Consider the following 120,644-nt stretch of genomic DNA (forward strand, 5'->3'; position numbering starts at 1 on the left):
CAGAGTCAGACACGACTGAAGCGACTTAGCAGCAGCAGCAGCAGCAGCAAGTAGTTGCTCAGGCTTCCCTGGTGGCTCAGCGGTAAAGAATATGCCTGCAATGTGGGAGACCCAGGTTGGATCCCTGGGTTGGGAAGATCCCCTCGAGGAAGGCATGGCAACCCACTCTAAGTACTCTTGCTTGGAGTATCCCATGTCTCAGAGGAGACTGGCAGGCTGCAGTCCATAGGGTCGCACAGATTCGGACACAACAGAAGCGACTAAGCAGCAGCAGCAAGTCGTTGCTCAATATGTGTTTTTAAAATGAAAGTTATTGAATGAGTAGAGATAATAAGTGACAAGAAGCCTTCCACCCTGTGATATTTTATTTAAAATTTCTGAAACATCAAAATATTAACATTTTCTAAATTAGGGTAGCAGATATGAGTATACATTATCTTTATACTATTTTTCATATTTGAAAATTTCTGTGATATTTAAAAACCAAGATGAGTAATGAAAATGATAGCAGTATGATAGAAATGTCTTTCTTCAAGGATCTCATCACTTAATTAGGAAATTGTTCCAAGGGCACCTGATTGCAGAAGTCTGTGGGCTGTACATTTTTAGGGGTTGACTGGCTTGCAGTTGAAAAAAAAAAAAAGCAAATAGTCTAAATCTTTAAAAGCAGGAGTTGATACTACTTGTCCAGTTTGCAAGGTATCCTAGGAATCAGCAGATAAGCACTTTGGTATTTTTTAATACACATCCTTGCACATTCATGACGATGAAGCATGGTCAACAAGAACTGGATGGATTCCAAGCAGCATGGTGTTGACTAGCTGTGTACCTGGGGGTTGGTGGAAAGCCTCTTAAGAACTGTAGCAAAATATCTGTTTCCTCCTTAGGGTCAGATCTCCTCATTCTCTTCTTCATCCTGCACTCTTCCTGGAATATTGATCTGTATGGACCACATCAGTGGATGCTCATAACTCTGCCTTCTGGTTGGGTTCAACTAGAAGTCAGAGGAAGGGAAGAAGAAGAAGATCAGGTTGCTTCACCCTTCTGTTTCCTTCCTATAAAGTTGCCTCCAGCTGGCAGTGTCCCTCGACTAAAGGTCATTGCTTCTCTCATATAGAGTGGCAGTGATACACGACTCTGTGTCTCTTGCCCTCTCTATCTCTTGGGTCCAGGAAACATCTCTATTCCTCATCTCTGTGGGCCTGGGTATTATAGACTCATTAAGAAGTGCCTTAAGCCTGCACACATACAGCTTTGAAAACAGTCCCTTTGTATATAAACATCCCAATTTAGCCTCTTCTGAGTGGGCCATCTATTTTCTTTTGGGATTCTGATTAATCAAGTCTTGAACCATGACATCTAAGCTTTACCGCCTCACCAGTGGCTAGCACCCAGGTTTCTCTCCTTCACTTAGCAGATGCCAGGAGAGAACTTCAGATAATTCCCTTTAAATATTAAACTCCTGTCTGTACCTGGTGTTTAGAAAAAAAGATTTTTTCTAAATCTTTTCATCATCTTCTTTTCTGCCACAAAGTCATAGAAACTGAAATGCTAAATTACTAAGAAACACTTGAAAACATATTGTCAGCATGAAATAATTACAGTCCTCCTTTAATAAATTCTACCTTCTGATGACTTTTGATCAGTTTGTGATCCTCATATATTAGTACACTAGTATATACAAATATTTATACATCAGAGGGGGAAATCTAAACTTTCATTCTACCATGTAATGATGAAAAGGGAATGTGTGTAATTTAGTGTAATTTGAAATATTATGGAAAGCAACAATCAGTGGAAATGGAAATGTCTGGGATAATGTCCCTGGGCCTGGCCAGGGATGTCTGGTGAAACCCACAATTCCTCAAGGCCTTCACACATACTGGTCCCTCTGCCTGAATACTCTGCCTGCCTCTCCCACTCTTCATCTGGCTAATTCCTATTTATCCTTCAGCAAACTGCTTTAATGTCACAACCTCAGATAAATCTCTGATGCAAGTCTAAATTAACCCCCACCTCCTGTCAATTCTCTCTGATAGAACCCAGTTCTTTTCCTTTATCATAATTGTGTGTGTGTTAGTTTCTCAGTTATGTCCGACTCTTTGGGACCCCATGGACAGTAGCCTGCCAGGCTCCTCTGTCCATGGGATTCTCCAGGCAAGAATACTGGAGTGGGTTGCCATTTCCTTCTCCAGGGGATCTTCCTGACCTAGGAATCAAACCCAGGTCTCCTGCATTGCAGGCAGACTCTCTACAGTCTGAGCTACCAGGGAAGCCCCAGAGTTATCACAACATAAAGTATATATTTATATCTATGTTCATTGTCCAATGTCGATCTCACCCATGAGGACAGAAATAAGTTTTGTTTGGTTCCCCCACTATGTTTGAATTCTTTATCAGTATCAGGGGCCCAACCAATAGTCATGAAATAAATGAATGTGTGAAGTTCTTACAAAGGAAGAGCCACTGCTCATAATATATGAATTATAATTCCATTTATAGTACTGTTATCAAAGGTGGATTATTGCTGTTCCTTAAATTTAAGAGGATGTCCCTAGACAAATTAAAATAAATCTATTTATTTATCTACTGTAGATTTGCATTTTATGAGTCATGTTTTGTTCCAAGAAGGCAAAAGCCCAGCCAAAAACTTGTCATGCTGCTGCTGCTGCTGCTGCTAAGTCGCTTCAGTCGTGTCCGACTCTGTGCGACCCCATAGACGGCAGCTCACCAGGCTCCCCCGTCCCTGGGATTCTCCAGGCAAGAACACTGGAGTGGGTTGCCATTTCCTTCTCCAATGCATGAAAGTGAAAAGTCAAAGTGAAGTCGCTCAGTCGTGTCCGACTCTCAGCGACCCCATGGACTGCAGCCTTCCAGGCTCCTCTGTCCATGGGATTCTCCAGGCAAGAGTACTGGAGTGGGGTGCCATTGCCTTCTCCGAAGAACTTGTCATAAACAGTCCTAAAAAATAAAAGTCCTTTCTTAAAGTTATAATGAGATGTACTAGGGGATACCTGCTGGTTTTGCCTGCCCAACTTCCTTTGCCGTTCTTTAGTTTACAGAACCAAGGGCCACCATGTGTGACCTCTCTGGGGTTGTGCACTCCCCGACTCCAGGAGGTCCCATTCACATACACTACATCATGAATTAGAGTTCTGAAGCTGGGCAGCATGGTGGCCCTGACATCACTCTTCTGTTGGTGAACGCTTCTCATACACTGTATCATCCAGTCTGTGCGTGGGCTCCCTTGCCAAAGAGGTGGACACGTGATCCAAGCCAGTCGATCAAAAAACTGTCTTCAGAAATCACCGCTACTTATTGTAGAACTATATATATATATCGGGATTTCCAGTACTAAGAAGTATGAACGTCTCGAGCTGCAAAAGGTCCTTTTGCCACATAATGACAAAAAACCTGTCTGCGAGGGACGTCAACATACAGGAAGCAGAGCTGAAAGAAGGAAAGCATGAAACAGATCTTTGATGATCAGAGCTGATCCCCCGCCCTGCCTAAGCTACTCCTGGACTTTTCAGTTATGTGATCTAGTTAAGTTCCCTCCCTTGTTTAGTCAAGTTTGAGTTGAACCTCTGTTACTTACAATTCCAAGAGCACTGGCTAATACAGTTAACCTTGTTTTCTGCTTAACAGGAAACTAAATTTGCTTCTTGTGACACCAATGACATCATGTATCTGCCTACAGTCCTCCAATTGCTTCTCATGGTGCCCAGAAAAAAGCCAGCTGTCCACACGTCACGGCCAGTAGATCTCTACACAGTCTGACCTTACCTCCTCCCACCCTCCCTGCCTTTCGCTCAGTTTGCATCAGGAATCCTGACCCTGGTGATCCTTACAAGAGCCAAGCATGCTGCTACCAGAGGTTGTTTGCACTTGACATTCCCTTGTCTGGTACATGCTTCTTCCAGTTTATCTGCTTGACTATATTCTGTTCTCTGTTCACATGTGAACTTCCCCCATCATCCCATCTTAAAATCTTACTTTTCCTCTTTGTATTAGTTCCCTAAGAGTTCCATAACAGAGTACCACAAATTGGATGTCTTGATTCAACAGCAATGTATCGTTTCACAATTCTGGAAGCTAGAAGTCTGAGATCAAGATGTTGGCAGAGTTGGTTTGTTCTGAAAGCTGTTAGGGACTACCTGTTCCATACCTTGCTCCTAGCTTCCAGTGGCTTGCTGGCACTCATTGGCATCCTTCAGCTTATAGAAGCACCATCCAAATCTCAGCCTTCATCTTCACATGACATTCACCCTGTGTGTGTGTCTGTCACTGTGTCCTAACTTCCCCTTTTTGTAAGAACTCCAGTCATATTGGATTAGGGCCTCCTCCAATGACCTCATCTTGCCTTGATCATCTGCAAAGATCCTATTTTCAAATAAGGTCGCATTCACAGGTACTGAGAATTAACATCTTTTTGAAGGGACATAATTCATCCCATAACACTCCTCTTAAGCTATCTTATTTTTCTTTATAGTATGTACCTGACATTATAAACTATGTTTATATTGATTTAATGCCTTTCTCTACTTCAACTAGGCCGTAAGTCCCATGAGCATGTAGATGTAATATTATATCCACAGTTGGGTTTTTTCCCCAGTTTTTAAAACAGTGCCTGGTATATAGGGGGTAAGCAATCAAAATTTGTTAAATGAGTTAATACTACATAGGAAAATGGGCCCTATTTTAAAATATAAAGTCTGAAACTTCTTTGTGCATAGTCAATTATCTGAAGAAACTAAATCTTCTCTGATGGCTTTAATACATGTATTAAAGAGTCTAAGACTTACTGGAGATCTACAAAAAAAATCTCTGTCACAAACTAACATACCATTCCTTTGAAAATAGAAGGGTGGGTAGAAACACTCTAAGGAAGAATGGAATTTGGGAGTGGTAGGTTGAGAGGGGACATGTGAGAAGTGGTAGAAGTTAAATAAGTTTATGAGTGGTCAAGCTCTGGCAAAATCCTGCAGTGGTCATCGTTTTGTCTGACTTCATGATAGAAGTATGCCAGTAGCCTTCAATGAAGTTACATTGTTTTCATTATTAAAAAATAATACTAATGCGAAAGCAAATTTTGCCTGCTGCAGATATTAGAAGTGCCCCCTGGGGTACAGCTCTGTCAAGTTGTATTATCATTATCTGTCTTTCAGCTGATGCCCCCATTGGAATATGAGCTGAGAGTAGGGTCTGTGTCTTTTTAACCCACAACCAGTCAAAAAACAAGTGATTAATTAACTATCAGTGTATCTGCAGCACACACACACACACACACACACACAAAGAGTTAAGAGCCCTTACTTACATAAGGCTTTTTAGAAATCAATAAGACAGGTGACCCAGTAGATCAAAGGAAGTGCAGATGCCATATAAACATAACAAGTTGCTCAATCTTGCCAGTAGCCAGGGAAATGAAAATTAAAATCATAACAAAATTGAATTTTTGCCCATCTGCTTGGCAAAAGTTGAAAAGATTGATAACTTCCAGGCTGGTGAGGGTGTAGATAACCAGGTGCTCTCAAACTTCTGAGTGTGGGATTGTATGTGGAACTGTATGTCCAATTTCAGAATACACTGACCTTTTGACCTAAAAATCCTACCTTTAAGCTTCTCTCCTACAAAATAGGCCATCTTTAAAATAATACATATCAATAAGTCTCCAGAATTTGAATATAGGAAAAACATAGGGGTCTCATTTGGTTTTAAACAAATCAAGAATATGATTATTTTTGCACTTTTGAGTTTGTGGAGTAAAATTCCTGCTCTCAACAGAATTAATTATCAATTAAGTAGCAGAAGCAACATTTATCAAATGTCAACTGGAAGCAAAGAATGTTGTTTGATTCCCTAATTCTGTTTAGTCACGAATATTTAAGAAAGTCACTCTTAGCTTCTACCAGTCTAAACCACCCTAAACCAGTCATCTGAGGGAAGTAAACCCTTAGCCCCAAAGGTGAGCTTAGAAAGTGAGAAGTCAAGTGGGCAGGCGCCCTGCGCAGTAAACTCAGCTTTTGCGCTCAGATTTCACCCTGTGCTCTTCCCATCCCCAGTTGTTTCTGTTTACAATTAAAGAGGGGAAAGTGCTTTTTAGAGCAAGAATTGCCACAACCATTTTCTCATACTCAGGGAGTGGCTTAATATGTGTATTTATAACATATCCAGCGAAAATGCCAGGCAGCCCTCTTTGAATAGAAGAGATGACTCCTCCCACTGAGAAACAAAAGGCATTTTTATCACACTGAAGTGCTCTGCTTAAGGAAGTGAGAAGAACATCGACTTTTCCTAGGGATAGGGAGGAGGTGAAGATCATGGAAGATTTGAGGGGTTTGGGAGGGAAAGCAAAGGCTCCCCTAGAAGGGGGATGGAATTGGGTCTAGCAGGATGCTGGAGGCCGGGCGGTGCTCCCATAATGCGATAATGTGCTCTCCCCAGACCTGCCCCGGCCACTCCGGGCTTTGGAGTGAGGTCTGGCTCTTTCCAGGGCAGCCACAGCAGTGACTGAGGCAGGCGGTGGCCCGGGCCCAGCTATTTCCACCAGACAGAGGACCCCTGTACTGACCAGGCAGAGTGCCCCTCATTTTGACAAAGCCTTTGTCAAAATGAAGCCTGGGTCAGATGGCTTCCCTCCCTTTTGTTTCTCAGCTCTTACTCCCCAGAAACCCTTCCCCACTTCCCTCTGTCAACACCTGCTCCCCAGAGAGCTGACTGGCACAACCAGAGACCCCTTGTTTACCCCTGCCAAAATTTCTACACCAGTGGGATTTTTCTTTAGACTCTGAAAGAGACCATTTCTTATTTTAATTTCAAGTTCAGGAATTAAAATCAAATAATTGCCAGTTTGCTCTGTGCCACACAGTCCCTGCTTAACTTCAGAGAATGGCTGGCTTTGTCTCGGTGAACAATCGCACTTTTCCTCAAGATTGTATTCCTTTCCTTTTTTGTTGTTAAAGAGAAATGAGAGAAATTCTAGGGGGAGAAGACCTGCAAATGGTGATACAAAAACTTGTAACTTTTATGAGCAATGGAATCCTAATTTCAGAATAAAAAAAAAAAGACCTCCTAGTTTATTCTAAATAAAGCCCCTAACTTTGCATCAAAGGGTTGGTCCATAGAGCACTTGAAAGTTGTAATCTAGAGTTCCAGTTACAAAAGCAAATAAGTAAACAACAAAAAACAGCTTTGCAACCATCTTAGTAAAAACAGTTAACATTTCAAGTAATTATAACTTGTGTTTGTATTATTCAGAATGACTATAATACTGGCTGGTAACCCCCATCTAGATGAACTACCGCTTATGTTACTGAAGTAGATGATAAAGTTCAGTGTTTGGGATCTCATGGTTTTTTTCAACTGGATGTATTTTTGTTTTCATTGTTTTCAACTCACCAATTGTATCTGTTGAAAAGACAGTTCCATTTTCAGAAAAAACAACACACGAGGCCATTTGACCTTTTGGGTCTATGTGCTGAGGAAATTGTGAGGCAATCATGAATTCAGTGCAGTGTATTTATTGCGGGGGGGCATTCTGGGTTTTTTAAGAAGATCAAACAAGCTCAAAAATGTGTAACTTAAAAGAAACAATAAATAGTTGCTACTTGTTTAATAACCTTTTAAATCTATCAGCAAGGAGGCTGGCATTTGAAATGGCTTCTCTGAGTATTTATTAAGGGAATATATTTGTCGATTCCCTTTATTCTCTAAATGCTCTTTTCTCCATACTCGTTTGCCATCTCTGCTGAAATTATATCTCCACTTGTCTCTTTCTCACTTTGAAAAAGCAGGAGCTCACCTTCAGCCCCAGTCTGCTTCACCTTCATTAATCCACTTTGTACCTGGGCTGGCCTGGAGCAAATGGGGTTACGATGAGACTTCTCAGCCTCTTAGGAGGACCACGGTCCCTACACCTTTCAGCTGTTGCTTTGAGGGTCTGCTGCACCATCCACCGTCTCCCTTCCAGTGTCCCACTGACCCAGTAGTTCCCGGGCGAGGTGGCTGCTGACCTAAGTCCACCTGTATCTGATTTCTGTTGACACCATAGAACAGCCCACTTGTCTAACAAAAGGGTGGTTCCAGCTACAAATTACATGCAGACGGTCAGGTTATCTTCTCTGGGCTGCTAAAATTGAGACAGCATTTTTTAAGTCAAAGGCAATCACCTGAATGTTTACTTCTGTACATATATGTGTATATTATATGTTCAATGACAGTGATGGGGTCTATTTAGGATCATGGAGTACAGGATATTCCCACAGCTAGAAACATATGTGCATAAATGTTAGTGCTGCCCATATCATCAATGGAAAATTGTTTTCCTGTTTAAGTCTTAAATAGTTTAAATAGGAATTACTCAATAATATTCATTGCTATTTTTAGTAATAGCTCAAAATAAGTAGTTCCTTTGTAAAGAGTTTGTGATCTAAACAAGACATGTCAAGCCAACTCCTAAAAAAATCAGCTCAGAAAAACCTAGGCTTCTAACATTTGGGGGAAAAACTAGTCTTAGAAGTTGCCCTTTGTTGCATTTCCCCAAGCTAGGATTGTTCAAAGTTTTTCTTTACACCACTGAATAAGTGGATAAGGCTTGCTGATCGTCCTCTTTAATTCATGGTGTATTACTAAATAATAATGTGAGTGAGAGAAGGAGGAGGAGGAAAGGACACAGAGCTGGAAGGCTATCTGGCTCAGGCTCCATGTTTATGAAAGGCCTGGAATTTGGGCTTTTGACTCACCTCCAAAGGAGGTTACACAAAAATATTCTGATAGAGTGGTTGAAAGAAGACACCCCTGATACAAATTCAAAATTGAGATCCCTGACTAAACTACATCACCTTTTGTGTTAAAAGTTAAATCTTTTAACTATCTTCTGACTAGCACAACTGTCTGGTGTCATAATTTCTTTTGTGTGAAAGGCATCAATTGTTAAAATGTGGACATTTAAAACGCCACCAATTTTTATTAGGGAAAAACAGTTTGGGAATTCCCTGGCAGTCCAGTGGTTAGGACTCCATGCTTTCACTGCAGAGGGCATGGGTTTGATGCCTGGTCAGGAAACTAAAATCTCACAAGCTGTGCAGAGTAGCCAGTAAAAAAAGTTTAATATTCTGGGGACCTCAAAAAATAATGGAAGCAGCCAGGATCTCCCTCAGCTTTTGAGAAGCTCTGAAATTATTTGGTTAGAATGCAAATATTTCCATGATGTAGCAGGAACATTTTTAGGTAACCCTAAGATACTATGACTAAGAAATCTGGAAATAAGGAAATTGTAGGAAAGAATGAGTTGTATGCGTCAAATGAAGACTCAATACATACCTTTTTGTTTTTCCTCCATGCTAAATTTCATGGGCTTCCATGAGTCTTACTATTACAACCTATTTAATGCATATTTAAAATAGTCAATATTTGCATCTTTAAAGCATGCATTCTCAATTTGAAATTACTAACTTTGCCTTGGTAATCTTAGAGAAGCAGCATGTGTGAGAAGTTGTGAATGTTCAACCAGAGTAAACTGCGTGATGAAAAATGTTCTTGAATCCTGAGGCCTGGAGCACTAAAATAAAACCGGATATGTAAGATTCTTTCAAAGCCTAGTCTTACAGAAATGCCTTAAAGGAGAAAGGAGTGACAAAACAATAGGAAAGTCAACTCATCTGGGTTAGAAGGGAAGGTTAATTCTGGGTAGCAGGTCAACAGAGGTCATTTGAATTATAAATATCTTGAAAGGGAACTTCTTCATCTTGTCTGCCCAGTTCCCACAACTTCTGGGGAAACATTCATAGTTATTTCAGCAAATCCAGTACAGTGTTGGGAACAACCATTTTGGGACTGAAATACAAAGCCAACTGTCTAGTTGGATGGGGGAAATTATATCTTTGAGACCAATAGGAGTTGGTCTAGAGACATTTTGAGAAGATACAAAGGGCGCCAAGGGTGAAAGGAATGTTCGAGTCTGAATTCCATCTCTGCTACAGGGTCAGTGTATTCCTGATGGTCTTAAGTGCTCAAAGTGAAAACACAATATAAGGAGGAAGGCTCATGTCCACCCCGGGGAGTCCGGAGTCCTAAAGGCTAAAATAGAATCTACTGAGTAATGAGAGCACAAGCTGTAACCTGCTAGAATTACACAAAACGCAGATGGAAGTAAGATTTTAAAAATCCACAGTGAGAGTCCAGGAAAAGGTACAACACACACAGGTAACTAAGGGCTTGGTTTATGGTGACAAGGAACAACTTCAAAAGCAAACCCTGTGAATGGTCCCTGATGTTTTTGGATCTCTGTGTCACATCTCAGTATATGATATGAAGGTGAAGGGCCCTCTCAGGGTGGATATATGCTCTATACATATGATCTCAAGTATTCCTCTTAGCAGCACTGTGAATTGGGGATTTTTATTCCCATTTTACAAATAATGAAACAATCTCAAAGAAGGATCTCAAGTCGTTTACCCAAGATCAAGTGGGAAAGTTGGACTTTGGGTCCACACTCTTTCTTCAGTATCATTCTGTGTCTTTCTTGCTGGTACTTTAACTGCTGCTTGCAAATGAACCAGACTTTTCCTCTCTTTAAGAGGAATCACCCAAGATTGAAATATGGAATCGTCTTCAACCCTTCCAGTCAATTATTTCACCAATATTTATTGAGTACCTACTACAAGCTAGGCATTGACATAAAGAACAAGTGAAATATAATGCCTGCTGTCAGAAAGTATAGTTCATATGTGGACTCGGTTACTAAAGTTTGTTGCACTTATTTTTCATAATCTATCCCCATCTTTATTTTCTGAGTGTCTCCCCTGTTCAGGCCCTTACTCCCTGCTGCTTGGACAATAGACTTAAAACTGATCTCTATCTGTTACAGCTAGGGTCAAAGGAGAACTACTCACGGAGTTGTGGGCACAGTAAAAAAAATTTAAAGTAATGCAGAGGCATCAGAAACTAGCAACAGTGGGAAGCAATGAGCACGCCTAGGGCCAGCTTGTTTCAGAGCTGCCGTCCCTTAGGAGCTATAGTCAGCTCCTAAGTCAGGAGGCAGGCAGTCTGATGCCTCTCTTCTCTTTCTCTCTGATCTGCTGGTACAGCCCTCTGCTCAGACTCAGAAGCCAGCCAGCCCCAAATCTGAAATCTGCAGAGGTCAGCCTCCCTTCTCAGAGGAATCAAATAGCAGCAAATGGAGACTAACCAGTTCTCTATTCGTCCACTCAACAAATATGTACTGGATGTGTGGTCTATGATAGGCACGGTGGCTGCAATAGTGAGCAGAATGGATCTTTCCTCCATGGAGCTTATACTTTGGTGGCGGCCACTGAGAAAAAAATCAAACACAAATGAGCCTAATCCAAATGGAAGAAGAGCTGCAAAGAAAAGGAACCCAGTTCAATAAGAGAATATAGTGGAGGAAACTCAGTCAACTTTGAGAGCCAAGAAGGCTTCCTCAAGAAAGGGACAGTATCTGAAAGACAAAGGAGGAGATTAGAGAGGAGAGTAAGAACTGGAGAGCAAATTTAAGCAGAAGACACTGTGGGCAAAGTGCCCTCCCTGCTCATGCTGGGAGGGAGCAAGGCTCATCCAGGGAACAAAGAGACATGCAGCGGAGGACAGGACTGGTGGAAGAACAGGAGCCAGGAGCGGGCCCAGGGCTCAACAGGGAAGGCTTTATGGGTCAGGGTAAGGATTTTGGTTTATATCTTAATAGCAAGTGGGAAACCAACAGAGTTTTCATGCAGGGAGGGAATGAGGATAGGGGTGGACCCAAGTCAGATGTCAGAACTATTTAGGAAGTTTACTCTGGGCACAGTATGGAGGCTGAATGGAAGGGGTGGAGACCAGCTTGAGGCTGTTATGGAAGTCCAGGTGAGAGAGTGAGCGCACAACTTGCGATGGTGGCAGTGGAGATGAAGGGCAGGGAAGATCTTAAGAGTGATTCACGCACCGTAACAGGACTCGGCGGGGCCCTGAGCATGGGGGTGACGGAAGTGAAGTGCCAGGATGACTCCTAGGACTTGGACAAATGATTGAGGTATTCACTGAGCTAGGGAACCATGGTAGGCCAGGTTTGGAAATGTTATCAGTTGAATTGTGTGCCCTCAAAACAGATAGGCTAAAGTCCTAACCCCAGTACCTCTGAATGTAGGTCTCAGGATGAGGACTTTAGTCTATTAGGTTAAAGAATGTGACCTTATTTGCTTACAGAGTTAAAATGAGATCATTAGGGTGGGCCTTAATCCAAAGTGACTCGATGTTCTTTTAAAAAGGGGAAAGAATTCCCCGGCAGTCCAGTGGTTAGGACTTCGCACTCTCACTGTCGAGGGCCCAGATGCAACCCCTGGTCAGGGAACTGAGATCCTACAAGCCACAAAGTGCAGCTTAAAAAAAAGGCAGAGAATTTGGACACACATATGTGCAGAGGGAAGATCATGTGAAAGCACAGGAAGAACACCATTGATAAGCCAAGGAATGCCTGAGGTTACCAGAAGCTGGGCCAGAGGCATGAAACAGATTATTTCTCATCTCCCTTGGAAGGGACCAAGCCTGCCAACACCTTGATTTTGGACTTCTAGCCTCCAAAACTGTGAAGCAATACATTTATGTTATTTAAACTACTCAATTTTTGGGACTTTGTTCTAGTAGCCATAGCAAACTAATACAGGCCTGAAAATCAGAAATTTGACCCTGAACGAATGGAGCTGAAGGGGCTATTTTAGAAGCAGTATAGCAAAACAATTGAGAGCGTGGACCACGGTACAGAACCATCTGCTCTGGAGTGACCTAGCTTTGCTATTTACCAGCTGTGGGAGTGCACACAAGTTAATGTAAAACATTTAGCCTCAGTCTCCTTACCTGTAGCTAGGAATATTACCTTTCTCATAGAGTTCTTATAAGGAGCGAATGAGCTAATTTAAAGAACTTAAAACAGTGCCTGTCACATAGTAGGCACTATAGAAGAGTTTATTTAAATATGTACAAATACATAAAGCATCTAAATATTGAATAGAGTTGGTTATAGGAGTCTGGAATTCAAAGAGAGTCCTGAGTTCTAAAATTGGGAGTCGCAGACATGTATCTGAAATTGCAGAGGAGAACATGATGGCCTAGAAAGTGTGGGATGAAAGAGGATAGGGCTTCTGCCCAAGTCTTGACATCTCCAGCATTTAATGGCTGGATAGAGGAGGTTGAAGGCTTCCCTGGTGGCTCAGTAGTAAAGAATCCACCTACAAATGCAGAAGATGCGGTTTTGATCCTTCACCTGGGAAGATCCCCTGAAGAAGGAAATGGCTACCCACTGCAATATTCTTGCCTGGGAAATCCCATGGACAGAGGTCCCTGGGGCGAAATAGTCAGACACAACTTAGAGACTGACCAACAAGAGTGAGGAGGTTGAATGTTCAAAGGAGATAGAAAAATGGCTAAAGAAAACCATAGTGAGAGGCCATCTCACATCTACAGGAGAGCTGTTAAGCTGACTTGTGTCCCCCAGAATTCATAAGTTGAAGCCCTAACCCCCAGTGTAACTATATTTGGAGATAAGGCCTTTTGTTGTTCAGTCGCTAAGTTGTGTCTGACTCTTGGCAACCTCATGGACTGCAGCACACCAGGCTCCCCTGTCCTTCACTGTCTCCCAGAGTTTGCTCAGGTTCATGTCCACTGAGTCAGTGATGCTCTCTAACCATCTCATCTCTGCTGCCCCTTTTCTGTTTGCCTCAATCTTTCCCGGCATCAGGGTCTTTTCCAGTAAGTCGGCTCTTCACATCAGGTGGCCAAAGTATTACAGCTTTAGCATCAGTTCTTCTAATGAATATTCAGGACTGATTTCCTTTAGGATTGATTGGTTTGATCCCCTTGCAGTCCAAGGGTCTCTCAGGAGTCTTCTCCAGCATCACAATTCAAAAGCATCACTTCTTTGGCTGTCAACCTTCTTTATGGTCCAACTCTCACATCCATACATGACTACTGGAGAAACCATAGCTTTAACTATACAGACCTTTGTTGGCAAAATGATGTCTCTGCTTTTTAATATGCTGTCTAGGTTTGTCATAGCTTTTCTTCCAAGAAGCAAGTGTCTTTTATTTTCATGGATTTAGTCACAGTCCGCAGTGATTTTGGAACCCAAGAAAATAAAATCTGTCACTGCTTCCACTTTTTCCCCTTCTGTTCTCCATGAAGTGATGGGACTGGATGCCAGGATCTTAGTTTTTTGAATGTTGAGTTTTAGCCAGCTTTTCACTCTTCTCTTTCACCTTCATCAAGAAGTTCTTTGGTTCCTCTTCACCTTCTGCTATTAGAGTGGTATCATCTGCTTATCTGAGGTAATTAAAGAGGTAACTGAAGTTAAATGAAGTAATAGGGTGCAGTCCTAATTCAGTAGCCCTGAGGATGAGATGGTTGGATGGTATCACCAACTCAATGGACATGGGTTTGGGTAAACTCCAGGAGTTGGTGATGAACAGGGAGGCCTGGCATGCTGTGGTTCATGGGGTCACAAAGAGTTGGACACGACTGAGTGACTGAACTGAACTGAACTGATATTCTTATAAAGAAGAAGAGACACTAGACATGAGGTCTTTTAGGCCATGTGAGGATAGGGCAAGAAGGTACTCTCTGAAAACCAGGAAGAGAGGCCTAATCAGAAACTAACCCTGCTGGCATCCTGATCTTGGACTTCCAGCTTCCACAACTGTAAGAAAACAAATTTCTGTTGTTTAAGCCAACCAGTCTGTGGTATTCTGTTATGGCAGCTCAAGCAAACTAATATAAGGACTATAATTTAAAGAATGGAAAATAATATGTGTTGGTGAGGTTGTGGAGAAATTGGAACCCTCATACATTGCAAGTGAGATTGTAAAATGGTACATCTACTGTGGAGCTTTCTCAAAAAGCTAAAATAAAATTATCACATGACTCGGCAATTTCACTTCTAGGTGTATATCCAGAAGAAATGCAAAGAAGGACTCAAACAGCTACTTGCATGCCCCTGTTCCCTGGTGGACACAACACTAGAGGTCATCAACAGATGTGATATATCCATACACTGGAATATTATTCATAATTTCATGAAAAGAGATAAATTTCTACTACATGCTACAACAGGGATGAACCTTGAAAATGTCGTGATAAGTGAAATAAGCCAGACACAATGGACAAATACTGTACAATTACACTTATATAAAATGTCTAGAATAGGCCAGTTCATAGAGACAGAAAGTAGCTTAGAAGTTACCAGGGACTAGGGAAGGGAGATATGGGAGTTATTGCTTAATGGGTACAGAATTTCTATTTTAAAAAATTATGGAAAGAGTTGGTGGTGATAGTTGTACAGCATCATAGATGTCTTTATTACCACTGAATTGTACACTTAAAATAGCTAAAAACACAAATTTTACATACATTTTACTACAATAAAAAGATAACCGAGACGTTTAAAGAAAGAAAGAGTGTGGCATTGTGGAGGCAAAGAAAATAAAGTCTGCAGTAGGAGGAAGCAGTGAAGAATGTTAAAGGTGAATAACTGAACTAATTTCATTTGGCAAGAACTACTCAATGAAAGATGGCAGGAGAAGTCAGATGCCATGGATTGAGGAATAAGTGAAAGAGGAGAAAATAAGTGAAAGAGTATGGCTGCAGATAAGTCCTTCAAAAAGCTTGGTGTAGGGCTTGTAAGGGCTTCCCTGGTGGCTCAGACTGTAAAGCATCTGCCTGCAATGCAGGAGACCCAGGTTCGATTCCTGGGTCAGGAAGATCCCCTGGAGAAGGAAATGGCAACCCACTCTAGCACTCTTGCCTGGAAAATCCCATGGACGGAGGAGCATGATAGGCTACAGTCCATGGGGTTGCTAAGAGTTGGACACGACTGAGCGACTTCACTTTCACTTTCAAAGAGGAATAAGATAAGGTAGTGGCTGGAGGGGGCTAAAGACCTGGGACTTTTCCTTTGTAAGAGGAAAGAGTTGAATATGTTTGATGTTCATGGGAAAGAGTTTAAAAAGAGTAGTTGCATAAGAATGAATGAATCAGCTAGGGGTAAGGTGCTTGAGGTGGGTAAGGTGCTTGAGATGGGTAGATCTGATAGACAGAGTGCCTGGAGAACTAAGGACATAGGTTCACAACATTGAGGTGGGGCAGCAGAGATCAAAGCCAGGGTGCAGGGTTAGCTTGGAACAGCAAGAGAAATGCAGGTCAGGAAGCAACAATTAGAACTGGACATGGAACAACAGGCTAGTTCCAAATAGGAAAAGGAGTACGTCAAGGCTGTATATTGTCACCCTGCTTATTTAACTTCTATGCAGAGGACATCATGAGAATCGCTGGGCTGGAAGAAGCACAAGCTGGAATCAAGATTGCCAGGAGAAATATCAATAACCTCAGATATGCAGATGGTACCACCCTTATGGCAGAAAGTGAAGAGGAACTAAAAAGCCTGCTGATGAAAGTGAAAGTGGAGAGTGAAAAAGTTGGCTTAAAGCTCAGCATTCAGAAAACTAAGATCATGGCATCTGGTCCCATCACTTCATGGCAAATAGATGGGGAAACAGTGGAAACAGTGTCAGACTTTATTTTTGGGGGGCTCGAAAATCACTGCAGATGGTGACTGCAGCCACGAAATTAAAAGACATTTGCTCCCTGGAAGAAAAGTTATGATCAACCTAGATAGCATATTGAAAAGCAGAGACATGACTTTGCCAACAAAGGTCCGTCTAGTCAAGGCTATGGTTTTTCCAGAGGTCATGTATGGATGCAAGAGTTGGATTGTGAAGAAAGCTGAGCGCCGAAGAATTGATGCTTTTGAACTGTGGTGTTAGAGAAGACTCTTGAGAGTCCCTTGGACTGCAAGGAGATCCAACCAGTCCATTCTAAAGCAGATCAGCTCTGGGTGTTCTTTGGAAGGAATGATGCTAAAGCTGAAACTCCAATACTTTGGCCACCTCATGCGAAGAGTTGACTTATTGGAAAAGACTCTGATGCTGGGAGCGATTGGGGGCAAGAGGAGAAGGGGACAACAGAGGATGAGATGGCTGGATGGCATCACCGACTCGATGGACATGAGTTTGAGTGAACTCCGGGAGATGGTGATGGGCAGGGAGGCCTGGTGTGCTGCGATTCACGGGGTCGCAAAGAGTCGGACAGGACTGAGCAACTGAACTAAACTGAACTGAAAGCCAGATGAAGAGAATGAGAGATGAGGAAGGTGGGAAGCTGAGAAGATTCAGTTCTCTGGAGTGAAAGGTGAGATCCACTAGCTGGAGGTCGCAGAGGATTAGAAAGGAGGATAAAGGTTTACGATAATAGAAGAGAGTTGAGATCAACATGTAAGAAAATGAACAGAAAAGCAAAGGGGAGTTGTCTGGCCATGCAGAGGGCTCTTTGAAAGTTGGCCATCCTGAATGTATCTTGCACCAGTTTGCCCTGAAGCACTGCTCAGCTCCTGGAGTCAGATATGGGGAAAGCACAGAAGGAAGGGCTTGTCCTGGGTTAGAGTTTTCCCAGGTGGTATGGAATTGGAGCTGCAGGAGAGTTTAAAGCTGAAGAGGCAGAGGCCAAGGGAAGTTCCTGGGGGGCCCAGGGCTCTGGGGGTGGAGGAGACATGGCAGGCAGGGGTCAGTGAGTGGGATGCAGAGAGCAGTGTTATGTGCCCCCCATGCTTGGCAGGGGAACATTTTCAAATTATGATTCCTACCCCATTACTCCCTTTGAACCCACCAACTTAAGTATAGATTGACCTTGCATTAAAACACTTCCCCAAAGGGCATAAGGTCACCATTTTAGACATATCTCTAAAACCTTCTCCATTATCTTCAACCCCTTCTGTACTTCTGGGTATACCTACCCAGTTGAGTGAGTTTTTGAGTGAAAGTTGCTCAGTCATATCCAACTGTTTACAACCCCATGGACTATAAAGTAAGTCCATGGAATTCTCCAGGCCAGAATACTGGAGTAGGTAGCCTTTCCCTTCTCCAGGGGATCTTCCCAACCCGGGGATCTCCCGCATTGCAGGCTGATTCTTTACCAGCTGAGCCACCAGGGGTACCTGCCCAGTGCTGAGCCAAATTGGACCATAAGTATCTCCAGTGCTTTCTCACCTCTATGGCTTTATTTACTTATTTTGCTCCCTCAGGAATGCCCTCTCCATAACATAAATCCCTCCTTTATCAGTGTTTTTATGGTGTTAAACACTCTTATTACAGCACATTTGGCTGTAGTTTTTTATTAACATTTGTAGAGGTTATCTGTTGTGTTCATCTTCTCAACATCTCTTCCTCCCTGGCCTCTCCCTCCCTTTGATAGCAAGTTTACCCTGCAGTTAAAAAACTGACCCGCCTTCATTCATTGTGGTTATAGTGTAGCTCTCAGATGTGGCACCAGGCCTCTCTGGGTATAGTTATAGGCACATGACCCAAACCAGGTCAGTCAGCGTCTCTTTGCAGGATGGTGTCTGTGGAAGGTGAAGAGATCTCTCTTTCTTTAGGTCTACTAGCTGAGATGATGCAAGCCAGAAGTCATCTGTGACCAGTTTGCACACCATGGTTTCTAACCATTACCGCATAGAGGAAGCCCAGTTGTAATGGGGAAAAAAGAGGAGGCCCAAACAGAGATTACGTTCTTTGATTTCTGAGACCCACTTATGCCTGGTGCCCTTCTGGGCCTCACAGCTGTACATGCCATTCAAGTGCCTCTTCTGTTTAAGGTGGCATGAGCTGGTTTTGTTTACTTGCCCCTAATCAGGTCTCGAGGAATGCACATCATCTCCTGTGTTAGACGCTAGGTCGTCAACTAGATACAGAAACTGTATCCCAGCTCCTGGCATAAAGAATACTCAGTAACATGAAATAAATGTTAAAACCCTAAGAATCATTCCAGGTCCAATTTAAATTTCATTTACTTCCATAAAATTTTGCTGAGCCCCCAAATCAATTGTGATCACTCTCATGACACCCAGTGGCACTTTATAGATTCTGCTGCATATTTTTGTTGTGTTCTTGGTCATCTGTCCCTATCAGAGAACAAGTGAGTTGGAGGCAAGATTTAAGTCTGTGTAGTAACTCAATAAAAGTTAACTGTTCAAAATTGAACTCCTGTGTGCCAGCTGTTGTGCAGAGAGAAAAAAGAAAGATAGATGAGGCTCACTTTCTGCTCTGAGATGCTCGAGGCACATGTTCAACTAATGTTGTGAATTGCCTTGGCCTGAATAGAAAATGAATACAGAAAAAAAGTAACATATATCCCTTATGGAGAAACAAAGCTCTAGACTGAGAACAAAAGATATTTTTATCAGGAAGTGTCAAAACATGAGGAACAAGCTCGGAAACATTTTATAAATAGATCAGGAACCAAATACCCTGGAAATATAAAACTGCTTCGTAAATAAAGGCCAACACAACATTTCCCTGGACATAATTTAGCAACTGCAGGAGGCACTAAATCCTCTTTTCATCGTGTTCAAATTTCTTTCCAACTAAATACGGGCAGGTTAAGCTGATCCTCTGTGTGTGTCTCACCTTGGGTAGACACAATGGCTGTAAAATGCTCTGCTTCTCCAGAAAACAGTGGAGAACCCTGGTGGAAGTTGACATTGTTCCAACTATTCCAGCTCTTTAAGTTAAATATGGTAGCAGAACTCAACCCTGAGGTACCCTTAGTCCCCCAAACAGAGACTTGCAGTCTGCAGCTGTTCTAGGAATTAGTGTTGAATGGTGAACAACTCAAACCAAATCTTCCCTCTCAAGGTGTGATCACATCCAACTTCCTCACATTATTTCCTCTTCTGCCTTCTTTAGAGGTTTAAGAGTATAGCCCCGGACAGTCAAATGGAAGCAAAAGTTTATGCAAGAATCCAGGACTCTTACTTAGTCTAATCCCTAGACAGCCTTGGGGGAATCAGGCAAAAGGCATCTGGGCATAGACACCCAAAGTGATTATGTCATGTCAGTGGTTAGAGCATTGTTCAGTGTCCTCAGTTGCCCAAAAGCTTTCCTGTTGCAGTTAAGATGTGGAGGAACCAGCTGGCTGGTTGCCTAATAGGATGTCATCACAAAGTGGCATTTCCGCCCCCACCCCAGGAGTTGGTGATGGACAGGGAAGCCTGGCATGCTGCAGTCCATGGAGTCACAAAGAGTCAGACACGACTGAGCGACTGAACTGAACTGAACAAAGTGGCATTACCAAAGCAAAGCACCAAAGGCTCAGGGCCTCAACTTTTCTGGAGCAAAAACCTGATTAGACCTACTCTCTCAAGAGAGGTATGTTAGGGTTCTCCAGAGAAACAGAACCAATAGGATATATAGAAATACATAAGAGGGGGTTTATTACAAGAATTGGCTCACGTGGCTTTGGAAGATGAGAAGTCATTCGGTCCACAAGCCAGAGGCCAAGGAAGGCTGACAGCACAATTGTGTCTGAGTCCATTGGCTTTTGAGGATGGGGGGAGGGGCTGATGGTAAGTCCCCGTCTCTGTTGGAAAGCTCAAGAACCAATAGCCTCAGTATCCAAGGGCAGGGAAAGATCAATATCTCAGCTGAGAAAGCAGATTCACCCTTCCTTTGTCTTTTGATCTGTTCAGGCCCATCTCATCGGTGAAGGAGATCTTCCTTACATGGTCTGCTAATTCAAATGCTAATCTCTTTCAGAGACACCCTCACAGATATACTCAGAAATAATTATTTACCAGCTACCTGGGCATCCTTTTAGCCCAGTGAAGCTGATACATAAAACTAGCCATCATAGTAGGGGTAGTCAAACTCTGGGAAACTGAGCTGCACTCCCCAAAACGTTTCCCAAAGGGCCAGAGATTGAACCAGCCTGAAATTTAGTCTTTCTTTCCGAAATAAACACAGTAATTTATGCACGAAAAAGTAAATGGATTTTTTTCTTTTTCTATTTGGCTTATGAGAATAGGGGATTTGTATGTTACATGCTTTTCCATAGTTTGAATTTTTTAAATAGCCATGTTTTAATTTAATAATAAAACATGCATTTTTAAGTTGTTGCAGCACATAATTCATCTGTGAGACCAATTTTTAGTTCTGTGAGGGTAGGGACCTTGTTTTGTTTTCCCTTGCCCCTGTACCTCCAGCAGACAGGCCAATACCTAAGACATGGCATGTGCTGAATAAATAACCTTCTTGACTCCTGTCAATCTGTTCTTATTTAACAAATGCTCACAGTCACATAGGACTTCCCTGGTGGCTCAGCGGGTGGAGAATCTGCCTACAATGCAGGAGACCCGGATTGGATCCTTGGGTCTGGAAGATCCCCTGGAGGAAGGCATGGCAATCTACTCCAGTATTCTTGCCTGGAGAATCCCGTGACCAGAGGAGCCTGGTGGGCTACAGTCCATGGGATTGCAAAGAGTCCAACACAACAGAAGCACCTGAGCACGCACACACAGTCACGTAGATCAGGGAAAGCTGACTACTTTACAGACTATCAGAGTCTTTAGACACTAAATACTCCATAATTTCCCAGCTTACAGATAGTGCCCATTAGTGGCTTGTGAAATCTATGTAGTGAATCATGACTGGCATTATAAAAAATAGAATAGAATCCAGTAGAAAAAAAAAACAGAGTACATATAATAGGGGTATTGTTTCATGAAATTTTGTTTCCTTTTTGCACACACTGTGATGAAGTAAAACATGTTTCTTAACTTGGGGTTGTGGTCAAAAGGTTTGAGAGTCACTGATCTAGTTTAACTTAGACACACACCCTGCTGTCCCAGCCATAACAAAGCACTGTCAGTTCCCCAAAAACATCAGGCTATTTTCTACGCTGGAGGACTTGGCACTTACTGTGCCCTCTACCTGAAATGGCCTTGCCCTCGTCTGCTTGGGGCTTCTGGCTTACTTAAAAAAATTTTGTTTCATTTTCTACTGGGATATAGCTGACTAACAGTGTTGTGATAGTTTAGGTGAATCCTGAAGGGGCTCAGCCATACACATCCATGCGTCCATTCTCCCCAGACCCCCCTCCCACCCAAGCTGCCACACAACTTTGAGCAGAGTTCCATGTCCGACACAGTAGGTCCTTGTTGGTTATCTGTTTTAAATATAGCAGGGCGTACCTGTCCATCACAAAGTCTGTGAGTCTCTTTCTCTTTTATAAGTTCATCCCCTGGCTTACTTTTCAAGATGCTGCTCAAGCCTCTTTCCTATGAACCCCTCCATCCCTCTTCCAAGCCAAGCCAAGCCAGACTCCCTCCCTCCTGCCTGCTTCCACCTGACATCGCAGAGCTGTGCGCTGGGCAGTGATCCCGTCACAGGCGGCCACCTCTTCTACTAGTGTGTGCCCCAGAAAGTGTGGACTTCGTGGTCTTCACCTTCACATTGCCGGGGCCTCACATGATGACTCTAACAGCCAGTATGTGACTATCAAATAATTACAGGGAAAGGCCTTTGTGAGGGACAAGGCAGCTCCTTACTCAGGCTCCTCCATCCATGGATTTTCCAGGCAAGAGTACTGGAGTGGGGTGCCATTGCCTTCTCCGAATGAAACAGAACCACACCCAAATTTGAGCATTCAGATTTTCAGTAATAAGTGAAAAAAAGCAAGATATAGCACAATATGCATAATGATGTATACTGCCCGTGTGTGTGTGTGTGTGTGTGTGTGACCACAGAAATAGCTTTGGAAGAATACAAAGGAAAGTGGTAACAATGGCTGCCGCCTGGGGACAGGCAGAGAAAGGAGACTTATATTTCACTATCTGTCTCTTGATTTTTGTGCTATGTGCATGGACTATAGAGCACTATAATTAATGAAGAAATATTACTCCAAAATATTTTTATAAACAATGAATGTGAGAAAACCAAGATTTATGGCTTCTAAATATTCCATAACTCATAAAGGTATAATTATTTTTTATTGACTGATATTTTTTATTTTGACTGATATTTTTTTAAAAGCCTTTATTCTTCTGTGAAGCTGAAGATAAACCTAGAAATTTTCTGATTTATAGCAAAAAGGAGAATTGGCATCTCCCCTAAGCAGGAGAGCTGTCTGGGTGTAAGAGGGAGACTGGGGTGGGTGGAATTACAGATTTTATGAAATAAGCAAACCTCCAATCTTTATGGAAAATGCAGATCCTACAAAGGCCTGACTAATGAACACTCAGCAGTTGTTGAAGAAGGCAATTGTAACAAAGGATAATCTAAATCAATTTTGTAACCTTTTGGAGAACAAGGTTCTTCCTCCAGTCCTCCGGCTGGGCCCTCCAAATTCTTCATCTCATTAAAATATTCTTTTATATAAGCCTAATTGTCAGAATTAAAAGAGCTGCTTATTACAGACTTGGGTTTCTATGGCAACAGTAAAATAAACGCCAAAGTGTCTGAAGCATTGAGAAAAATAATATACGCTAATAATAGGTAGCCCAGTGAATCCTTTTATAAGACAAGTAATTAAAACCCAGCTACTCTACTTGTTGTAACAAGAATGGCTGTGGAGATCTGCAAACTTTTTAAAACCCAGCAAAACGTCCTCTGCTAAAGTCACTGAAATGATTCTGTTCCAAGTTTTGGTGATAAATCTGTTAGTGAAAGAAAATAGTATTTTCCCTTTTACAGTGTATACTCAAAATCTGTCCCTTGCATTTTCTCTCTCTCTCTTTTTCTGTTCCTCTCTTTCTTTCTTTTTCTTCTTCTTTTTTTTTTTGCTGAAATCCTGGCAGGGGTGATCGTGGCCCCAGGTTGGGGCCTGCCCTGTATCTGTGTGTGAAACACAGGGAAGCTGACTCCCTTCCACTGTATCGGCCACGCTCGTCTCCCTAGAGGATGGACCTTAAATGGTGTTCCATCTCAGACAGGGACCCAGAGATGGGCCTTCTTGGTTCATGTTTTTGAACTTAAGTTCTTTTCTGCAGTAAGTTCTTTTCTTGATTTATGGTATAGCAAATGGCATAATTCTCTGTATTAGTTAGCTAGGGCTGCCATAACCAAGTAGATGGCTTAAACAAGAAACACTAATTTTCTCACAATTCTGGAGGCAGGAAGTCCAAGATTGAGGTGTGGGCACAGTCAATTCCTTCTGAGGGCTCTCTCCTTGGCTGGTAGATGGCCAGCTTCTCTGTGTCTTCACGTGCTCTTTTCTCTGTGTCTGCCTGTGTGCAGAGCTCTTCTTATAGGACACCAGTCATCCTGGGTCACAGCCCACCCTAAAGCCCAGCCTAAACACCTCATTTTAACTTAAGTATCTCTCTAAAGACTCTCTCCAAATACAGTTACATTTCTAGGTATTGGGGATTAGGACTTCAATATATGAATTGTGTGGGTGCACAGTTTGGTCCCTAACAATAAGCGTGCTCATTGACAGCATGACTTTGATGCCCTTCCCATCAGGTAGGGCTCTACTCAGTGTAACTGGTAGCCTTGTTCCCAGTTACAGGAAGAAGGGATTAGGACACAGAAGAAGAGATTAGGACATAGAGGGAGAATGCCGCGTGAACATGAAGACAGCCGTCTGTAAGCCAAGGATGAGATCATACCTTGATCTCGGACTTCTAGCTTCCAGAATTGTGAGAGAGTAAATTCCTGCTGATTAAGCCACCCAGTCTGTGGTATTGTTGTGGCAGCTTTAGCAGACGCTCACGCTGGAAGAGGCAGGAGGAAATGGGGGCCACTGCCTTTTCTGAAAACCTGCCACACCCCTGAGACCTTAAGCTCCCTGTGGCTTGGGATTCTGTTGTTCCTGTGCACCGTCAGCATTCAGTAAATATTGTCTGTTTTTAGGCCATCTTTCAAGGCAAGAGAAGAAAGAGAAGCCAGACAAGGTGGTGAAAAATCAGGGAAATATGAGAAAACCAGAAGAACGTTTATGTTGCAGAAGCCAGAGGACAAGAGCATCTTGGGAAGAGATCTTTGGAGATCTCAAGGAGGAGAGGGCTGAGAAGGAGCCACTGGCTGCAAGGATGAAAACAGTGTTGGCCAAGGAGAACTTTACATTCTTACCATGTGTTTCTACTTCTTAAAATATTCCACCATAAGAATATATAATATTATATGCAAAAAAATGTTTAACATATAGTAATCTTTAAAGAAAGAGAGTTAAAATCCTCTCTGGGCCTTCTACCCCTACCTTCTGCAAGTACTCCCTGCTAGGAGTTTAGTGCACATTCTCAAACATTACAAGGATTGCAAAATGGCATGGACCCTGGGAGGGCAATTTGGCAAAGTAATAATAATAATAACCTAAGTTATATACCAATAAAGTTCTTTTAAAAAGTTACAAAGGTCTAAACCCTCCAGATGTACTCACACATGCAAAATGACACTGTGTACAAGGATATTCGCTGTAGCTTTATTTGTTATGGGAAAAGTCTGGAAATAATCCAAGAGTCTTCCAATAAGGGATGGTTAAAAACTGTGCTAGAGTCGCACAATGGAATCTCCATGCTGCCGTTTAAAAAAAAAAACAGAATGAGGAAGCTCTCCTTGTAGTGATTTGGAAAGATTTCCAAGATAGATTAAGCGAAAAGAAAGGTATAGAGCAGCTGTGTGTTCCTTTTATGTAAGCAAGGAGGCAAAAGAAGACTACACTTATACATATATTTTTAATTTGCATATGCTTGCATGAAAACCCCCTGGAGGGATAAGAAAACAAATAGAATTGGTTATCTGGGGAGAAGAGTGTAGATTGGAACTTAGGTGGGACTATTCTTGATTATTTTCTCATTTCTATGCACAGTATCCTTAGATCCTTATAGCAAATCTGAGGCCAGTGTTATTATAATAGTATCCCAATTTTACAGATGAATGTTAGAATTAGACTAAGTGCCTTACTTACCCAATTATCAACTAACACAACTGACAAACATGGAGCCTCATTAAAGCATAACTCTGCCTAACTGCAAAACCCACGGTGTAACATATTTTAGACTGTGCCCCTGGAGAAGGAAATGGCACCCCACTCCAGTACTCTTGCCTGGAGAATCCCATGGACGGAGGAGCCTGGTGGGTTACAGTCCACAGGGTCGCAAAGAGTCGGACACGACTGAGCAACTTCACTTTCACTTTCTGAATAAACATGGACCCTCAGATTTATCATCCGAGGTCTTCAGATTTATCATAACATGGGTCTTCAGATTTATCATCTAAAATGAATGGTCTCTAAGGCAGGATAATCAAGTTAACAGCCAAACATATTTTAAGGTGTTTATACACAAACAAGGGGCCAGAAATGGGGAGAGATTCTTTATTAAGTAGACTGGTTTTAAAGGCAGTTTGTGTTTATTTGTTCCTTTGTCGGCTTCTTAGCCTCTCCAATGTCTATTTTGGAATAAGCAAGTGGAGGAGGAGATGGAAAATGATCTACTTTTGTGGTACGTACAGTTTTCGTAAGCAAGTAATTTTTTGTTGAGGCTTTTGACATTGAGGGTTTATGCTATTTAGTTCCTGAACACTTTGTCCAAGAAAGTGACCAGGGATATAGGAAGGGAAATAAAAGATGAAGAAAGGTCCCTTCCTGGAGAAGGCTTCTGCTATCACCGCTGCCAAGTCTCCTGGATTATCTGAGTATAAAGGGAAAAATCTGTAGTTCCTCTGTCTGTGAGAAGGCTCTGGCACTCGGTTAAGTTACACTGTGTGTTCGAAATCTTTCCTTAACTAATTGTATCTTTTTTGCCCTGCTAGGAGGAAATTTTCTTAAGCTAGATTTATTTTGTAAATGGAAATATCCAGGCCTTGAATGTAGCAGCTCTTGCTCTGAGCAGTACAGATCCTAAAGTCCTTCAGTTACATGGCCTTGGTTGTTTCCGATATGTAAGATCTGAGTGGTCCTTCACAGAGGTTCGAATCAGAGCTTTGGGAGTTCTAACAAGAAAAAGAGAGGGGAGTCTCAAGAAAACAAAGCAGGAAGTGGAAAATTCTCTCCTTGGATTACTTTCCCCCTTGATTTCAGCTCCAAGTGACACTAGTTTGCCAGGAGGTCAACTTGGGCCAAACTCATGGGTCTTTTCCCAACTGGCAAAAGTGGAAAAATAGAATAGCTGCTTTTCCCCAAAGCTCGTGACTCTTGTCTCCATCACAATGAGTCACAATGCCGAGACCGCCCAAAATTGTTGCCCTAACTCCAAATCACCTTGCGAACGCCTTGCTCTCATCTTGCAGCAAACCTCCCAACTAGCCCCATAAGCCCTCAGTGCTCCCAGCATAACAGACCAGACCTTATGATGCTTTTGTTCTGCGGTCCAACCCTCTCCTTGGCTCATCACAACTAATAGAAGATAAAGTGAATCTTAGCCATGACGCTGATAAAGTCTTTATAGAGTAAAACTTTCCTTCTCCAAAGTCTTGAGAAGAAACAAGAACTATTGCAATCTGTAACACTTGAAAGAGAATTAGCCCTCCTTTGGCAATGGAATAAGTACAATTCCCAAACTCCTAGTCACTGTCAGTATCAAAGCAAGAAACTGAATGTGTTGGCTGGTAAAATGGTTTATTGACTGGGTGAAGGTGCCTCATCGTTTTCATTCAGTGACCCTCGGTTCATTAGTGTCATCATTCATTCTTCATCATTTATTCATTTATTCACATTTACTGAGCCAGATATTCTGTTAGGCACGGGGATTACAAAGAGAGAAAGAAATAATGCCTGACCTCAAGGAGCATGCAGTCGAGCTGTTGTTCTCGCTTCTCATCACTTTCAAGAACTTTAAACTGCACCCTTCTATCTGACCTTCACACACAGAGCTGTAAGCAGCTCTGCCCCTCTGGTCTCTGTAAATTCCAATTATCTCTAGAGAACTCTTTTATTAAAAGTATGCATGCATGCATGCTAAATCGGCTTCAGTTGTGTCCAACTCTGTGCAACCTCATGGACTGTAGCCCACCAGGCTCTTCTATCCATGGGATTCTCCAGGCAAGAATACTGGAGTGGTTTGCCATGCCCTCCTTCAGGGGATCTTTCCTACCCAGGAATCGAACCCAGGTCTCCTGAGTCTTCTGCATTACAGGCAATTCTTTACCACCTGGGAAGCCCCTATTAATAGTATATCAGCTACTAACTTAAGGAAATAATGAAGTCTAAAAATAATTATCATTGTATAGTTTGAAACATTTTTCTTATTTATAAAATAACTCATTTGAGCCTCACAACATATTTGGGTAGAAATTGTTTCTTTCTTCTTCTTTTTTTAATAATAGCTTTATTGAAATATAATTTACATATGATATAATTTATTATTTGAAGTGCACAATTCAGTGGATTTTATATTCAGAGTTGTGAAAACAAGCATCACTGCAATCAATTTTGAATATTTTCATCACCCTAGAAAGAAACCCCATACCCATTAGCTAACTAACTAACCTGCTTTCTGTCCTTGTAGAGTTAGCTATTCCATACATTTCACATAAATGGAATCATATAATACATGATCTTTTGTGTCTGGTTTCTTTCACCTAATAATTTTTTAATGGCTCATCCATATTGTGGAATGTATCAGTACCTCATTCCTTCTATTACATGGATATTTCACATTTTATTTATCTATTCATCTTTAGATGGTATATTTCACTTTATAAGTGAAGAAACTAAAGCAAATAAATGGCTGGGTTGAGACCATTCAAAGCCAGGTCTCCTGGCTCCTGGCCCAGTGCTCATTTTATTAAATCTATTGCTTTTCATAACTAAAAGGTACATGTTCATTTATACTTTCAAAATACCTTTATATAAGAAATTCTAAAACAGGGAATGAAGCTAAGAAGTACAATAAAGCTTCTAGGACTGCCTCCTAGGAAATCTAGGAAGACTCCTTGTTATTCGCTATTACAAATATTTAAGGGTTTTTCCCACTCTGCATGGAAAAAAAGAATTTTGAGAGTGAAAAAGAAATCAGTAAAAAATGGTTCCTTCTGCTCAATTTTATGTGGCAGCCTGGATGGGAGGGAATTTGGGGAAGAATGGATACTCATAAGCCGTGTGTGCGTACTAAGTCGATTCACTTGAGCCTGACTCTTTTGAGACCCTAGGGACCACAGTCCGCCAGGCTCCTCTGTCCATGGGATTCTCCAGGCAAGAATGCTGGAGTGGGTTGCCATGTCCTCCTCCAGGGGACCTTCCCCACCCACGGATCGAACCCTGGTCTCTTACATCTCCAGCTTTGGCAGGCAGATTCTTAACCACGAGTGCCACTTGGGAAGCCCGGATACTTGTATATGTGTGGCTAAATCCCTTTGCTGTTCACCTGAAACTATCATGACATTGCTAATCAGCTATACTCTGATACAAAATAAAACGTGTAAAACAAACAAAGAAAAAGCATGGTTCTTTGTAGAGCCTAGCCATCACCGGCGCCCCTGTCCCTTCCTCTGAGCCTGTCTCTGTTCTCTGTTGTTGTCAGTGCACACGTCATAGGTCATTAGAATGGGCCTGCGGGAGTTGAGAGAGGAACAGTAGGTCCTCATTAAAAAGGAGGGCATCAGGGACTTCCCTGGTGGTCCAGTGGCTAAGAGTCTGGCCCCCCAGTGATGGGGGCCAGCATTCGGGCCCTGGCTGGGGAACTAGATCCCATGTACAGCAACTAAAGATCATGCATATCACCATGAAGATCAAGGATCCCACATGCTGCAACTAAGACTCAGCACAGCCAAATAAATAATAAATATTAAAAAAAAAAAAAAAGAGTACATCAGAATCGACTACTCAGCTTCAGTTGCTAACACACCGGCTCCCGAATCCACAGGCCATATGCAAATATTATGAACGTCATCCTGATTACTCTCTAATAGTTTTATACACTTAGATGAGGCCCTTAGCAGGAGGATATTCTAATGGAAGCTATTATAATGAAACAAAATTTTTTTATGTACAGAGATTTTTTTCAATTTTAAAAGAAAATCACTTTAGACAAAACTTTGAGCCTATAACAGAGCAAATCTGTCCAGCTGTAAACCAAATTCCAAGATTGGCCAACTCTTATTTTCAGCAGCTGGCAAGACTACCCTTAATGAGCTCTATGGACATCTCTTTTTCTTCACCTGACATGATATAAAATAAAACCAACCTAGACTCCTTCATAAGCTTTATGTAGTCACTTGAGTCTCAGAAATGGTTTCTCTAACATGCAGCAATGTTTTGCCTGGTGATGAGTCCTCTGTAAATAGTTAACCAATGTTGTACATTATAGAAACCAACGTATGTGTGAACGAAACAATACTGGAAATACTAGGAAAACAATCTGAATGCATTAATCACAGCACTATGAAGATACGTTCAGGCTGCTGTAACAGAATACCATAGACTGAGTGGTTTATAAATGGCAGAAATTTATTTCTGACAGTTCTGGAGTCTAGGAAATCCCAAATCAAGATGCTGGCCAATCAAGTGTCTGACGAGGATCCACCCTCACCAGGGTTTATAGATGGCCATCTTCCCACTGTGCCCTCAGATGGCAGAAGAGGGCAAGGGAGTTCTCTGAGGTCTCTTTCATAAGGGCATTGATCCCATGCATGAGGGCTCCAGTTTCATGACCTAATCACCTCCCAAAGGCCTTACCTCCAAATATCATCACATGGGAGGATTAGAATTCAGCACATGGATTTAAGGAGACAGGAACTTTCAATCTATATCATATACTGAGGATAATAAAAGTGAATAAATTAATCAGAAGATTCAAAACTCAATACCAGCCTAGAGAGTCGGGCTAAGCAAAGGAGGCTGATAAACAGGAAAAGCATTGTCCGACCTTATCACGCAGAATACCAGTTTGAGGTTTCAACCTCAGTGAGCTTTTTGCAGTTCATCTCTCACTTCCTCTTTTGTCCCCAGCTTTCCTCTTTTCATCGGAGAGATTAGGGCTTCCTCTTCCAGAACCCCAGTTAGCTAACCAGCCTAAAACTGGGCAGATCTACCAGCCAGGACTGTTCCAATCGATAGTGGCCAAGGCTCCTCCTGTGAAAATGTGTGTGCTGAGATCTAATTGTAAGCATTTTCTGATTCTAGTGAGTCTCCTAATGGAATGCTCTGTCTTGGCATGGCTAGGGACATACTGCATCCTACAGATCAGCACCTGTGGACAATGGACGTCCTTCGGGGGGACCTCCAAGGGAAAGAACAGAAGGGTATGTGTGTGCGGGGTTTGTGGGGAGGCCTGTGTGTCTAAAATGAAAACTCTAGTCTTTTCCTCCTATTTGAAGGGAAGATCTCAGTTCAGTCTATTTCCTGTGTATTTTTTTCGCTACTCACAGAGAACAACTTCTGACACTTCTGGGTACCAAATGCACGTGGGGTTTTCCCACAACAACGAGTAAGTCTCCAATAAAAGCTGAGTGGCCTACAGTTTAACTCAGCTCTGATACCATCTACCCAGAGAGAGCGTCAGATCCCACAGGTTCGGGGCTCAGTCTCACAAGACTGCCCTCCCTTCCTCACCACACACACACACACACACACACACACACACACATAACACCACACTCCAATTGAAAGTCATCTGAAAGCTCAGGTGCTTTCTGAGCTTCTGACCAACTGGCTGTAGACTGGAAGTTTCAGTGACCCTCTCCCTTGGATTCAGTTAATTTGCTATAGCAACTCAACAGAACTCAGCAACAGTTAAAGACATGATAAAAGATACAAATGAACAGTCAAATGAGGAGATACCTAGGGCGAGGTCTGGGAGGGTTCTGAGCACAGGAGCTTTTGTTCCTGTGGAGTTGGACTGTGTCACCCTCTCTGAAAGTTGTACTATTGGAATTTTATGGAGGTTTCATCATATGCACGTGATGGATCATTAACTACATTTTCAGCCCTTCCTCCTTCTTAGGAGAATAGGGGGCCAGGCTGAACATTCCAAGCTTCTAATCATGGCTTGTTCTTTCCGGTGATCAGCTCTCAATGAGGAACCACCCAGGAGCCCACCTAGAGTTGCTACATTAGAACAAAAGACAGTCCTGTCACTCAGGAAATTACAACTATTTCAGGAGCTCTGTGTCAGGAGCCAGGAGCAAAGACCATTGTATATTTTCTATTATCTCACAGTGTTCCACCATAATTTCTGAAAGGAACTGGAAGTAAGGCATCAAGGCATGCTAATTAAGTACTGGTAAGAACACATCTCCGATCCGGGAAGAATGAGTGACCAAGGGCACCTGTAAGGGTGAATGAACCAAGCGTGTGTGCTCAGTCACTTGCTCAGTCTGACTCTGCGACCCCGCAGCCTGTAGCCACCAACCTCCCCTGCCCATGGAATTTTCCAGGCAAGAATACTGGAGTGGGTTGCCATTTCCTCCTCCAGGGGTTCTTCCCGACCCAGGGATCGAACCTGTGTCTCTTGTATCTCCTGCATTTGCAGGTGGATTCTTTACCACTGCGCCACCTGAGAAGCCCTTTTGAATCAAGAATAATCAATAAAAGTTATCACAGTGGCTTAAAATTTTTAACTATATGTTCACAGATAAATATATATATATCTTATATACATGTATATAAATGTTATATACATATTATATATGTATGTATTTTAAGGGCTTCCCCAGTGGCTCAGTGGTAAAGAATCTGTCTGCAGTGCAGGACATGAAAGAGACATGGATTCCATCACTGAGTTGGGAAGATCCCCTGGAGGATGGCATGGCAAGCCACTCCAATATTCTTATCTGGGAAATCCCCCAGACAGAGGAGCCTGGTGGGCTACAGTTCTTAGGGTCATAAAGAGTCGGACACAACTGAAGCGACTGACCATGAGCATGTATATTTTAGGAAACCGGAAAGAATGATAAGCATTCAATCCTGAATAGTTATTATTTCTGGCTGACAGAGAAGCAATGCATTCGGGGAGAGACACACAAGGGAATTCAACTCCCTTTGGGAGTTTTATTTCTGAAACTGAGTGGTGGTCACACGGGTCTTATTGGCACCATCTGTTCACAGCGATGTCTATTTCTTTTAATTTCTTGGTTTTAATGACTACTAAACACTGATAGATATAACGTACATCAACAAGAGCTCTGTTTAGTCCCCAGTTTGTTTCTTGTGCCTGGTTAGTCTTTTTTTTAAATTGTGGTAGAATATACATGACATAAAATTTACCATTTTAACCACATTGAAGTTGTTTTAACGGTACTGGCTCACATGTGATAGATGCATGAGGAGTAGTGATAATATAACACAGAAACCAAGCTGGTTTATGTGTAATTGTTCCAGTGTGTTGATATTTTGAAGTCACTGGAGCAGGCTTTCTCACAAAGAGAAAGCCCTCATCATATTTGAGCATCACAGGGGGAAACTGGAAACCCCACAGAAGCGCCTTCCTTTAGTGGCTGATTTACTGGCTTAAGATCCTCCACATTTTTTGCTCTTTTAATCTGTCTAGGGAAGTTAGGCATACAGATGAGAAAGTGATAAAGACATTTTTCCTTAGTTTTAAATAAAGTAAATTAAGAAAGCTACCTCTAGATTCTATTTTTCGCTTGGGAGAAAAGAGTCTCTTTGGAAGCAAATTTAGGACTCTGGTCTCTAAGGAGAGGAATCAGGCTATAAGGCTGCAAAGAAAGGCCTGGCATGTGGTTGACTGCGAATGTGAACGGAGAGTGAACTGGGCTAGGATATTTTTCTGAATGGTTATCATTTTTATCAGGGCTCTACTTGCTAACTTCTGAAGATTTTGAGTGGCCTGTTCCTAGTTTTTCTGTTTTTCCCATAAGTACTTGTACTTTTCATGCATGATTTGGCTAGACATGAAATTTTTCAAAAATACGAAAGAATTGTTATTACACTTTACACATACTTGTAAGTTCTAAATATTCAGTTAAAAAAATTAAGGTTGCAAAGGAGAAATAATCTAAGTTGGGGAATTATTTACAGTCAGCTTTCCATATCCATAGTTCTGAATCCACAGATTTAACCAGTCATGCAGCAAAAATATTTCAAAAAAAATTCCAGAAAATTGCAAATAGAAAAACTCGAGTTTACCATGTCCTAGCATTTACATTGCATTGGTAATATAAGGAATCCAGAGGTATTTAAAGTGTGCAGGATGATGTGTGTAGGTTCTATACAATCTGAGCATCCACAGATTTAGGTATCCATAATGGAGTTTGTGTATGTGTGTGTGTGCTTGGGAGTAGCAGGGTTCTGAACCAATCCCACACAGATACAAAGGACAACTGTATTTTCGCTCCTGTTTTCTGGGCTGACGTTAACCCAGGGGTTAAGAAAATCAAAATGACTTAATAAGGAAAACGTGTCAATATCATACAACATAAGCTTCCAAATACAGGGTATCATAAGCCGAGTGGCATAATGATGTCTTCAAGGACTAAACCACTTTTCATCTTCCTCATCTGCCATCCTCAACACCTTGGTTTTCATCCACAGCTTGTGCCCTCATGGTCACAGGATGGCTGCCACAGCTCCAAACCTCACACTGTCATACAACTTTGTTCAAAGGTAAAAAGAAGTTTTTGCTTTAGAGTCTTTTTCATTAAGGAGGAAACTCTTTCCTAAAGTCAGCCTGCAGATTTCCCTTTAGTTTCTTTTGGCCAGAGTTGAATCACATGGCTACACCTTAGCTCCAGGAGAGTCTAGTAATGAATATCCGGCAATTTCAGCCTTTAGAGAGGGAGGCAGTTCTACCAGCAAGGAACGCACATTGGGAATGACTTGGGTAGGCAACCAGCAGTGTCAGGCAAGGCAGAAGGTAACCAGACAGGTCTGTCTGCAGACCTCTGCCCCAGGATGTCAACTTAAGATTCTTCCAGCTCTTAAATTGCCTTCCATCACAAACATTGTAATATAACCACACCCTCAAACTCACCCTGTACCTTCCTGCTTCCCATCTTTGTACACAGTTCCCTCAGCCTGGGATTCTGTCTTCTTCCACATCTGTGTTTAGTCGTAGAGTCCACTCTGTAAAATGCCATTCAAACACTGCTGTGTCAGTAGTGACAATAAGTGGTCAAACTTCACGACTCTTCCTTCAGTCTGCTGTAGCTAGGGAACTCCTCATGGGGTCTAGTACAGGATCTGCAAAGCCTCAAGTCTGCTGAGTGAACCTGCTTTGTCCTCTGGGCTGCAGAAGGAAGTGTGATAGAAAACATTTCTCTTCACTTGGTGGTGGCAGGGGGCAGATTTGAAAGAAGTGATACTACACAAAAGAGCTACCCCAAAGGTTAATGTTATCTTTATTCTGTTTCTTACCCAAGTCATGCAAGAAATTTATCTAAAAGTCATTATTTTCCTCTCCCCAATTGTTAGAAAGACTGCTTTAACCCTTTCAAATTCTTTAACGTCTAAATTAACTTAGAAGTTAACTTCTTTAACTTCTAAGCACTGATCTTTATGCATTTTTAAAGAGCTTCTCAAAATTACTGAAAGTTAATAATTGTTGAAATTGGGTGAAAGGTACATGGGAGAATTCATTACACTATTCTATTTTTGTCTATGTTTAGAATTTCCTTAAATAGAATATGAATTGTTCTCCGTGTTCAGAATCTTTGAAGCCAAAGGCTATGAATTTAAGAAAAAGTAGAGTAAACATTCAAGTGGGATGTTACCCATGGGAAATTAACTTCCACTCAGTCTAGACACAAAATCTGCAGGCCCCATGGCAGGGTTTTCTTCTTTGCTTCTCCAGACTCAGTGAAGCTTTAGTCTGCCATTTACTTTGGACAAAAGAGTGCCAGTGTAGTGCGTGAACTTATCCTAGCTCATCATAAAGTTCTTTCTTTTTTTAACTGACCAGGGATCAAACCTGTCCCCTCACCCCCACCCCATCCGTGGAAGTGCCGAGTCCCAATCACTGGACCACCAGGGAAGTCCTAAAGTTCATTTTTGATAAGCACTTGTTTTCTTTCGATTAGATAATTCCTTGGCCATTTGGGCCTTTGTCAGGCGGGATCCACATTTGCTCAAATAAGCCAGAAAACATTCATTTTTAAAAATTAATAATAACTTTGATTCAACTGACACCCAAATTTGGCAACAACAGTTAACACAATTTTTTTAGCTGAGATAACAACTGCTCAAGTGATCTAAGTGAACGTCTTTTCAGTTAATAAACAGGGAACTGCAGAGGCTGCATCTTATCACATTCTTTTGTACCAGATATACACAGTAGAGCTTCCTCCCTTGTTTCCTCTCTGAAAAGTTCTGTCTGTTCCCTGTGGCTTAGGTTAAATTCTGTCTCCACTCTAAAACCTTCAAGTTTGAGGCTGCTGTTTAAAAAAAAAAAGTTTTTATTACCAACTTTTTAGTTCAATCTAACTAGTATTGAATCCTTAATATATGGAGGCAATAGATTGAAAAGCAGTTATCTGTCCACTCACCAAATTCATTTGGGAGGCATGTTAAAAATAAATTCCCTAGTCCCTTCCCTAGAGATCAATCCTATTTTGCTAGCTCCGTGGTGAGCCCTTAATCTGGGCTTTAATAGGGTCTTCCCTGGTGGCTCAGAAGGTAAAGAATCTGCCTGCAATGCAGGAGACACAAGTTCAATCCCTGAGTCAGAAAGATCCCCTGGAGAAGGTAATGGCTGCCCACTCGAGTATTCTTGCCTGGAGAATCCCATGGATGGAGCACCCTGACAGGCTACAGTCCATGAGGTCGCGGAAAGCTGTACAGGACTGAGCGACTGCCGCTTTCACTTTCACTCACCTGGTGATTCTTTAGCCCAGGCAAGGCTGGGAAACTAGTTAGAGTGCTTAAGCCACCGGCCCTGGACACCCTTGAATGCAGACTGCCTGGGTTTGAATTCTGGTTCCACCACTCACAGTGTGGCCTTAGAAAAGTTACTTAGTCTCCATAAACCTCAGTTTTTCTCATTTGTAAAATGATAGTAACAATAATATCTATCTCACAGCACTGTGCTACTGCTGCTGCTGCTGCTGCTAAGTCGCTTCAGTCGTGTCCGACTCTGTGCGACCCCATAGACGGCAGCCCACCAGGCTCCCCCGTCCCTGGGATTCTCCAGGCAAGAATTCTGGAGTGGGTTGCCATTTCCTTCTCCAATGCAGGAAAGTGAAGAGTGAAAGTGAAGTCGCTCAGTCGTGTCTGACTCGAGCGACCGCATGGACTGCAGCCCACCAGGCTCCTCCGTCCATGGGATTTTCCAGGCAAGAGTACTGGAGAGGGGTGCCATTGCCTTCTCTGCACTGTGGTGAGGTTTAAATGGGGTAATGGTAGTACAAGATTTGGGGGACCTGATTTAAGATAAATAATTGCAAACACACTTTAAATTTGCAAATTTTACAAAAACATATGATCATATGAACACATTACCAGGATCCCTCCCCAGGGCCCTGAAGTTTTATTAACTTCCTAGAAAATCCTCTGCTAAGTAGCTATTATTTTCTTGTGTTCAGGCTTTGTGTATATTGTTCTATTTTGTTTCTGTGATGACGCCATAAGGAAAGTATTATCTCCACTTTATAGTAAGTCAATAGGAATCAAAACAAGTTTAGGGGACTTCCCTGGCACTTCAGTGGTTAAGACTCCATGCTCCCACTGCAGGGGGCATGGGTTTGATCCCTGGTTGGCGAAATAAGATCCATCGTGTTGCATGGGTGGCCCAAAAAAAGCAAAAAAACAAAAAAGCTCCAGAGATTTAGGGGGGGATGGGGTCCTGCCCAGGACTATACCAAAAACAGGAGAATCAAACCCAAGTCTACCATGTGCCAGAACCCACTTGTGTTGTCAGGGCCACATACTAGACATTCACACTCTGGCCACTTTTTATGTGAATGATCTTGTCAAAGTTAAAAAGAGATAATACAGTAAAGAGACTTTTTAAATTTATTTTTTATTATCACTATAGTTGATTTACATTGTTGTGTTGATTTCTGCTATACAGCAAAGTGAGTCCTGTTTATACATTCTTTTCCATTATGGTTTATCCTAAGATGTCGAACATAGTTCCCTGTGCTATACAGTGGATATAGGGAGACTTAAGTTGATTGGCTTCTCTGTGTCATGGTGGAACACCACAAAGCTGGGACTGTTCTCAGCTTTGTAGTCAGAATATCAAGGTTAAGCAACCAATTGCTTAATCAAATCCACTGGAGGCTGACCAGGCACGTCATGCCAGTGTGTTTGTGGGCAATGGGAGAGTGCCTACCTAGTCGTCAGCCCAATCAACGGTGCCAAAGGGCAGGTCAGAGGACAGTTTAGTAAATCTGGGGTCAGAAATCAGAGTTGGGTGCCATGGTGAGATGTTTTCATCAAGGTAGGCTAAGCGAATGAATAACTGTTTCTCCACGGGGGAGACACACCTGCCCAAGGAATAGTGGTGGAGGCCAGGAATCAGAGCATCAGCTCTCTTAAGGAAACAGTGGCTACAGAGATAAATCCACGCACATATGGACACCTTATCTTTGACAAAGGAGGCAAGAATACACAATGGATTAAAGACAATCTCTTTAACAAGTGGTGCTGGGAAAACTGGTCAACCACTTGTAAAAGAATGAAACTAGAGCACTTTCTAACACCATACACAAAAATAAACTCAAAATGGATTAAAGATCTAAATGGAAGACCAGAAACTATAAAACTCCTAGAGGAGAACATAGGCAAAACACTCTCTGACATACATCACAGCAGGATCCTCTATGACCCACCTCCCAAAATATTGGAAATAAAAGCAAAAATAAACAAATGGGACCTAATTAAACCTAAAAGCTTCTGCACAACAAAGGAAACTATAAGCAAGGTGAAAAGACAGCCTTCAGAATGGGAGAAAATAATAGCAAATGAAGCAACAGACAAACAACTAATCTCAAAAATATACAAGCAATTCCTCCAGCTCAATTCCAGAAAAATAAATGACCCAATCAAAAAATGGGCCAAAGAACTAAATAGACATTTCTCCAAAGAAGACATACAGATGGCTAACAAACACATGAAAAGATGCTCAACATCACTCATTATCAGAGAAATGCAAATCAAAACCACTATAAGGTACTATTTCACACCAGTCAGAATGGCTGCGATCCAAAAGTCTACAGGCAATAAATGCTGGAGAGGGTGTGGAGAAAAGGGAACCCTCTTACACTGTTGGTGGGAATGCAAACTAGCACAGCCACTATGGAGAACAGTGTGGAGATTCCTTAAAAAACTGGAAATAGAACTGCCTTATGATCCAGCAATCCCACTGCTGGGCATACACACCGAGGAAACCAGAATTGAAAGAGACACATGTACCCCAATGTTCATCACAGCACTGTTTATAATAGCCAGGACATGGAAGCAACCTAGATGTCCATCAGCAGATGAATGGATAAGAAAGCTATGGTACATATACACAATGGAGTATTACTCAGCCATTAAAAAGAATACATTTGAATCAGTTCTAATGAGGTGGATGAAACTGGAGCCTATTATACAGAGTGAAGTAAGCCAGAAAGAAAAACACCAATACAGTATACTAACGCATATATACGGAATTTAGAAAGATGGTAACAATAACCCTGTATACGAGACAGCAAAAGAGACACTGATGTATAGAACAGTCTTTTGGACTCTGTGGGAGAGGGAGAGGGTGGGATGATTTGGGAGAACGGCATTGAAATATGTATAATAACATATATGAAACGAGTCGCCAGTCCAGGTTCGATGCATGATACTGGATGCTTGGGGCTGGTGCACTGGGACGACCCAGAGGGATGGTATGGGGAGGGAGGAGGGAGGAGGGTTCAGGATGGGGAACACAAGTATACCTGTCACGGATTCATTTTGATATATGGCAAAACCAATACAATATTGTAAAGTTAAAAAATAAAAGAAAAGAAAAAAAAGAAAACAGTGGCTAGACGGCAACACATTCTTATTCTGTGAAAGTGAAAGTCGCTCAGCTGTGTCTGACTCTTGGCAACCCCTCGGACTATACAGTCCATGGAATTCTCCAGGCCAGAATACTGGAGTGGGTAGGTATTCCCTTCTCCAGCGGATCTTCCTGACCCAGGGATCGAACCAGGGTCTCCTGCATTGCAGTCGGATTCTTTACTAACTGAGCTACTTATTCTGTAGTCCTCCTTTTAAAGTGCATGTCCACAAGCACAGTTTGTAGAACTATTTTGGTTATAAGTGTCTAAAAGCCCAACTCAGCCTGACTTAGGAAATCTGTCAACTCGCGTAAATGAAAAACCAAAGAGCAGAAGAGCTGGCCTCATCAAGCCTAAGTTGGGGTTCAGATCATCTCCTCCACTCTGTATGCTGCTGAGTTCTTAGGCTCCACTGGGAAGCAAGATGGCTATAGCAACTGCAACCAACAAAGTTCAAGTTCAAGTTCCACCTGGGAAAAAAGAGCCTCTTAGTAGTTAGTGGCTTCAGTTTAACTGGCTTAATCACTTGCTCACTTTTGGCCAATCACGAGGCAAAAGGAATGTGACACGCTGACTGCTGTGGGCCTTGATCGTGTGCCGTGACTCTTGAGGCAAAGGTGGAGCTCAGACACTTTGTAGTTTGATGACGGGCTGGATGCCCAAACAGATAAAAGGCACTCTTGCTGGAAAAACGGGGAAGAGAGGCAAACAAATATCCACCAAAGCAGGGCTTCATGCCCGAGACATTACAGTACAGCTGAGGGTGTTAGTTTTCTTCTGAGACACACCGCCTTCAGGATACACCCCAGTCAGCTTCTTTGAGCCTGGGTGTCTCCCACAGACCATTTCTTAAAGCAGGCAATTTCTACAGTTGACTAATCTCCTTTAAAATGAGTGGTTCAATTTTCCCACCCATCATGAAAGAATTATGCTGTTTAAAAATATACATATATAACACATAAATATATGAAGAATCAGATCAGATCAGTCGCTCAGTCGTGTCCGACTCTTTGTGACCCCATGAATCGCAGCACGCCAGGCCTCCCTGTCCATCACCAACTCCCAGAGTTCACCCAGACTCACGTCCATCGAGTCAGTGATGCCATCCAGCCATCTCATCCTCTGTTGTCCCCTTCTCCTCCTGCCCCCTATCCCTCCCAGCATCAGAGTCTTTTCCAATGAGTCAACCCTTCGCATGAGGTGGCCAAAGTACTGGAGTTTCAGCTTTAGCATCATTCCTTCCAAAGAAATCCTAGGGCTGATCTCCTTCAGAATGCACTGGTTGGATCTCCTTGCAGTCCAAGGGACTCTCAAGAGTCTTCTCCAACACCACAGTTCAAAGGCATCAATTCTTCGGCGCTCAGCCTTCTTCACAGTCCAACTCTCACATCCATACATGACCACAGGAATATGAAGAATATGAAGAATAAAAAGGTAATTATACAATCTCACCCTGTAAACAAAACCACTATTTTTACGTACTTCATCCTCGTCTGTCTTCCACGGATAGTTTACGTCTTATTTTCACTGCTGTCATTGTCCTGCACGTATTTCTTATTTTTTCCTTCACACTGTATATAAACATTTTTCCAGATTATTATCTAGACTTTATGCATATAACTTTTCATAAAAATATTTTAAAAGATGTTACAAAAGCAATACATTTGTGGGGAAACAACGCAAATAACACAGAAGTGCATGTGGTTAAAAAGTAAAATCATCAGATTTTAAGAATGTGGACTAAACTCATGCTGAAATCTCCACTTCCTCATAAGACCCCAAGAACAAATTTTTAAAGGTATGGAAAGGAAAGAAAGAAGGAAGTCAGGGGAAGGGAAGGAATGGATGGAAGAAAGAGAAGGGGAAAAGTGAAAGATAATAGAGCCACTCTTGAAGAAAAGCAAGGGCCCACTCCGGAATGGCTGAGCAGCAATCCTTAAGGAGGTGGAGAAGGGAAACTGCATGGTAAGCAGAGACACACCATGTCATAATGTCTACATGGGAACTGATGCAGTCAGACCACAGACGTGTAGGCAGAGGTGGAACCCAGGGGGTAGAAGGTGAGCTCACCCAGCCTCTGAAAATGGCTAACACCATCCAAAACCTCAACACGAGGAGGAACTTGGACCTGACACAACAATCAGCAGCTCAATGAGAACTCGAAAATTAGGGATTTCAGATTCTCATAGACAACGGCCCCAGCTGCACACTGGAATCACCAGGGAGCTGACACGTCCTCTGCTCCCCAGACCTGACTTACCTCCTCCCCAGACCTCACTAGGTGGGCTTCCCTGGTGGCTCAGAGGGTAAAGAGTCTGCCCGCAATGCAGGAGACCTGGGTTCGATCCCCAGGTTGGGAAGATCCTCCAGAGAAGGAAATGGCCACCCACTCCAGAACTCTTGCCTGGAAAATGCCATGGACAGAGGAGCCTGGTAGGTTACAGTCAATGGGATGGCAAAGAGTCATACACGACTGAGCAGCTTCCCTTCTCAGACCTCACAACGCCCTAGTTAAGTCAGAATTCCTTGGGATTAGACCCAAGCATCAGTATTTTTAGTGTTCCCAGTGATTGCAATGTGCAGCCAAGGTTGATTTCAACTGTTCTGTCGGGAATTATTTCCATGAAATGAAAACACGAGGCTGTGAGACAATAGATGATCATTAGCAAGAATCAGATAAAGATGATGAAAATAAATGATTGTTGACAGAAAAAAATTAATAATGGTCTGAATATCAGACTGGACACAACCTTGAAGGCTGTCTCTTCAGATGATTAAGTTCCTAGAATTCATTCAGCCTCTTTCTTCCCTCCCGCCTTCTCTCCTTCTCTTTCCTATTCCTGGCCCTACACCATGTACGTGTAGCCACAGAGCAACACACAAAAGTCTCCAGACAAGGTCAACAAAGACAGTTTCCTGGTGACAAGCAGCTGCAGGTCACGGGAGATCTGTGAATTCTACCTTACTGCCCTGGCTCATCTCTGCCTGAGTCTTGGCAGGATTTGAAGTCGGGGCCTAGGAGGCACCTCTGGAACTTTCCGTGAGGGTACACCTGGAGACCCTGGGAGAAGGAATAGTTCAGTAGACATCTCACCGTACCTTCATCTTTGCTCTTCTCCTTCCCCACCACACCCTAGGAAGGTAAAATCTGGCTAAAATGATTAATTAGGACAGCTTTATGACTCAAGAAAGCCACGTGCCGGGTATGAATGAAAGGGGGACCCCCATCTCACCCACTCCCTGTCTCTGCCTGACCCCAGCAGCTGTAGGAGGGCAGAGAGATGCTTGCCCTCTCCTTGGAGTAACTCAGCATTTGGTCGACACAGCTACGACTGGCACACATACACACAGGTGACGATCTTGGTAGGCAGTGGGGGTAGCAGCAAGGAGCTGGCTTTCTGGAGACCTAGGTTTGACTTCCAGGCTGGCACTTACTCCTTTTTATCCTATAACGCCTTGGGTTTGAAGCTCAGGCCAATGCTAGAGGCAAATGGCTTCACTGAAGCACTCAGAGACTCAGAGTCTGCTCTGGGAGTAATATTACCCACCTCCTAGTACAGGGCTGAAGATTAAACTGGATAATGTAAAGCCCCTAGTGCAGGGAAGGTGGTCAACAGATGGCCACTCAGTCTGCCTTCCAAAGGAGCCAGCCACCACCGCAACCGTGTTTCAGTCACTAACCGGAAGCTGCTCTCTCTCTGGGAACTGAGAGCTGAAACACACAGGTGACGCATTCTCTGAACTGTTTTATAGCCATGAGCTCTTGCTACATACATATATTTTGCATATTTTCAATACCCTGTTGATTCCCACTTTTAGGGTTATAAAATCATCTCAATGTATGCAGCTTTCTCCAGATATCTTATATACACTGGATTTCATTTTGCCAATGATAAAGGGAGTAAATTCAGTTTTGGAAGGCCACTAGCACTGTGAGTCTAACAAGACCTTCTGGAAAATTCCATCCACCAGTAAACTTGGATCTGAGGGATCCTGGGCTGGGCCCTCACTGATAACCCATTAATCTGCATGAGATTTCTATCTGGAAGTATAGCAGACATTTCAGCAATAAGTTTTTTGGTTCAACTTTTAAATTTTGAGATCACAGGCAGTTTTAAGGGATAACACAGAGATAGCAGGTGTGCTTTGCCAGTTTTCCCCAATGGTAACACCTTATAAAACCGTAGCACAAGATCAGAACTGGGACAGTGACGCTGAGACAGTCAAAATACAGAACTTCCCCATCATCATAAGGATCCCTTTTGTTGTCCTTTTAAATCCATACCCACCTCCATCCCCGCCTTAACCCCTGGCAACTGCTTTTCTGGTGTCCATATCTATAACTGCATTCTTGTCATTTCAGGAATGCTATATAAATATTTAAAAATTCTACAAATTATAAATGCTGGAGAGGGTATGGAGAAAAGAGAACCCTCCAACGGTGTTGGTGGGAATGTAAATTGGTGCAGCCTTCGTGGAAAACAGCATGGAGATTCCTTAAAAAGCTAAGAGTGAACATGTAGTTCAGTGATCCCATTCCTGAGCATACACCCAGAAAAGATGAAAACCCTAATTGGAAAAGATACATGTATCACAATATTCATAGCAGCATTATTTACAATAGCCAAGCCATGGAATCAACCCAAGTGCCCATCAACAGATGATTGACATAGAACATGTATCAATAGTGTATATATTAATATATATTACATATATTAGCCATTGAAAAGAATGAAATATTGCCATTTGCGGGAGCATGGCTGGACCTAGAGAATATTATACTTAGTGAATTAAGTCAGACAGAAATATTAATAGTATATGATATCACTTATATGTGGGATCTAAAAAATAGTATGAATGAGTCTATATACAAAACAGCAACATACTTACAGACATAGACAACAAATTTTACAGTTATTAAAGTGGGGAGGGAGTATAGGATTATTAGATTACTCGGTCATTCTGCAAACTACTATGGAGAATAAGCAACAAGGATTTACTCTATAACACAGGGAATTATGGGCTTTGCTGGTGGCTCAGCAGTAAAGAATCCACCTGCCAATGCAGGAGACACAGGTTTGATCCCTAGGTTGGGAAGATCCCCTAGAGGACGACATGGCAATCCACTCCAGACAGAGGAGCCTCACAAGCTACAGTCCCTAGGGTCACAAAGTCGGACACAACTGAAGTGACGGAGCATGCACGCACGCACACCTACACAGGGGCTTATAGTCAATGTCCTGTGGTAACATATAATGGAATATAACCTCAAAAAAATATGTATATAACTCAATCTCTTTGCTGTACACCTGAAACTAACACAATATTGTAAATCAACTATACTTTGATTTTTAAAAAAGAATATTGCATAAATGGAATGTTGCCACATGTAATCTTTCACCACTGACTTTTTCCTCAACATAGTTCTCTGGAGATTCATCCAGGTCATTGCCTGTTTCAATGGCCTCTTCCGTTTCACTGCTGTGTCGCATCCAGAGTATGAACGTACCAGCTTGTTTACTGTTCACTCATCGAAAGACATATCCATTGCTTCTAGTTCTGGGCTATTAAGAATTGAAGCTTCCACGAAGACTCGTGTCCAGGTTTTTGTGTGACCATAAGCTTCCATTTCTCTCGATAAATGCTCAGGACTACAATGCTGCATCATATAGTAATTGTATAATTACTATAATTAATTTTAATTTTAAAAGAAACAGCCAAAATGTTTTCCAGAGTGGTTGTACCATTTTACGTTCCTACCAGTAACGTATGAGTGATCCAGCTTCTGTGCTTTTGTTCTCACCAGAATTTGGTATTGTCACTGTTTTATTGAAGCTACTCTGATAAATGTGTAGTACCGTCTCACTGCGGGACTTGCATTTCCCTAACAACTAATGAGGTTGAACATCTTTTCATGTGTTTATTTGCCATCTGTATATCACCCTTGGTGAAATGCCTCTTCATGCGCTGTGACCATTTTTTAATTAAATTTTTCATTGTTGAGTTTTGAGTTATTTATATGTTCTAGAAACCAGTTCTTTGTAGGATATGCAGTTTGCAGTATGCTCTGATTTTGTAGCTTCTCTTTTCATTCTTTTATCAGGGCCTTTCTCAGAGCAGGTTTGTCATTTTGATGAAGCCTGATTTATCCATTTTTCCCTTTATGGATCTTACATTTGGTGTTAAGTTTAAGAACTTTTTGCTTAACTCTAGATTCTGAGATTTATCGGCTACCTTCTCTTCTAAAAGTTCTATCATTTACATTTAAGTCCATGATCGATTTTGAGTTTATTTTTGTATAAGGCATGAGGCATAAGCACAAGTGTTTTTGTTTGTTTGTTTCTTTGGGGAAGGTTTTTCCTTCAAGATGTCTAATTGCTCCAACACCATTTGTTGAAAAGATTATCTTTCATCAATCAAATTGCTTTCTCATCATCATCAAACATCAGCTAGCTCAACTTGTGTGGATCTATTTTGGGCTCCTCTGTTCTGTTTCAAGGAGAAGGCAATGGCACCCAACTCCAGTACTCTTGCCTGGAAAATCCCGTGGACGGAGGAGCCTGGTGGGCTGAAGTCCATGGGGTCGCTAAGAGTCGGAAACGACTGAGTGACTTCACTTTCACTTTTCACTTTCATGCATTGGAGAAGGAAATGGCAACCCACTCCAGTGTTCTTGCCTGGAGAATCCCAGGGATGGGGAAGCCTGGTGGGCTGCTGTCTATGGGGTCGCACAGAGTCAGACACGACTGAAGTGACTTAGCAGCAGCAGCAGCAGTTCTGTTTCAGTGATCTCTGTGGCTATACCTCCACCCATACCATACAATTTTGATTATTGTACCTATTAAATAAATGTTGAAGCTGCTTAGACTGAGTCCTCCTACATGACTCTTTCAGAATAGTTCTAGTTCAGTTCATTTCAGTCGCTCAGCCATGTCCGACTCTTTGTGACCCCATGGACTGCAGCATGCCAGGCCTCCCTGTCTGTCACCAACTCCCGGAGTTCACTCAAACTCATGTCCATTGAGTCGGTGATGCCATCCAATCATCTCATCCTCTGTCATGCCCTTCTCCTCCCACCTTCAATCTTTCCCAGCATCAAGGTCTTTTCAAATGAGTCAGTTCTTCGCAGCAGGTGGCCAAAGTATTGGAGTTTCAGCTTCAGCATCAGTCCTGACAAAGAATATTCAGGACTGATTTCCTTTAGGATGGACTGGTTGGATCTCCTTGCAGTCCAAGGAACTCTCAAGAGTCTTCTCCAGCACCACAGTTCAAAAGCATCAATTCTTCGGTGCTCAGCTTTCTTTATAGTCCAACTCTCACATCCATACATGACTACTGGAAAAACCATAGCCTTGACTAGACGGAGCTTTGTTGGCAAAGTAATGTCTCTGCTTTTTAATATGCTGTCTAGGTTGGTCATAACTTTTCTACCAAAGAGTAAAATGAAAGTGAAGTCGCTCAGTTGTGTCCAACTCTTTGCGATCCCATGGACTGTAACCCACTAGGCTCCTCCATCCATGGGATTCTCCAGGCAAGAGTACTGGAGTGTGTTGCCATTTCCTTCTCTAGGGAATCTTCAATTTCATGGCTGCAATCACCACGTGCAGTGATTTTGGAGCCCAAAAGAAATAAAATCTGCCACTGTTTCCCCATCTATTTGCCATGAAGTGATGGGACTGGAAGCCATGATTTTAGTTTTCTGAATGTTGAGTTTTAAGCCAACTTTTTCGCTCTCCTTTTTCACTTTCTTTAAGAGGCTCTTCAGTTCTTCTTCACTTTCTGCCATAAGGGTGGTATCATCTGCATATCTGAGGTTATTGACATTTCTCCTAACAATCTTGATTCCAGCTTGTGCTTCATCCAGCCCAGTGTTTCTCACGATGTACTCTGCATATAAGTTAAATAAGGTGAAGTTGCTCAGTCGTGTCCAACTCTGCAACCCCATAGACTATAGCCTACCAGGCACTTCCATCCATGAAATTTTCCAGGCAAGAGTTCTGGAGTGGGTTGCCATTTCCTTCTCCAGGGGATCTTCCCGACCCAGGGATCAAACCTGGGTCTCCCACATCGCAGGCAGACACTTTACCATCTGAGCCACCAGGGAAGCTCAAGTTAAATAAGCAGGGTAACAATACACAGCTTTGATGTACACCTTTCCCTATTTGGAACCAGTCTGTTGTTCCATGTCCAGTTCTAACTTTTGCTTCCTGACCTGCATACAGATTTCTCAAGAGGCAGGTCAGGAGGTCTGGTATTCCCATCTCTTTCAGAATTTTTCACTGTTGTGATCCACACATTCAAAGGCTTTGGCATAGTCAGCAAAGCAGAAATAGATGTTTTTCTGGAACTCTGTTGCATTTTCGATGATCCAAGGGATGTTGGCAATTTTTGGCAGAGGAACCAAAGATCAGATCAAGGTAACGGAATTAGGACCAACAATAGAAAGATCTTACCAGACCCACTCCCAAAATATACATTTTAAGATGACAGGATTAGTCAGAAGGTTCTCAAGAAGGAGAAACATGTCCTCGAGCAGTGTACATTGTTGTTATATAATCATTGGTACAGAGCTTAAGGCAGAACATATCCTTGAGCAAGATGAGTTGTTTTGTTGCACAATAAACAGGTCTGGGCCTAAAGAAAAAGAGGTTTGTCCTTTTCTCCTCCTTGCAAACTCCAGACCCTTTACTCCTCAGGAACCCCAGACTTCTCATCAATCTGCCTAGGAATTGACTCTCTCAGGAACAGAACCAAAAGACACCCAGAAAAGAAACAGATTTGGTTCTGGTTGGACACCAACTCACTCTTGGTGCAAAGGGGTGAGGAGGTGACCCATCAAGAGAACCGAGCCATGCCCCAGGTGACCTCCAGTTCCTGACCAGTGACCAGTCTCCACAAGTGCAGAGACACCAGTGTCCTGTTCTAGCCCTGAGGCTTAATGGAAGGACTTTCCAGACTTCCCGTGAAGATATCTTCTTTCCTCACTTCCATAAGCACCCCTTAAAATAAATCTTCCCTTAAAATAACAGCTCATAGCCCAGCACAGGTATATAATAAATTAATGTCTACAAAGTCTGGCGTGTAAGAAATATCACCTTCTATTAATAAAATCCCTTTTAATCAACCTAACTCTGATTCCCAAGCCCTTTTCATTGCCACCCTCCTTTCCTGTTTCACACTGATTTCCCTATACAACTTGAGCATTTTATCACAGCAGCTGCTGAGAACCCAGCTTTGCAAAGATGGATGGCATCTGAGAGGAACATAGTTTGGCCTAATAGTGAAACGGAACCTCCTTGAATTAGTAGTGCCTGGTGTTCAACAGGCTTCCTTCAAAAATGTAGAACAATCCTTGAAGCCTCCTTGAGTTCACTGCAGCTTGCAAGGACTCCTTGACTCACATTTGGGGAATGACGGGCCTAGCACATGGTAGGCATTCCATAAATACCTCTTGGGTAAACAATTCAGAATCCTTTTCCCTGTCAGAGTCATACTAGAATCCAGGAAGCTTGTTGCAACCAGGAAAGCAAAAGCCTCTAGCCTGGCCTGGCCAATATGGTAGCCACCAACCACATGTGCCTACTGAGCACTTGGAAATGGGGCCAGTCTGGATGAAGATACGCTGTAAGTGTGAACTCCATACCAGCTTTCATAGGCCCACAGAAAAATAAAAAGTAAAATATCTCAGTAATGTTTGATTACATGTGAAAAGGATAGTATTTTAAACATAAAATATATTATTAAAATTAATTTCACCTGTGTTCTTTAACGTGTGTGTGTGTGTGTGTGTGTGTGTGTGTGTTTTAAGGTGTCTAGCCAAAGAATGGAAAAGGCAATGGCACCCCACTCCAATACCCTTGCCTGGAAAATCCCATGGATGGAGGAGCCTGGTGGGCTGCCGCCTATGGGGTCGCACAGAGTCGGACACGACTGAGCAACTTCACTTTCACTTTTCACTTACATGCATTGGAGAAGGAAATGGCAACCCACTCCAGTGTTCTTGCCTGGAGAATCCCAGGGACGAGGAAGCCTGGTGGGCTGCCGTCTGTGGGATCGTACAGAGTCAGACACGACTGAAGAGACTTAGCAGCAGCAGCAGCAGCCAAAGAATTGATGCTTTTGAACTGTGGTGTTGGAGAAGACTCTTGAGAGTCCTTTGGACTGCAAGGAGATCCAACCAGTCCATTCTAAAGGAGATCAGTCCTGGGTGTTCTTTGGAAGGAATGATGCTAAAGCTGAAACTCCAATACTTTGGCCACCTCATGTGAAGACCCTGATGCTGGGAGGGATTAGAGGCAGAAGGAGAAGGGGACGACAGAGGATGAGATGGCTGGATGGCATCACCGACTCAATGGACATGAGTTTGAGTAAACTCCAGGAGTTGGTGATGGACAGGGAGGCCTGGCGTGCTGTGATTCATGGGGTCGCAAAGAGTCGGACACGACTGAGCGACTGAACTGAACTGAACTAGATTCTAGTAGCTCAAAACTTTGAAATTACAAATATGGCTCAATTATGTTTCAATTGGTCAGCACTAACCATTGCGCTCTCACAGTCAAGGCCGACATTGTCTTAGTCCAAGATCCCAGGAGTCTGGGGTGCCTAACTTCTGGGCCATGAGGCACGGGAAGACGGTGCTACCTTCCCCAGCACACAGCACAGCCATCCCCCTGAGGGACAGCCACTGCCTGAGGCTCTGCACCAGCTCGCAGCTGCTAGGACCGTCTCCAGAAACTCTCCCCCGTCTCCTCTTTTCTTACACTCACAGGCCTCTGCCATGTTTTGGGGGTGATTACTAAACAAATGATAGCAAGGAAAAGTAGCATTTACTTTTAGTTTATTCATGATTTTATTTAACAAGCATGAGAGCTCAGCTGATAAAGAATCTGCCTGCAACGCAGGAGACCCTGGTTTGATTCCTGGGTTGGGAATATCCCCTGAGGAAGGGATAGGCTACCCACTCTAGTATTCTTGGACTTCCCTTGTGGCTCAGCTGGTAAAGAATCTGCCTGCAATGTGTGAGACCTGGGTTTGATCCCTGGGTTGGGAAGATCCCCTGGAGAAGGGAAAGGCTACCCACTCCAGTATCCTGGCCTGGAGAATTCCATGGACTGTATAGTCTAAGGGGTCGCAAAGAGTCGGACATGACTGAGCGACCTTCACGTTCACTATGCAGCAAGTGTCATATTAGGTACTGCTGAGAGCTGGTTACAAAATACTAACTCATTTAATTCTCATTACAACCTTATGAGGTAGGTTCTAGCATTGTCCCCATTTTACAGGAAAACACTGAGACACAGAGAAATTAAGTAACTTGCTCAAGGTCACACAGCTATCAATATAATGTAAGAGGCAGAGCCAGGGTTTGAACCCAGGCAGTTTGTCTTTAGACATTTGAGTCCTCATTACATGGTAATTACTGACAGTTCGTCTTGAGAACCGAATGTTTTAAATGTAACTTATTTTTACAAACAAACTCATTTTCCTTTAGGTTGACCTTTAGGATCTCTTTTAAAGATCTTGCCTTTGCTCTCTAAATCGATCTTGCTAGGACTAAAACACTTCATCACTTTGAAAATACTCTTTCACCTTTTTGGAACACAACTTTCCAGGAGAGCTTTCTCCCCGATATGATCAGAGCCATTATTTTTCTTATTTAGTATTTGTCAAATGGCTGCATTTTGATAGGTGAAGGACTCAAGGTTGAGGTGGCCCTATCAGAAAATAAATAACACTATTGGTTTCATGACCACCGACACCATTCTTCAATTTTCTGGTGAGCCAGAATTTTTTTTTTAATATATGTAAAGGACTGTAGAAACAGAAGGTATGGTTCTCTGTCTTTTCCACCCATGAGAAACCTGAAAACAGTAGCATTCCCAGCAGAAATGACCCCGACAGAACAGTAAGAACTCCAAGCCAGTCTTGGTCAAACAGGTGGGATGGAGAAGCAACCCCAGAGGGAAGAATAATGACTCATCTTTGGTTTCAGGTACTCCTGGGCACCAGACCTCTTAGAGCAGGAAGTTAAATAACATGTCCTGCCAAGAAGCAATAGCTTCATTTTCCAGTTTCATTAGCTGTTCCTCGATTCTTCTCTTGGGGTCAAGGCCATATCAACTCCAGCACTTGGTTCTCTGTTAACTGACAGCTATGTCTGTGTGCCCAATGCCCTATTACCTTTAACCCTGGAACTGCAGGTCTGGACAGGGCCACCAAAGGCCCATCTGTGTGGCTGAGGTCCAATTTGTGGCTGGACTCATTCTTGCTGTGATATTTTGAGATACCAATATTTCATTTTCTTTTTTCTTCTTGGCCTTGCCGTGCACAGCTTGTCGGATCCTAGTTCCCAGATCAGGGATGGATACCAGGCCCTCGGCAGTGAAAGCATGGAGGCCCAGCCACTGCACCACCCGAGAATGCCCCCAATTCTTTTCATATCTTTTGAGACTTTATTGTTAACTCCCACAAAATGGTGTTTTTTTTTTTTTTTTTTTTTTTAATTTTGATTAGATGCAAATTCCTCCAGGGCAGAATTTTCGGAATTATCTTTGTAATCCCAGGACTTGGCCAAGAGAGATCAGCACAAAGCTCAACAAAGGTCTGCAGCAGGGAAGAAGGCAGCCAGGCTGCCTCTGTGACAACACTGTGATGGGTTTCCTTTTTTCTATAAGTATTTTTCCCTTAGGTGAGAATATAAGATAGGCAGCATTTCAAGTCCTGCTTTTTTTTTTAGTTAACATGCTACAGGCCTTTTCCAGTATGCTATGGTCTGAATGTTTGTGTCCCCTCCCCACCAAATCAATATGTTGAAAACCTGTGCCCCGAATGATGACATCAGGGGCTGTGTCCTTCGGGAGGTGATTAGGCCCCAAAGGTAAAGCCTTCATGAATGGGCTCCAGGCTCTTCCATATGAGGCCAAAAGAGCTGGCTTGCCCTCTCTGCCACCCATGCTGGCACCCTGATCTCAGGCTTCCAGCCTCTAGAACTGTGAGAATTCAATTTCCCTTGTCTGTAAACTATTTAGTCTCTGGTATTTTGTTCTAACAGCCCACGTGGACTAAGACATGGTTGCCATAAATTCATCTCATTTTGGATATATATGGTATATATGGTTGATTAATATTCCACTTATGAATGTACCAAAATTTTCCAAGTCATTCTTTTGATATCAGCATTTGGATTATTTCCTCTTATTAGCTATTGTAAATAAAGCTATGGCCAGCTCTTTCGTCTGCGTTTTGGCTTAGTTTGTTAGGATTCCCTGAAGCTGGAATAACTAGGTTAAAGGGTATAAACAGTTTTTTGTTAATTTGATAGTTTAAAACACGTCATCCTGTGGTTTTACTCTGTATTTCTTTACTGGCTAATGGTGCCAAACATTTTTCTTTATCTTTGTTTACTTATTTCATTTGTGAACAGCCTGTTCAAGTCCTTTGTTCATTTATCTGTTAGGGTCTTAGTATATTTTTTATCAGTTTGCATGAGTTTTTTTCCATTATAAATATTCTAATACTTGTTATATTTACTAAGAGGTTTCCTTCTTTCTGTGGGCTGTTTTAATTTACAGTGTTTTTGTTGATAGAGACATTTACCAATTTTTTATAATTTAATGAGTGTTTTCCCTCATGCTGTTATTGTTTCTAACATTGAAATTCTTAAAAGAGAGGGTCACACCCAGTGGGACCCAATGGGTCCCAATGGGTCTCTTACTAAACTTTACTGTTTCCAAAATTCACCATCATCCAGCTGTTGACTCCAGGATGCTTTGCAAACTGACTTTGCTAATGTCATCAATGACCTTCTACCACCTTTCAAGTCCTGTGCACCCCCCCAACCCCCTGAAGACATCTGGAAGGTGGAGAGCACCACTTTCTGTGGCCGCCAGCGTGGAGCCTGCTGCCCACCTCCCCAGCACCATCCACTGTTTCTCGTTGGAATCTCCTTCTCAATCCCCCTTACCAGATCCTCCTCATTCTCCCATGTCCAAAAGTTCTGAGGGATGTCTTATCCATTGAGACATATTTTCCAGGTGAGTAATCTCATCTAGTCCCGTGGCTTTAAATGCCAACTTGATGCTGATGACTCTCAAATTTCTCTTGCCAACCTAGACCTCACCTCTGAACTCCAGACTCCAACTTCCTCTGCAACCATCTCCACTTGGATATTTAAAGGGTACCTCAAACTTCACATGACCGCAAGCACATCCTTGGCTTATTCTCCCAGACTTGTCCTCCGTTCACATCCCAGCAAATGGCAAGCCCAGCCACACAGAGGCTCGCACTGGAAGCCCGAGTTGTCTTTGACTCCTCTCTGCCATACCTTAAATCCGGTCCATCCACAAGCTTTATTAAACATGTCTGGCATCCAATCACTCCTGCCCAGTTCCACCCAACCCGAGATGCCATCATCTCCCACCTGAGCTACTGCTGTGGAATCCCAGCTTTCACTCTTGGCCCTTGTATCATCTGTTTTACACACCACACAGCCTTTAAAAAGTAAGGAGGATCATGTTACACCACCACTCAGGACCTTCCAGTAAAGATTTTCCTGTGTCCTGTATGTCCGTCCATAATCCGTCTCCCACCCTGCCTCTCTCTCCTTCCTTGCTCACTCAGCTCCAGCCATTTTGGTTTTGTGATTCTGTAAAGACGCCAAACACCCTCCTGCCTCAGGGAGTTTGCTCCTGCCCTGGGCTCCTCCTGAAATGCTCCTCCACAGACATCCATGGCTCACTTCCTTGGCTGCTTTAGACGCTACTCAAGAGTCATCTCGTGAGGGACTCCCTCCCTCATTCTGCTTTATTTTTCTCCATTACACTTGTTGTCACTTACATAGGATATAGTGTCTGCTCTCCATTTCCACTGACTAGAATACAGCCCTGGGGTAGAGAGCCTCAAAGTGGTTCTCCATGACCCCCACCTTCCAGTATTCATGCCCTGAGGTAATGCCCTTCCCTTGAGTGTAAGCTTAACCTAGTGACTTATTTCAAAACAGATGAAACCTGGAAAAGATGATGGGAGGTCACTTCCAAGATTAGGTTACAGAAACCACTAATTATCCTACCTCCCCTCGCCTCAACCCTCAGCCCAGAGGACAGGCCCACATTGCCAGGAACTGATATCTCCGGCCAACAGTCAGTGATGACCCGAGGCTAATAGCACACAAATGAGCAGGTAACAGGTCCCCCCAGCAGCCCCAGCTGATATCTTAATTACAGCCTTGGGAGAGTCCCCCAGTCAGGCCATGGCCAAATTTCTGACCCACAGAAACTGGGAAATAACAAATGTTAGCTGTCTTATGACACTCAGTTTTGGAAAAACATGTCACACAGCAATAGATGACTCAAACAGTCCAGTGGGGCCAGAATCCATCTGCTTGATTGACATTATCCCCAACATCTAGAAAAGTGCATACTGTAATACCCAGCAATATTTTTGAGTGAATGAATGAATTTCAGGACTCATGCTAAAAAGATGGCCTGTCTTGCTCTAGACAATGTGGTGTGCATGTGTGAGTCTGGAACTATTTCAGCCATTTTACTACCCTTTGTGAAGCCAACTAGAAGGCAAGGCCAACGAAGAGCGGGCAGAGCCAGGAAAATATGCAAAACCAGAGCCCCAGCCAGCATACGTGCTCTACTCTACATTTTTTTGGTTATATGAGCAAAGTTTAAGCTAGCTTGAGCTGAGTTTTCAATAACTTGAAACTAAAAGCATCCTAACTATTACATTTGTTATAGCGTCATTCTCTGCCCTACCCCCAAATGTTCTTTATCTTCTTCTTTCCTCTGCCTACCTCATTACGGCAGAGATTACAGTTGTCTACCCAGGTTCCATTCTCCCTTCTTCTCAACCAAAAGAGCCACAATTTAGGACTTCCCTGGTGGTCCACTGGTTGAGAATCCACCTGCCAGTGCAGGGTTTGATTCCTGGCCCAGGAACTAAGATACCACATACCATGGAGCAACTAAGCCCATGCACCATGGCTACCGAGCCTGTGCTCTAGAGCCCGAGAGCCACAACTAGGGAAGCCCGCACGCCACAGAGCCCATGCTCTGCAACAAAAGAAGCTGCAGAAATAAGACACCTGAGCACAGCAACAGAGAGTAGCCCCTGCTCACGGCTCACCACAACTAGAGAAAACCTGCTTGCAACAATGAAGACCCAGCGTGGCCAAAAAGAAAAAGAAAAAAAAATTTTTTTTAAAAGAACCACAATTTAGTTGGAGCAGTAAGAGGCCTATCTAAAGAACTGCATCACCTCGCCTCCCTTGAAGCTAGGTCAAGTGACTAAATTCTGGCCAATGTAAGCAGAAATTATGGAGTAGGTCTCCTAGAAAGACTTTCTTAAAAGCAGGCTCACTTGGCGGGAAGATACACTTTTCTCTTGGCCTCTTCTGCTTTCCATCTGCCTGAAATGGGATAGCGGAACCTAAAGCAGCTGTTTTGTGATTGAGGTAAATTCGAGGGGGAAATGCACACATTAAATATGGCGAAAGGAAAAAACAAGCGCCTGGCTCTCTAATGAAGCCACCATACTGGGAGCCCCATCAGGACTTCTGTTATGAGAAAATGAAAATCTGTTGTCAGCAGTGGAGCTGATGCAACCCTTAACTGTGAACTTCCCCAGGGTCTGTCCTTGTCTTCTCTTTTTGTGCCACACACTTCTCCCAGCTGGTCTCATCTGCCCCCACTGTTTCAGGAACCATCTGCATAATAAAGACTCCCAAACTGATGCCTGCACCTTCTGCCTATCTCCCAAGCTCCCAAGGGACTCAGATATCCCCACTGGGGGGCACTTAGAAGCAGGTGGGGATGGCATGGATTCTGAGGTCAGGTAGGTATCATTTCCAACCCTGACTCTGTTACTCTCTAAGCAACCCTCGGTGAACAGCAGTACCTCTAAGCCTTAGCCTTCTCACCTGTGAAATGAACATAATACCACTACTTTCATAAGTAGGTTTTTATGACAAAAATATACAGAAACAATGCCTGGCATAAAACCAGTGCTAAATATGTTTAGTTCTCTCCTCCCCGTCACCCTTCCCATCCTCTCCTCTGCCTTCTGTCCTCTCACCTCCAGGTAAATGGCTTTACTCTGTACTCACAGCTAGAAACCTTGGACTCTCCTTCAACTTGTCTCTTTGTTAGTCCACCTTATTCCATCAAAGGCCATCAGTGACCAGATTCTCTGTTGCTTTTATCCCAGAACCGTGGCGGCACTTTTCTGTCTCCCTGATTTAAATTCTCACTCGCCTTTGTCTGGCTTATTCCTGTGGCCAAGCACAGGCTCTCCACAACTTATCTTCCATCAGAGCTGCCCCTTTAAAACAAACAAGAAAAAAAGATCTTGGTGGTGCAGGGGGCACAGGTTTGATCCCTGATTGGGGAAATTTCACATGCTGTGCAGCACTGCCAAAAAGAAAAGAAGTTTTGTGTCAACACAGCATATTGACCTTCCCTGAATTCTGTTGCCAACAAAATAAAATCCAAATTCTACAAATGGTCCTCCAAGGTGTCCCCTCCTCCTCCCCAGGTACTCACCATTCTCCAGACATCTCAGGCTTTCCCTGACTCTGTCACCACACCTCCTGGGATGTGTGTGTGGGGCCCCTTAAACCACACCACCACCATTAATATGTGGCCCAATAATTGAAAGTTTAAACTTTTCTCCCTGCATTTCCCCTGTTGCCTTCCCCCATTCTAAAAGGGTCTGCTCCAGTCTCAGGGGAACAGGGTTGGCTTGCAGACACTTCCCTTCCTGGCTCGTCTTTCCCCAGCCCTAAGTCAGCTGAGCTGCATAGGGATGCGGGTGGGGAGGATATATCCCTAGCGGAAACTGACCAGAGGGAGATATTTCCTCCAAACCAAGAAGAGATGCCTCAGCCTGGGGAGAGGAAAGAGGGGCTTCTGGGGCCCGCCAGCAGCAGGGACCTGAGTCCTGCTTTCTAGAAGCACCGGAGGATGTATCGGGCAGTTGGTGGAAATAGTCATGATACCTCAGGGCGATGGGGTCCTGCAGCCAGGGTTCGTGTGTCACAGAGACAGCAGCAAAGGGGAATGCAGGGCACTGCTGGCTGAGTAACAGACCAGGATTTCATCAGAGCCTGGGTGCAGGGGGAAGCCACAGGAAAGACTAAGATTTAATTTCCTGCAAGCCTAACAGGATGGGGGCTGAGAGTGAAAATGAAGTTGAATGATAAGAAATCATGAAATGGGGTGTTTGGTGCCCTAAGTTTCTCACCTGCTTGAGAAGCAAGTCTGCCCATCTTATCGGGTTCCTGCCCTGCCCTTGCCCATGTGCTCTCTGATCTCTTGCTCTGGTCTTTCAGCCCCAGATTTCTGGCTCCCTGAACTGCGACAAGGAGTTCCTGCCAATCCTGACAACTTCACTCCTGGTTCATTGAACTTTGAGCTTCCTGCATAGCTGTGTACTCTGCTGGAAGTTTGTCCCAGTATACCCCCAGCCGGGCCAGCCTCTGGCCCCTAAAGGTAAGGGTGAGAAGTACACAGTACATAGAGCTTTTTTTACCTCCCTCTTCTCTGGCAATTTTATGTATCTTCAGGACTTTGCTAAAATGTTACCTCCTGGGCGCCTTCGCTGACCTCCCTAGGAAACATTCTTTGTCTGGGTTTCCCAAACATTTCGCTTCTACCTTTGTGCTTATCATATGTTTTTTGTTGTTTAAACTTTTCGGGGTATAGTTGCTTTACGATGTTGTGTTAGTTTCTGCTGTACAATGAAATGAAAGTATATGTATACATATATGTTTACGTACACACATATATATGCATATATATATCCCCTCCCTCTTGGACCTCTCTCCCACTTCCACCTCCCATCCCACCTCTTTGGCACCAAACCGAGCTCCCCATGGTATACAGCAGGTTCCTACTAATTAGCTATTTCACACATGGTGGTGTATGTATGCCAGTCACAATCTCCCAATTCATCCCCCCTTCCCCTTCCCCTCTGCCTGTCTACATGTGTGTTGTCTACACCTTCATCTTTACTCCTTGCATATAGGTTCATCTGTACCATTTTTCTAGATTCCACACATATGCGTTAACATATACTATTTGCTTTTCTCTTTCTGACTTACTTCACTCTGTATGACAGACTCTAGGTTCATCCACATCTCTACAAATGACCCAACATGGTTCCTTTTTATGGGTTGAGTAATATTCGCGTGTGTTATTATTTGTGCATTTACATGGTGGCCTTTTCAACAGGAGCCATGTCTCATTCACCTGGCACAATGTCAGCCACAGAAGAGGGCCTCACAAATGCTCATTAAAGTGCCATTTCTCATGCAGTGCCCCAGATTCTCATTCACCCTTCTAGCCTTCTTTCTCTGTATTGAGTAGGTATGCTTTTGACTACAAGTAACAGAGAACCTGACTACAGTGGCTTAAACAGAGATTTATTTTTCTCACTTGAAGAGAAATCTGGAGATAAGCAACCAAGGGCTGTCAGAGACCCAGCCTCTTCCTATCTTCCTGTCCTGCCAGTTTCAGCATGTTGGTCATAAATGCTGCTGTACCTCCAAGCACTACATATGAGTTCTAAACAAGAAGAAGTAGGAAGGGAGAAGGGCCAAGTATGTCCCTTTTGCATTAGGAAAGCACAGGTTTTCCCAGACTTCTCCTCACATCTCATTGGCCAGAATATGTCACATGACCACCCCTAGCTGCAAGGGAAGCTAGAAGGGGAAGGCAGGGGAGAAAGTGGAGGAGCTTGGATGTGAATAACATTCTTGGCTCTCAGCCCAGACCTACTGAATCAGACATGCTGGGGGTGGAGCTCACAATCTTTGTTGTATCAAGCCCCCTCAACAATTCTGATTCAGCTAAACTTGGAGAACCATAGTCATATATGATGGCCAGTGTTCTGGAAGGAGAAAATCCTAGACTAGAATTCAAATCACCCATTTTTTACTATAACTTTTGTTGCTGACCAGCCAGGAAACCTTGGTTTTATGACCATTGAGTTGTTGTGAGGATCAACTTAAATATTGTAGATGGAAACATCTTGAGAGCTGTAAGTCATGGACAGTTATACTGATTTTGAAATTATAAATTTCTTAGTTCACAGTTTATGTAGCTGACACATTCAGCAGATTGCAAATGCTTGGGAAAAGCAAAACTACCCATAAAAGGCATAAAAAGATCAAAAAGTTATGACAGTAAGGGACAAAAATAGAAATTGAAACCACAGACGTTCAAAATACACTGCTATCAAAAACAAATGTTTGCAGCAGTCCCAGTGGTTGCTGCTACAGGTGGTTTCCATGAGAGGAAGGAGGACGTATGTAGTTTCAAAACAAATACTTTGGAGGATAATGAAATGGAGCATTTGGGGGAAAGGGTTGGTAAGAAGATGTGGAACAATTGTAAGGGATTTGGTGTTCCGCCGTTGGGATTAAACATACTGAGACCTCATTGTCTGAGTTCCAAGTAGAGTGTCCATGCCTCCCTGTAGTAAAACCTGCTCACTCAATCTATTTATTCCACAACAGTCTCCCATGTAACAGACACTGAGTGGTCTTTACCAGTGAACTTGGCCAGTTCATCAGCTGCTCACTAGGCACCAGGGAAGTCACAGTCAGACCTACATTTGCCTTCAGGTAACCTTCTCAGGGTAGGAACTGGCCATGATTAAAATAGCAGAGGTGTACCAACACTGGGAGTGTGACCTGTCTGCTCAGGTGAAAACCACAGTGTCAGGAAGGAAGTGCTGACAACTCTGTGAATACAGTAAAAATCAGTGAATGTACAATTTAAATGAGGGGAATTTATAACAGTTGAACTGTATCTCAATAAAGCAGTTAAAAAAAAAAAAAAAGAATGAAGTGTTTTCACTCAGAGACCCCGTGACATAGAGGCTGTGAGCAGTGTAGACTGTGTGTCCATGCGTCAGTTAACTTTGTACAAAATGTGAAGCCAAGGTTTATTTACTGATTGATTTGTTTAACATCTGGGCTCCAACACACACATGCTGTGATAAGAGAGCTTGTAAAAGCAAAATCACAAAGCCACGCGTTCCTTGGGCTTGTGAAAGAGGGTAGCAATCTGCATGTGAAAAGGTGATGATGTAACTGGCTGAAACTGGTGGTGACCTGAAGCCCAGTTCAGTTCAAATAAATAGGCCAGTTCTGGGTCACAGATTCCAAATATTCAACCACGGTGGAACTGGACTTTCTGGGGGTGTTTCAGCTCATTGATCAGTCGGACAGAGCCTCACCTACTTCTCCTCCTTCCCCTTCTGTGGACCCGGCCAACCCCTGAGTGCAGGGCTAGTAGGCAGCTGGGGCAGCTGTAAGTCCAGGCATGATTGTGTTTACTCCATTGTGATCCTCTGCTCCTTTCCTGGGGAATTCCTACAGTTATTGCTGGTATTGAAAAGTAGCTGGTGAGACCATGAGTCTCTGGGTCGAGTGCAAGCCCCACCACTCACAAGTTAGTGATCTGGGTAAGTCATTTCACACCTCTTGATCACATCCCCTCTCAGAGCTTTGAGGACTTTGTACTGACCCCCTCTCTCCCTCACAGTGGTCTCAGCTTCTCTGTCGTGCCTTTCTCACCAGCAGTACCAGTGGCTGGAACTTCTCCCAGGGCAAAAATCCAAAATAAAGACGAAACCTCCCTGTCTCCCCTGTCACCTCCAGTGCAGCCCTTTGCTCCCCTTCACAGCAAAATTCCTGAAAAGGAATTGCTCAGTGATAAGTGCCCCCTTGCCCTGAAATCCATATGTTGAAGCCATAAACCCTAGCACCTCAGAATGTGACTACATTCCTAAAACGGCCTTTCCAGAGGTGATTAAGTTAAACGGAGGCAGTCTGAGTGGGCCTCCGTCCAAAATGACTGGTGTCCTCACCAGAAGAGAATATTAGGACACACACAGAGGGAAGGCCACCACCTGCAAGTCAGGGTGAGAGGCCCCAGGAAAAAAATCAACCCTGCCTGCCTACACCTTGATCCTGGACTTCCAAGTCTCAAGAACTGTGAGGAAATAAATATCTAGTGTTTAAGCCACCCAGTGTGTGGCACTTTGTCATGAGCCCTAGCAAATTAATACACGTAGACCTTTTGCCTCTGCTTCCTCCTCTCCTAGTCTCTCTCGGGATTTTCCCTTCTCTTGTTAACCTTTTCCAGTCACTATTCTGTAGCCACCAACCAATCCGCCAGACCTGCTCACCCAGCGTTACCGCTGGCCGCCATCTTGCTGGATCCACATTGCCATCCTCATCAGAATAGGCTTCTCTGCAGTTTCTTTCCTTCCGAAGGCATTTTCAGCCCTCGGATTCCAGGTTATTTCACTCAAGTTTTCATTCACCCCATTGGCTGCTCCTTCTCAGTCTTCTGGGCTGAATATTCCTTCTTTCTGTCTTCTAAAAGTCAGAGCCCCTGGCCAGGCCTCAGCCCTCTTCTCTGCCTATAATCTTTCCTTCAGTCATTCCATTCAGTTCTTTGGCTTGAAGAGTTAATAAAAAGCTGATAAGTCATACATTTGCAGTACAACCCCTACCTACCTGTTCCTTGAGCTCCAGGCTCAATATTCAATTGCCCGGAACATTTTCCCTGAATAGCCAAAGAGCATTTTGGACTCAAGATGTCTGAAACTCCAGACTTTAACTTCTCATCATATTTAGAATGAAACCCAGATTTATTATTCCTGCTTGCAAGTTTCCTCATTACCCTTTGGACAGCATCTTCTTCCAAAGCCCCTTCCCTCACCAAACTCCAGCACTTTGCTGGCCCTCTATGCACACTGGGGTGGCCTTTACGCTTAGTGTTTCTTCTGCCTCTACTCCGAGTACTGCTTAGAGCCTCACAAGGCCTATTTGGTCCTTTGCATCACTCAGGGCTTGACTCAAAATTCACCTTCTTCAGAGGCTTTTTTCGACCTGTTGTCTCAGTATCACTCTCCTGAAGGTTGCAGGACTCAGTACACTCAGGTTACACTAATAACATTTTAATAAGCTCCTACTATAGTGCTGAGAATTACATTAAATGCTTTATATTCATGATCTCATTTACTTTTCAGAACCACCTAATGAGACATTCTTATCATCCTTACTTTGCAGGTGAGGAAACCGAGGCTAAGAGAAGTGAAACCCAAGGTCATATGGTTTGCACTAAGGTCTGATTCCAGAACTGGAGCTCTTAACCATGAAGCTCAGCTGCTTCTCACTTTAAGCACTATTCCTGATTATGGACAATATGGCTTCCAGGAGTTTACTTTCCAGGATTAATTAGTTTCCACTGCACTTGTGTTTGAGCTGGTAAAGTAACTCTGCTGTATCAGTGTTTGCTAGGGAGGCGCTTATTTTCCAAACTCTGGTTTTAAACAATCAGATAATATAAAATGCAGGTTTCATGGGGACAAATTCAAACATGGGTCCAGACCACGTCTGTGGTTCTTGCTTATAGACTTATTAAAGAAGATAAGGGTATTTTCCTCATCTTTGCTGTTTGGAGGTAGGCTCAAGTTCTCAGAAGCTATTAACACTTTTAAACTTAAGTATTTTTTCTCTTAAAAACATCCTATTTCCACAATGTGATTAGAAATAAAACCTTTAAAATAAAATTCTTAGATAATGGTCAGTGTGCTGGTGAGAACAAACATTTGTCAAATATCTACATGTCCCAAGCATTTTTTGCTTTCACTGTCTCTCTAAGTAGGTATTATTTCACATCTTTTACAATTAAGGAAACTGAGGCACCAGAAGATAAATGATCCACTATAGCACAGGAACTCTGCAATTTCCTGTCCCTTCCTTCTTTACCAGATAGTACATGCTGCAAAATGGTTTTGCTTTCCCAACATGATACTGAATTGACTCCCTGAAACCATTGTTCTTAGGGCTCTGAAATTTAGTCCCAGGACATAATGATAATCACAAAAGCCACTTCTCAGGGACCTATATGCCCTTGTGGCCAAAACCCAAAGACTAACAGAGGAATTTCAAGATCTGGGCCTGTCCTCTTGAACTCTTGGACTTAGGGGTCTGCTCAGGTAACTGTCAGATACCAGGTCCTGCCAAAATCTCAGTGACACTGTTCGGTACGAGAGCAGCGCTATTCCATGAGCACGAGGACTCTTGTGCTTCCGACCTTTGCACTGGCTCTCCTGGCTGCCTGGGCTGCCTCTTCATCTCGTGTCCTTCTGTCCTCAGAGAATTCCATCTGATCATCCTACCTCCCCACCAGTTCAGTTCAGTCACTCAGTCGTGTCTGACTCTGCGACTCCATGGACTGCAGCACCCCAAGCCTCCCGGTCCATCACCAACTTCTGGAGTTTACTCAGACTCATGTCCATTGAGTCAATGATGCCATCCAACCATCTCATCCTCTGTCGTTCCCTTCTCCTCCCACCTTCAATCTTTCCCAGCATCAGTGTCTTTTCCAATGAGTTAGTTCTTCGCATCAGGTGACCAAAGGATTGGAGTTTCAGCTTCAGCATCAGTCCCTCCAATGAATATTCAGGACTGATTTCCTTTAGGATTGACTGGTTGGATCTCCTTGCAGTCCAAAGGACTCTCAAGAGTCTTATCCAACACCACAGTTCAAAAGCATCAAGTCTTCGGTGCTCAGCTTTCTTTATGGTCCAACTTTTACAACCATACATGACTACTGGAAAAACCATAGCTTTGATTATACCAACCTTTGTTGGAAAATAATGTCTCTGCTTTTTAATAAGCTGTCTAGATTGGTCATAACTTTTCTTCCAAGGAGTAAGCATCTTTTAATTTCATGGCTGCAGCCACCATCTGCCCCAAAAAATAAAGTCTGCCACTGTTTCCACTGTTTGCCCATCTATTTCCCATGAAGTGATTGGACCAGATGCCATGATCTTAGTTTTCTGAATGTTATGCTTTAAGCCAACTTTTTCACTCTCCTCTTTCATCAAGAGGCTCTTTAGTTCTCCTTTGGTTTCTGCCAAAAGGGTGGTGTCATCTGCATATCTGACTTTATTGATATTTCTCCTAGCAATATTTATTCCAGCTTGTGCTTCATCCAGCCCAGCATTTCGCATGATGTACTCTGCATATAAGTGAAATAAGCAGGGTGACAATATACAGCCTTGACTTACTCCTTTTCCGAGTTGGGACCAGTCAACCAGACATTTGTTCCATGTTCAGTTCTAACTGTGGCTTCTTGACCTGCATAAAGCTTTCTCAGGAGAAAGGTAAGGTGGTTTGCTAGTCCCATCTCTTCAAGAATTTTCCACAGTTTGTTGTGATCCACAGAGTCAAAGGCTTTGGCATAGTCAATAAAGCAAAAGAGGATGTTTTCCTGGAACTCTCTTGCTTTTTCGATGATCCATTGGATATTGGCAATTTGATCTCTGGTTCCTCTGCCTTTTCTAAAACCAGCTTGAACATCTGGAATTTCATGGTTCACATACTGCTGAAGCCTGGCTTGGGAATTTTGAGCATTACTTTTCTAGTGTGTGAGATGAGTGCAATTGTGCGGTAGTTTGAGCATTCTTTGGCATTGCCTCTCTTTGGGATTGGAATGAAAACTGACCTTTTCCAGTCCTGTGGCCACTGCTGAGTTTTCCAAATTTGCTGGCATATTGAGTGAAGCACTTTCACAGCATCATCTTTCCATAGCTCAACTGGAATTCCATCACCTCTACTAGCTTTGTTCATAGTGATGCTTCCTAAGGCCCACCTGACTTTGCATTCCAGGATGTCTGGCTTTAGGTGAGTGATCACACCATCATGATTATCTGGGTCATGAAGATCTTTTTTGTATAGTTCTTCTGTGTATTCTTGCCACCTCTTCTTAATATCTTCTGCTTCTGTTAGGTCCATACCATTTCTGTCCTTTATTGTGCCCATCTTTGCATGAAAAGTTCCCTTGGTATCTCTAATCTTCTTGAAGAGATCTCTAGTCTTTCCCATTCTGCTGTTTTCCTCTATTTCTTTGCATTGATCACTGAGGAAGGCTTTCTTATCTCTCCTTGCTCTTCTTTGGAACTCTGCATTCAAATGGATATATCTTTCCTTTTCTCCTTTGCCTTTTGCTTCTCTTCTTTTCATGGCTGTTTGTAAGGCCTTACAAACACCTTCCCACCAACCTCTGTCTAATCCTGTATCCAGCTTTGTCTTTCTTCACAGCACCCATTACATTCCACACTTATCTCCTCCACTAGAGGGTAGCTTCCTCAGGGCTGAGACTGTTTTGTTCACTGCGGTTATCTCCAGTGCTCAGCATAGAGTAGGTGCTCATTAAATAATTACTTAATGAATGAATGGAGGCTGTAAACACAGCAGGCCTGAAGGAATGAGTGGGTGACGTTCAGTCTTTACAGGCTATTCTATTCATATCCTCCTTCTGTCTGAGCTTCAAAGGGAGAGACAGGACGACTCCTACCAGAGGAGTAAACAGGGAAAGAGGTCCCCAAAGAATAGAAATCAAAAACCCTCCTGCCTCTGATTTCATGACCAAAGCCTTGAAAAACCTGAACACAAATTAACCTTGCAGAATGTAATGGATATTTAAGGTAGTTAATTCCAGCAAAAAGAATAACCCAGTAAACAAGTTTTCCTTAAATAGGCAGACTGGCAGGCAGCATGCAGCTTACATAAGGAGAAATCACATTGTCTATGTCACCCCCTTGGAGAAAGGCGGCAAGACACGTTCTGCTCAAGCTGTCCCCATAACCGAGTGATTCATGGTTACAGATCCCACCTGGAGCTGCCTCTGGCACATGCAGGCTGTTGGGCAATGACCCAGAAGAAGCCGTGAGAGTGAAGAGGTAGCTTCCGCAGCAGGAGCAACAAAAGACCTTTGCTCACACTCCTCAGATAACAGCTGCCGTAGTACTGGGACAGGTCATGTCTGCCCCTCCAGGGTGGGGGGCGGGTGTTGTCTTCAGCTTCATGGTGTGTGTGCTGTGGATAGAGGGCTACTCTAGATCATGGATCTCCGTCACATCCACGGAGGGACGACTCTTTGCTCTGCTGTAAGGATACATTTTAACATAATTTTAAATAATTGGACACTTTTCGTACATTCACCTAGAAACCAAAAAGTCTTTAAAGTGGGGACTTTACAGCAACTGGAGGAAGCACACTAGGTTGGGGGACCGTCGTCCGTCACTCACAATCCACCCCATGCCACCACGGCTCTTGGGGGCTCTGTTCCTCAAACACTGGCTGTCGAACAAGATGGCCCCACCTTCCTTCTCCCTCCTAGAGCCTCAGCCAGAACACAGACCCTTTTAAGGATTTTATTTCTAATCATCATTCATTTAAAAAAACTAATCTGCTGGAGTAACAGAGGTTCCAGAGTCCTGAAAAGCTAGTACACAATGGCTCTAGTATCATTCCTGACTTCTTCCTGAGATAACTGGCAGCGCAGTTGCCTGACTTTTTTTTTTCTTTTCCAGAAAGTGGAGTTCACCAAACCTCTTGCTTCCTTCTGTTCCAGGCTTTCTGGAGAGCAAGACAGACCCTTTCTTTCTTTCTCTTATGACAACAGATTTCACCGTGATTGTTTTCCCAAAATGCACAAACAACAAACAAATCTTCTGTCTTTCCGAGATACTTGACATCAAGCTGGATGGATAGTAGCCTAGCAGACACTGTGTTGATGGACAGATTGAAAATTACCTGGGCAGATTTTACTTTGTGAGTCTCCTCAGTAAAGACTGAATGACTTGTTGCTTTGTTGTTCGAGGTTGCCCTGAGCAGCCACCCTACGGGGTTCCCCATCTGCAGCTTGGTAGGAAACAACATTCTTTAGCAGCCTTGACGCAACTGGCAGGGTAATGGCCATAGCCTGCCTTTGTTAACAGGAGGCAGGGGCATTAGCTGTATTGTTTCTGAAGTTGGCAGAAATGTGGCCCTGCCCTGTGGTCCTTCAAAACAAAACTTGAGGTTGAATCTCTTTTGTTGGGGTAGATAAGGCAGTGCATTGAGCTCCATGGAAAACAGACAGGAGGGCTCTGACAGATGGGGAAAGGGTCACCCCCGCAGCAGGGGGTCAGCTTGGAAGTGGGTACTATGGCAACCCACTGAGAATCATCCTGTGAATTAAAGGAAGGTTGGATTCACTGGGTCTGCCCAGGCAGGGAACCTGGCTGGGTCTTTGTCAGCCAACAGACAAGAGGCTGGTTTGCAGCTGTGTGATTTGACAGTTTGGTTGTGTTCAGACAGCTCTGTGCTGTGGAGGCAACATTACTCTGAGTCTCACTGCGAGTGTGTATGTAAACCAGTGGCTCACCAAGGAGGGAGGCAATGGGAGCCACCCGTTCAGGCAACAAGCAGTGGATCTGTGTGTGTGTGTGAGTGGAGAGAACTTAAAAACAATAATAAAACTGATGAAAATTCTGTTTGCTTTTTATTATTTTCATGCTCTAACAGTTCCAAACAAGGTGCAGTGATAAAATACTCCTCCCTCATTGGGGCAGACTTCTCCTATGTTTCCTCCTCCCACCCTTGGTATAACACTGGGATAAACAAGCACCAGGTGGGACGATTATAAATCAGCAAAAGAGTAAACAGAAAGCAAATGACTCCTGAGATAAGATTAAAAAAAAAAAAAGAATTATCCCCCAAACTCTGCCTTGTGGAGTCTACAGAAGATTGATCTGTATGCTAGGGGACTTTCTCTTGTTTAGCTTTGTCTTGGTTATCTATTGCTGCTTTTAAAACTACCCCAACATTTAATGCCTTAGAACAACAAGCATTTATTTGCTCATGATTCTACAGTTTCGGCAGGGCTCAGTGAGGATGGCTCATCTTTGTTCCATGTGGTGTCTGCTGGCCTTGGACCTTCCTAGAGTGGTTTTTCACTCACAAGTCTGGTACCTCAGCTGAGACAGGTTGAACTAGGGGCCAGTCAGTCATCTCTCTCTTTCCAGGTGGCCCCTCCACATAGCTTAGACTCCCTCACAGCATGGTGGGTTCTCCTTAAGTGGTGGCTGGTGTTCCACAGAATGCAAAGCAGAAGCCATCGGGCTTTAACGTCTGGTCTTGGAAGACCTCGAACACTATTTTTGCCACATTCTATAGGTCATAGCAGTCACAGGGCCGGCCCCAATTCAAACAGAAGAAAAAGTAGACTTCATGATGGAGACACCGTTGTGACCATCTTTGGAATCAGTATCTACCTCAGGTCATTTTCTCTGTCGTAACAAGGTATTGTATGCTTCCACATTTTGCCTTTAATGATGATAAATCTTATCATACTGGAAAAAGGTAAGTCTTGCTGTGACCTTTTAAGAAATCAGACTCTTAGAATTATCATCACACCTGGGTTCTGAATGACAAGACAGTCTCTTGGTAAATTCCTAAGAAGAAACAAGATTTGGGGGCATGTAATATTAGCAATGATAATCAAGAGAAAATATGAGGATGAGCTTGATTTGCCAAAATCCAAGTTAATGCCTTGCTCTATCTTCTGAGAAAAAAGTCAAGTGGCCCCTGAATTTTGGTTATTACTCCTGGGTGTCAGACCATCCCCCGTCTTTTACACCCTTTAAAACTAGTACTGCTGGAAACAGACTGGCCACAGGATACCCCTGAGGGTCAGGAGGCCAGAGCCTTTCAGATCCTTAATGTATGACACACCTGTTCAGGGTCTCTATACAAATTTCACCCTGGGTCAGGGAACTGCATCTCAGTCCAAACAAAAGGCACGTGAGGGTGGAGATACGTCGAAATGACTACTTTGCCTTTGCCAGACAGTGTGAATCCGTCTATACCCATACAGAGCTTTGGTTTGGAAAATATTTTCAAGCCCCCTGTTTTACATTCCTCTCACTATAAATAACTGGGTGAGCAGGTAGGCCTCTGGTAAACGCCCACGGTTTTGTGCTGTGTAAACAACAGAACAGAGCCTGGACGGGGCCCTGTCTTCTTCCTCCGGGTTCTCCTGTCTTCTGGAGCCGAGAACCTACAGGCTCCTGGCGTCTCTGCCTTCAACGTCTGGTCTCATGGCCTCTTCTGCCTCGCCGGCTTGCATCCCGAGCCAGTAGACTAGGTCAGTCAGCTCCCAGGGTCAGTGACCACAGCAAGGTGGGCGCCTGGCTCCTGGTCTTAAACAAGCAGGTTGGGTGGGCGGCACGCCTGTACTCACGGGGCCCAGCCCTTCCTTCCCACGCCGGCCAAGACGTGAAGTGGGCCTGCCTCACCGTCTTGGGCTTCCATCACTCGCGAGGCCCTTAGCTTTCCTCTCACATCAACTGTGTCCCTGTGTGCCCCCAGACGCTCGGCCAAAGGGACAGCTGGGGTCAGGGTTCTTCCTTTCGGCGTCCAGGTCTGCTTGGTCCTCACCCTCCGGGGCGGGTTTTCGCGTTGGTTCGCCCCCGGCCCAGCCCCCAGGACCCCCCGCCTTCCGCGGGCCCCTCTCTCCCCACTGGGCGCCCGGGCGTTGTTGCCCGGGCTTGTTTCTAGCTCCGGAGCGTCGCCCGGCCCGGCGCCAGGTCACGTGCGTTAGTGACAGCCTCTCGCAGGGTGGCCCCGGGGCCCGCGCGCCGCTGATTGGTGGGGCCGGGCCTGGCCCCGCCCCAGGGCGGGGCGTCCGAGCGGGCGGGCCCGACGGGCGGGCGCAGCGGCGGATCAGCTGTTCCGAGGCTGCACAACAACAAAAGGAGCGGGACGCGCCGGCGGCGGACAGCGGCGCGGCCTCAGGAGGGCTGGAGCGGGCCCGCGCCCCGCCGTCCGGGAGCCGCAGCTACCTCAGCCGCCCGCGCGCGGGTCCCCGCCGGCTGCCTTCGCCGCCCGTCCGGCCGCGGGTCGGGCCCACGTAAGTGCGGGCGGGACCGGCGTCCAGGGCCGTTCGCTCCGGGTCGCCCTTCTGGCCGCGGTCGGTGCGCCGCCCACCCCGGTCTCCACTCGCACCCGCGGGCCGGCTGCCCACCGCCTCGGCGGCCCCGGGGGTGCGCGCGGGCGCGGGGCGGCGGTTGGGTGTTTGGTTTCTGCCTCCCCCCACCCCGAGCGCGGCCTGTTTTCCCGGGGCCGCCGCGGGACCGACCTTCTTTTCTCTCTCCTCCTCACTCCGCCTCCTGCCCTCCGCCGTTGGGCTGGGGCTGCCCGCCCGGGACTGGGCGTCGGGGGCCCCGGGCCCCGGAGGGGCGAGCGCGGCGGCCGCCGCCGCTCCGGGGCGCAACTTCCAGGGCTCGCGGCTGCTCGGCCCCCCCTCCCCGCGCGCGGCGGCTCCGCTACCCCGCGACCGGCTTTCGCCCGCCCGTCGGTGGCAGGTTCCTTGACTCTTGCTTTGATCTTACCTATCAATGGTGGAGGTTGCACCTGTGGTAGGCACTTTATCTCCCATCGTAGTTAAAATCCTCATCATTTTGATCACGCACGCTCATTGGGTGCTTAGCGTGGGCCACAGACTCGGTGAGGATTTTACGTGCATTAACTCGATTCCCACAATAATCCTGTGAAGTTAGGCTGTATTACAGATAGGAAACCTGAGGGCCCAGAGATATGGACTTAACTTAAGACCACACAGCCAGGTAGAAGGAAATGGTGTTTTAAGTTGAAGATGAGTTTTCTGTAGGGATTCCTTGTGTGTGTGTGTGTTTTAAATTGTATTTCCTAATTACATCTGCTCATTGTCTCCTGTGTTAATTCCAATTTCGAGGAGATTAAGGAGGAGGGCCTCTCCCCCTTTGCGTCATTGAGACAAGAACCCTTTCTGAGAGTAGTTTTGAGAAAGGGTGGAAAGTGTCCCCAGGGGTTGTTGAACAGAGGTAATAATGAGGAGCCCCAAGATCTGGAAATCACTTGCTTGGTAACTGAAATATCTTTTTCACTGCAGATGCAAAAAGCACTAGGAAGCTTTTGCTTTTAACTGGCAGCATAATTTTTGAAGGTTCCAGCCTGGAACCAGGACCTTGCTAATTTCTATGACTAAGGTCTGGTTTGTTTTTGTATCTTTATCTTTTGTTCTTTTCTGTGAATGCTTCATCAATTGCTCATAGTTCTCTTGGGAATGGTCCCACTTTCAAACTTCAGGGTTAACAGGCTGTGAATTACCATTTATTGCTGTCTTTGTTCACTGTCATTCAAGGCTTCGGAGCCAACCTGGTGGATCCTGGGGAGAATAACCTCCTTGTAGCTGGTTGAGTAGGCTGGATAGAGTGGAACAAGCGAAGACAACTTTCTTGGCTTGGTTTTTCTACAGTTTAAAATTGATGTAAAATTACTTGAATCAGCACGTTTATTCTTCTAAACTAGTGAGAGAGGGTGGGATAAAGAGATCATTTTGAGCTGCTTTTTGATGATGATGTGTTAGTTTGGCCACCTGATATTTCGAAACTATCCAAGAAGCCACAACTGTACACATAGTTAGGAGTTAAATCATCAAAGTTGTGGTGTGTTTTTTTTTTTTTTTTAATTTAAAATGTTTTTGGAGCCGCCTACTGGCAGCCAAAACCAACTGAAAAGTGCAGTTCTCCAAAATTCATAGAGCCAGAGTTGAGGCTGGAAGGAGCCTGAGACATCCCGTGCTGGGGGTGGGGGGCAAGGGCACAAGGTCCTGGAACCAGAGAGACTTCCGTTCCAACGTGGGCCCCACCCCTGAACAGCTCTGTCACTTTTGAGCAAGTTACTTAATTTCTGAGCCTCAGTTTCCTTATTAATCAAATGGGACAAATAAGTGCCTCAAATCTGTCACATACAATAAACATTGAGTAAACCACAGCTCTGATGACTATAGGAACATTTTGCCAATAAAGACACTCAGACCCAAAGATGCTAAGTGACTTGCTCACAGTCATACACCTGGTTTGAAGTGCATTTGTGGTTTATATTTACTGGGTGCCTGCTGTGTGCCTGCTTCTAAGTGATACACACTTATTCCTCATGTTCGCCCTATCGCCCCATTTTAGGGATGAGAAAACCAAGGCACTGAGAAGTTACTGTATATCCTAAATACACACAAGTTCTGAGGAGCAAAGTCAAGATTTCAAACCGAGCAGGCTAACTCCAGGGCCACATGGCCTCAAGGTTGGTTGCCTGTCTCAAAAATTAGAAAATAAATCATACCGACAAACTCTTCCCAGCCCAGTAACTCCTTTTCTAAGTTCTCAAGCTAGAATGCTTTACCCTGTGAGTATTAAACTCAGCCACCTTTCTCTGCTCACAGAGCATTTCTACTCATGTCATATGAAAAATATTGATAATAAAATGTTAAGTAACAAAGCAGGATACAAAGTTCTGTGTGCATTGGCCTACAATTTTGATAAAAAAGAAACTGTCAGTAGAAGAAAATGCACGATGTACTAACAATGATTGCAATAAAGTACAGAATAACAGTTTCCTTATTTATTTTCTAAACTTTCTGTAATGTGGTTTAGTTCATTTTATAATGAAGGGAGGGAATGGAGGTATTTAGAGCCAAGTGGAAGAGGCTACAGCTGCCTCCGTGAAGTGCTGGGGCACAGACACTTCATTTCTTTTCTCCATCAGGTGAGACAGCCAGGCTGGCAGGTGCGGGGACACAGCAGCACCTCCTGCCTTGCCTTCATCCCTCTGCCTCTTGGCTAAATTCCAGAGCTGTATTTGTAAATTTGTCCTCTTAGGACACTTGCTTTCTCTGGAATTTTCACCTTAGTTTTATCTTTGTCCTAGACTTGTGAATATCAAAAAGTCTGTTACCTGCTGAGGAGTACAGTCTGAAGTTCTGCTTTGCCTTTAGCTGCACAGGACCAGCCCCAAGGAGAGCCTCCATCCTTGGGCCGAAGCCAAGATGAAGAGCAGCAGTGACCTTGTAGGGACAGTCTGGTCAGTGGGAAGATAGGCCATCAAGACATTAGAGCAGCAGTGTCCAATATGCAGTGTGGGCTCCGTATGGAGGTTTGGATTTTTAAGTAGCCATCTTAAATAAGGAAAAAGAAACAGGTGAAATTAATTTTGTTAATATATCTTATTTAACCTACTATATCCCAAATTAAATAAGATTTAAAATTTTCCCAGGGAATTCCCTAACGGTCCAGTGGTTAAGACTCTGAGCTTCCACTGCAGAGAGCGTGGGTTCGATCCCTGGTTGGGGATCTAAGATCCCTCAGATCCCACATGCTGTGTGATACGGCCAAAGAATTTTTTGTTTAGTTTTTCGGTCTAATTGCATTTCAAATAATCGTTCACCTGATGTTCCCAGAGGCCACCTCCCTGAACAGTGTCAGTGTACTGGGGTCTCTCCAGCAGCTCCTTGTCCTCCGTGACAGCTACAGAAAGTGGGGCCGAAGGAACTTGGCAAAGTCAGACCAGCCTCACCCAAGAGGCTTGACTCGTGCGGTCCTGGGGGACGCTCCTCCAGAGACGCCCTTCCCGCGGCAGAGCCGCGTGCACTCCAAGCCTAGGATGGCTTGCATGTTACGGAAGAGGGGGCAGTTTGGAACCTGCAGCTGCCCAAGCACAGTGGCCCTGGCATGATTGCTGCCTTGCAGCTGCCACTTAACTGGCCTGGGCCTCAGTGACCACATGTGGCACCACAGTTGGGGGATAGGGGCATATTCATGATGAGCTAGGGTTCCCGTGGGGTGTTCCCTCCCCACCTAGCAGCTCTCACTGGTGCAGGGCCTGAGTCCAGTCGGGCACTCTGGAGAATTCATCCAACTAGGTCAGCAGACCCAGAACTGTACTTGGGGCCAATAATTTAAGAGAAATGGGGGAAAGATTAAAAGTATCCTTTCTCCCGTCTAGCTCATATGCTCAAAACTTTTACGTACACAGCAGCCCTGGGATAGCTCATCTTTTGGGATAATCAAGTCTAGCCAACTACACAGCCCACTGCTCTTGTAAATTCTCTTACATGCAGCATAAAGTTCACTTTGCATTCTCATCCTCGAGCTCCAGGCTACGTGATTGGCCATACTGCTTTCCAGAAGGGTTTTAGGAAGACTGGTTATGCAAGTGACACTTCCTGTTTACCCGTTTTTCATAATTAATGGCTGAGGATGACAGATTGTGACCACAGAAGTATTCAAATGTCATTTATTTAAACACATATTTGTAGTACTACACGAGTAGTAGCCTGCCAAACAGTTGTAGCAGTCCAGTGCACACATAAGGAATTGAACCAGGAGTCTCATCACCAACAGATGTGAACCACATCATTTATAGCTAAGGATGATTGTTTTGAAAATGAAACATCCAGAGTCTGAAGTTAGGGATTCAGGGCTGAAGCTCCCTGGGTGATCTCCACTCTTATGGTTCTTATGGTTCCTGTCACCCCCTTTGTGTTGGTAACTCCCAGATCTGTGCCCTCAGCAGACACCATGCTCTTGGACTGCAGAACCCTAGATTCAGCTCCTGCAGACATCCCAGGACTCGCCAGCCTCCCCAGTTCCTCGTGTCCAGAGCACATGGCCTACACCTCTGCTGTGTTCCTCTTCCACTGAACCTACCAATCCTCCCCCCAGCATCCCGCCGTTGGCCAGGCCCAAACCTAGGGCATCCTTGACTTTTTCCCTCCCCTTCACTCCTGGTGCACAATGCCCTGCAGGATCCAGTCCCCACGTACCCCCTAAGCCTGCTGTCAAGACTGTCCACCTAGATCTTGAGCCATATGGAAGCCACATTCTCACTCATCTGCACGTTTCCACAGCATTGTTTCTACTTCGTCCATTCTTGAGCTTCTCAACCATTCACGATTAAGGTCATGATTGCATGTGTCCTGTGACCCCTGTCTGTGGATTTGAGGAACCCCCAGTACTTCTCCTCACGTGACACTCATCACACTGGGTTGGTGGGCTTGCTGTGGGAGGGCCTTGTCTGCTGCTATCTCTCCTGCCCTGAGCACTAGGCCTGATGCATAATAGGTGCTCAGCAAATACTTGCAGAATAGTTGACACTGAGAACTCTGTCCCAAGTGCCTTGCTAAGTAGGTTGCCTGCACTATCTCACTGGACAAGAGTAGGATCAGGGAAGCCATCTAGGAGGTGGTGATTGGCAAAGTCAGACCAGTTGGCTTCGAGTAGAGTGAGAGTGGTGGAGAGAAGTAGGTGGATTCCAGCCATGTGTGCGGCTAGAGTCCACAGGATGTGCTGCCAGTTTGGGTGAGGGGTGCGGGGGTGTGGATGAAAGGGAGTTTAGGATGAGGGCTAAGCATTTGGCCTGAGTAACTGCTGCCTCTCCTTCCTGAGAAGGGGGGCGACGGGCAGCGAGCCTGAGTATGTTTGTAGGGAAAATGAAAGATCTTGCAATTTGTTAGGTTTGGTCTGCCCATCAGGTAACCAGGCAGAAATGCGTATATAAATCTGGACCTCTGGAATAAGATCAGGCGAGGCTGGAGTTCCTCATTAGAACTCACCCGAACTCCATGGGGTAGAATCCTTGGAGTAGTGTGACTTCCTCACGCTGGTAGGACACAAGCCACCTTTGAACCCAGCCACAGTGGTGCTTTTCGGTTCTGGTTGCTGGGCCACCTGAGTTCTCTACAGTGTGACTTTTTCCATGCCAACTGTAGGAATGGTTTTGAAGGTCAAAGTGTGCTGTAGTTAGAGATTTTAATGGAATTAGGTGTGCTTACAATCATACACAAGAATAGAACAGGAGAGAAAGGGGGCCAGGGAAAGAGGAGGGCTTGGCGTGGTAGTGGACACGCACCCAGGAGGAGTGCCGGGATCAGTTGTCAGCTTCTGACCAGTTGACCATGAAAACCTAGCTTTCACTCTACTTACAGAAAAGTAGTGTTTCAGTTGAAATATGTTACCCAGGGATATACTTTTATATCCCTTATTATAAAAGCACAGAAGTGAAAAAAGAACTAACCCCTTCCATTGCGCATTTTGAGAGATTTACAGGTTGCGTTTGAGAACTCGATTAATGTTTGTAAAAAAGAGATTCTGCATTCTTGTGTTTGAAAGAAGGGAAGAGCCAAGCTGCAGGCTAAGGCCTGTGCTTTTCTGTAGGTGTGAGATGTACACGTTACATAAACACGTGCTGATTTGAAATAGCATTTTTTCCTGTTTTATTTTAGGGATGATGACTCTTCCTGCTTCTCACCTAAGTTGAATAAGCACCTTGTGCACTTTAGTCCTGTCAGCGGCATCAGGCTGACCGAAGACAGGTTTTGGAAATCTCAGCTACAAAGACATCCAGCCAAAGTCTCAATCTTGCCTTAACAATGTTCCAGAGATTGAATAAAATGTTTGTGGGTGAAGTCAACACTTCTTCAAACCAAGAACCAGAATTTAGTGAGAAAGAAGATGATGAGTGGATTCTCGTTGACTTCATAGGTAAGGGTATTCTTAGCCGTTAATCGTCACAGCAAAAGTGGAAACTCTTTTATCGAGTTTTTGCATAAGTAAACCAATAACTCTGAAGGTTTTTAAGCCTTAAAAGTAAATAAACAAGAATTTGTCTAAAAAAATTGCAGGAAGCATTCTGTGCCAGATGATCAGGTCAGTGACACTGAGGTCAGCCTCTCCAGTATGGCAGCTCTTATACCCTGATCCAGCCAGAGGCACTTTATAGGAAACCCCCATCCTCTACCAGCAGTAACCCATTTGGTGCATTATGTGTTTACTCAGCGAAATAGAGACCAACCTTAAAAACTGTTCTGCCAAACCAACATAATCCATCGCATACAATGATACACACCGCCCCCTAACACACGCACACACGTGCATACTAGGTGCTCAGAAATTATTTTATGATCATTGTGAGTGAATATGAATGGTTTTGTGTCTGATCTAAATAAAGGGAGGACTGTGAGCATCAGCTAACAGCATCATCTCTTCTTTTTCTGTGCTCTGATGTGATCTCAATGTGTTACTCATACCCCGCGGGACTTCAACAACGTGTGTGGACTGCCATCTAGACACTTGCACGGGTTTCTCAGCAGCAGAGGATGAAGAGGAAGAAGACATCAGTGAAGAGTCACCTCCCGAGCGCCCTTCAGTCTTTTCCTGTCTCCCTGCATCTCTCGAGTGCTTGGCTGACACGAGTGACTCCTGCTTCCTCCAGTTTGAGTCCTGTCCAATGGAGGAGAGCTGGTTTATCACCCCTCCCCCATGTTTTACTGCAGGTGGATTAACCACTATCAAGGTGGAGACCAGTCCTATGGAAAACCTTCTCATTGAACACCCCAGCATGTCCGTCTATGCTGTGCATGAGCCCTGCCCCAGCCTCAGTGAGGCCCACTGTGGGACTGAGGAATTTCATAACCCAGGCAGTCCCAGGTACGTTACTGTCTCCACAGACATTTGTGAAAGTATGTGCCTAGTGTATAAGGCGGGTGATGGTATGAAAAGATGAACTCATTTGAGATTTTCAAAAAAATTAGTTCTAGCATGGCCCCAGTTATGTAATGGAGAGCTGTCTCATTTGTGATATTCTGCTACTGAATGTAAAGAAAAGACTGGCATTTCTGCTAAGTATCTTAGAATATAACTCTGGCACTTTATAGGCTGGATTATTTGGGGTATCAAATTTGACAGGAATGGTATATCTTAAAATCTCACAATCTTCAAAGTAGTCCTAACTAAGTCACATCAGTTGGTGCTTAGCCTTGAAAACCCGAGGAATCTGAAGCATGAGGTAAATAAAACGGCAGATTTAGCAAAGCATTTTTCTCAGAGAGTTCTTTTCTGCCTTGCAGAGGGAAGCTTTCATATCCAAATACTGTTTTGTGGTTATATGGGTGTCCCAAGTGGTCTGAAAGGCTCTGCTTGGATGGCAGATGGGTTGAGCTTCTGAAACAGTTCAGGGAGAGTGTCTAGTCAGTAATCCGTTCCAAAACAAACTCACAAGTCTGTGGCCTTTATCCAGGGACTATATTCAAGATTGTTCCCACCCACTAAAACAAAGCCCGTGGCTGCGTTCAGTGGCTCAAAGTCCAGCTGGTCTGTGATGCACGTTGGTGGGAGGTCCCCTCTGGTATTAAGGTATTTGTAGGATACTGGCACTGACTTAATTCCCTTCATACCTGTCAAGGGGACAGGTGACCTGGATTTTGGAGCCGCCCACAGTGTTCCTATGGTTCAGTGAGGTCACCCAGAGGGCCGCTTTTTCAGTGTCCAGGCTCTGACTTGACTAACCAGGCCACTGTATGCGTATGTCCTTCCATTTCCTGTTTGCCAACTATAAACAAAGCCCAGGCAGCTCATTAATCTGATAACTTTACCAGAGTTTGCTGCACTTTCAACTCTCAATAATGTAGATGTTCTTGAATGAAGATAAACATACACTTGTACCAGACTGAAAAACATTTGCTTATATAGTTACCCACACTTTGTATTAAGTTGGATCTTTGATGGGAAATGTTACTTTGGCACTTTATTCCATATTATAAATTTATCAAGAGGTTAATGTTTCAGGCATTCCAACAGAAATTTAAAATACAATTTTTTGAGATGGTTTAATTAATTTCTTTAATTGTTTAAGTTGATTCAAATTAATTTCTTCAGTTCTTTTTTTTTTTTTTAATTTCTTCAGTTCTTAGAAATTCTTCTAACCTTATTTTGATCTCATCTCTGAGGAGTTCTACTCGAGAATTTAGTGTGATTAATGCCACTTTAAATTACTAGCATTTGTATATTTACGTTTTCAATATTTAAAGTATGTGTATTTACATATGTATATTTAGCAGCTTCATAGACAACAGAAGCAGTCCGTATGCACTGCAGAAAATTAGAAAGGGCAAAAAGTTTTAAATTTTAAATGACGTTTTTCTCACTACTGAGAGATGAATACCGTCAAGACTCCAGGGCATATCCTTCCAGGTGGTATTTTCTGGATGTGCCCATGCATGGATCTCTAACACCATTTTAAACCCAAATGGGATCAAGCTATAGGTGCTGTTCTAGAATTTGCTTCCTTAGGCAGTGTGCTCTACCTTTTTTTTTTTCCCCAGTAAAATTTTACTTTGTGAACTATATAGACCATACTGAGATTTGCCCAGTAAAGCCCAGAATACTTCATCTAGTTTGTTCAAACCAGGATCCAGTTCAGGACCTTGCATTGAACCTGGTTAAGTGTTTGTAGTTTTGATGCAGTGAGAATGTTCATTTTTTATATCTTGTTTGTCACTGTATATTGTTACATGTTTTGATATAACACTTAGGTAGTTAATTATAAATAAAGGATCAAGTGGACATACCTAATTTTATATGAATTCTTTCTGAACATAAGAAAGTACTGTAAATTATTACAGTTTTATAATAACTAAAAAATTTTAACGTCTTTATATTTGGATTTTAAATTTTTATAAGAAAGACCCAGTAAATCAAGATAGAAATCAGATGTCACCAAAATTAGGAAGACGGCTATGTAGTAAATATCTGTATTTTCTGAGCAAGAAATAAATTGTATGCTTTTTGAAAGTTAAGATTGTTTCCATCCTGTATATCCTTGGAGAGATTACCATAAAGCACATAGAAGTAAGGTGCTTAACAATTAAAGAAGGCTTCAGAGTATGTACTTCATTGCATTTTAGCCTTTATAAAATATTGTATGTGAAGGTTTATATGCTATCATAATGTTAAGTAATACATGTTCCTTTAATGACCCATAGTAACCCAGTTTTAATAAAGAAAAGTTGACCACATCCTAATAGTAAAATTAAATAGCATTTTCAACTTTACTAGTGATTTAATAGTTCACCATTTAACATTTGTAGGGCCAGGAAAAGCTGCTTATAAGACTCATTGGCACAGAGTAAGTATATTTCATTTGAGACTGTGTGATATGTGTTATCAGTCTGAGCAGGAAGGCAAAGGACTCAAGGCACCCAGCTTTTAAAAACCTCTGTCTTTGTTTTAACTGCTTTCTGTTAGTTTCTTAATGTGACCAGCTTTAATTCTACTATTTAATAAAAATAATATATTAAAAATATAACTGTGTTTTCCTCTAGCAGTTGTAGGCAGAATATATAACTGCCTTCCTGTGTAAAATAACCCTTAAAAATCTAAAAGTTCTTCATTACGTGTTAATGTAGTTTAGAACTATCTGATTAGCTTTTAATATAGAAAATAGTAATTACATGGTTTGTAGCCATATATTAAGATTATGTGTTCTCCAAGGGTCTTTATAACATTGCTCTGCAAATGCCATTCCAAAGTGTACCTGTTGTGATATAAATTTAAAACTTAAGAGTTATGTTTTGTAATAAGCAGATATCTTACCAAGACAAATTTATTTTTAGATGAGTAGAATTTCCTTATGCATGTTTCTATTAAATTCAGACTTAAAGCTTGTTTTCTAGAACATTTTGCTTATAGACACAGAGTCTGTGAAGCTGCTGTTGGCACAGGGCCTCATAACCAGACCTTGGAGTGGGGCTTTCGTTACACTCTTGGTTGAGTCAGTTAATATTTGTGACCTTAACCTCTCTGAGCCTGAGTTTTCTGATTAGTAAAATTTAGGAATTAAAATAGTTTTCTTTTAAGGTTATAGTGACAATCACACTACATGTATAAATGTGTTTGGTATGTAACTGAAATTCACTCAAAGTGTAAAGCATTTTTTTAAAACCTACAGTTCACTTAATTTACCACCTCTGGGTGGATTCTATCACATATTTTAATTGAAAGTTGGCTGCTTCTTTCTACCATTATCAGTCAGTGTGGTCACAAAATAAAAACTTGGCTGACAGCCATGGGACACTGAGCTCTCATTCAGCCATAAACAAGTGAGTGTGGCAAACTGAGTTGCCAAGTAGCTGTTTCAGTTTCGTCGATAACACACTATGTCACGTAATGCATGCCCGATCTTTTCTGTTTCAGAGTGGAAGCCGAGAATGAAATGGGGCAGCACATTCATTGCTATGTTGCAGCTCTCGCTGCTCATACAGCTTTTCTGGAACAACCCAAGAGCTTTCGCCCTTCCCAGTGGATTAAAGAACACAGTGAAAGACAGTCTCTGAACAGAAATAGCCTTCGTCGCCAAAATCTTACCAGAGATTGCCACTCTCGGCAAGTCAAACACAGCGGCTGGGCTGTCCATCAGCCCTGCCCACGTCAGTACAATTACTAAGAATCTGAAGCGTGTTCGGTTAGTTTCTCAGAGTTTGTGCATATGTGTGGGCATGTGCATGTATGGACGGTGAAGATGCTGTCTCTTTACAGCCAACAGATGACCAATCACATAGTTTTATTGGTGTGTTTAGACACTATCTTGAAAACCAGAGTTATATGCTGGGTATCACGTAATGCCTTGCTCTTAACATTTGCTTTTTTTGTAAAAATTTTTTCAGAATATTTTTGGAAACATATCAATACAGTTAGTGTTTGGGAAGGTCTTTAAAGTTATTAAGATGTACATGAATTAGCAATTTAAAGACGTTTCTTCCCAAGTACGAGAATAGGCATCTTTCAATTTCATTTTATTTGGTATTAATCAGTCTTTTGAGTAAGCAGAAATTTATTCTCAGGGTCAGCCATACACTTTATTGACCAGTACTTGATAATCTTTTCTGTATATAATGAATACATTTTTACACACTAACATGAGCATTAACAGGTGATGTGGTTGCCACAGATAAAATGGAATTATGGCTGAACTTTCTTTTGGAAGAAAACTTGATATATTTCTGTGTGTATGGGGTTTTTATTTCCCAGATTAGCCATGCAGTTCATTTTGGAATTCAGGTACATTCAGTGTTGGTGAACAGTGCACTCACTAATTCCGATGCGACTGTGTAACGTGGTACAGACTTTACGGCATCGTGGGACAACAGTACCCGGCTCACGTGCAGAGGGATTCGATCCGACCTATGAAATTGTATTTGGGGAAATGTGTATCTGTAAGTAACCCATTGGTCCACTGTTTGGATTCTTTCCTGCCAGCTCTGCCTACTCGCCACCTCACATCAGCTGTAAATTCAGAAGTACGTGTCCTGTACTCTAGTGGCTTCCTATTCGTATCTGCCCAGGGGAAAAGAGAGAGGCTTTGTATTTCTGATACAGTGATAGATCCTCTGCTGTGGAGCCTGTTCCGCCAGCTGGCAAGCAACGGTGAAGGGGATTCCTGGTGACGTCTATTCATAGCATCTAAATGAAGAGTGACAGGTTGAGTTTTTCCTTGAGTTTATATATATATTTTTAACTTGGGCTTCAGGCAAATTCCTTAACCACTTTGGCCTTTGGTACCTCCACCCAGGAGGGAGTAGTAACATGTACCTCCCTCCCAGTCGTGAGGACCGCGTACTGATTTGAAGTGGGGCTGTCCTGAACTGATCCTTGTGTGAAATTCCAAGGGCCTCTCTGCCGAGTCTAGTGAAGGGGAGGGCCGGGGTAGCTCTTTGGCCACAACTCCTCTTCAGAGTGTTGGTGCTCGTGAGGCCAGGGTACAGGGTTCGAGTCACACCGAGGCCAGTTAGCTCAACGAACGCAGAGAAAATCTATTTCTTTAGCTCTAGCCAGTCACTTTATTTTTTCACAGTTGTGATGGGTTTTGCTGAGCCATCTGCACTCTCACCAGTTTCCTCTGAAATTAAGTTAAACACATTTACAATCCAAAGCACATTCTACTGACAGAGCAATAATACTATCACCTTCATAATCAAATAGCTTATTTTTCCATTCTCCTCTGCAATCCTAATTGAGTACACGACTAGACAGTGTTGTCAAGGAAGAAGCAGCATATAGTTATGTGAAGTCCTGTTTTATTCAGTAACCCTGTAGCAGTTGGGTGCAGGGAACCATGGGAGACTCTGCAGTGAAGAGCTGCCTCTTTTCTGACCAGATTGGGATGTGTGGAGTCGGAAGAGGTCACATAACTTAGTTAGACGGGGGTGGTAGGTTGTTCCTCCACTACTGGCTGTGCTGAAGGGCAGGAATGTGTCTCCAGAACAAGGGTCTAGATCCCCTTCTCACCTTAGTCCCCTTCCATTTCGACTACCCCTTTATTTATTTGTTTTCCTCATTAGGGGCCAAGTCTGTTAAGTTTTGTCAAACTGAGCTAGAAGTTGTTTTGTTACTATTTGTGTTTACCAGCCTTGGGAGATAGCGTGTTCACGAAGGCATGTTTGTTTTATACCATGACTGTTAAAGGGCCGCATGTTGCTAACTTGAGCATAGGTGTAAGCCTCTGAATACATGGGGGTCTCTTTTTTTCACATACTAAATGTAAGCTGTTAGGACCTCATGAGCTTCAGAAGTTCAGCCATGAGAATTTGTTTGGCAGCATGAACAGATTTGTATATAAAACTGCAGTGGTCTTTTTTTAACTATTATTTTTTCAGATTTCCTGATACCTTAAATACATTTACATCTCTATCAGTTACTGACTTTTCGTTTGCCTTATTCGAGCCAGGTTTTTTATGCTTTGTACCTGGAAAACAATTGACTTCGTCTTTTCAGTGTTTTTTCAGGGTAAGGCCTACCACGTATCTGTGATATCATACGGTGGTTTCTGCATCAGTGTCCAAGGCGTCTGTCTAAACTGGCCCATGTAAGAACTGAAGAATGTGGTCACCTAATGCAGTTCTTGGCCATCACGTGTGTGAGGGATCGACTGTGTGCAAGTTCACAAGACCAATAATAACAGAGTGCTATTGACCTGTTAAGTATTCTTTGAAACAGGGCTGAAATGCAGCTTATTATAAGTTAATTATTATTTTTGCTGTTGTAAATATAAATGGTTTACAATGTGCTTTAGTGCATATTTCTTAAAAATTCCAGCAGTGAGAAATAAAACCCCTTTGAATTTAGCACTCTGGTTCTAAACTGAAAAGTCTGGAATATGTGGTGCACACAGCAGTGCTTCATGAATGAGTTTCTTAGTTTTTATAATGCACCATGTTTCTCAAAGTTTGTGTTTTTCATTTTTAAAACATTTTATGATGTATATCTTACATTTTATTACTTTTCTTCCTCATAATAATTTGATTATCTACTGCACCATAAGTTGAAAATTAACCACCCATTATTTATCTTCTGTGGGAATTTATATGGTTGGGTTGGGGGGAGGGGAGGTGCAGAAGGTGCAGAGTGATTGGATTTATTACTTATTGTTCCAGGGAGCTTTTTTTAACATTGATTTCCTGTGCATTTTTTCCCAGTTCTGATGCAAACTGTTTCTGTTTACATACCTTCTCTGTTGTATCAGTACTTTGATTCTAGTGAGATGACAGTTTACTTAAAACTAGAGGGCCATTCAGCATTGCCTAATGTTTTTGCTTCTCAAATCTGTGTAGTACACTGGTTTGTAATCTTTGTGTCTTCATTGAACCTGAGTGTCTTTGCTATTTCTCTTCTTCCTCAAAGAAATATATTGTCTTATATACTCTTTTAAGAAAAAAGAGTAAAGAAGGGTATCTTTCTTCTCGTCTTCTGAGTTGGAAACAAAACAAAAAAAGGATTCTAGAAGATAGACATTTAAATTTAAATAGTTTAGTGGAAAAAGTTTAAGAGTTTCCAATTATTAATCTTTGTTTTTAGAATCAGTTAAGAGACTGCTCCTTGTACTGGAGATACTAGCATATGTTCGTTAATGTTACCTTAAAATTATCTTTATTCTATAAGTCCCGTACATACTGGTTAAATTCTTTAAGAGTTGGGCCACTATCATGGATGGTTTCACTGCCATCGGCCCTGTTGATGTATTATAAATGGCATTATCTACTTATTTTAATGTTTAAAGTTTTATATAAAACGCTTTATTTAGAAAACTTACATAATATAGTGGTGTCTGCCTTGCCATGTACCAATTTCACTTGAAATTTGACACCAATTGCAGTGGTCTGGGGTGGAGGAGGCAGTCCTGGAAAGCATACAGATAAGGATATCTTTTTCTGTCTGCAACAGTATCCTTTATGTGGGAGGAGAAGTTACTATTCCAAGAAAGGCAGCTTAAGTGGATAATGTTTTGTGTGTCACTGACAGTTTTTCTTAAAATATTTTTTTAAATTGTGTAATTGCTAAATGCCCAATTTTTCTCTGTATTTGCCTGAAGTTTTAGTATTTGTTTTCTAGGTTGACTTCTAAAAACCAAACCAGTGCTTGGGGAGGTTAGATGTGTCTGTTTCCAAGCTTGGTGTGTATGAGTGGTTTTGCTTGCTTTTTTGGTTGTGTTTTCCTCCAGAGGTTTGGCAATCTTAATCAGTAATGTGTGTATTATAATATTTTAAGTGGCTTTGGTGTTTTTTTTTTTTCTCCATCAAGTAAAATTGTGAACACATTTGCTTTTCAAGGGCAGGGCATCTGTTCTAGAGACTGAAGAGTATTGTAGGTTGTACTCTGCCTTCTTGATGTGTTTCTGGACAGTTTTTTTTTTTTTCCAACAACTTGAAAACTTAAAAGGGACATTTGGTTAGGGTATATACTGTACATCAATCTATGCATAAATGGCAGCTTGTTTTCTTGAGCCACTGTCTAAATTTTTTTTTCTGTTTTTATAGAAAATTTTTGTACTGATTGGTTCGTAGATGGTCAGTTTTATACACAGACTAAACAATACAGCACTTTGCCAAAAAATAATTGTAGCGTTGCTTAAACATTGCGCACCAACACCAGCTCTTTGTAATTGGGTTCAGTGGTGTATTTTGCACTACCTGGAGTTACGGTTTTTAATCTGTCAATAAATAAAATGTCCTTTACCTTCACATTTGTCAGATTCTTTTATCTTTATGGTCATTAGTCTTAAAAACTAGGTACAACTTACTTAATCAATCAATTCGGTCGCTCAGTCATGTCTGACTCTTTGCGACCCCATGGACTGCAGGACACCAGGCCTCCCTATCCATCACCAACTCCCGGAGTCCACCTAAACCCATGTCCATTGAGTCGGTGATGTCATCCAACCATCTCATCCTCTGTCGTCCCCTTCTCCTCCTGCCTTCAATCTTTCCTAGCATCAGGGTCTTTTCCAGTGAGTCAGCTCTTCGCATCAGGTGGCCAAAGTATTGGAATTTCAGCTTCAACGTCAGTCCTTCCAGTGAACACCCAGGACTGATCTCCTTTAGGATGGACTGCTTGGATCTCCTTGCAGTCCGAGGGACTCTCAAGAGTGTTCTCCAACACCATAGTTCAAAAGCATCAGTTCTTTGGGGCTCAGCTTTCTTTACAGTCCAAGTCTCACATCCATACATGACTACTGGAAAAACCATAGCCTTGACTAGACGGACCTTTGTTGACAAAGTAATGTCTCTGCTTTTTAATATGCTGTCTTAAAATGAATGCTTTTTAGTTTTACTTGTCCAAAAGATATATTTAATATGTACTTTACTTTTTTAAAAAACTTGTATAAATTAAAAATTTTCAGCTAAAATGAATACTCATTTACCTGAACATGAATTTAAGAATGATCCCAGCCAGAATGTTTTCCCTCCAGCCAATCTCTGTTAAAAAAAACAAATACAGAATTTAACATACTAGTTCTTAGCCTTTTTTAAGCAAGGTTGGTTGAATTCTTAATAGCTCCTCTCCCAGATAAATGCAGACACAGTCTTATATAAATATTGCAGGACAGTATCCCTGAGGTCCACTGATGTCCCACTGTGGCACTCCAGTTCTTTTGCTTTGGTTTCTGTTGTCCTCCCATGCTGCACAGCTTACGGGACCTTAGTTTCTCAACCAGGGATTGAACTTGGGCCACAGCAGTGACAGCACCGAGTCCTAACCACTGGAGCGTCAGTCGTGTGCGACTCAGCCACCTCATGGACTGCTGCCCATCAGGCTCCTCTGTCCATGGAATTCTCCAGGCAAAGAATACTGGAGTGAGTAGCTATTTCCCTTCTCCAGGGGATCTTCCCAACCCAGGCATCAAACCCAGGTCTTCTGCATTGCATGCTGATTCTTTACCATCTGAGCCACCAGGGAAGTCCCCTAACCACTGGACCACAAGGGAATTCCTCTGGCACTCTAGTTTAAAAAGGCCAGTAACATTCAGAATACTTGAATAGGAAGCACAAAGAGTAACTCCTGTGTGAAGGGTCTTTAAGGAAGATCGGCATTGTAGAACAGTAGCTTACTGCAGGATACATTTTTGTTATCTTTTGAAACTCTCAGCTGAGATGAAAAGATTGGGAGCAGGGGTGAAGAAAAGGGGCGACCCCAAAGATGAAAAAAGGTCATGAAAGTCGATTTGGGATGGAGCAGCATGAAATGAAAGCACCTACCCGAGAGGGGCAGGTGGAGGGTCGTTGTTGAGTCTTTAGTAGGCCCACTTCAGGGGGACTGGAACGTCAGGGGAATCCAGCAGCTCCATCACATCTCAAGAGCAGTGACTGCACGGAGTCTAACGTAGGCGACTCAAGCAACACGGGCTTGTGAGGGATGGGACTGTCAGGGTTCCACAGTTTGACATCTGCTAAGATTATCGAGCTCCTTCGTTTGATTTTATACTGACCAAAGACTAGTCACTGTGGCATTGTCTGTAAAATCGAAAATGCTAGGAACAACCTAAATGTTTACACATAGGAGAATAGTTGAAAATCTTGTGGTACATTGCATAATGGAAGTCAATGCTCATTGGTTTTAAAAAATGAGATCAAATCTATGAACTGATTTGGAGCAATTTCTGAGGCTCTGAAGTGGAAAAAAAGCAAAGTGCAAAAGCGTATTTAAGATACCCTGTATGCAAGAAAGAAGGGAATGTAAGAAAACACACCTGTATCTGGTCATTTGTACAAAATATAGGAAGAATAAACCAGCAGCTAAACCTTCAGAAAGAAGGTGAAGTTGCTCAGTCATGTCTGACCCTTTGCGACCCCATGGACTGCAGCTGCCAGGCTCCTCTGCCCATGGGATTCTCCAGGCAAGAATACTGGAGTGAGTTGCCATTTCCTTCTCCAGGGGCTCTTCCCAACCCAGGGATCAGCCTGGGTCTCCTGCATTGCAGGCAGACTCCTTACTGTGTGAACCATCAGGGAAGTTATTAAACCTTCAGAGGGCAGAGAAAAAAGCCAAAGAGAGGAATTGGGACAGGTTCCTTGGGATGAGGAAAGCGCAATGTTTCTCTTGAGTGTCCCTTTTGTACAGTTTTGGCTTTCAGAAACCACAGTAATGCTCCCAGCACCCCCACAAAATAAAAGATGAAAATCAACCGGGGTGTGTGAAGGAGGAATCTCAAATTTGGAACCAGTTACAATTGCACCTATTACAAATGACAATATAACCACACTGAAGGTGTGGTTAAGTAACTGGAAATTAGCATTTTGAATGGGTACTATTAATATAAGGCTAAGATGAAAAGAACCGTAGACAAATAAGCCAAGTGGTCATCTGGGCTCACAAAGGTATGAGTTAGCAATTCTATCATTCTGTGTGTATGTTAGGACTGGACATGTGAACGGAATATATGGTGGATAATGAGAGCCAGTTTCACACCCCCTGACACAGACACACACTAAGGTAACCCCAAGCAAGGTCAGAGCTTCTGTAATCCCTTCCCCTTCAGTGAAGGCTGAACCAGTGGTTGCTTCTAACCAACAGAATATGGCAAAGGTGAAGGGACTTTGTAGATGTAATAAAGTCCCTAATCGGCTGATTTTAAGGTCAAAAGAGTCTCCTGGATGGACTGAACAATCAGGCAAGCCCTCTGAAAGAGAGTCTAGATGCTAAACTTCATTAATTATGATGGGAGTGCAAATTAAAACCATAATGAAATACAATTATATATTCACTTGATTGGCAAAAATTCAATGCTGACAATGACAAGCGGAGGTGGGTCTACTGTTCACACAACCACCCCGTGTCCTGGTAGCTCCGTTCCAGGTACAGACCATACAGAAATGTGTGCTTTTGTGCATTAGGACTCTCGTCCCAGAATTTTCCTTTCAGCATTTTTTTCCCAACAGCCAGAAACTGGAAACAACCCAAACGCTCGCCGGTGGTAGGCTGGATAAACTGGCGCACCCATGTGGTGCACTGCTATGTAATCGTGACAGTGGACCACCTGTAGCCATACCCGTCAGATAGGAGCGATTTTTGAAATGTGAGAAAAGGAAATCACGCGAGAGTGGGGGAGAACTGGGCTCTAGGAGCCAGGGTTGGAGAAAGATACACTGTTCACTGTGTACATCCTTTTGTATTTAACTCAACTTCAATGAAACTAAGTAACTGTTTTTCAGCTTCTTGGTTCTATTCCAGACCTACTAAATCGGAATCTCCAGAGGATGCCTAGGAATCTGGGTTCTTCCAGCTCCCTGTGATGTTTAGGCAACTGAAGTTGAGAATCCCTGGTGGCAGAAGAGGGAGTCAGAGCAGACTGTGCTGTCAGGAATTCCAGGGACCACATCCCAGTCCTCCTTGTCCCTCCCCAGAAGCTGGGAGCCCTAGCTCTTTCCTTGGGAGCAGACATCCCAGGCACAGCTCTTGAAGGCTGGTTCCCGTTGCTGCCCTGGAAATAAGAGGCACTGGCCCACCCACCACAAAGTGCGTTCTTAGTCTCAGGTGACCAGCCAGAGAAGAGTGTGACTGCTCCCTGCTCCCTGTCTCATCCTTCTATCTTGATCTCCTTCCTTCCTTTAGTGGCTCTGCCTCTGTTTCATTAGACCATGGATGATACGCAGTTGAGAATTATATTAAGACTTGAGTTCTGTGTCTTTGGGTTAATTTTAGGTCTAAAATACTAAGGTATCCTTCTTTAGCATGCAAATTTATATTTTGAATAAAAACTTCTGCCGGAATGTACAATTTTGGATCCCATAAGGCTGCAGACTCTAGACCTGGCCTTTCCAGATGGTAGCCCCTAGCCACAAGTGGTTATTTTAATTGGAATCAAATAAAATTAAGAGTTCAGCCCCTCAGTCACAGCAGTCATATTCAAGTGTTCAATAGCCACATGTGGCCAGGGGATGCCATAATAGACAGTTTCAGATACAGAACATTTCCTTCACCCATAACAATCTCTATGCCTCGCAACAGTTCCACAGCTCCTGTGTAGCAGTCTCGGACCGCTGCTCTGCCAGGCAGCTTTCCCCCACTTTATCAGATAATCTGCTTTAAGTCATCAGAACTATGAAGGCTGTCATCCTCTTTCTTCACGGCCACTCTCCTTCCCACCCAGCCTCAACGCCATTCTGCACCATCCTCATGATCGCATGCTTAACTCTGCGCCTTCTCTCTTTCAGACATGCCTCCTCTGCTGATCTCCAACCTCATGTTAATCCAAATGCAGGCCTTTGTTTCTACACTCAAGCTGCCTAAGAGCTACTGGAGGAAATCACACAACTGTGGGGACTGGGGCCATGAGACACTCGGGGGGTACAAGCTCGAGCTTGATTGTTGGGCCATCCTATTGTGCACCCCTGGTCAACTTGACACAATTCCCCTTCTCTGCTCACCTCAAGACTCCTATCCCAGGGCCATCAAGCTTTAATGTGCAGACGAATCATTTGGGAGATCTTATGAAGAATGCAGGTTCTGATCCACTAGGTCCAGGGTGGGGCCAGAGACTCTGCATTTCTTAACGGGCTCACCCTAGAGAAGTTTGTGAAGCTGAAAAGTGGATTAGCAGTTACAGAGCTGACCAGGCTTTGTTGATGATAAATGAAGCCTCTAAAATAACAGTAACAGAGTCTGACATGGTGGCTTCCCTGGACAGCTTCTTTCTCAATCAGCCTTCCCAGGACCTGCTTGTCCCTATTATCTCTGAAACCCCGGGAGGCCCTGGCCAAGGTTTCCTGCTTCACATCAAGCCTGGACCCCAGGGGACATGAACGGCACCTGGCTTTGTCTCCCTGATGAGCCTAGGCTGTGTCGATGGCACCCATCAGTAAGGGAGTCAAACGGATCAGTACGTTGCACTTAGAAGTTTCTGAGTTTTCACAGGTCAGGCAGTAGTTTTTGGGGGAAGAAAAATGACATACATCTACCCAGAAATCCAGAACAAGTTAGAAAGTCTTGGAACTAGGGAACATCTTACAAAAAGTTTTGCTGATCCAAAAACATGTAGCGTTTGGCAAACACGTGCTGCAGAATGCATTTGCAGCCCCAGAGTTCTGCAGAAGCACCTGAGGGATTAACACAAGAAACTGCTGTTAATACTCTTGCTCTTAAGCAAAATGATGAAGAAGTTGACGTATAGCAATGTAAATAAACTCAAGAATTCCTTCTTGTATACTTTGTCATATAATTGGATTGGTAGAACTTGCGTGAGGTCACAACATTCAGGGGAGGACTTGACAAATTAAAAGGACATCAGTTTCAGGTTCCAACTAAAAGGTTGCGCCTCCCTTTTAATAGAATCTGTACATTTGACATTTTCTAAAATCTCTGTAGTGCTGACATACTAAATTTCGTCTAGGTGGAGAGTCTCTCTGGCTATATTTTCTATTTTAAAACCATAAAGTGGGGGTGCCATTGCTAAGACACTTCTTGGTAATTCAAATACCTGGTTATTATACAAAAATAATCCACTTCAGACCCAAAGACTTATTATGTTTACTGTCAGTTTTGGCAGAACTGACTTTTACATCTATTTTCCAGTTGAAATACCCTCGTCAGAGACTGGGAAATGTTGAATTCAAGTCATATCCCATAGCTACACCTGTGCTGTGACTGAAATTCCAGTAAGTGTGTGAAACGATCCCGAGGAAGTACAGCTGACGAAGATGTGACTAAGTGCCTCTGTGCCTCTCACACGGGGCCCTGGGGAACAGGCAGAAACCAGGGGACTGCGCTCCTTGGAGTGTTATTGTAGTATTTTTTTTATAGGAGCTTAAATATTGACACTACCCTTTTCAGTGGCTTGTCTTCTAAATTCATTCTTCTGGCTGTTTTTCTGTTTGTTTGTTTTTTAATAGGTAAGGTAAACTAAAATTGGGCCTACTCTGTGGTAATTTCTTTAAATGTAAATGCTAAATACACAGAAGTGTCTGACAGGATGACAGCTGGGCTGTAGGAGCCGGGTCATGAATGGGGTGTGAAAGGCAGGGCGCTGGCCTCTCTCCCTCAGATGGAAGGGCCGGGGACAGCGGCTCTCCTAAGGAAGTTTCTTGCTGTTGGGTGGTATTGATCCCACGGACAAGCACCTGGCTGGCCTCTGTGTGATTCGTTGTGTTGATTCGATGTTAAGTTGCTACTGAGAAACAACCTTATGCCATCTTGCTACTTCCCTCAGCTCCTTAAAGACTTACAAACTCACTGCACATTCCTGCCTCACTGCCTGAGCTGTATACACCGTTTCTGCTTACCTGCCGTTGGCGGGAATTTCAGTCGGTGGTCTCTACTAGTCGCAAGGGAGAAGGGGAAGCATATTTGGCCCTTCTTTCAGCCAAATAAGGGGATCTACTACTGACGAAGAGCGAGGGCACGGACGCCAGGGTGGGGTGCCTCCCCACCCTCCCACTGGAAGCCGCTCATCCTACAAGGCCTAGGACAGGCATCACTTACTCCCACGGGTCTTCCTGTTTCTTCCTAGTCCCCCTCAGCAGACTCCCAGCCACTCATTTCTCTGAAGCCCCACTTCTACTTTTTCTTGCTTTGGGGCCTTGACAACCAGATCTATGCACCTTCTCAGGGCTCAGGCTAAATTTAGGTCCTGAACCTTGGACACCTGTGGCTCAGTTTCATGCGGGGCTCCACATGTTACCCACTCCATGCTTCTAAGAACCGTATGTTCACGTTTGTGTGGAGAACCTGGGACATGTGTGGCAATTTGCAGCCTGAGACCCCTGGACTTGTGGGAAAACCAGTAAAAATATCTATGCCATTTTCAATATAAATATTGAGGCTGCAATATATATTAAGCTAACAAATCTTACACACAGCCTGAATTGTATGTTATTGTTGTTCTGTCGCTCAGTCATGTCCGACTCTGCAACCCCATGGACTGCAGCACGCCAGGCCTCCCTGTCCTTCACCATCTCCCAGAGCTTGCTCAAACTCACATCCACTGAGTCGGTGATGCCATCCAACCATCTCATCCACGTGGTCCCCTTCTCCTTTCGCCTTCAATCTTTCCCAGCATCAGGGTCTTTTCCAATGAGTCAGCTCTTTGCATCAGGTGGCCAAAGCACTGGAGCTTCAGCTTCAACATCAGTCCTTCCAATGAACACCCAGGACTGATCTCCTTTAGGATGGACTGGTTGGATCTCCTTGTAGTCCAAGGAACTCTCAAGAGGCTTCTCCAACACCACAGTTCAGAAGCATCTATTCTTTGGCACTCAGCTTTCTTCACAGTCCAACACTCACACTCACACATGACCACTGGAAAAACCATAACCTTGACTAGACAGACTTTTGTTGGCAAAGTAATATCTCTGCTTTTTAATACGCTGTCTAGGTTTGTCATAGATTTTCCTCCAAGGAGCAAGCGTCTTTTAATTTTATAGCTGTAGTCATCATCGGCAGTGATTTTGGAGCCCAGGAAAATAAAGTCTCTCACTGTTTCCATTGTTTCCCCATGTATTTGCCACGAAGTGGTGGGACTGGATACCATGATCTTCCTTTTTGAATGCTGAGTTTTAAGCCAGCTTTTTCACTCTCCTCTTTCACCTTCATCAAGAGGCTCTTCGGTTCTTCCTGACTTTCTGCCATAAGGCTGGTGTCATCTGCATATCTGAGGTTATTGATATTTCTCCCGGCAGTCTTTATTCTGGCTTGTGCTTTATCCAGTCCAGCATTGTGCATGATATACTCTGCATATAAGTTAAATAAACAGGGTGACAATATACAGCCTTGATGTACTCCTTTCTCAATTTTGAACCAGTCTGTTGTTTCAAGTCTGGTTCTACCTGTTGCTTCTTGACCTGCATACAGATTTCTCAAGAGGCAGGTCAGGTGGTCTGCTATTCCCATCTTTTTAAGAATTTTCCACAGTTTGTTGTGATCCACACAGTCAAAGACTTTACCATAGTCAATGAAGCAGAAGTAGATGTTTTTCTGGAAATCCCTTGCTTTTTCGATGAGCCAGCAGATGCTGGCAATTTGACCTCTGGTTCCTCTCCTTTTTCTATATCCAGCTTGAACATCTGGAAGTTCTTGGTTCACAAAGTGTTGAAGCCTAGCTTGGAGAATTTTGAGTATTACTTTGTATACTTTGTATTACTTCGTATTATTTTGTACAAGTCAAAATATTTGTTGTTTCTATAAATGAAATTTCAGTGCCAACCAGAACCTTTGTTTGGCAGCTAGAGCTCCAAGACTAAAGGGGTCTCTGGTTAAAAACAAACAAAAATGTATTTTCACTGTCTTAGGTGCTCAAGAAACATTTTCTCATGAAGGGCACTATTATTTCTTTCATTACATGAAACATATCTTCCAAAAAGAGTAGGCCCATGGGATGTCCCTGATATGGACAGGGACATAACGATGGACATTGAGGATGCCCCTTAATGCAGTGGTTAAGACCCTGCACCGCCAATGCAGGGACACAGGTTCAATCCCTAGTCAGGAACTAAGACCTCACATGATATGAGTCGTGGCCAAAAGATTTTTTAAATGGGCCCATAGTTGCTTATTGGCAATTATGAAGTCTGAGAGCTCTTAAAACCAAGTTATTTCATAGCTTTGGCACAAAACTAATTTTGCAGCAAAACTGCTTGAACTGACGTAAGACTCAGTTGTGTCATAACATTCCTCCCAAAATATCTGCTGAATACTGGTGTTTTGTTGCTTTTTTTTTTTTTTCTGGTTCTTTTATAACCGTAAAAACGTCAAACAGAGTCAAAGATACCCTGTGGTAATAGTGAGAAGATAAAAAGAAGAAAAGAAGTGTCTTTCATTAACAACAGCACAGCACAGTGGCGTTATTACAGAAGCTTGATCCTGCGGTCTGTGAGGCATCTGACTGGAGATTATGAAGTAGAATAATTATGAAATATGACTTAAAGAAACAGATGTTGTTTAAGGTATACAGTGATGATGGACAAAAATTAGTAAAAATAAAAAACCAGAAAATGTTGCATAGAACAAAAAAAGTTAAGACCTTGACCAAGTTTTGGCTCAGTGGATTCCACAAGAAGGGAATGTGTATCTGGAATATATGCCACGAAGAATGGAACCTGAAGGTCTGTGTGAACATTTATTAGAATTGGCTACAGATACTGAAGAAGCAGGGTAGAGCCCTTGGAGGAAGGCAAGGCAACCCGCTCCAGGAGTCTTACCTGGAGAATCCCATGGACAGTGGGGCTTGGCAGGCCATAGTCCACGGGGTTGCAAAGAGTTGGACCCAACTGAAGCGCCTTAGAGGGCACGTTGAAGAAGCATCACTGTGTGAAATGATCTGGAAATCAAGTGGGAAAAGCTTCTAATGATCAGAAAATTATATGGGTAAATTTGATAAACTCATGCCTGACGAAAACCTTATCCTTGAACAAACTGACAGCGTAGACAAAACAACTCTTTCCTGGAAATACACTCTCGGAAAGACGTGCACAGCACTGAAGAGTGACCACAGGTCATGGGGGTGCTGTGACCGCTGCCCCGTAGACAAACTAGCAGCATCTGGAGGGGGCAGCCCCTCAGATGTCAGAAAGGCTTATGTCATTTACCTGCACTGCAACGACGCAAACAGGACACCGGTAGCCAGAGAAATACAGTGATTTACCGGGGCTGCACACAGGACACAGGTAACCAGAGAAATACTGTGATTTACTGGGGCTGCACACAGGACACCGGTAGCCAGAGAAATACGGTGATTTACCGGGGCTGCACACGGGACACCGGTAACCAGAGAAATACGGTGATGGGTCCGTGAGGATTTACAGGGGTATTCCCTGCAGGCAGGCTGCCTCGGAAGGACTGCAAGATGTTACTTTTCCTAGAGAAGTGCTCCACAAGACCACCCTGAATTTCCTGTGATGCCAATGTGGAATTATCCTCAGTGAAGAACAAGTAAAATCATTTAAAAGTAAGACAAATATTGTCCTAGGTGCCTGCTTGCTGAAATTAACAAGGGTCTCAGAATCAAAGTGTTTCTGGAAAAGTTCAATCTTCAGGATGCCATTAGGTGCTCAGGCTTGGAATTACAGTGATACATCAATATTAAAAGTGCTTTTCACTGATATGATGCATAAACAGTCACTAATCATGAGAAAATTCAGACAAACTCAATTCGAGGGACGTTTTTCAAAATACCTCACCAACACTTCTCAAGAGTTTAAGGTTGTGAAAAACAAGGAAAGATGGGAACTGCCATAGGTTCAAGGAGAAACCAGGGAGACATGATGATGAAATGCAGCAGGGTAAACTGAATTGGATCCTAGACCAGGGGAAAAAAAGGCCATTAATGAGAAAACTGGTGAAATCTGATAAACTGTGGGCTTTAAGGAATAGTACAATACCATTGTTAATTTCTTAGTTTTGGCAAATATGCCATGGTTATTTAACATTAGTGGAAGATGGGCTCAGGGTATATGGGAACTCTGTACTATCTTTGCAATTTTTCTGAAAATCTAAGATTATTTCAAATTTAAAAGTCTATTTTTAATAATGCTTGAATTTTTTTGTTTACAGTGATGTTTGAGGCTAAATCCACAGATGAATACTTTAAAGAATTACCTATCACTAATGAGAAGACTACTTTTTGCTAAAAGTTTATGAGCTAAAAGTATAAACTGACATCAAAGAAGCATTCCACATTGATGATGATACTTCCATTGGGCACGTCTTGAGTGAGAAAATGCTGAAGTGGCTTTGTGTGTGTGTGTGAATGTATTTTTTTTTTATTGTGGTAAAATACACATCATAAAATTAATCATCTTAACCATTTTTTTGTAAGTGAATATTTGCTAAATCTTTTTTTTTTTTTTTAAGGACTGGTGTTTGTTTATTTGGCTGCACCACAGAGTATGCAGGATCTTAATTCCCTGACCAGGGACTGAACCTGTGTCCCCTGCGGTGGAAGCACAGAGTCCTAACCAGTGGACCGCCAGGGAATTTCCATCTTAGCCATTTTTAAGTGTACAATTCAGTGGTATTAAAATATAGTTACGCTGCTGCACAACCATCACTATATCACCCATCCCCAAACTCTTTTCATCTTGTGAAACTTAAACTTTTTACCTATAAACACTAACTCCCCAGACTTCCCTCCTCTCAGCCCCTGACAACCACCATTATAATTTCTGTGTTTATGATTTGGACTACTCTAAATATCTCAAGGAATTAAAGAGCCTCTTGATGAAGTTGAAAGAGGAGAGTGAAAAAAGCTGGCTTAAAACTCAACATTCAAAAAAACGAAGATCATGGCATCCAGTCCCATAACTTCATGGCAAATACATGAGGAAACAATGGGAACAGTGACGGACTTTGTTTTCTTGGGCTCCAAAATCACTGTGGATGGTGACTGCAGCCATGAAATTAAAAGATGCTTGCTCCATGGAAGAAAAGCAATGACAAACCTAGACAGCGTATTAAAAAGCAGAGACATTACTTTGCCAACAAAGGTCTGTATAGTCAAAGCTGTGGTTTTTCCAGTAGTCATGTATGGATGTGAGACCTGGACAATAAAAAAGGCTGAGTGCCGAAGAAATCGATGCCTTCAAACTATGGGGTTGGAGAAGACATTGAGAATCTCACGGACTGCAAGGAGGTGAAACCAGTCAATCTTAAAGGAAATCAATCCTGAATATTCATTAGAAGGACTGATTCTGAAGCTGAAGCTCCAATACTTTAGCCACCTGATGTGAAGATCTGACTCATTAGGAAAGATCCTGATGCTGGGAAAGATTGAAGGCAGGAGAAGAGGGTTACAGAGGATGAGATGGTTAGATGGCATCACTGACTTGATGGACATGAGTTTGAGCGAGCTCTGGGAGATAGTGAAGGACAGGGAAGCCTGACGTGCTGCAGTCTATGGGGTTGCAAGAGTGGGACACAACTGAGTGACTGAACAACAAGTACCTCAAGTAAGTGGAATCATACAGTATTTGTCTTTTTTGTGGCTGGCTTATTTCACTTAGCCTAATGTCCTCCAAGTTCATGCATGCTGTAGCATATTGCAGAATTTCCTTCTTTTTTTAAGGCTGACTTGTATGTATATACTACAATTTGCTTATCCATTCATCAGTGATGGATATTTGAGTTGCTTCCATGTCTTAGCTAATGAAAATAGTGCTGCCATGAAAATGGGGGTACAAATATCTCTGAGACCCAGTTTTAAATTATTCTGAGTATACAGCCAGAAATGGGATTGCTGGATTATATAGTAATTCTATTTTTAATTTTTTGAGCAACTGTCACACTGCTTTTGCACAGTGACTACACCATTTTGCATTCCCACCAGCAGAGCACAGGTGCTCCAGTCTCTCCTCATCCTTTCCAATACCTGTCATTTGGTTTTCTGATAGTAGCTATCCTAATGACTGTGTGAAACGGTTTTAAATACAGATCATCACGAGGATAACAGTGATGATGGATATGACTTTGTAAACATGGGTGGAAAAAAACAGCCCTACATGGGATGGTGAAATTGTGTTATTAGTCAGGGGCTAGCCTTGAACCATGCCGCATTTATCAGTGAGCGTGAGCTTATGGTGATTTTCATAATTTAAGAGGGACTGCTTAGATGGAAACCTACATTAGCGAAGCATTTGACCTGCTGCTGCTGCTGCTAAGTCACTTCAGTCGTGTCCGACTCTGTGTGACCCCATAGACGGCAGCCCACCAGGCTCCCCCGTCCCTGGGATTCTCCAGGCAAGAACACTGGAGTGGGTTGCCATTTCCTTCTCCAATGCATGAAAGTGAAAAGTGAAAGTGAAGTCGCTCAGTCGTGTCCGACTCTTAGCGACCCCCTAGACTGCAGCCTGCCAGGCTCCTCCATCCATGGGATTTTCCAGGCAAGGTGCTGGAGTGGGGTGCCATTGCCTTCTCCCGTTTGACCTGAGAAGTACTTAAAATGGCCCTTAGTCCTGCTCCTGCCAGCAGGGGGCGCTCCGGCTGCTGCTGGCGACACGCACTGAGGTTCCTCCTCTAAGACGCTCAAGCAACCAGGGGCAACGGATGTTCACCTTTGTCTTTGCACAGGCATATTTAGCTGAATTCAAACCTGTTTATCTTGAAAGATTTATACAATGTTTTCTTAGAAATAAGACTACTAGAGTATTCTGTATTTATCCCACTATTTCATTTTGGTGATTTTGTTATTTAAATAAACTACCCACTCTTTGTCCTAATAAATACTTCACTACAGAAATATTAACATATTTGACCATTGTATGCTACGTCAGACTCTGCTGGGGTTACTAAATTACATACTACTGCTTAAGAAACCTGAAAAATTCTGAATTCCAAAACTGACCAGGCCCCAAGGATTTTCTATTATAGACTGTGGATATTCTTTTAGTCAAAAAGCAAATAATGTACTTGTGAGAGATCATTCTGTTGTTCCAAGTTAAAAATCCTGTTTGAACAATTTCTAACACCTGCCACACTTGGCTGTCCAGACTTCTAACTATAGGCAGCTATACTATCTTCCCTCATAGGATAAAGACCTCTGTTATATTCTGGCACTAATACCAAAACAAAACTTACTTTTTTACACAATGGAACTGAAAAGTTTAATCATCTTTGGAGCTAATACTTCCAGACTGTATCACCCTCTAATTAGGGGCCTTTACAAGATTATATGAAGCATGAATTAATTTCTCCCTAATAATTCAGCATCGTCATTATGAAGACCAGTTATTCATTGTGAAAACAGGGCCTAGCCCCCAGACCATCTGGCTTCCTGAGTACTTGTGCTCGCACTTTAGTCCTCCATGCACGCCTGGGCTCAGACCCTCCTATCTGCTCTCAGCGTAACTGCCATAGCATCATTACTGGAAAAGCTTGTTCAGGTTATCTAAAGTAAGAATAAATGATCCCACAGGAGCCAGAACGTCAGACATCTGTTTTGGCTATTCAGCGGCCCTCTTCCTTCCTCTCTGCTTTGCAGCTGGGTTACTTGTAACTGAGGCACCAGGTAAATAACACCAGAGAGCCATGGTGCCATTGCACATTATTCTTCATCTCCATAAGGATTAAGGGGAGCAGAGACACTGTATCACCCCTTTGGTAGGCCAATGCCACACTGTGCACATCAGGATAACACACTCTGGTACCACAGCCAACATATTTTGCTTGTGTTTTAATATTCTACTACAAATTGCTTGTATAGAGGGAAAAAGAAACGAATGTTTACAGAGGGATTACAATGTGCTTTGCATATGCCACTGCCTTGCATCACACATGGGGATGTAGGTATTACTCCCCTTTTCAGATGAGTGAAAGGAAAAGTCATTCAGTCGTGTCCGACTCTGAGAACGCCATGGACTGTGTAGCCCGCCAAGCTTCTCTGTCCATGGAATTCTCCAGGCCAGAACACAGGAGTGGGTATCCTTTCCCTTCTCCAGAGGATCTTCCCAACCCAGGGATTGAACCCAGGTCTCTCACATTGCAGGTGGATTCTTTATTGTCTGAGCCACCAGGGAAGTCCTTTACAGATGAGGACTGAGGTTAAATACTTTACCAAATCTCCCACAAGTATTAAGTGACAGAAACTAGATTATAACCCATCTGTCTAACCTATTCTCTCAAAATTTTTTTCACTTTATTAAAAAAAATCATAAACTCATTGTGTACTTGTTATAGCAAGGCAAACAACACAGATATGCTGATGTCTCCTTCCACATTCTGTCTGCCCTCGAAGCATAAATTTCATCAGCTGAGTTGGTATCCTGCCAATCCCTCTGAATACTCACATACTGATGATGCCCGACTTACTATGGTTCCACTGACAACTTTAGACTTTACAGTACAGCTCAAAAGTGATAGGCATTCAGTACAGTCTGTACTCAAATTCTGAGTGTTGATCTTTTCTCAGGTTCGCAACATGCCATCCGATACTCTCAAACCACAGACCACAGCTACCAGTTAGTCACACCATCAGGAGGGTAAACAGCCAATGCCCTTACAATCATCCTGTACCCAGAAAACTATCCCAATGGTCACATTCAGTATTTAGTAAATTACATGAGACATTCAACACTTTATTATAAAATAGGGTTTGTATCAACTTTGCCCAACTGTAGGCTAATGGCAGTGTTCTGAGCATGTTTAAGGTAGATGACTCGAAGCTATGAAGTTGAGACTTAGTTCAGTGGCTCAGTCGTGTCTGACTCTGTGACCCCATGGACTGCAGCACGCCAGGCTTCCCTGTCCATCATCAACTCCCGGAGCTTGCTCAAAGTCATGTCCATTGAGTTGGTGTTGCCATCCAACCATCTCATCCTCTTTCAGCCCCTTCTCCTCCTGCCTTCAATCTTTCCCAGCATCAGGGTCTTTTCCAGTGAGTCAGTTCTTTGCATGAGGTGGCCAAAGTATTGGAGTTTCAGCTTCAGCATCAGTCCTTCCAATGAATATTCAGGACTAATTTCCTTTAGGACTGACTGGTTTGATCTCCTTGCAGTACAAGGGACTATCAAGAGTCCTTTCCAACACATTTCAAAAGCATCCATTCTTTGGTGCTCAGCTTTCTATATAGTCCATCTCTCACATCCATACATGACTACTGGAAAAAGCCATAGCTTTGACTAGACAGAACTTTGTTGGAAAAGTAATGTTTCTGCTTTTTAATATGCTATCTAGGTATGTCATTGCTTTTCTTTCAAGGAGCAAGCGTCTTTTAATTTCATGGCTGCAGTCACCATCTGCAGTGATTTTGGAACCCCAAAAAATAAAGTAACCATGTCCTTGTTTCCCCATGTATTTGCCATGAAGTGATGGGACCAGATGCCATGATCTTAGTTTTCTGAATGTTACGCTTTAAGCCAACTTTTTCACTCTCCTTTTTCACCTTCATTAAGAGGCTCTTTAGTTCTTCTTCGCTTTGCCATAAGAGTGGTGTCATCTGCATATCTAAGGTTATTGATATTTCTCCCAGCAATCTTGATTCCAGCTTGTGCTTCATCCAGCCTGGCATTTCGCATGATGTACTCTCTGGGAGTTAGTGATAGACAGGGAGGACTGGCGTGCTACGGTTCATGGGGTTGCAAAGAGTTGGACACAACTAAGCGACTGAACTGAACTGACTCTGCATATAAGTTAAATAAGCAGGGTGACAATATACAGCCTTGATGTACTCCTTTCCCAATTTTCAAACAGTCTGTTGTTCCATGTCCGATTCTAACTGTTGCTTCTTGACCTGCTTACAGATTTCTCAGGAGGCAGGTCAGGTGGTCTGGTATTCCTATCTCTTGAAGAATTTTCCACAGTTTGTTGTGATCCACACAGTCAAAGGCTTTGGCGTAGTCAATAAAGCACAAGTAGACGTTTTTCTGGAACTCTCTTGCTTTTTTCAATGATCCAACAGATGTTGGCAATTTGACCTCTGGTTCCTCTCTGTCTTTTCTAAATCCAGCTTGAACATCTGGAAGTTCACAGTTCACGTACTGTTGAAGCCTGGCTTGGAGAATTTTGAGCATTACTTTACTAGCATGTGAGATGAGTGCAATTGTGTGGTAGTTTGAGCATTCTTTGGCATTGCCTTTCTTTGGGATTGGAAGAAAACTGACCTTTTCCAGCCCTGTGGCCACTGCTGACTTTTCCAAATTTGTTGGCATACTGAGTGCAGCACTTTCACAGCATCATCTTTTAGGATTTGAAATAGCTCAACTGGAATTCCATCACCTCTGCTAGCTTTGTTCATAGTGATGCTCCCTAAGGCCCACTTGACTTCACATTCCAGGACGTCTGGCTCTAGGTCAGTGATCACACCATCGTGATTATCTGGGTCATGAAGATCTTTTTTGTATAGTTCTTCTGTGTATTCTCGCCACCTCTTCTTAATATCTTCTGCTTCTGTTAGATCCATACCATTTCTGTCCTTTATTTCTGTCCTGAAGCTATGAAGTACAGAAGATTAGGTGTCTTAAATGTATTTTTAACTTTTTACCATGGGTTTATTGGGATGCATCATTAATCTGTCCATTTCATCATAGGTGATTAGAATGCAAAACTAGGAAGTCAAGAGATACCTGGAATAACAGGTAAGTTTGGCCTTATAAATAAACCAGGAGAAAGGCTAACAGAGTTTTGTCAAGAGAACACAATGGTCATAGCAAACCTTTTCCAACAACACAACAGACTCCACACATGAACATCACCAGATAGTCAATACCGAAATCAGATTGATTATGTCTTTTGCAGCTAAAGATGGAGAAGCTCTGTATAGCGAGTAAAGACAAGAACTGGAGCTGACTGTGGCTCAGATTATCAGCTCCTTATTGCACAAGTCAGGGTTAAATTGAAGAAAGTAGGGAAAATCACTAGGTCACTCAGGTATGATGTAAATCAAATTCCTTATGATTATATAGTGGAGGTGATGAATAGATTTAAGGGGTTAGATTCTGGTAGACAGAGTGCCTGAAGAACTATGGATGGAAGTTTGTAACATTGTACAGGAGGCAGTGACCAAAACAATCCCAAAGAAAAAAGAAATGCAAGAAGTCAACGTGGTTGTTTGAAGAGGCTTTACAAATAACTGAGAAAAGAAGAGAAACAGAAGGCAAGAGAGAAAGGGAAAGATATACCCAACTGAATAGCAAGGAGAGAAAAGAAGGCCTTCTTAAATAAACAATGAAAAGAAATAGAGGAAAACAATAGAATGGGAAAGACAAGAGGTCTCTTCAAGAAAACTGGAGCTATCAAGGGAACATTTCATGCAAGGATGGGCATGATAAAGGACAGAAGGACCTAACAGAAGCAGAAGAGATTAGAAAGAGGCGGCAAGAATACACAGAAAAACTAAAAAAGAAAGGTCTTAATAACTTGAATAATCACAATGGTGTAGTCACTCACCTAGAGCCAGACATCCTGGAGTGTGAAGTCAAGTGGGCTTTAGGAAGCATTACTAAGAACAAAGCTAGTGGAGGTGATAGAATTCCAGCTGAGCTATTTAAAATCTTGAAAGATGGTGCTATTAAAGTGTTACACTCAACATGTCAGCAAATTTGGAAAACTCAGCAGTGACCACAAAACTGGAAAAGGTCAGCTCTCATTCCAATTCCAAAGAAGGACAATGCCAAAGAATGTCCAAAGGGTAAAAGTGTTAGTCGTTCAGTCATGTCTGACTCTTTGTGACCCCATGTACTGTCGCCTGCCAGACTCCTGTGCATGGGATTCTCCAGGCAAGAATACTGGATTGGGTTGCCATTTCCTTTTCCAGGGGACCTTCCTGACCCAGAGATAGAAACCAAGTCTCCTGCAGTGCCAGCAGAATCTTTACCAACTACCATACAACTGTGCTCATTTCCCATGCTAGCAAGGTGATGCTCAAAATCCTTCAAGCTGAGATTCAACAATACATGGACCGAGAACTTGCAAGTGTACAAGCTGGGTGTCTAAGAGGCAGATGAACTAGAGATCAAATTGCCAACATTCATTGGATTATGGAGAAAGCAAGGGGGTTCCAGAAAAATGCCTACTTCTGCTTCACTGACTATACTAAAGCCTTTGTCTGTGTGGATCACAAAAACTGTGGAAAATTCTTAAAGAGATGGGAATATCAAATCAACTCACCTGTCTCCTGAGAAACCTGTGTACAGGTCAATAAGCAATAGTTGGAACCAGATGTGGAACAATGGACTGGTTTAAAATCGGGAAAGGAATGAATCAAGGCTGTATACTGTCACCCTGCTTATATAACTTCTATGCAGAGTACATCATGTGAAGTGCTGGGCTGGAGGAAGCACAAGTTGGAATCAAGATTGCCGGGAGAAATATCAACAACCTCAGATATGCAGATGATAACACTAATGGAGTAAAATGAAGAGGAACTAAAGAGCCTCTTGATGAAGGTGAAAGAAAAGAGTGAAAAAGCTGGCTTGAAACCCAACATTAAAAAAACTAAGATCACAGGATCTGGTCCCATCACTTCTTGGCAAATAGGAGGAGAAAAAGTAGAAACAGTGACAGACTTTATTTTCTCTGGCTCCAAAATCACTGCAGATGATGACTGCAACTGTCAAGTTAAAAGGTACTTGCTCCTTGGAAGGAGAGCTATGACAAACCAAACCTAGATAGCACATTAAAAAGCAGACATGATGACTTGGCTGACAAAAGTCTGTATAAACAAAGCTATGGTTTTTCCAGTAGTCATCTACAGATGTGAGAGTTGGAACATAAAGAGGCTGAGTGCTGAAGAACGGAAGTTTTCACATTGTGGTGCTGGAGAAGACTCTTGAGAGTCCCTTACTCTGCAAGAAGATCAAACCAATTAATCCTAAAGGAAATCGACCATGAATGTTCATTGGAAGGACTGATGTTGAAGCTAAAGCTCCAATACTTTGGCCACCTGATTCAAAGAGCCAACTTACTAGAAAAGACTCTGATGCTGGGGAAGATTGAAAGCAAAAGAAGAGGGCTGCAGATGATGAGATGGTTAGATAGGATCATTAACTCAATGGACGTGAATTTGAGCAAAGTGTGAGCAAAGTCAGAGAAACAGTGGAAGACAGAGGAGCCTGATGTGCTACAGCGCACAGGGTCCCAGAGCGGACACGACTCAGTGACTGACGGCAGGTGCACACAGATCCCCAAGGTGAGATCACCCCATTAACGTTACTCTGTTACTCGGTGTCTACATTTATATCGTACACAGTTTTCCAAGTGTATACATGTAACCCTCACTCATTAAAAAGTAACTGCATGCTATATTCTGAATTACAGATAAACCATAATTTATTCAACATTTCCTGACAGAAACTCAAATTGTCTTTAGTTTTTTTGCAGTCACAGACTGAGCTTTAGTAAACTTCCTCGGACATAGAACCTTACAAACTGGACCCTTGATTTCACAGGATAAATGAACAAAAATGGCATTACTGAATTTAATCTCTGTATTTTTTAATAGGTGGCTGTATGCCCAAAAGGAATAGCAATTCATATTTACAGCAGCAATGGATGAGTGCTCATTGTCTCACCCTCTTGCCAGATACACTACCAAGGTCTCTGAGATAATATTTTGCCTATTTGATAGTCAAAACTGGTATTTCATTGCATTTGTTTGATTACCAGTAAAATTTGGATCTGCACTCTTCTGTTATCAGGGTTAGACTCATAAAAAAGAGCGATGTGCAAGGCCAAACAATGCAATCTGCCTCCAAGGCTGGTAGTTATCCCCACAAGACAGGGGCAAGGTCTGTTGGATTCTGGGCAAAGCCCACCCTCAGTCAGACAGTAGGGTCTATACCCAGGGCATCAGAGAAAGAAAGGAAGACACAACTGGACTTGGAGGTGTGAATGGTTCAATAATAACAATAAATAAATGGAGAGGTAAGTGGGGTCATTCTTATTAACTCTCAAAGGCTGTATCAAAACCAGGTCTTACACGGGAGGGGATAAGGAACACTGAAAACCAGATGCTTCTTTTACAGCCTTTGCCCCTCACCTGCAGGGTAAATAAGAAAGAAGAAAAAGAAATGACAAAAAGAGAAAGAAAAAAAAAACCCAGTTTCCTTGAGTGAGGCCCAGGCTCCTGTAAGAGGGCAGGGTGTCTGGAGCCTCTGATACAGGAAAGCAGACAGAGCATGGCCTCCCACAGCTCAGCCCACCACCTCCAACTGCGAGTGAAATCTCAAGACCAGCCAGAGGCCAGCGTGGAGGGGCCGCCCTCAGCCAAACCACGGCTCAAACCAGAGGCCTGCCTCTGGACAGGTCGTAGAAGTTCTCCAAAATGTCTTTTTCCATTTTGAAAAATGAGAGAGGGGTTTGGAATTTCTGATGTGGAAGGCCACTTCCGATTCTAAGATTCTGTAATTCCAAAGATAAAATGTTGATAGTTTTCTGATAATTCCAGCTCATCTCTAAGTGGTATCCATGAAAAAGTTGAAAGGTCGTACAATTTGCAGTCTAGGGTTCAGGTCCCAACCTGCCAGCTATGTGATCTTAGACAAGCGCTGTGATTCCTCTGAGACTTTCCTCATCTATAAAATGGACAAAATAAACCTCATAGTGTTGCTATAAGATTTAAGCATTTGAGAGGGTACTTATAAGGTTAAAACAAACTCAGCAGAACGTTCTTACTAAGTCTGAGACGCTCGTTCCCATTTCTTCCCTTAGTTTAAACTTCACTAATCAGATACTTAGATCATTCATTCTGAAAATATTGAAAGAATGTCTTCTGTTCTAGGCACTGGAGATACTTTAGTGAATAAGACGATGGAGGTCACTGACATCACAGGACTTGGACCTGAAGATGTTCTTTTAACATCTGCATCAGACAAGGAAATCCGGACATGTAAACATTTTAGCAAGCTACATAAAAGGTAAACAAGTTGTGTCCAGTATTGTAGATATGAATTCAATAAATATGTGCCGAGCTCCTACTACTGCCCCAGAACTAAGGACCAGGCACTGTTCTAGGTGTTGGGAGGCTGAGCTCTGCACAAGGCAGACCAGGTCTCTGGCCTTCTGAAGCTTACAATCCACCAAAAGAGTTGAATCAACCAGACTACCGCTAATTATATGAGTACATATGACTTCCCTGATGGTTCAGATGGTAAAGAATCTGCCTGCAATTCAGGAGATCCAGGTTCGATCCCTGGGTTGGACGATCCCCTGGAGAAGGAAATGGCAACCCACTCCAGCATTCTTGCCTGGAGAATTCCATGGACAGAGGAGCCTGGCGGGCTACAGTCCATGGGGTTGCAGAGTTGAACACAACTGAGTGACTAACATATATATACATATATATATATTTTATTACATATGTAAGGCACAGCCAAAGAGAAGTATGAAGCTGCTATGAGAAGTGTGAACATGGCTCTGGACCCAGGGCTGCGGGCCTCTTCTCAGGCTACACTCAGGATGGGAGACATCATAAACTCTGACTTGTCCCCCTCATGTCTCATTTCTCCTTCCAACTATTGAGCCTGGACAAGTTAACCGCCTTTACCAAGCAATGAGATGTCTGGGTGGAGAAAGTAACCACAAGTATTTTTCAGCTGTGGTCAGTTGTTACGGCTTAATTAGATTTTCAAACAGCATTCACCCATTCTGCTGAAGTGTGACTCAGCTTCATCCTTCTTTCAGGTTCCTCTGAATTTACCCGGTGACTCACTTAACGTAACGACTCCACAGCCAGTAACAGACCACCAGCTGCCCTCTGACCTCTGAAGTATTGATCACTGTGCTGCATACTCAGCTGTTCATTCAGCAACTGTGGATTCTTTTACATGCAACATGGTACTAGGTCCTTGCTTCTGGCATCTACAATCACATTTGAAAACTTATATCAGCCACAGGTCATTTGCATCTCTCTTTGAAGACAGTATGAGTGGATACCATTTGATTAAAGGAGATACAGGAACTCCCACGAAGGAGACATCACTTCTGGCTAGGGAAGCGGAGGCTGCAGCTCTGATGAGAACCTGCTTCATCTGGGACACTTTACGTAGATTCTTGGATTTGATGTGGAATACTGCACAAAGACCTTGGAGGTGGAGACCTTGAGTAATGGGAAGAATTAGGAAACGCAGAAATGAAGTTTCAACTGAGAATTTATCCACGGCCCAATGCTGGTCAGGCACCCAGGTGAGCAGTGTGGACCTTGGAGCAAAGGACTTTCAGCAGGAGACACACACAAATAAACAGGCAATTACAACTACGATATGGTGTAAGGTGTGCTACGATAGATAAAAACACTGGGGTAATGGGAGAACACAATAAGGCGTATTTGTCAGGATTTGTTCAGTTGCACTTAAGCTAAACTGTGACGGACTGGCTTATGTCACCAGGAACCTCGGTGGATCCAGGACTTAAGGAAGCTCTGTGTGTCACCACGTCCTGTAATTTTGCAGATGGTGTGTTCTTCCAGATGAACGTTCTTTGACACAGTGACCCCAGACGCAAGAGGCAGGCTTCCAGCTAGCTCCAGTGGAAGGAAGTTAGGGAGGGACTTTGGCCCTGCTTGGGCCATTCAGCTTTCCCTTAAACTGTTGCCTAGGGAAAGGGAACTATGATTAACACACTGGGTTTATGCGTCTATCCCTGTTGGTGGACGGGTAGAGACGGGGAGGGGGGCGGCGGGGTGCTGGGGGGGGTTGGGGGGGCGGCGGGGGGTGGTGGAAGAAATACATGCTGGGTCACCAAAAACAACGGCTACCATGAAGAGGCCCTAAAGGGAACACGGGCTGGAAGAGAGAGCAAGGCGTGTGCACGGTGAGTTCCTGGGCTGCTGGGAGATTAGTCTGGCCAGAGCCAGGGTCACACCCAAGAGCAGGGAGGGAAACTGAGGCCAGACTGCAGGGCTTTGAATGCCTGGCCAGGGACTCTAGGTCAGCCTGATGGGTACGTGGTGACGGTTCTGTGCAGAATCTTTCCCGTTTTCCTGAAAATCATTCAGAGCAACAAGAACAGAGGTGTGAAACACCAACAAGCTTACATCTTTAGTAAACAAAACAAGGAAAGGAGAAGTTTCACAGACTTCGCATGGTGTGCGGTGTCACCCCCACCACCAACAAACACGGGAACGTTCATCTGGAAGAACACAAGATTCAGCAGGTGCCCCAGGGAAGGGCAGAAATGGCACAAGGGTCCTGAGGGGGCAGGTCTCAGCAATGCCCAGTGAAAATTCAGCCCAGGAGAAGATTCGGCCTGGGTGGGAACAGCTGGGTGAGCGGGACTAAGGAGGAAGAGGGCAGGGACACTGGGGAGGAAGAAATAAATCTGTGAGTGACTGGGGCAGCCACATTTGCAGCTCAGGAAAGCGAGGAGAGCAGGCGGGCAGGAAGGGGCAGGATGCCTGGGAATCAGGGGCTGCGGGAGGAACCAGGATGAATGATAGGAGCTCAGCTGAGCCAGGTTACAGCTCTAAACAGAGAGGACACCCTGATGCATGAAGGTGCCACAAAGTCAGGTATACGCACGACAGAGGCAGGAAGCCTTGAGCTGAGAAATGCGGACAGCTCCCTCGTTCCCATCATGGGATTCTCTTGCTAACAGTCGTTTTAGAAAACTCCAACTCATTCCAAAATGATAAAAAGTTAGAGGTCAACATTCAATCAAAGGCATTGTCAGGAACACATCTCTACAAAAGTACCGTCAGAAGAAAACTCTGAAGAGGAGCAACGAAACTTCCCTGCAGGCTAAAAAAACTCAACAGAAAAATGTGGCCACGAAGCAGAAGCAAGTTTTATTCCAACGTCCCATGATGAAGTTTTACAAATGTAATGAGGCAGCGGCAGCTAAGCAGGGAGCTGACAAAGCAGGAATGGTTCAAGGAGGGGATGGTAAGGTCAAGGACCAGAAGGGGACAGAGAGCGGGAGGGCAGGGGACATAGGGAGTAAGCGTAAGAAAAATAAATGCCAGACGTTTCAGAACAAAAACCAATTACAAGGAACACAAGAGAGACCAGACACCACTTTGAGGGATACCGTGGAAGATACAGAGAAATAAAAGTGAAGATAAAGTGGAAATTAATAAAAATCATTAGAGACAGAGTGATGGGGAAGAAGACAGGCTAAGGGAAACTGCACAAACATCAGGTCAGGGTAACTGAGGGAAAAACCCAAAACAAGCCAACAGAACGGATACTTTAAAATGAGCCCAATTTTAAGTAGGGATTGGAGGGAGAGCTAGGCCCAGGTCACAGACCTGAATTTAGTAGCGAGGCGGGGAGGGCAGGCCCAGCAGTCTTCTGCAAGGCTGCATATCTGGGGGCAGGTCAGAGGCATCTTCCCTGGGGGCTCTGGGGCGCTTCCCCTGAACTGCAGTATCGCAGGAGGGACACAGAGGGAATGGACCAAGCATCTCTGCTCCCTGGTCCTGGCTCAGCCCCTTGGAGGGCTGGGGGTGGGGGGTGGGGGGTAGCACCTTAGATACAAGTTAGCAATTAGAGAACCAAAACTACAGAGATTAATGTAATAAACAGGTACCGAGCACCCAACTTTATAAAATCTTAACATTTTACCATATTTGCTTCAGATGTTTTTAAGGAGAAAAACAAGTTTACTGATACAGCTGAAGCCAATTGTGAACCCCTTGGATCCCATTCATCTCCACAACCCAGGTGAGATACCAGTAGCCTGAACTTGGTCACTGCTTGCTGGCTTTTATGCTATTACTGTATAAGTAAGTATCCATAACGATATGTAGTATTTCTTTCACAAGCTTTCAAATTTGATATAAAGGTATCATACTGAATGTTTTGATCTAAAATTTGCTTCCCCTCCACCAAACATTATGTTTTTGAAATTTATCTATGTTGACACATGTGGCTGTACTTCATTTTAACCACAATAGAGCACAAGGTATCCATGCGGCCTTCTGTCCATGGACCTCTGGAAAAAGGTCTGATGGTTATTTTATAAAACTAAAGCATATACCCACCAATTCACCTCTTAGGTACCACTCAAAGGAAATGAATATGCTTGTCCACAAAAAAGAAAGAAACCAGACACAAAATAGTGTATATGCAAGATTCCATTTCTGTGTATAATATATACAAACACATATACATTCATATATATTCATAGTATGACCAATCTATGGTGGAAAAAAGAATGGTGGCTACCTCTACGAAGGTGAAAATGGGAATTAACAAGAAAAGGAAACTGCGGAAGTGTCAGGAGTTTGGGTTACACAAGTGTATCTGTTAAGAATGTATACTTAATATTTGTATTTTTCATTGAAATTTTATCAAAGAAAAAACTAAACAAATATTGAACAATGGAGAAAAGACAATCTCTTCAATAAGTATTACTGGGAAAACTGGACAACTGTATGTAAAATAATAAATTTTTAAAAATGTATTAAAACCTAAATATAAGATCTAAATACCTACAACTCCTAGAAGAGAACACAGGCAGAATGCTCTTTGACATAAATCACAGTGATATTTTTTTGGATCTCTCACCTGAGGCAAAAGAAACAAAAGCAAAAATAAATAAGAGGGGCCTAATTAAGTTTACAAGGTTTTGCACAGAAAAAGAAAACAATCAACAAAATGAAAAGACAACCTACTGAATGGGAGAAAATATTTGCAAATGTTATGACCAATAATGGGTTAATAACCAAAATATATAAACAGCTCATACAACTCAATATAAAAAAAAAATGAGCAGAAGGCTGAAAAGACTTTTCCAAAGCAGACAGACAGACGGCCACAGGCCCCTGAAAAGATGTTCCAATCGCTAATCGTCAGAGAAATGCAAATCAAAAATCACAGTGAGATGGCAATTCACACCTGTCAGAATGGCTGTCATTAAAATGTCTGCAAGTAACTAACGCTGGTGAGGATGTGGAGAAAAACGAAACCTAGAGCACGGCTGGCAGGGGTGCGAACGGGTGCAGTCACTACAGAGAATGGCATGCAGTTTCCTTCGTAAACTGAAAACAGAACTACCACACGATCCAGCAATCCCACTGCTGGGTCCAGATCCAAAGAAAACAAACACATTCAAAAAAGGTACAGGGAACCCCCGGTTCATAGCGGCGTTATTTACAATAGCCAACATACGGAAGCATCCTAAGTGCCCATCAACAGATGAAGATGGATATCTATATATAATGATGCTGCTGCTGCTGCTGCTAAGTCGCTTCAGTCGTGTCCGACTCTGTGTGACCCCACAGACAGCAGCCCATTAGGCTCCTCTGTCCCTGGGATTCTCCAGGCAAGAACACTGGAGTGGGTTGCCATTTCCTTCTTCAATGCATGAAAGTGAAAAGTGAAAGTGAAGTCGCTCAGTCATGCCCGACTCTTTGCGACCCATGGACTGCAGCCTACCAGGCTCCTCTGTCCATGGAATTTTCCAGGGAAGAGTACTGGAGTGGGGTGCCATTGCCTTCTCTGATATATATATATATAATGCTACCAGACATAAAAAAAGAATGAAATGCTGCCATTTGCAACAATGTAGATGGACCTAGAGAGTATTATGCTTAGTGAAATAAGCCAGAGAAAGACAGGTTCTATATCTTATCACTTAATGTGGAGGAATCTTAAAAAACAAAACTGAATATGAGTATATTCTCTACTAAAAGAGAATATAACAGTCTGTTATATTCTCTCAGATACAGAGAACTAGTGGATACCAGTGGGGAGGGGGAAGGAAAGAGGGGCAAGATAGGGGTAGGGAATTAGTAGATACAAACTACCATTATAAAATAAATAAAATACAATGTTATATTCCCTGTGCTATACTATACAGCACAGGGGATTTAACAAAGGTTGCATAATAAATTTAAATGGAGTATAAATTATAAAGAGTTGGACATGACTGAGTGACTGAACAAAAACAACAGGTTATAAAAATATTGAGTCGCTATGTTGTACACCAGAAACTAATACTAGAAATCAACTATATTTCAATTAAAACAAAAAACAAATACTGACATCTGTTAATGCTATGCATGCTGAAGTATTTAGAGGGAAGTAAGTAAGTAAGTGTGAGTCACTCAGTTGTGTCCGACTCTTTGTGACCCCATGGACTGTAGCCCGCTAGGCTCCTGTGGTTTGTATCCAGGCAAGTATCCAGTCAAGACTACTGGAGTGGGTTGCCATTTCCTTCTCCAGGGGACTGTTCTTACTCAGGGATCGAACCCAGGTCTCCTGCATTGCAGGCAGATTCTTTACCATCTGAGCCACCAGGGAAAATATATCCTAAATTCTAAAACTATCCCAAATTGATATCCCCCATTTTTTTTTTTTTTTGGAAATGCATCAAAAAACAAGATGGAATGATAGATAGAAGAGGCCTGGAAAGATCAAGCATAGCACAATGTTGGTGAAATTTAGGCAGTGAGTATATGGGTGTTTATTATAAAATCCTTTCAACTTTGCTGAACATTTAAAATTTTCCTATTAAAATTTCCCCACATTTTAACATTTAGCTAATCTAAAACCAACTCTTGAGTTCATCCTTCCCTGAAGCCACTTTTCCCTTCACCTTCCCCATTCTGGTAAGTGACAAACGTTCATCTAGGTGCTCCTCTTTGGGTTGTCCCTGTCCCACACATCTAATCCATCAGCACATCCTTTCAGCTCTACCTTCAGCATATGTCCTGAATGCAACCACCTGGCCATAAGCCTGCCACAACATCCCTGTTCCAGTCCACACCATCATCTTTCACCTGGACCTACTAGTCTACCAACTGGTCTCCCTGCTTCCACTCTCCCCCTTAGAATCTATGCTCCACACAGCAGTCACACTGATCGCTTTAAAATGCATCCTCCTGCTTCCTCTTCTCCCACTCACTCTATTCCAGCCACCCTGATCTCCTCCTCAATGTCTATTAACTATGCCAAGTTTCCTCTGCTTGGAGTTTTCTCCCTCCTCATCCACAGGGCTTGTTCTCTCACTTCATGGTTCTCCGGTCATGTCACACCAGAAAGGTTCCTAAACATCTATCTAATATAGTATTTCCCACCACATCCCCCATGCTGCCTGTATTTTTCCTCTGAGTTTTTACTACTATCCGACATGTTTGTTTCCTATGCACCCCCACTAGAATTAATGTTCAAAGGACGGGAATTTTTGTTTGTGTTATTATATATTATGTCTGCAGTTCATTCACTCATTGCAACCCCATGAACTGCAGCACGCCAGGCCTCCCTGTCCATCACCAACTCCCAGAGCTTGTTCAAACTCATGTCCATGGAGTCGTGATGCCATCCAACCATCTCATTCTCTGTCCTCCCTGTCTCCTCCCTCCTTCAATCTTTCCCAGCATCAGGGTCTTTGCTAATGAGTCAGTTCTTTGAATCAGGTGGCCTAGTGTTTGTTGAATATATTAAATAGATAAAATAGCACCTTCTCTGAGTCTATCCCATGTCCCTCCCCATCTTCTACTGCTAAAGTAGTCCCCTCTCTCATATTAGAATATTTTACCTTTTCCATAGCGCTTATTCTTTTCACAATGTTTTTAAAAATTTTTATTTTAAAAAATTTTATTTTTAATTGGAGGACAATTGATCACAATAATGTGCTGATTTCTGTCATACATCAACAGGAATCAGCCATAGGCATACATCTGTCCCCTCCCTCCTGAGTCTCCCTCCCCCATGGCACCCCTCTAAGTTGTCAGAGAGCACGGGGTTTGAGCTCCCTGCATCATATAGCAAGTTTCCACTGGCTATGTTTTACACATGGTAATATATGTATATCCATGCTACTCTCTCAATTTGTCCCACTCTCTCCTTCCCCCACTGTGTCCACAAGTCTTTTTCTATGTCTGCATCCCCGCTGCTGCCCTGCAAATAGCTTCATCTGAACCATCTTTCTAGATTTCAAATATATGCATTTATACACGATATTCGTTTTTCTCTGACTTACTTCACTCTGTATAATAGGCTCTAGGTTCATGTACCTCAACCTAAAAATAATTATTTTTATTTATTTGGCTACATCCAGTATTTAGTTCCCACTAAATAGCACTACAGGGAAGTCCCCATAGTGCTTATTAACAGTTATTTGTTACACATCTATTCTCTGTCAGTCAGTCAGTTCAGTCGCTCAGTCATGTCCAACCCCATGGACTGCAGCATGCCAGGCCTCCCTGTCCATCACCGACTCCCAGAGCTTGCTCAAACTCATATCCCTTGAGTCGGGGATGCCATCCAACCATCTCATTCTCTGTCGTCCCCTTCTCCTGCGTTCAAACTTTCCCAGCATCAGGGTCTTTTCAAATGAGTCCATTCTTCGCATCAAGTGGCCAAAGTACTGGAGTTTCAGCTTAGCATCAGTCCTTCCGATGAATACTCAGGACTGATTTCCTTTAGGATGGACTGGTTGGATCTCCGTGCAGTGCAAGGGACTCTCAAAAGTCTTCTCCATAAAATAAAATTAAAAAAAAAAAAAAAAAAGTCTTCTCCAGCACCACAGTTCAAGCTCTCTGTCCCCGACCCCCCAAAAATGTAAGCTCTTGTGGACAGTTCACGTCCTGCAGTTAACAGCGCCTGGCCCAGAGGGGGCTGATCCAACCCTCACTCTCCTGTCTGTTTCAATCTCCACGCAGAGCTTCTGGATTTCCAAGGCTGCTGTTTACCCCTGTTCTTTCCCTGCACTGGGAGCGGGGCCGGCCCCACGGGCTTCAGGGCCAGCTTGCGCTCCCACCCCCTAGAGGCCGTCCTCCTCACGGGCCCGCCTCCCAGATGACAGCCGCGGGCAGTGCGGCTGAGCGGGCGCCCTGGGCCCTGACCCCGTGGGGCTGCAGGGCCCCCCCCGAGCCCGGGAGCAGCTCCGCCTCTAGAGGGCGGCGGTCGGCCGCGGCCCGGCCGGCCCTCCGAGCTGCCCGTGACGAAGCGCTTCCCCCGGGGCATCCGTCCCCTGCAGGAGTGCCGCCCCCGGGGAGCACAGAGGCCGCCGTCGGCCAGCCCCCAGGCCCAGCGTGAGGGGCCCCCAGAGGCAGCCTCCGTCCCCCCAGCCTCCTGCAGCCTGGGAAGGGCCGTGGGAGAGGCCGGAGGCCGAGGGGTGAAGGGGCGCCCAGCCTCCGGCCGCTGGGACACCTTCTAAAGAAGGCGTCTCTGCGTCTGGACGGATTCCCGGGAGGTAGCTGGGTAAGACAGTAGAAGTGGGGGGAGAGGTGCAGGCGCAAAGGTCGGAAGTGAAAAAGGCAGAGTTGAGCAGGACGGCACCCCGTTGAATTTCCTGGGTTCAAGAGGCTGTGTTTGTTAAGCAGGGGCCTTGGCCTTTAACCAAAAGTGATCCACAATAGGCCCTTGGCTGGGTGGTTAGATCTGTGCTTTAGAGAGCTTGGGAGATACACTGGAACACAAAATAGAAGGGGCAACACATGTCAGGAAAACCAGTTAGGAGATTACTGCAGTATTTAAGGAAAGAATGGAGTCCTGAACTAAGGGGGTGGGGGGAGAGAATTTGGAAATGATGCAATGGTCAGGTTAGTTTAGTCGCTCAGTCGTGTCCGACTCTTTGCAACTCCATGGACTGCAGCATGCCAGACCTCCCTGTCCATCACCAACTCCTGGAGCTTGCTCAAACTCATGTCCATTGAGTCGGTGATGCTATCCAACCACCTCATCCTCGTCCCCTGCTCCTCCCCACCTTCAATCTTTCCCAGCATCAGGGTCTTTTCAAATGTCAGTTCTTCGCATCAGGTGGCCAAAGTACTGGAGTTTCAGCTTCAACATCAGTCCTTCCAGTAACACCCAGGACTGATTTCCTTTAGAGATGCGATGGTAATTGGAAGACAATACAGCACAGGGGGCTGGAATCAGATTCCACTAGGGGACTAAGATGACTCCCAGCATTCTGATTTGGAAACTAGGTCTGCTGTTCTCAAAGTGTGTTCCAGAGATGTCTGCGGGGGCGGGGACAAAGGCCCTTTCAGAAGGTCACCACAACTATTTTCACAAAAAAATTAAGACGTTTGTCTTTTTCAACACGTTACTGTTGGCTCTGATGATGCAAATGCAATGTCAGTTAAAACCACTGGTGCCCTAGAACAAATCAAGGCAGCAAACTATACTAGCAGTCCTTGTACCACCACTCCCCAGGTCAAAAATAAAGCCGGGATACTGAAAAATATCCATAATGAAGCAATATAAAGAACAGTAGGATGGGTAATCCAGTATTGCAATCTGGAAGGATTGTTTTTATATAGTTTCGTTTTGGCTAATACAGATAATAAGGAAGTCTAATGAAATGGGGGGGGGAGTTTTATTCCTCTCTTCTATGTTAGAAATGCTGATTATCATTTAGCCACATTCATTGTTGTTTAACTTCAAATCAGCCCTATAACAATAAAAAGGTATTACCCTGACCGAAGTTAGAACTTGAGCAACAAGATATACAGAAATCATTGGATGACTTAATAAATGAAGAGGAGACAAATTTCCCACATGGAAGAATTCCAAATGAACCATGTAGATACTTTACCCTGAAGGAAGGGGGCATAAGGACCCACTCCTTAGGTGTGGGCTGCATACGGCGACTTCCTTCCCAAGAGTAGGTATATAGTGGGGTGTGGGGGGCAACTTTACAATGGAAAAGCCTGACAAACACGACCAGGTGATCAAGGTCGACATCAGCAGTTCATAAACCATGATGGAGCTTTGATATGATGTGATGAAAATGACACTTTACCTCTGTGATCTTCTTCCTCCAAACCCATAAACATCTAACCATGAGAAAAACATCAGATAAATCCCCATAGAGACATCCTCCAAAATACTTGATCAGCACTCCTAAAAACTGTCAAGGTCATCAAGAACAAGAGCCTGAGAAACAGTCACAGCCAAGAGAAACCATAAGACGACGTGACTTCTAAATGTGATGTGTGTATCCTGCCACAGTGAAAAGATGTTAGGGTAAACTAAGGAAATCTGAATGAAATACAGACTTTAATTGTTCTCATCTTTGCATTATAATAATAATATAATGCATCAATATTGGTTCATATGGTAACAAACGCACCACAGTAAAGTGAGATGTCAATAATAGGGGAAACTGCCATGGTGGTGCCTGGAGAAGGCAATGGCACCCCACTCCAGTACTCTTGCCTGGAAAATCCCATGGACAGAGGAGCCTGGAAGGCTGCAGTCCATGGGGTCGCTAAGAGTCAGGCATAACTGAGTGACTTCCCTTTCACTTTTCACTTGCATGCATTGGAGAAGGAAATGGCAACCCACTCCAGTGTTCTTGCCTGGAGAATCCCAGGGACGGGAGAGCCTGGTGGGCTGCCGTCTATGGGGTCGCACAGAGTTGGACACGACTGAAGCGACTTAGCAGCAGCAGCAGCCATGGTGGGGAAGGGTGAAAGAGACGAGAGGAGTTTATGGAAGCTCTGTTCTACCTGCTTGATTTTTCTGTAAAACTTTTCTAAAAGATAGTTTATTAATTTTAAAAATCCTAATATTAATTGGGAATAATTCTACCATCCATCACTCTAACCTTACAGAATTTAAGTTCTATAATGAGATATCCTATCCATAATTCAATTCAGTATTTATCAAGCTCCTATCAAGCATGCCTCTGAACAGGTGGGTACCGGCTGTAAAAAAAAAAAAAAAAGAACAAAACAAGGCCCACCGCCTAGTTGAAGACAAAAGACATTTTAATTGGTAATTACTGTCCTGAGAGGTGAGCATAACTGAAGAGCACAGAGGAATGGCAGAGAAAAGGGGCAGAAGCAAGAAATAATACTCAAATTAATGTCCATTGTGTATACAGAGGGTGTCTATACACATTATAAAATTTAATCTGAAAAGGCCTTGAAACAAGGGTCTGTTATCTTTTCTCCATAAAACTCAGGTTTACAGGGATTAAGACGACTTACAGCAGAGCAAGATTCCACTCTCTGTCCACCTGAAAGATAAGCCCTGTTCATTTTGGTCCCACCTGAGCAGCGACCAGGTCCTGGTAATATGGCAGAATCCACCCTGTCCCTTTCCACACAAAGCAGTCTTAGGATTTTAAGGTCTCCTCTACCAGGATTCCACCCTGTTCACTTCATAGTCAACCGCATGGTCCACAGAACATTTCTAGTTATGGTGTCTCATTGACTAGTTGGCCCGGCGCTGGGCTTCCAAACTTCCGAGAGTGGTTTTCAGTGTCACTACCAAATTCACTCACGGAGACCACCAGTTTTGCTTACGTTCCAGTCATAAGCTTGTTGGAACCTCCCATTTCTTACCATCACGCTATTAGCTCCCTAAGCTTTGGGCTGGAACAGCACAGCGTTGTGAGGTGACTACAAAAAGGAGCCAACTCCCCCCTCATCGAGAAAGCCATCATAAACCATCCTAAGAGGTAGGAAGTTTCCTGGGCCTCTTCTGATTCCATGACACCTTTTTGTGCGCTAAGTCACTTTAGTCGTGTGCGACCCCCTGGATTGTAGCCCAAGAGGCTCCTCTGTCCACGAGGACTCTCCAGGCAAGAAACCTGGAGCACGGGTTGCCATTTCCTACTCCAGGGCATCTTCCCGACCCAGGGATCGAACTTGCATCTCTCATGTCTCTCGCACTGACAGGCGGGTTCTTTACCAGTTAGCGCCACCTGGGAAGCCTGTGTCACCTTAGACAAGACCCTTATTTCCTCACGGGTAAACTTGGGAGGGAAACAAATTATCTGCCGGCGCCCGGAGACTGTGGTAGGAAAACAGTGGAG

General features: G+C 43.4%; 1 protein-coding gene and 2 long non-coding RNA genes across 5 annotated transcripts; 2 read left to right on the plus strand and 1 right to left on the minus strand.

Annotated features, from left to right (window-relative positions):
* Positions 1 to 372: 372 nt before the first annotated feature.
* LOC129627056 (uncharacterized) lies at positions 373 to 94,397 on the minus strand. Its single transcript, XR_008702401.1, has 5 exons — positions 93,488 to 94,397; positions 91,522 to 91,609; positions 86,938 to 86,992; positions 73,366 to 73,585; positions 373 to 994 (listed from the first exon to the last, which is right to left on the minus strand). It is a non-coding gene; the product is annotated as an uncharacterized LOC129627056 (long non-coding RNA).
* On the plus strand, positions 70,347 to 86,257 carry TP53INP1 (tumor protein p53 inducible nuclear protein 1). Of its 3 annotated transcripts, XM_055546637.1 has the most exons (5): positions 70,347 to 70,504; positions 76,691 to 76,949; positions 77,534 to 77,894; positions 80,333 to 80,370; positions 81,438 to 81,577. In XM_055546637.1, exons 2-4 carry the CDS (start codon positions 76,838 to 76,840, stop codon positions 80,352 to 80,354), a joined length of 495 nt encoding a protein of 164 aa, XP_055402612.1. In that variant the 5' UTR covers positions 70,347 to 70,504; positions 76,691 to 76,837; the 3' UTR covers positions 80,355 to 80,370; positions 81,438 to 81,577. The 3 variants fall into 3 exon arrangements, with proteins under 3 accessions (XP_055402612.1, XP_055402609.1, XP_055402611.1); XM_055546634.1 differs by lacking the exon at positions 80,333 to 80,370 and having other exon boundaries at positions 81,438 to 86,257; XM_055546636.1 differs by lacking the exons at positions 70,347 to 70,504; positions 80,333 to 80,370 and adding an exon at positions 72,592 to 72,714 and having other exon boundaries at positions 81,438 to 86,257.
* A 15,934-nt stretch (positions 94,398 to 110,331) lies between the features above and the next one.
* On the plus strand, positions 110,332 to 112,873 carry LOC129627057 (uncharacterized). Its single transcript, XR_008702402.1, has 3 exons — positions 110,332 to 110,809; positions 111,505 to 111,589; positions 111,925 to 112,873. It is a non-coding gene; the product is annotated as an uncharacterized LOC129627057 (long non-coding RNA).
* The last annotated feature ends 7,771 nt before the right edge of the window (positions 112,874 to 120,644 follow it).

The sequence above is a fragment of the Bubalus kerabau genome, chromosome 14 (assembly GCF_029407905.1).
Source record: "Bubalus kerabau isolate K-KA32 ecotype Philippines breed swamp buffalo chromosome 14, PCC_UOA_SB_1v2, whole genome shotgun sequence".
Lineage (NCBI taxonomy): Eukaryota > Metazoa > Chordata > Mammalia > Artiodactyla > Bovidae > Bubalus > Bubalus kerabau.

Bases quoted from the DNA above. Each gene is read 5' to 3' on its own strand.
- TP53INP1 (XM_055546634.1), top strand. From the start codon at position 76,838: ATGTTCCAGAGATTGAATAAAATGTTTGTGGGTGAAGTCAACACTTCT. The intron at 76,950-77,533 runs GTAAGGGTATTC...ACTGCCATCTAG, and splicing joins GATTCTCGTTGACTTCATAG to ACACTTGCACGGGTTTCTCA. The intron at 77,895-81,437 runs GTACGTTACTGT...TTTCTGTTTCAG, and splicing joins CATAACCCAGGCAGTCCCAG to AGTGGAAGCCGAGAATGAAA.